Consider the following 143,265-nt stretch of genomic DNA (forward strand, 5'->3'; position numbering starts at 1 on the left):
CTCAGGAGGAGGCAGGGTTCAGCCTGGACGGGTCCCCGGTCCATCACAGGGCCACATATACACACAGACCGACAACCACTCGCTCTCACATTCACACCTACGGACAATTTAGCCTCTCCAATCAATCTAATGTAATAATAAACTGAACGCAGACCTTCTCGCTGTGAGGCAAGAGTGCAAACCACTACACCACCTGCCACGCCAACTAAAAGAACATTATGCATGAAAAACATTTCTGCTGCACTAAAACCTTTTTTCATACAAAAGAATGATGGAGGCTCCAAGGAACAGGGTGAAATCCAGAAGAAAGAGAAGAGTTTAAACTGTAATAATACTATTACTAATAAGAATAAGTCAATATTATAATATGATTAATTCTATGTTGTATGTTTTAACATAACATATGATTCATTAGTAATAATATCAATTAATTAATTAATTGATTAATTAACTACTGATGACTTGTCTTGAAGTATGACAAATGTGATATGAACCAAAAAATAAATAAAAATTCCCGCACCATATTCATCACTTTCTATTTCACTGACTGCAGGTCATTGTTGTGTTATTATTGATTATAGTCCACGTTGTTTCCTGAACTTATTTGTTAGTTCCCTCAGCAGAAAAACCACCAACGTGCAATTCATCTCAAATTAACAGAGACGTGTCTGCAGCCGGAAAGCCGTGCTCATCAGCCACTAAGCCAGAAAATGACATTTAATTACAAATGATTAAACACAAATATAATAAAGTTAGTTTTCTTAGTTTCACCTTCCTTAATAGCAAACAGAAACAAGAGCGAAACAGAAAAATCTAACTGCAATTAAAAAAAAAAGTTGTTGACCGACGTCAGCAGCAGCGTGTAATGCGAGGCTGGCCGCATCCTCAGCTCCAGCGTTTGTCATCTCTCGTCTTCAATAATGCAGCGTCCTACTGGCGCTGCTAATGGATTAAAGCTCCAGATGATCCAGAATGAAGCAGCGCGTCTCATCTGCAGTCCGAAAGCAGACGTGACGTGACACCGCTGGCCGGAACTACAGCGCTGCGGCCCGTCGGGCTCTAAGCCCACCCACGGAGCGCTCAGCCTCACGCGACCTTCCCACCTGAGCAGCCTAATCACGGGTCTCATCCGCTGGGACCCGGTCCCCGGAGCTCCCGATCCGCGATCCCGAGCGGAGCCTTTCAATTCAACGGCGGTGGAAGCGGAACGGGCTGTGAGCGTGATCCTCGTGGACCGCTCCCGTGTGGCCTCGTGTCGCCAGTCTGTGGCTTTGCTCCTTTCTTCTTCGGCGCCCGCTCTTTAAGAACATGAATATTGCTCACTGAATTAGCCAAGACAAGGCAATCAGCGGCGAGCCCCACGTGAACTTTGCATGCTCGCTGATTAATAAATTAAGCTTTGTCCAAGACCCTCATTGCTCCAACGCCCCGCCGTGTTATTGAGAGGCTTCCGTCAAGCTTCTAATATCGTCTTTCATCATCAATGTACGTGTTTGATGTGAACGTCTTAATGAACTGGAACGGTCTGCGCTACTCCAGTGATGCAAAGTCTGTGCAATAGCCTGAATATTTAGCGCGCACGCGAGCTGTGAAGACGCGAGAGCTGCACGCGCGCCCGCAAGACTCCCAAACGCGTCTAATTTACAGGGGGGGGGGCGGATCCTGATTCGCTGGGTGTGTCTCAGGTGTGATCGCTTTACGAGTGTGAATTGTAAAGATTTAAAATAAAACACGTCAGACTCAGCAAGGTTTTGTTCCATAATTGATTCATAGCTCGAAGTGTTATCAAAATAAAACACATTAGGGCCCCAGTGTAACAGAAAACAAGGCAGATTCACGATAATGACTGTCGGAGCTGAGAGCGAAAGTGCATTTCTGCTTTTAATATACGGGTCACATCAGGGCTCATTAGTGGCTCAAGCCGAGCGCCCTCCGACCGCAGGGAACTGTGAGAATGCAGCGCGAGGATTCATCGCACGGATATGAGACGCGGCCTCGACTCGCGTTAAAATGCGACGCTGGTAAATTAATGACAAAGTGACACATCTGGCGTGGTGGTAAATAAATGAAGCCTTTGGAGCAAGCTTCCTCGGAGATTCCCGACTTCAAGGGAAGGGGAGAAGAAAGGGACACGCGGGGGGAAGTGCGTGTGATTGAAGAGGACCGGAACACGCTGAGATGGACGAGCAGAAACAATTTGGAGGTTTTCCCCGTCTTTCGTCTCCTATCTTCTCGTTTGTGCCTTGATTTATATTCCTCCCAGTGTTTCCTCACTCTTCATCTTCGCCTCTATTTCGTCGGTCCCGTCCTGCACTAAGCCCGGAGGTGAGAGCGGGGATAGACAGCAAACAGACACGGAGTCGGAGCCGGACGAGGACGGCTCTCTCACACCCCGTCAGGCTGCGTTACTGCACGAATGGGTCTGAGTCCAGAGAACACATCACATCCCAGCGTTACGGGCTGCTTGAAATTCAGGCGAAGAGTCAAAAGTTACGGTGACTCCATTTGCCGAGGCCCCGAAAATCACCGCTGCGTCGTGCACGCGCTCCGTCTGAAGCGGCCGCGCGCTCCACGCCTCCACTTCCTGCTGTGTGCGTGACAGAGGACCGCGTCTCATGCGGCAGCGGCGTGGTTTATGGGCGGCCTCGTCTGCAGGTGCGACCTAATAGGCTGAAGAGCCGGGACTAATTTAAAATAATACGTCCTGCTGGAACTGTCGCGGTGCTTTTGCGGGGCTATTTTGCACACGGGCCAGAAACGCAGCAGTTCCGGCGGCTCCGTTATTTATTGCAGTTTATCAGCAGAATGCGTTGCTTTATGTGTGGCTAAGCTAAATGACAATAGCGGCTCATTTGTCACGCATGTACGTGTTCCATTCATTCCTTATATCCCCTGCTCAGCTCCAATAAACCTCCAGGTCTCAGTCCAACAGGAAATGAAGGTCTCCAGTGAATTTCTCGTGCTGTGAGCACAGTTTTTAGAGCAGTTTCAACCTAAAACCTAAAAACTATTCCCATCGCCTTATTCCCTTGCAGATGTTTGTTAGTTGTTATTGCATTGGAATTGGTAGAGGTTCACCTTTATTGATAGAAACTAACAAACGTCTTGTGACCTGCCGAAAACCTTCCTTTTGACCCAATAGTAAGTTTAAGCACTTGTCTTATCTGAATTCCAGAGGAGCTGTGTTATTTACATAGAGGCTTAATATGATTAGTGGCATTTCATTTTCCAAGCTTTGTCCCATCCAGATGTTTTGCATCTGTTTGCATCCCGGTGGTGAGGCGTGACTGGCTTCAGAGACCTCGGAAGGTTCCCACGCCCACCTCAGGCCCCCCTGTGCTGTAAAAACACACCAGCGGCACATTACTAGTTATTATACGGGTTCACCTCCATCATCCAGGATAAACATTGTCCTCTTTTATTCATTGACCCCTGAAGTAGGAGGTTTCCCTCTAAGTGGAGCAGAACATTCCTAAGGTCTCGTAGCCCTTGACTCTCTCTCTACCGTATCTCTCACTCTCTACCTGTGCCCTTGCCCTTTAAGCTGAATATAGCCTATACGCGTGTGTCTTTTTATGCAGGGTGTACGGTGCAGTTTGTGCGCGTACAGCTGTGTGTTCAGTAGTAAACGTGCGCGCGTGTGAGACAGGGGGAGTAAAATGAGGACATATGGCAGAGAATTCCCAGAGATCCCACCTAAAACACTGCAGCATTCGATGCATAAATCACCCAGACTGCTGAAACACACAGAATAACTCTGCGCTTACGTTTACAAATCCACGCGTGTGCATACAGTACACGCACAACTGCACGGACCTTTGTGTTTCTCTCTTTGTGAGGATGTTAGCGCGACGTGTGCTTCCATCAGGACTACACCCAATGCTGAGCTTTAACTGACGCTAAACTTATTTCAAGACCTAAACCTCAAATAATTGTGAGGGTTCATTTTATTTCCAAAAATATCAAATCCTGCCAGCACAGATAGAAAGAGTAGCACAATGAGGCTTCATTTGCATTTACTGTACATCTTCACGGGTGGCGTGACATCACACGTGTGACATCATCTGCATTCTGATGCACTCCTGTATTTGTTTGTGTGTGTGTTTGTGATCAGCTGATCAGCATAGCACTGTACAATAGCGAGGGCAGTGCTACAAATCCTGCCCTCCAGCTCGGGTCCACCCTGCACCCCCCCCCCCCCCTCTACCCCCCTGCCTATTTCTCAGGTTCAGCGCAGGTTCTCTAATGCTATCACTCTAACCATATGGTGGGAGCATCAGTTAAATTGCTGCTGTTTCAGCGCTGCCTGGCCGGCGTACAGATCAAACACACACACACACACACACACACACACACACACACACACACACACACACACACACACACACACACACACACACACACACACACACACACACTGGCCTGTGTGCAGATCCAAACAAAGCCATATGGCCCTTCTCTTTCTTCATTTATTCCATGCAACTGTGGTGCGGCTGAAGGACAACAGCAGCCAGCACCTGCCTCTGCAGGCCACAGTACACAGGAAGAGGGATGATGTAAAGTAGTGCACATAGCGCTTTCCATTTGGTCTGATGTCAGCCGAGATCCCCGCCCTCCTCCTGCCCAAATCCACTTACGCTCCATAGCCAGCTACACGGCACGAAAGAAGAATGTAGGAGATTAAATTATAAGATGAAATTAAATTCTGCATCTTATCAGCACTGCAGTGCGCCGCGGATGCACTTTTAGAAACCTATAGACCCGTCCTGATTGCACGCTTCTCCTCGCATAAGAGAGGTCAGAGCCGCACATGCAGAGTTTATCCAGCAGGATAAAGGCAGCGCGTCCGTGTGTCTTATCTCATACCTGTAAGTGTGTGTGCGCGCTTGTGTATCTGTTTTGTGGGAACATGACTGTGGATGTTTCCTCTCCCTCCAGCCATTAGAAGGGGCTCATATAACCAGCCTCTGGGCCTCAGAGAGACACACTCTCTATAAATACACACCACTTAAGGGCCTGTGGGGTCCACGATACACACACATGTACACTCGCACACACAAACATAAACACACACAGACACACAAGCGGCAATTTCACTGCTCCCTATTAGGGCTTCAAATGGATGTTTATACTTGTGCTTAATAGGAACCGGCCTTGAAATTGTACACTTGAAAATTTAGCAAGGTCACAAAACTAAACTTTTTACTGAACTGCAAATAAATTCCGTCTCCCTAATGTCCCTCTTTTTGCTCAGCCTAACTATTTCATATGGCACTCGTATGTGGCTTTCATTAAGTTAATGAACAAAATCTGTTGTTTGTGGAGAAAAAAATTTCATTGTTAGAGTTCAGCATTTATTAAATAAGGCTTTAGCCTTATGGTAAAACATGGTGCAGGGAATATGATCAAACTGCGCAAGATCCCAGTTCTGTGTGTGTGTGTGTGTGTGTGTCTGCACGTGCGTGAAATGTACAAATCTTCTTCCATCTGTATTTTAAGTCTTTTAGCACCTTGTTTTGGCAGCATGTTCACTACTTTTATCTAGTACCACAGTAATGGTCAGGACAGCTGTACACACACACACATGCACACACACACACATGCACGTACACACACACGTCCGCTTTCACCAGTGAATGAGCAAACGCGCGCACACATCTGCCCACGCGCTTTCTGGAGTCCTTCCTGTGGTTGATGGTCTTCAGAGATACGGCGTCCTCTCTTCACCTGGCCTCGGGCATCGCAGCCCCATTTTTACATCAGAATGTCAAGCCTGTTCAATTTTCTATCCCCCCATTAACGGCATCCCAGTAGAGTTTCTGTTAGCATGTCCGTCTGATAGTCTGTTTGTCCAGCTCATCTGAGCCTGTTTTTTTTTTGAACACCATCTGTCTATCTGTCTGTCTTTTCAAACTGTCTGTCCATCTGCTGGTTCTAGCTGTAAGTAGCTCTCCAGTTAAAAGTCCTGCTGCTACAGTGGCTACTGATTTATCTGGTTGACGTCAGGTCACTTAATCTATTTATTCAGAAAAACATGACTTATGCATAAAAAAGCTATTATTGCTGTTAATAATAATGCTATGTTCTCATAATTCGAAAGATTATAATTAAAGTAATTGTTTTGCCTCAGTATGTGTTAGTAGGGATCAGCATGTATTTACTTATTGTTATTGGTAAGTGATTATTCATAATTCCTGTGTGCGTATGTACCTTTTATAGTGAGGTGACCCCCTGCTGTGCTTCAATTGGCTGCGCCAGAATTTCCTGATGTGCAGCCTTTGAAGTGAACCGACACTGTTTTAATTGGACCATTACCTTCTCTGTTTTTTTTTCTTTGAGTCTGTCTCTGCCACACACAGACAAAGTGAGGACAGAGGAACTGGGACCGGTCCGACTGCTGAACAAACTCAACAGCAGGCTAGTGATGCAAGCGGCATTAAGCTTTTAATTGTATTAATTAATTTAATTGGTGGTTATACATTTTTCTTTATTTTCTAAGCATTAATCTCTCTTTCTCTCTCCCTGCACACACACACACACACACACACACACACACACACACACACACACACACACACACACACACACACACACACACACACACACACACACACCTGTCTGTCTGAGTATTTGAGTATTTGCTGTAAAAAACACATGCAAGAATAAGTAAAAAGATAAAAAAGATAGGAAGGAAATTTTAGTGAACAAACAAAACAAAACAAACTATGTATATTTAGTTCCGCCACAGGTTTGTGGGGCGCCGTGACTCACCAGAACAAATAAACAATCCTATTTTAACACAAACTTTATTCAGCCGGGAACCTGTTTCAGTCGTGCTGCTGTGCGATGGAGACTTTCTGGCTGCTCTCCCACTCACTGAACACAGTTGTCAACCTACAGCCACAGATTCACTGAGCTGTACAGAACAACAGGTCACGTCCCCACAGATTTCAGGAGGGGTTCTAATCGAGCGAAACAGCGCCCCCGTAGATGTTCATGTTGTCAATGTGTGGTGAAACACTGCATTGCATGCGTACCACTGGGAAGTTGGTATCTGATTAGTCAATCAAACGGGACTGACGTCATGTCAATGCCAAACCGTGATTAGCCAGGATTCAGAAGGGAAAGACACTGACTTCACACCAATAAAAACGACATCCAAGTGGTTTGTTATACTGATAGTATTAGCATTTTCATTAATTGCGGTTAAGGAGTCATTTGTTAGTATTTTTTTGCCAGTACCAACATGATATAATTAAATTAGAGCCAACTAAAATTAGAACTACATCTGCTCTCACAGATGAATGAGACATTTTGACTAAAAACAAAACAAACAAAAAAACTTAAGTGTGTACAGATCTGCTAGCTCTAAACTTCAGCGGGTGTTCATCCAGCTAGCTAGCCGTGCTCGTTTATATGTCGTTAGGCTAGCCACGCTAGAATAGCTAGCTGCATGTGTTAGTCTCCTGTTTTGCTTCCATACAAATATTGAATGATTAGAGATTGTGACTGCTCAGCTTTGCAGGTCTGGGTTGCTTGTCTTTTAAACCATAATACATAAAAAAAATTAAATAATATATAATCAAAGTTTTATGCAAACATGCACTGATTGATTGACTGATTGATAATGATTAAGGATTTGAATGCAGTTATATAATGCAGTGGGCCCAGGAGCATGTACCAGTGCGTACGAATGCGGGTCAGAGATACTGGAGCTCAGCTGAGGACTGAAGAGCAGCAATAACAGCCTAGAGCAGTTTGTTGAGACAATGCAGCACTAAGCGGTATTAATTCATTTCCATACCTGCTTACTGATGAGTTGAGCCAAACCTAGACATGTAGGGAAAAAAAAACATAGACTGAGCAGGGTTCTCGTGGGTCACAGGATGAATGCAGGCACCAAAAGCAAACCTGGGGGCGACTTCAGCTCTTCCATTTACCTGCCTCAGGTGGGGAGCGAGCAGAGCCGAGATTCAGCCCTCGCTGTGAGCTGACACTATTAGCCACTGATCCTCACAGTCTGGCTACACATTATTCCCTCCTCTAAGACAACTCAGACGAGGCCCGCTCTGGCAGGAATCGCGGTGCGGGAGGATTGAGGTCTGCCTCGACTCGTACACCTCAGGGAGCACCTCAGGGGTCTGACACCGAGGTTTAAGGTGCTCTGAAGCTCAGTCAGCTCAAATCAGAGCTGTTGGCAGGGTGAATTCCTCTAGGCGGATAGACAGCGGTGCACATTACTGCTGGAGGAACGCAACAATACGTAGGATGCGCATTTACACAAGTGTTATTGTTGGTAAAGTTGGAAATCCAGCCTCAAATCGTTTGCAGTAATCGTAACTAAAAACGTATCACTCTGCAAACTGTATTGTTTGCAAAAAGAGCTTCACACAGTTTGGGAGGCTGGGCTGCTCTGAAACGAGAGAAGGACCAACACTGAAGGTGGAGTTTTTTAAATTGTGCTGGCTTTGCCTTTATGTGCGTGTGTGTGTGTGTGTGTGTGTGTGTGTGTGTGTGTGTGTGTGTGTGTGTGTGTGTGTGTGTGTGTGTGTGTGTGCGTGTGTGTGCGTGCGTGCATGTTCATTTCTCCTGCATGTGGTGATCCATTACTCTGTCAGCGGTTTCCCATGATGCTTAACAGCAACAGGAATATTTTGTCTGGAGGAAATGACTTCATCCTCTGGAAGACAACACCACCTCATTGCTTTCTTCCGCTCAGCATCTCTGCCACCTGATTCTTTCACTCTTACAGTAACAGTGTACACATCACTTCTCCCAGTGTCTGCTCCTCTATTTTTTTCAGACCGCTTCTGCTCTTTCAATTTTCTGTCTTTGACTCAATTCTTTCCCGCTGTTTCCCTCCCACTGCACAGTGTGTTTGTTTTAACAGACTCAGCATCCTCTCGTAGATGGTTTGGAATATGTGTCCTGAATCATGGATGATTAAACTACAGTAACAGTTTGAATATGGCTTATATAAAGACAAACACATCACATTTTATTTACACTTTCCTTTTTCTCTCACTAATATAAAACACACAATAACAGACGAGCATTTACCTTCATGCATCTCTAAGTCTCTAACTGACTTGGTTGCCCATTTTTAGTGAAAACGTCAATTACAGTCTAAACCTACTCAGACAACTTCAACAATAAACTGGTGTCTACATATGTTTATGCTAAGTTTCAATACATTCAATACAATTTTAGCCTGCCATAGTAGCAATCACTGCACCGTGTGACTCACCCTGGCGTCGTGTGCTTGGTTTTTCCATCCTAGAGCCATCCAAATGTACCAGAATGCCTGAAAAGCTGGATGTTGCATAAAAGAGGGCCTTTAAACACATGGTCAATGGATGTGTAGAGTATAACTTGTTATAATCTTTAGAATCATTTTGAATAGTGCCAGGAGATTGAAGAGTTAGAAACAAAACGGTATCGATAAATGAGTATATCCTACTGTAATCAGGGTATAAGCTTCTTCATCTGCTCCCCTATTGTTCAACAAGAGGATTTCATAGTAATATGTGAAGAAATAGTCTCAATAGGGTTTTGATTGCAGCATTTGTCTCAATGGGTCAATACCTTGTTTGTCTGCAGTGTGAGAGAGATGGAAGAGACGAGCGTTCATGTAAAATGGTCTTCTCGCCGACTTATCAAATGCACTCAAGAAATTAAACCTTGACATGAAGTTTAAAATTATTTAAACCCTCCAGGTTTTACTAAATGAAATTATGCAATGAAATCAAAATAAATTCAGGTTGCTTCAGTTGATCCACTTTGTGTGCAGGTCAGTTGAAAGCATTTTAGAGTGGGATTGTTGGCTGTTGTCTTCATCATGAATTTAATCCCATATTGTTCTTAACTGACATGCAAAACTAAAAGTTATAATAATGGGTACATAGAATAATCAATGGCTACAGTTCTTGTTCTTCTTAATATCATTCAACCAGAATATAATTTAGATTTAGGTATTTTAAGATCTCTAGTGCTGCGAATGAAATACAGTTAAATCATCAAAAAGTGACTGTACACAAAAATATCCTTTACTACAATTACAGAAAGAGTAGATGGAATGAATTACTTCCACCTTTGGTGCATGAAGCATTTGCTAAATTATGTTCCTGTTCCAGGAATCGTGGCATGTCTGAATATAGTGTGTGTGTGTGAGAGAGAGCCCGAGTACAGGACTGTGTAGCAGCCCATTCAAATCCAATTAAAGCAACGCAGGGGGGTTCGCAGCATCGTTCATTCATCTGCCGCTGGGCTGCTCCTCCTTTCTGTCTTTCCTGAGCTGCCTGTGGATGATAGTGAGGCGACTGGGCGGGTGATCAGCCTCCCACTTCCTTGGTACAGTATGTCGTTGGGATGTTTTGATGCCATGGCTTAAGATTCAGTGGAGGTTATCGTTGTGTTTGTGGGCGTGATGGACCGGCTGTTTGTTCGCCCTGTAATTTCCCGGTTTATTGTGCGCTCCAGCGTGACTTAACTCAGCCTCCTGTTTTACTGTAGCATTCATAAGTGGTATATAATAAATTATTTACAGCTATGAGGCAGCTTTGAACTGGCACGTGCACAGTTCACAAATGCTTTGTACAAAATAATCAACACATACATTTCTTTGGATGTTGATTTTTTAAATTTGGTAAACTAACCTTCTGACACGACATCAGCTTGACTACTTTTCATCAGTGCATGCGCTATAAGTTGACCTGTTGCTACAGTAGACTGATTTCTACCTTTCTCTGTGTCTCTACTCTCATCAGCTGACAGACTGTCTTGTCTATTTCTGTTCATTTCTGTCTACAGAAGACTCTTCAGTGATCTACTCTGATTGATCTTAGCTGTTTGGACATTGCGTTGATTGTGTGATCACCTGATATTTCGGCTCCGTAGGTTCAATTGAGATTCTCTTTTGCGTTTTATTATGGACAATACTGTAACTCTTTTTGTAGACTCGCTTTGTCTGTGGATGTTCAGAATTGGATTTTCTAATTTGTATATTCCCAGGTACAGAGCTTTGCTGCTTATGTGCTGTATGGTTTGGAACTTGCCTAAGATGGATGGATGGATGGATGGATGGATGGATGGATGGATGGATGGATGGATGGATGGATGGATGGATGGATGGATGGATGAATGGATGGATGGATGGACGGACGGACGGACGGATGGATGGTACTGAAAATTATCAAATGAAGATCATTTTGCAATAGGGATGCATTCATTATCACAGGTGCCTGAATACATTGCTCCATGGATGTTGGCTACAGTCACAAAATAAATAAGAAATAGGAGGAGAAAAGATGGATAGTATAAATGTAACCAAAGAGCCCAGAACTACTTCCAAACAGATTAGAGGTGAACTCCAAGGTCAAGGTACATCAGTGTCAGCGCCATCCGTTGCTGTTTGAGCTAGAATGGATAATGAGAGGAGAACTCCACCATTAGACCAAATAATACTGCAAAAAAACTGACTTTGCTAAAATAAAAGGAAAAAATGATGATACGTAAAACAAACAAAGTTCATCCTGGAGAAGGCTCGGCCATGGTGACGTGGCTGCAATGCAGGGTACAATGAAGTCTTCAGCTTGAGTGAAATGTGCTTGATTGCTTCAAGAGGTTTTGCAACATGACATAAAATTATTAAGAGTGAGCAGTTTTCGCAGTCTCTCTTTTAGAACTGAGCCACAACTCAAGAGGGATGTCTTTACTTTTGTCAGTTTTCAAGTTTATGTTGATGTTTTATTTCTTTGTCTTTGTGTAACTGTTGAGTGTGAGCTGAGACAGACATGGAGTCAGACAACTCATTTTGTCACCGGCCAAATTCTAAATTTAAAGAAAAATGCAGTAAAATATTCATGGTGGTTTTAGTTTTATTCCAATTCTTAGTGTATTACTTAATACTGTAGGCTGTAATAATCTCCTGTTTATCCAGTGACTTCTGCCTCTGTCAACAGAGAGTCTATACAGTTATAGTATGTGACAAAGGAATCTATGTTCTCTGAAAGAAATTAACCTGTAGTTTTTATGGAGGAGATAAAGACAATGGTTTGTTTTAAATTATCTCAAAACCCATTTAATAGATCCAACCACCGGATCTCTGATATTGGCATCAACAAACCCTTTTAAATATACCGACATTACATCAACCCTCCTTTAACATCTTTGTGTACATCGCTGAACGTCTTATCAGTTGATTAGAAGCAGATTATGGCACATTTCATGGTTTGTACACTTCATGTCCCCCGACATTTTGTACAAGAAACCCAGTGGCAAATTTGGGACCTAGTGCTAAACAACAACTCTCACATGGCAGCTACAGGGTGTCCCTGTTGGCAGAGTAGGCAGTGTTGCCTTCCAGGGCTGCTACACTATCGCCACCAAACAGAAGTGTGTCTCATTGCCAAATTTTCCCCTTCAGCACTCTTGGTGTAACAAACCTTCTTTGGAGCCATAACCACGCCATCCTTCAGGGTAAGTTACATAATCAAGATAGACATTGATCGTATAGGAAAATTAATTAGGCAGCAATAATGATGGCGCAAACACAATCAGCAGCAATGCAGTCAAGCTCATGTGTGTGCATCAGCCCAAAGGCAAAATGTGTGGCGCTCAGAATAAACAAGATTGGAAAACAAAGCCTCAGATGAAGAAACGCATAGTTGTACTGGGACTTAATAAAAGCATTAAAGTCAAGTTGCATTGAAAAATGAAAAGATACGTTTTGATTAAAATATTCAGCTTTCTGTGTATCTTCATTTGATTTCATGTCCTGTGTTTTTCTGTGACTATCTTCTTATTTTTTATTGATTTAAGTTTTTGGGTGGTGGTGGTGGGGGGGGGGGGGGGGGACTTTCAAGGTGAGAGACTGAGTTCATACCTCACCGTGTGCTTGTGGCAGCTTTAAAAATAAAATAATGAAATACTATTTCATTTTCTCAAGCAGCTTTTTCAGTGACCACTTTTGTTTACTTAGTTAAAACTTAGTTAAAACACTCATTTCAACGTGAGGATTTACTATTTCAATTCAGGCAAGTTGCTGTTAAATTAAAGCTTTGTGGACTTAAATTGGCCACAGAGTTTGCAAGGCTGCAAGGCTCGATGCTAACACAACTTTACAACTGCGTCATCTGACGGACTAAGCAGGCGCGACGCTGACGAGAACCTTAAGTCTGATTCAGTGTCATGGCAACAAATGCACTGACAAACATGTATTCTTTTCATTCCTGCGCTCATCAGTGCGTTCCTCACCGCGTGGTCTAGGTAACTGGTGCTATTTCTGTGGACAGGCAGTGCTAAACCGAGCTGTTTAGTCAGGCTCATCGTTATATCAGAATATTCTGTGGCACCACTATTTACTGTTTCATATGAAGGCTTACAGATCTGCAGTGTTGGCGTTACTCACGCTCCCTTTTTGTCATAATATTCATGCTGTCCATCATTGAACATCTAGTTAATTAACCATGGATTGTTTTTTACCATTAACTTCAGTATAACAAAGTTTGATGCACTTTTTGCAAGGCTATACATTATGAACAAGTAACTGCTGTGCTGACTTTCAAACATGCATGTCAGATGTGATTTGTATATGTTACCAGCTGACTGCTTACTAAGCCCTTTTTTCATGGGCTACATTTCGACAGTTGGCTTGATATAAGTTTGTATGTGTGCTCGGGGGACTGCTGTTTCCATTAATGTCTGTACTAAGATGCAACTCAGCTTTCTGAATTATGTAAATGAGGTGCTGTAAATTCATGACAGAATCAATGGCTTTCATTTTTATCAAATCAATCAGACCTTTAGCCGTCCACAAACTCCACACCACTGCAAGATACAGTACATGCACACAAACGTGCACAAACACACTGCAGGGCCTTATATTAATCCCACCAAGACAGGCCTTAGAATAATGAGCTTTGGAATGATGTGTATGCGGTCATAAATATAATTTCTGCGTTTAACCATCAGCTGATTCATGATAATGAGTGTCTGTGTGTGTGTGTGTGAGAGAGAGAGAGAGAGGGAGAGAGAGAGAGAGAGAAAGAGAGATATAGAGAGGGGCTTTTGTTATTAGTCAATTTTTGGGAGATCCCACCCTGATAAACTGTAAGTCATATGAGATGAAGAGTCTGTGCATTTTAATGCATATAAAGTTACACTCTTTCTCTATTTCACACACACACACACACACACACACACACACACACACACACACACACACACACACACACACACACACACACACACACACACACACACACACACACACACACGTGAATACAGAATTGCTCCTGTTACCATGGTGGTGGTGTGCCAATGCTAAGCTGTAAATATACACTGACACTTTGTAATATATCCTGATAGTGTGTGATGAGTAAAGAGCTCGCATTGGGTGCATGTTTAGCTGCCATGTTTACGTCTGCTGAAGGCTGGAAACGTAGGAAATGAGTGGTCAAGGTGAAACTAAAGTGGGATTAGACATCTTCAGACACCTGTCGATGCTCGGACATGCCCCACTTCATACCTTTTTAAAAGTTCATATATTAGATGGGTCAGGCTCGTAACTCATTCCAGACGAGCATGAACCCACAGCAGTATTTTCTAACTGGAATTTCTTTCTGCAGAGGCAGAATTTAGATCTTAGTTTAAAGTGCCATCACTGCTGAGCCCTACAGAGGAAGACATAGCTTCAGGCACTTCTCAGTTTCATGTCAGTCATAACAAAATCTGCGTCAAACACTGATGCCACGTCTGTCTTTAAGATTTTCTGGGTACCTTCTTTGTGTACGATTTTGTAATGTTGATATGTCATGTTTCATTATTTGTCAAAAATGAAGCAGCGTGTGAAGAAGTGAAGACATCTGTTGTGGGTAAACTATAGCAGGTAAGACACGTTCTGTATCTTTAAGATCACCATTCCTTTCTTTTACAATACAATTGATATTACTTGCTGTTTATTCCATGTTACTGCAATTGCAAAAGCTTGATTTCGGTACATTAAGTAGTTATGATTTTCCCCACAAGCTGCTTTGGAGAGAGTTCTTTAATTTTTAATTATTTTTCTAAGCTTTCTTCCAATTAACATTCGACTGCAAAAAGGAAAATAATTATGTTTGTCTATGTACATCACATTTTAAAATTTACTCATTTTAACACAACTAATTTTTCCAAATCTGTGTGTGTGTGTGTGTGTGTGTGTGTGTGTGTGTGTGTGTGTGTGTGTGTGTGTGTGTGTGTGTGTGTGTGAGAGCACACCTGTAGGTGCACAATCATGTTGGCATGACAACATGACACTTGGAAAGGGTTGAAGGGTAGAGAGGGAAAAGAGGAAATGGTGCTTTCTCCATAAATAGACAAGTGGAGGTTTCACATCAGCTTTGAGAGGAAACCTGAAACCTGTGTTTGTTAGTGAACCTAATTTAGACGTCAGCTTCAAACTCAAACTAAAAATATCGACTTTAAAAAGTATAAATATTAAAATATAGGAAAAGTTAATCTGATCAAATGTCAAAGAATAAAATGACCCCAAAACCAAAGTGAATTTGACTATATAAACTTTAACGCCAACTTTTTAACCCCTCACGCTAACATTATGAACTTTACAGTGTGGAGGGAGACGAGCGAGTGTGTTTCTGATTATGACTGTAGCTGAGATTGTGTATAACTTACAAATTTATTGGGTTCGAAGCACTGCCTCCTCATTTAGGAAAGGCTAAATCCAGCAGCAGTCATTATAAGACATTAAAGTCATTCAATATGGCTGGCATATTGATTTTGTATATCTGTCATCCGCTCATATAATATTTATAAAGAGGCAGCGTACTTCATTCCCCCATAACCACAGATACCAGCAGAGATACAATTAAACACTCGTGTGTGACCTTACTGTCATTACTGAGCAGTTTGCTGGAACCATTGCAGATTACCTACACATCCATATAACACAGCCGCAAAAATGTCTCTGTTATGAAATGGGTAGAATTACGAGACAGAAGAATGGCTTTGCTTTCAATCAAAGGCGATAAAATAATGAATCAAACGTCACATGTGCTGCATGAAAAGCTTAAACAGTGGGAATATTGTCATCTGAATTATTAATCAAGACCATTCATCTGGATGACGGTAGGAATGTCTGTCTCTCTACCATTTACACAACCACAACTGCACACACACACACACAGAATACACTTTCATCTCGGAAGTTATTGCCTTCAAATGGGATGAGACAAAATGTAAATCAAGAAACTTCTCATTGCCTGAAAGAGACGGAAAAGTAGAGACTTAGATGCTCAAGGGGATGAAGAGGGAGGTTGATAGACAGCAGTCGCTTCAAACTTTTAAAAAAATGCAGCACATGGAAGTCACATATAGAGTAAGATCCGCTGTGCACATGTGGGTGGCTGTGTGTTCCACACAAAACCGCTCCTCACGATGCACAAAATACACACTGAAAACATGCCATTCACCAGCGGAATCCGTTTCTGCATCTTTTTTCCATCTTTGTTACCAAGACAACAGACATATAAGAACTAACATTTTGTTCAGCTCCAATTTGCCCCCGGCTCCTTTTGCTCCTAGGTCAGAATGCTTGAGCGCATCCAGTATTATATTATTACCCAACTAATGATTCAGTATCTTAGAGGAAAAAGAAATCCTACACCGAGTTCGCCTTGCATGCAAAGCAGCGGGGGGGGGGGGGTGAGGGAGACTTGGAGAGGAAGCTGAGGGCGATGAAGGAGCGCTGTGGCTAACACCCACAGTGACGAACGCGAGGCAGGAGCGATGGTACGGTCTAATAAAAGCCACAGTCGCTTTATTTGCATATCATTTTGTTTTCTAATTGGCGTGTTTATTCAGTTAGGGGGATGGCAATCAAAAGGCTTTAGTAATGAGAGGCTGATAACCTGCTGTATGTTAACACAGCTATTAACATTTATCACGCTGTCACACAAACATGCCTCGCAGCCATTTACTAATGTCCTAAGCACTTTTATTGCACTACGTCTTCACGTCGGTGCTTTTGTCTGCACTCTGTTGCCACCGGCTTTATAATAATTACATTTAGACTTTTTTGGAGCTCTAAATAGAATTAGGCTGAAACGACGGAATCACAGTGACACACCGTGACACTCCATCAAAATGAGTCTGTCTGGAGTTTTAAAAAGGCAAAGCGCTTCCGTGCACTTCGTTAAGATCTTTCCAGCCTCTTAGCTTTCATTAAGATTCACTAGGCCAAGGTCATGCAGGACTAAAGCCATGTGTGAATGCTCAGCTTCCTCCAGCAGGCTGTGTTTTTTTTTTTTTTTGGAGTCTTCCTGCCTCTTTGATTTCCCTATAGAAATCTATTTTTTGCAGCTGCCTTCTGAACGTGCGTGTGGCGCGTCGCCTCCATCGCGCCCGATGAATTGTCAGCGCTCACGTCAGACACACGCGGCAGGAAATCCGCGCGCAGGTCGCGCTCGGCGGAACGAACCGCACGCTTAAATGAGGAACGGCGGTCGGAGCCGATGCGCCGTACGAAACGCAAAACAGTCAGGACACAAATTAGCAGAACCTTTGTCAACAGCCTCGTGCGCAGACATTACTTGTTCCTGACTCGTCTGTTTCCCCCGTCCTTCAAACCTGCTCCTTTTGCAAGGACGAAACCGCCTTCGGACGCATTATGTTACATTTTGACACTGGTGGCACACGTTCAACACCTGTAATATAATAAAGTATATTAATAATAGTAATCATAGTAGTATGATCATTTACTCAACTCTAAATGGCATCCACTGAATCTGGGGCCTGTTTTACCAGTTCCTCCACCTTCCCTGACGCGAAGAACACGTTAGACCATAAACAAGCTGAATGTTGTGCTTCACGTGTGGTTTTGTGTGACGCATGATTAATTAGTTTTGTGTCTGGTTCCATCTAATTGTTTTCCCCTACGGTGGCAGTATCAACACCATCATGCAGAAGTCGGTGTGTCACTTGGAGGACATATAATTTATCAGCTATTTCCTGCTGTTCATGCCTTGCAGCAACATATTTTTAGACCCACCTGCTACAGGAAATGCTAAAACATCCCAGGCATTCATTTGGTTTATATATGACGACTACTTACAGTAGGTGGCTTTAAATGGGTTTTTCACACTCTGTGCAACCAGCAAAAGCTAAGCTAATTATAATAATAATGCAACGCAATACTACATAATAATTATAATTAACTGCTTACCCTCAGTTCGCTTCAATCATTTTGTAAGGTCACAACATGCATATGCTATGCAGTGATTGTAATACTTGGTGGATATAAAACATTTCTTCATAATTGTCATGTTATATCCTCATTTAGCCCCATGCTGTTTTTATTTATATGTGCTCAGATTCTAATTCATTATTTCTAGCCCCTCACCCATAGTAATCCTGCAGCGTGGATTTGCAGGATAAAACAGAATGGACCATGTGGAAATGTTTAATAAGGAATCCGCTGGGATTCCTGCGCACTATGCAAATGAATGGAAATCTTCTGGCATGCATCGTAAGTTGAGCTATTGAATCATTGGAAGGTATTTTATGTAATTATGTTGAGATCATAAATATTATAGAATGTTTAAGGCGTAAGGAAATGCAGAGCAGACTGTGGGTTTTTCAAACCTCTGGCTTTTTAAAACAACTCTGAAATACTTGTTCAACATTTACATGCATAATTCCACTACATTTGAGACTCATTATGCACTGCCGAGCGTTTAATGTATGCTCGACACACACATAAATACGCAGCACAAACAAATGTACGAGCACATACTACTTTTCTGTTAAGTAGAAATAGTTTTCTTGGAGGTTTTCAGCTGAGTTCAAGTTGTATTATGCAAACATGCATCCACTGAATGTTGCATTTGTAAAAATGAAACACAGCCATAAATTAGTCATATTTAAATAAAACACAGGAAACATGGTGGAGTGGTTGCACTTGCTACTTGCTAACAGCCATGGTTAAGTGAGCCATTTTAAAGTCAGTTTTTATCTAATGATTTCAACTGCAAAGCTTTTAAATACAAGAAGACGGAGGCAACAAGAAAAATAAGTTAAAAAGTTTTAAATTCAGCAGTTTTAGACTAATGTGACGCTTTCATTTCATTACCGACTGCTGGGTTGGACAATTTTTATACATATCGTCATCTCTTGACTTAACAAATGATTTATACACAAGTTGAATGTTGAAGGAATCAAGAGCAGGAAAACAAATGAATGTGTGAAAGAATCCTGTCACACTGTCTGACAGGAGGGTATTAATGCTCACAGAGGAAACAAGAGCGACCGGAGGCACATGTTCAGGCTTGTGTCTCGTGGCTGCACAGCATTTGAATGTCAAGAGACTGTTCTATTTTTCTGTGGACCTTTGCTGAGAATGTAGGGAGATATGACCGATTTCCTTTCCCGGTACTGATGCACGTTTACCTCTCCCAAAGCCAGTCATGATGAGGAAATAATTACTTTGGTAATCTAGTTCACGATTTCGTAGAATCATACAAAGTGGAACAGCTCAAAATAGCCAAATATTTAAAGAAGATATTTAAAATATTGAGCGACCCTGTTCCACCACAGGCCTTGTGATTTCCGCTCTCCTGGACCTCTTTGTGTGTTTGACTCATGTCCTGTGCTTGTGCTTACTGAGTCAAAAGAACAAGCTGTGATGTCAAAAGGGAGACTTTTGGACGCTGCTGTTGCCTTTTTGGAGTTTCACACTCCAATAAGCTTTATTTCATAGTCAAAGGTGTGAGTACGTGTCAGTACTTTGAACTCCTCATTCCAAGATATATTTACTGGGGAAGAATCCAACCCGTCTTTACTCGTGGCCTCAAATACCAACGCTTCATTTCTGTAAAATAAAGAAATTTGTTTAATGTTTGATGAAAGATGGAGATTAGATAATTTATAAAACAATTAGCTTCGATTTGATTCAACCAAAAGAAGCCTATTGTGTTTCAACAACATGATATAAAACCAATGACTATTATTAAAAAATCTTTTGTACCTATGTATATTTACAGCTATAAGTAATAGCAGTGATTCCTTGTAAGCATCCCAGTAAGTCAGCATCAACATTACTGCTGTACGCAGCATCATCCTTTATTTTAGTCCCACACAGTCACATGTTAGGGCGTCCTCCACCTAAATGGCCTAATTAAATGCACCAGAAGCGCTGAGCACACGCAGAACTGCAGACAGTGGTTCAGTTCAGGTGGTCTCATGTGGTGCTTTCTCACCGATACACACTTAAAGTGGCTTTTACTCATCAGTGCCTCTGTTCATGAAGGTGATGATGATGTATGACTGGTGCATGCGCTGTATGACGGCCAAGTACCATCAGTGTAGTCCAATTAACGTCTACTCTGCTCGCTTCTCCTCTGTGCTATAACCTCTGCTGCTCCAACTTAAAGCTACTGTGTTTAACAGATTCAGGTTGAACATAACTCTGTTCTATCTTTTCTGTTGATGAACCCCACAGATAAAACTGCTTCTTATTTTGCTGTTGTGTCCAATATGCACAGGTTTTGTATATTGGTGGGTTTCTGTAACTCTTTTACTGTTGCTGCATTGTGCGTGCAGGTATGTATGTTCTGTTCGCGCGCGTGTGTGTGTGTGTATGTGTGTGTGTGTGTGTGTGTGTGTGTGTGTGTGTGTGTGTGTGTGTGTGTGTGTGTGTGTGTGTGTGTGAATCAGAGGAAATTATTGTGTGATTAACTCGCCACCGAATGTTACTGAGATCCTGCACTTCTCTTTTCTTGCTTGTCACAACTTCTGACTAGCTCAGTGAAAGGTGGCACACACACACACACACACACACACACACACACACACACACGCACGCACACACACACACACGCACAGACACGGACTGTCAAGCTTATGACACACTCTTCATTTGTGCCCTGACAGCTCGGTGGTCGTTCTCGAAGGAAGAATTGACAGTTCAAGGTGATGGGTACTTCCAATCAGTTCAGTGTTTTCGCTGTGTGATGGAAGCTTTGTGTACAGGATACGTCTGTGTGTGCGTGTCACCACACGTGTACGTCTCTTCTTTTGTAGTGCGGCTCGCAGTAGGAGATAGCTGACAGGTGTCCCTTCTTCTTATCCATGCAATTCATCACCCTACTGGTGGTTGGGGACCTTTGGCTTCTTCCAAACGCCCATAGAACAAAATGCTCTCACTTTACTGCTTCCCCTAAACAACAATAGGCCACAATCAAATGTTATATGCCTGGAATATGATGTGTTAGCACCCTCGCTGCTACAGCCCTCTTTCTGTCCTCGCTCATTATCCATACAGTGTCACAGGCATGTCATCCAAGCAGAAAGGAGTCACGGCATGCTGTGCAGCCTCGGAGACTTTAAATCTTTTGTTCTTTCTTGCTTAAGAATAAAAAAAAGTGTTCCAACACTCAGTGTGAGCCGGCTGTCAGAAATAAACCGTGGCTATCAATACCACTCGCCACATATCATTATTTTACTCCTTTTCAATTAATTATGAAAGCGTGGTGAGACAGTACTTTAGATCTCATTTCAGGCTTAAATTGGTTTGTGAGCATAAAAACCTTTATTGTGTATGCCCTGCGGCGAGCGCACACACACACACACACACACACACACACACACACACACACACACACACACACACACACACACACACACACACACACACACGTAGACATAAAAATATGCTGTGAAGAGAGAGTTTAGATACGGATGTTAATGTATAATTTTGTATCTGGAGCTCGCGGCCCCTTTTCAGGTTATCGACTGGCTTATAATCAAATTTTATTGGAGGTGAAAATCTCTCTCTTCATAGACGTTTGTTCCACTGGAAGGTTCTCTTTTACCGAAATGCACATTCCTTCACTCTCTCCTTGGTAACAGTAGCTCGCGCTGTGGGGAGCCTCTCACCGCCACCCATCCACATCACCACCCCCTGCACCTCTTCTGTTCTTTTCATCCACTGCTGCTGTACCAAATCAGCTGGTGAGGGCTTTAAGGGAGAGATGGGGGGGTTGCGGAAGCGTGAACCATGGTGAATAACAGAAGCTTAAGGACAGGACTTAAAGTTGAGATACAGATCCAATTCCTGGCTTTGTTTCTATTTTTTCCCTTCTATTTCTATCGCTCCAGCGTTGCTGTCTTCATCTGCCCCATCTCTCTATCTCTCTCTCTCCCTCCCTCCCCCTCTCTCTCTCTCCCTCTCTTTCTCCACTGAAGGAAGGAGTCAGGCAGGGTGATAAATAGGTGGTGTCCGATGTGCTTCTCCTCTCCTGTCATTCTTTTTCCCCCCTTCTTCCTCTTCCACTCTCCTCCGCTCCGGTCTCGACTCGCTGCGCTCGCGGCCCGTTCGCTCCTGTCAGCAAAACGACCGGCGCTCTGGCGCGCGGGGACAAACGCGCGCACGCACGCGGTTTCGGCGCCGGCCGCGCCCGAGCGGCCGTGGGACGGGAGCGCGTATGCGAAGCGATGGCGTGGGGTAATGGTGGAGATTCGCAAGGAGCCACGGAGGCACAAACACACTCACAGCCAGAGTCTATTAGTGTTCACCGTGAGCACAGTCTGGATGAATTAACATCGGGTCACCAGCATCGGCTTTACATACGCGCTTATGTATGACAGGCTCATTGTAGCTACCAATATGTGTGTACGTGTTTAGATTATTTAAAAAAGGAAGGGTGAAGCCCGCAGTCTCAGTAGGAGAGGCTGGTCAATACCTACCTCAGCCGTGATGAATAGTGGCCTCGGAGTTAAAGCTTTATTCCTGCTCCCCTCTAGTGACATGTGTCCTCCCAGAAAGCCATTATCAAAGTAAATGTCTGCATCTGGAGCAGGACCATATATTTAAGGCTTTAGGAGCGGTGAACGGTGTGCAACTCCCTCGTCCATTTGGAAAATCTTTTGAAACCACCACCTGTCTGGGTCTCAAGATATCAAGGAACACGGGCAACACATCGCACGCGGCATCCGGGCTTTAATATAACACAGCCTGTAGTGTTGGGTCCCACTCTCCAAACATCCTCAGCGGCGGTGCACTTCCCCTGACCCCTCGCTAGCTAAGAGAGTGTGTCGCTGGAGCTTTATTAAGGAACAATTGGTGTGAGCATCCCCTCAATGCCGCCATGCATCACCTGTTCTATAATTGACGAAGCTATGAGCCCGTTAATGATCCTCTGCTTGACCCAGGGCCTCTATTTGCATTGTTTTAAGCTTAGCGCATGGCTAATAGCTAGCCCGCAGGCACGCAACCTTGCTAAGGATCGAACAGCAATTTCCTTCACGCCGAGGGCGAGCTCCACCACATCATTTGGAAAACAAGAGTAAAGGTGCCTGCACACCAATGCAGCCGCCCGCTCGGCGTATTTCCTGTTGCAACCCGGGCTGTCGTGCACACATGCGCACAGGCCGAACCTGCGCGGCCCGGGGGCGTGTTGAATAGGAACAGTGAAAGGTGCTATTTATTTAGCTGATAAGAGTGAACCTGTTAGTGGAGGGGGCTGTGAGAGAGAGGCTCCAACACCCACAGAGAACTGCCTCTTTACTTAACCCAGGAAGGTTCTTTTAAAGAGGTCACTGAGGCTAAAGGAACACACTAGTGGCACAGGCCCACCTCTCACACACACACACACACACACACACACACACACACACACACACACACACACACACACACACACACACACACACACACTGTGCTATTGCTACAGAACGTGCCTTTAAATTGGGCTGTAAAAATGCATCTCTTTCTTGCTCCGGTTTATACGGGAATTCAATCCAGAGCAAGAAACGGGGTGTGAGCAACAGTAAAAGAAGTGATAAAAACAAATAAATCAATTTAGATGCAGGATTTATTCTCCAATCACAGAGAGCAGTGAGTAATAAAAACTGTATTACACCAATGATAAGCTTGGGTTGCAATTTTCATTTACGTGCACAGCATTTGCATGTCTGTGTTTGTGGGTTTGTCACATTTGTTTCTATTCGTCTAGTAGATATACAGTGTCATAACCAATACCCAGGCTCTATTTCACAACACAGAACCATCTACAGATGTTATAGTTCCCTCCCACCAGTGTCCTCATACTATGTGTGTATTTCTTTTTTTATGGTGCTTATTATTTTGAAAGTCAACAGATATAAAAGACTCAGATTGAGTGTCATTTGACAGATATAGTGAGGAGGATATCGGGAGAGGGGCAGCAAAATTGCCTCAAATCGGAAAACTATACAGGAAATAATTTACTTGGACTGTATGTCTCCAGGCACTCAACGTTTAGAATGGGTTCTGCTGCTTTAATTGAAAGGGAAAAAGAGACAGGGGAAAGAGAGAGAAAAGCTGTTACAAACAAGAGCATGATTTATGAAATTCATCCCTCTGTTCGTCAGCGCTGGCTCATTATGCATGCACAACAGTGCGAGTGTGAGAAGACGGATGAGTCGTCCCGGTGGCTGCGGAAGAGGAATGGTGCCGCTAAACTCCGCCGGTAATCAACTGGTGAAATTAAACATCAAAAAAACAGGAATGATTGTGTGCGGCAAAGCGATTTGTCTGCAATTAGCGGCCCGGCGCATAACTCAGGCGCGGGCACACATAAACACATTCACGGTTAATGGAACAAGACGTGTCACCGGGTGTGTGTTTGTGTGCGTGTGGATATACGGCGCGGGATAACCATAAAAACAGTTTAATAAACTTGAGAGACATTAACAGGACCTGGGGCAATTGGTGAACAGCTACTTCATTTGTCAACAGCTCGTATTGAGCGCTTTCTGAGAGGCGGCGCTCGTATTTATGGCCTCGTCGCTGTCATTTGTTTCTGCTGTTTTAGTTGAAATGAGAGAGTGGAAGGTGGGAAAGGCCACGCCGGAGAAACGGCGAGGTCCTTCTTGCAATGTGATGAATCTCTGGCGGTATTTTTTGTGCGTTATCAGAGCCGCTGTCGTGACCTTTACGGTGTTCCGTGATCAAACAGCGTCTTGTGAAACGTGCTCTTCACAGGACGACGGCCAAACATTTGGGTTTGACCCAGCACCTTAATACAAAGCCCGACGACGGCTCCCGCAGCTGCTCCGAGCTCCGTTCTCGCCTCACACTTTCTCTGTATATCGGCAGTGTAATTTATCAGCTTATTGTTGCGAGTACTGTTTACCTCAGCAGGGGGGCTGCACGGCTCACACCCGATGTCACAGCCGACAGCGTAGCAGAGAGCTTCACCGGGCCTTCGTCGGTAGCTAACAAGCCGCTCTCATATTCCCTCTGTCTAATTGAATTTGCTGCATCACAGCATTACGAGCTGTCTGAGTCTAAGCCCATACGTTTCGTAATCCTTAACATGATTGCCTGCGGTCGTCTCGTTTGACGGAGGAACATGTGCCGTAACAAGGCGAGTTGAATTGGAGCAGCTGCAGACGTCGGTAGTACTGGTGGACGACTGCGCCGCGCAGATGTGGTCAATGCAATTTGTCAAATGAAAAAGCAATTTAAAGGCGCGAGACATCTGAGGCCGAGTTACTTGTGGGTAAAAGAGGCGGTTCATGCGGTGTGTGTGTGTGTGTGTGTGTGAGCGCAATTGTGTCTGCGCGCGCGCGTTTGGCTTATGCAAGAATAGTATCTGATTATGTTTCACACGTTTGAGGAGAAAGTGTCTAATGAATTTGCCAGCATGTGATTGATTTGAGCGCTTCGAGTGCTCACCTCCGTCTTCTCCACCTGCCCTTCTCCTCCCTCTGTCTCACTTTGCCTCCCCACCAAGTGTTGATTGAATCTCCTGCTTGTCTATGTGTTGATTCCCTGCATCACGGAACAAGGAGAGCTGAAGAGTGGGGGCTTCATCACAACACAATGGCACAACGGGATCCATCACGTGTCTTTGCAAAACATCCCTACTGGCATTTTGACGGCTAATGGTCGAATGAGTTCAAAGTTCACCTGTGAGAGTCGAGGGAGTCCGGCGAGCGCGAGGAGCCGATAAAGCTCGGTTAAAAAGCAAGTGCAAAAGTAGAGAGGCTGAAACAGCTGTCTGCGGGTGAGAGGACTGGTGGGAGGTTTGAGTCGTCTCCTCAGCTGCAAGGAGGAGGAGACGAGGAGACCGGTGACAAGCCGGCGGCGCCCGGTGCTGATGCTGTTCCTGCAGCGGAGGCGAAAAAAACCCAGAAAACAGTTAAACATGCTGCTGCTACTCAGTTCAGAGGCAGGTGAACAAACTTGGTTTTAAAGTTGGAAAGTAAAAAATATACTATAAAATATAGTATGAAATGAGTGAGGAACCAGCAAATAAGAGCCAGAAACCAGAAGATTTGCAACTATGACCTCACCCAAGTTTAGGTAAAACATTTATAGTTTGATGTTAGACTGACTTTTTGTGGCCAGGTTCTACAGTATATGATGATTGGTCACATAGAGAGAGAGACTAAGAGATAGTGCTCAGCCTCCTGATGCGAGTTGTCTCCAAACCGAGGCACCACAGCCCGCGTTTCCCTTTCCTCCGCTTCGGCGCGAAGCGAAGCGGGCGGCGTTTGAATCCGGGCGGAGCTGAGCTGTGAACGCTGTGTGTGAGCTGCTCACGGGGAGCGCGTCGGCCTTTCGCCTCGTGCCACCGAGCATGTGACCTGGCGGCGCCCCCCCCCACCCCACCCCGCTCGCAGCGCGCGGAGGAAATGGGATCTGACATTATTCTCACGACATGAATCACCGGCGCCCACGGGCCTCGGGGTCCAAACGCAGGATCCGCTCGTGCCGCCGGCGCTCCTCAGGCAGAACCGCACCCTCTCGGCCGTCGATCCGTCTTTTCCTCTTTACCTCTGACCCGCTCGCTTCAATCAGCTTTTCTATCTCCGACTGACCTTTCAGCTTCACTCTTCCTCCGCGCCTCTTGCTCTCCTCTCCTTCTGCTCTGAGTTGTAATTCAGTTTGTTTCAGGGCCAGTTAGGCAGCCAGCGGAGTTAATCTGTCTTTTCAGGTCATAAATCACTGTTTGGCATCTTTCTCGCTCTGTCTCGCCGTCTCTTCCGCTCTCGCCTGCTTTCTCCTCCTCCACCTGCTGCACGGACGTAGAGCGTTGCGTGTCGCGGCCGGCGGTGCTGCTCTTTGCGTGCGCGTTTGTGCGCGACCGCGTGGCTTCGCTCGACAACATTCAACAACGAAACACTCTCAACAGCGGGAGCAGATGGAATTTGCTTTCCTGTGCGTGTTGGGCGGGTGCAGGCTGACGTGTCTACGGCCAGGCAGGTGCATGGGAAACTGTTGGCCCCCACCGCAGAATGTGTGTGTGAGAGTGTGTGTCTGTGTGTGAGGCTCAAAACAGAAGAAAGAGGGGTGGGGGGGGGGGGGGGAGAGGAGGTAGGAGAGAGAAATGCAGGAAGAGAGTGAAGCTGAATAGCAGTAGGGCGTGTGTGGGAGAGTGGGTGAATGAACGTGTTGTGTATCTATTGTGTGGGGTTCCTGAATGGAGTGTTAGTAAGCTAAGTAGCGACTAGTGATTTACAGCTCGGAGGCCACATCAGCTCAAGTGGGCAAACAATGCCCTTTCACGGGCAACGCCGAGCAGCTGGGAGAACGCTGTCGCACGCCGCTCCTCTAGACCTGGAGTGTTGTGGACGTCTGTGGTTCCGTGCAACACGTGCCGGCGCTTCAATAACGTGACGATGGCAAGAAATGTCCAGATATTATTGTTATTATGAGCGGGAGCGGCCTGAATGCAGACCTATCTGTGGCATTAGAACAACAAGCCCTGTGACGAATGGGGGGGAAATGGAGGATCCGCGCTTTGTGTGTGTGTGTGTGTGTGTGTGTGTGTGTGTGTGTGTGTGTGTGTGTGTGTGTGTGTGTGTGTGTGTGTGTGTGTGTGTGTGTGTGTGTCCCCAGCTACACGTTTGTCATTCAGATTTGTTGAGAAAGACAGAGATGCGCTCGGCCAGTCCGACCCCATTGTCCTGCAGACTTGTGATAAGGGCCACGCAGACGCGCGTGCGCAGCCGCGCTCATGCAAAATCACCACATCATTCGTATAATCAGCAAATGCATCCCGCACTGCAGCTCCGCATAAGGATTACAAGGAAGATGGTTAGGAAAGACACACACACACTGAAGAGCAACATACACAGGAGCAACAGTTGGCTCAAGCCTGCCTCCCAAAACCCACGGGACCCCCTCTGAGAGACCCCAGAGACCTCAGCCTGCCTCCTAATGCTCCTCCATCCCTCTTCCAATCCATCGTCTCCTCTGTTCGCTTCCTCCTCCTGCTCTGCCCTTCCTGCCCCAGAGACTTCTCACTTCTGACAGAGCAGTTAATCATGCACTCTGTGCAGGTCTCCTCCTACATGTCTGTGTGCATGTGTGTCCAGATGTACACCTTCATTTTCAAGACAGAGGATCTGTGTTCCTTCTTTCTGTTATTTTTTTTCGTTTTTTTTAATTTTTTTTTTTCTAATCTTTGTTGCCTGTTCTTCATGTGTTTACACTTTACCAAAGCCAGTATGAGAACAACACTACTCATTTAATGGGTAGAATGAAGCTGTTGGACGTCCTCCCTTTTTGTGGATACTCGAGTCAGATTGGAGCGCGTTCTTGAATTTCTAATGGTCTAATGGTCCGCTTTACTGTTGTTACCTTTTTGACAGTCTCGACTTAAAAACTGAATTATAACACTAGAATTAGGTGTAGGTGTGCTTTATAAAGTGGCCAGTAAGTGTAGTACAGGCAGCAGAGGCTTCTCACATTCAAACCTGGGTATGGACTCCACCGTGGCCCCACAGCTGTTCGTCAGAGTGGGCACTGCTAAAGTAATCCGAGTGTAAATTTGATGTTCTGCTCCTTTAAAAAGAAGTTAAATATATTGAAGTGCTGGGCTGAAGCTGTTGTTGGTGAAGGAACCGTTAATTCGGTGCCTGCTAGAGTGGATTTATCTTCCTTGAGCTGTTGTGAATTTGAAAAGGATCCCTGTGGTGGTGAAAGGTCTCCAGCAAAGATGACCAAGTTGTTATGGACGGCAGTGAGGAAGCCTGTGGTTTTTTTCCACTGAGCCATTACAAGATTTGGAAAGTTTCTCGGCTGGTGGAGTGTGAACATATTGGGCTTACGCCTGACTTTGATGCCTTCAAGTACAAATGCACTGTACAAATGTTTCACTCCTGGTAGTTTGGCCCAGCTTTAGTCAGACTTTTCTGGCAACGTCTTTCAGGACAGCAGCACATTTAACATTTGTGATTTGATCAGTTTAGTAGGAGAATGCTCCACCTAACAAATAGTTGTCTCTGTAAAACAAACTATATAGGATACATAGGTATATATTCTTGGCTGGGATAAAGTGGGATGTTGTATAAATGAATTATATTTTGATTTTAAACCAAGCTTAGAGAACACTGAATGAAGGTGAAAAACCTTTATTCAACTGGAGAAAGGTTGCAGTTCTCTGCGATTTCAAAGTCACCAAAGTGTTGCCAGGGAACTATGTGTTGTTAAGTTAAAGATACAAAACATGCAAGGTGCCATTGTTGCTGTAAGTCATATGGATACTGAAAGACGACGGTTCAAGCCCCAAATAAGCAGGAAAATATCTGCTGTGGACGAGTGAATCGACAACAATCCTTGCACTTATTGGAATGTGGTTTGGTCGGCTCTGTGTGGCCCAGAACCATCTGGTTTGAAACATCCCTTCAAAATAAAAGTATACAATGGTCAAATCATTGCTTTTAAAGCTTCAGTAGTGTAGTTCTTGGAAACGTCTATCAAACTACCTTAGAAGGTTTTTAAATTTTTACTGTTCAACTCAGCTGCCATTAATTTGATTACTTTATTACAAACATGACATTTTATTTAATTATTCTTTATTTTGAAATTCAACTGCTTCTACTGTAGTTATTCAACTTTGTTTAAACTACCTCTATTTTTCTTTGGATATTTTCAGCTATACCTTTTGTTTCTGCCATCCTTCTGGAAAGCATTTAGCATTACAGCAATCACAGTGCATTTGTCCTCATGTACATCATTTTAACTACGTATTTATCTCGCGAAATTCAAAATACAAATGGCCTAAAGTGTTTAATGTGTGTGTGTGTCTTTGTACACGGGTTTTGTACAACAGGAAAAGCACCAAGAGTGAAATGATGGCAGTTAAATCCTGCATACACCTGTGCAGCATCATGCCAGCAGGCACAAACAGAGCTGTGCTATGTGATCCCTGTTTGTTCATATATTAAGTAAACACACACCACAAAACGGAGGGCGATTACATCTTATCCCATCAAACCTATGAATAGAACTTGGTCATAAAAAGATAACAATAGAACGGTTGTTAAATAAAGTAATATTTGACACAGGTAAAGGAATTTATGAGTGAAATCATCTACATCTACTACACACACACACACACACACACACACACACACACACACCCATCAAATGTGCGCCGAAGTGAGAGCGAAAATTACAAGTCAGCATTTTGGTGGTGTGAAAATTGCTCTTGCTCTCCAGGATATTTTTAATTTCCTATTAAACATCATTACACTCACGTAATTACGCTCGGAAGCCGCACCCATGCACACGCACACACGCACGCACGCACACCTCCTCCCTCTGTCGAAGGCAACCTCACCAGGTTCGCACCGTGTGACTGCCCGCGTGATGCTCACGCTCGTCCTCCATTTCATTAGACAAGAAGGCGAGCGAGCTATTCTGGGAGCGAACGCTAACGCTTTGTCGACCGGTCAGCTAAAGACGTGTCTCCAATGGCAACTGTGACCTATGGCCTCCCCTCCCCGTGGTGCCCAGCTTTTTACACTTTGCGGGTTTCCATGACTGTGTGTGTGTGTGTGTGTGTGTGTGTGTGTGTGTGTGTGTGTGTGCGTGTGTCTGTACCTGCGCGCTGCATCGGCGTTCGTGTGGGAACAGACAAAACAGGATGCGCTCTGTCACTGTCAGATCTATAACGGCAGCGAACCCGGCGCGGGATGAACATGTTAGTGTCAGCTGCAGACGAGCCGGGGAGGGGAGTGATGTGACTGTTATTGATCCTGCCTGGTAATTACAGCGCGATTTATTACAGGAGAGGCGGGGGGAGGGGGGGGGGGGGGGGGTGGCACAGCAGAGGGAGGTATCATATTTAGTTTGGGGTTGTAAGTCAGGTTTTTGGCGAGAGTGAACAAGGTCAGAGAGAGAGAGAGGCAGAGATGGATTACCTCACCCCTCCCTCCCCTCAGCGTTGTGTGATCTGATCACTGTTGTGTTTTCTGAAATCCTCCCCCGTCCTCTCTCTCTCCCCACTCGCTCGCCCTTTCTATTTTTTTCCACACCTCACGCGGCCATATGATGCCGGTGGCGCCTCGCGCCAGCGGACCCCCCCCCCCCGCTTGTTGTCCACGCGTGGCGCCTCTTTAGCCCGTCAGACGTGGCGCTCGTCGTCGGGGGCCGCGGCGACGTGTCGACGTGATGTGGAGCAAAAGGTGCGCGCCGTCGCTCCAACAACAAGCCCGTGTTTGCGGCTTATCAGCGTGTGGGCGTGTTGGGTTGTTTACAGAGATGTGTGGGCGTTAGGCATGATCTTGTGGGTATGTGTGCGCATTTATGTGTGTTTCTGCTTGTGTGGAGGCAATATTGTTCCTGAATATGTCAAAAACTCTGTTCTTATTGGCGAACCACATCCTGTCGTTCAATGAGTCACAAAGAAAAACACTCGTACCAAAACACACTACTATGATCCTACTCACATGCGTTTGATTGAACTGCAGATACAGACACCTTCTTTTCTTTCCTGACCAGTAACTGTTTCATACCTCATTTGCATTTTGACTTAAATACATTAACTTTAATTGCTTTAGTCCTAAAGATCCACACAGTGATTTACGTTCCTGATTCTTTTTTTTCTGTGCACACAATCACACACAGAGTAGAAATACATATATAACATGGATTCAATTATATTTAATTATAATAATATTTAATACTTCCTTGCATATAATATATTGTTTAAAGTCTCGCATGCACCTTGTTTAGGTGTATGGTGTAATTCTAGTTCTATTCGAGTGACGGATGGGAATTGCCCGTTTATTAGCAACTCTTAATTACGGAAAACATTCTATTCACAGCGAAGTTTTCGTCTTCTGGTGTATGTTGCTATGGTAATTCTGCTGCTGGCAGCATTCCAGTAATAGATTGCTTTAGGTCTGGTTATTCTATACAACGGACGCGAGGATCCCAGAACATCTCTTTGTCTTTCCGTGCGCGTGCACCTTATCAATCCGTGAGCTCTGTATCGATTTGCTGGGAGATATTTCTTCTAATGTGCCTGAGGAGGAGGAGCGTGTGTGTCTATGTGAGCGAGGGGGGGGGGGGTTCTGTTTCATTTAGCCTCCGAGCTCTTATGAGAACATCCACCCGCGAGCGTTTCCGGGCACGGGTGGAGCAGGTAGGCGGCGCGCGGCGGAAGCAGAAAGGAGCCGGTGTCATTAAAATAGCAGCATCCGGCACACCTTAGCGGCGTCTGAGCGCGCTGTTGTTTACACTGTGGGAGGCGGCGAGCTGATGCGCCTCGCGGCGCCGCTGGCTTCGGCCGCGGAGCTGGAAACAGCCAGCAGAGGCCTCCTATGCGTTGGGCGCGCGTGCATCACAGTCCGTCCACCGTTTGGTTGCTTCTTTTAATTAGGGGCCTATGGCGTCTGGATGCCTCCGGCTCCGTCGCCCCGGACGATGGGATGCGTCGCAATGATAATGTTTATCCCCCCTTTTTTCCCTCCGCACTCCGGCTCCATTTGCTCACTTCAGGCCCCGGCGCGGGAGCGGGGACTCGCGGAGCCACCATTTAGCTCTCAGCGGGGCGAGAGAAGAGGGGAAATCAGCCGCTCCTCCTCTCTTATCTCTCACTTAACAAAAGCCTCTGATGAACACAACGAGCGCCCTCGCTCCCCCGTCCTCCGGCTCCCCTCTCATTTGTCTCCCGCTCGCCCCTGTTTAACAGTCAGAGTGCTAGTTGAACATGGCAGCTCTGACACTTTTCACATCTCCGGTCCTTTGTTGTGCGTCGCTGCGCACGCTCACGTCCGCGCACGTGTGTGTGTGTGTGTGTGTGTGTGTGTGTGCGCGTTTTCCCTTCCTGTTCTGCAGCGTTTCTGCAGCGAGCGGCGCCGTGACCCTGCCGTGACCCGCGCACAGCCGCCGAGCTCTCGGCCCTGCCTCCCTGCGTCCAGCTCACACTACAGCTCTCAGTTTGTAACGCAACGGAAACGGATGAACAGCCTCTCTAATTACACTTCACCCGCTGACACTAATTTACATACAAACACAATCACCCTCCAATCCGAGCCTTTATTATCTCCGGATTACACTCTGTAGGGTGCCATATTCTATTGTATTTCATTCAAGCACTGTTTCTGAGTCCCACTGTTTAGTCACTATAGGATCCTTTCTACTACGACTATGACCCAGAGTATAGTCTCTATGAAAATAAGCTGTGATGGAGCTCTGTCTTCACTGTGCACGTCACACACACACACACACACACACACACATACACACACACACACACACACACACACACTCCAAAGACACACTATTGTAGGGCCGTTTACAATGTGAATGAGGGGCCCAGCAGCTCCATTGAGATGCACGTGAGTGAGTGTGTGTCAGGGCAAATGGCTTGGAGAGATTGATGAACTGGTGGGACGGGAAAGGGGGGGACACCTAATCAAGTTAAAGACACTATATGGCTGACAGGTGATTGACGTTCCCCAGAAGACATAATGGGTCGGGTCCATGTGTCTGTGCCTGTAAGTGGCCGGGCTTTTCCTGCTCATTCGCGCTCGCAGCCGTGACTGTGTGCAAAGAGCTGCAGTCCAAGTCATGTGTGAGTTCCCTCTTCCTCTTCCCGCCTCCGTTAGTGCTACAACTCGCACAAAAAAAGCCGAGGGAGAATCAGCAAGACGCGCCATTAACCCGCACCGGTGCGTGGCCGCGCGTGACGTCCCTCACTCCGCTAACACCGGCTAACGGGCCGTGAGCTTTTACCGGGCCCGTGATCGCTGATGCCCGAGAAAAAGGCTGTTTGTGTCAATCACACGCAGCCCACTCCCACCCCTCCCTCTCTCTCTCTCTCTCTCTCGTTCGGTCGCATCCACTCGTGTAGGCGCTCTTAAAACGGCGCATTTACGCACGGCGGTCGCTCCTTAACGGGCAGCCAGATAACGGGGCTCCGCCGGCCGCTCGCCAGCCTTAAAGTGCAGAGATAAAAGAAACAAGTGAACGTGGCGGGAGGGAGGGAAGAGAAGACAGCGGGAGGCGAGAGTGAGAAAAGGGGGGGGGGGGTGATGATGAAAGGGGGAGGAGAGCCGATCATTCCGCCTGGCCGCCCCTGCTGCTCTAGTGTAGAGTAGAGAGAGAGGGGGAGAGAGAGAGAGAGAGGGGGGGATGGCTCGACGCATCAGCATCCAAAACACACGGGAGCGGTGCGCCACCGAGACCGGAGCCCCGGACCCACCCGCGGTAGCGTCACGCTCGCCGCTCCGCCGTCACGCCTCCTCGCCGCACGGCAGCGCCTCAGCCTCCGTCAGAGGTAAGTCGGCGCCCGCTCGCTCGCGACGGGAACTTCGGCGGCAGGACGCGGAACGGGGAAGTCGCCGGAGTCGCGTCCAGTTAGTTGGACTTCGCCGTCGCCGCTCGTGCTCGGCGGCGCTCGCGCTGCGGGTGCCCGTTGCTCTTTATACGGGCAGTGAGCGTAAACTCAGCAGTGGACCGGATTTAACGCAGTTTTACGGGTTTTCTAGTGTTTATCTTGTGCCTTAGTTGTTAATCTCATATAACTGCACACTTTAACTGAGGTTTGCAAATCTTTGCATTCAGCCCGTATTAACCAGTTTACTAAATGTTTGCTCATTCCTATTTTTAATGAGCGAATAAACTTCCTTTGTGCCGCGATATCGCCATTCATACTCAATGCTCACTTTGTGCTCTTGAGTTATGAGGCTAATGAGGTTTTTACTGAAATAGCAGAAAACTTTCACGCTGTCAATCTAATTTCAGCGCCCTCCTGTGGCTCATAGCCGTGAGGCACATGCGCATACCTGTAGTAACAGGTTCACCCCACACTCACCTGCAGGTGAATCCTTACGTTGTGCATCACATTAGGAGAGAGTTCAAACATTCAGGCTCTTTCTTGCATCTCTGATGCAACGGCAACGTCCTTATAGACATTTGAAAGTGTTTAAAACCAGTAACCAGCTGGTCGGAAAAACACATTACTAGAGCAAACAATGCAGGTTGCTGTGGTGGAACATGTGCTGTCACAGGTTCTTCACGTGGTCTTCATTACATTTTGACCGAAGGCTCTGCGCTGTGACCCCGTTGTGTGGGTTCTCTAAAGGCAAGGAACCATGAGGGAACAACGGGGAACGCGAGGAGGGACTATTGATATTCAAGCAGACACGAGGAGAAAAGGAGGGGGTGTAGAAAGATAGAGAGGGAAGGGGGGAGAGGGGGTGAGGCGTGGAGAGGAATGAGAGAGAAAGAGATGCTGTGAGATCTTTTCTTCTCCCTCGCTCCCGGCACATACATTAAGATGCTAATCCTGCTCTTTTTTGTCTCTTTCTATAATTCATTGCATTTTGTTCCTCTCTCCGCTCTTTCTCCCAATCTCTCTTATTATGGCACTTTCCTAGTGCTCTCCATTTCCTCCGTACTGTCACGGGCTCCCCCCAGATTAGTGCTCCTGGCAAAAGGATTCCAACTCTAATTTTGTGGTATTTCAGATGATTAGGTTCAGAAATAGGACAGAAGTGCACAGAGTTTGGTGCAATTAGAGGAATTCTCCTCAGAGCTTTACGGGACTGATTGGTTGAGCTTCCTTCTCTCTCCATATTAGCACACAACCAGCTGTTGTTTATTTGTGAGGATTGACTCTTGTGTTGTGTTTGTGCTTTTAACTGTGATGTCACACACACTAGTGCGCGTTGTGTGTGTGTGTGTGTGTGTGTGTTTGTATGTGTGTGTGTGTGTGTGTGTGTGTGTGTGTGTGTGTGTGTGTGTGTGTGTGTGTGTGTGTGTGTGTGCCACCCAGGGGAATGTGAGGGCACAGCTGGTAACTACAGAGTTGATTGAAAACAACTTGCATCCTTAGGGCTTATCCAACCTCTGGCACACACACACACACACACACACACACACACACACACACACACACACACACACACACACACACACACGCACACGCAAACTAATACATACTATTCAACCTTGCCCAACAAATTCACTTTCTTCCTTTCTCCTTGTCCCCTTTTCTCTGCAGACATTAATCATCTCTCGCTCCGTTTCTGCATGTGATTCCTTCACGAGGACTGGAGGGAAACTACCTGGACTGCGTTTCCTCAATGAAGACCTTTGTCCGGCGACACCCGGCGCAGCGCCCCTCCTCTCCTGCCATGGTGACATGACGCAGCCCTTGGTGGCGCTGCTCCTCTCTCGCTCATAGGCAATCTTTTTTCTCGGGGGCTTCTCAAACCCCTCCAACACGTTTGCGCCGAAGCCTCCGGGAAACGCGGCGCGTCCCCCTTCCTCCGTTTGCGATGACGGTGGCCGTGCGATTCCGCCGCCACCTGCGCAGGCTCCTGCTGCTGCTGGCCTCCTGCTGCCTCCTCTCCCTGCTCCTCTCTGCCTACTTCCTCTTCACCAACTCCACCCCCTCCATGCAGCTGGGACAGTCCCCGGAACCCGCCTGCTCCCAGCAGCTCTCCATGTCGCCGTACCGCCAGCTCCCGTACCCGTACCCGCCCAACCCGCCCCACACGCACGTCCACACCGACCCAGTGGTGCTGGTACTGGTGGAGTCCCAGTATTCCCAGCTGGGCCAGGACATTGTGGCCATACTGGAGTCCGCGCACTTTCAGTTCCGCATGGAGATCGCCTCAGGGAAGGGCGACCTCCCGCCGCTGACGGAAAAGGGCCGCGGACGCTATTCCCTAATCATTTACGAGAACCTGTTGAAGTATGCGCACGCCGACACGTGGAACAGGCAGCTGTTGCATCAATACTGCACCGAGTACAGAGTGGGGATCATCGGATTCTACCGCTCCACGGAGAACTCGCCGTCGCTCCTCAGACTGCGAGGCCTCCCGCTCGTGCTCCGGACCAACCAGGCTCTGTGGGACTGCTGCGTCGTGTCCAGTTCGCCCCTGCTGCACCTGACCAAGCCCGGCACAGACAGAGGAGCCCTACCCGGGGAGGACTGGACCACCTTCTCCTCCAATCACTCCACGTACCAGGCCGTGTTGTACGCCCGGCCCAGAGAGGGAGCGGGGGCAGGCAGCGGCGATAATCCGGCGCCGGGCTTCAGTTCAGGCCACCAGGCCACTGTGGTGCAGGACCTGGGACTGTACGACGGCGTGAGGAGGGTTCTGTTCGGCCAGGGACTGGGCTACTGGCTCCACAGACTCATCCTGGTGGATACCATCTCCTACCTCACGGACCGGAAGCTGACTCTGGGGCTGGACCGACACATACTTGTGGATATAGACGACATTTTTGTGGGGAAGGAGGGAACGCGCATGAACGCCAAGGACGTGAAGGTAACGGGGGGGGGGGGGGTGATGGGTGTGTGATAATGCGCGTGGGATGGAGAGGATGAATTCATGTCAGGTCAGTAGTGTTGGGTTAGATTTTTCGTTCTGCCGTCAGCTGATTAAAGCGGTAATTGATAGCAGCGCGGAGGTGAAGATAAGGAGCCGCTCTGCACCGTAACTCTGCAGACACGTACCTCAGCAGGAGGATTTTATCTCAGGCACGGGTGCATTGAGAGGGTATTTGGGTAAAGCTCATGCATATGTGTGCGCTCCGTCCCTGGTGCATATGTGTTGGGGTACAGCAAAGGGGTATTTATCTCAAATGGAGGTTTAGCCAGAAGTAAAGAGGCCATTTAGACGAACAAAGACATGGAATGAAAGAGAGAAAGAGGAGGGGTGAGAGCCAGAGAGAGAGGCAGTGAATGAGCCAGTGAAAAAGATGAATGGCACTTATTCCTCTTTTCCCACGTTCCTCCTCTTAGGGAAACTAAAGGAGAGTCAGCCGTGCAGCCCGCCTCTCAAGACGGCTATTGTTGCGAAACACACGCTCGTATGAGCAACCGCACACTCACGGACGACGAGCGCCTTCGCACAAAAATGGAGTATTCGCACACCCCAGATTTCTGTGGGAATGTAAGATTCTTAAGAGGAATCTTCAGAGGTTTGCAGGAGTTTGAGCAAAGATGGAAATTAGTTTGAAACCTGTGGCCACGTACTCGCACTGCATCCTCGCTCAGGGCTGTTCAGGGGGAAATGTGTGTGTGTGTGTGTGTGTGTGTGGGGTGGGGGGGATTTCACGCTGAGCTAAGAGTGGAAGCGTCTGCCGCCGCACAGGAGCGTGCACGTGTGCTTTATTTAATATATGTGTATGTGCGTGCGCGCCGCTCTGCGTGTGGGGGTGTCTTACTGAATCGCTGCTTTAGATTAGAATGTCACTTGCCGTCAATGGATGACACCTGTCCTGTCAGGTACTAAAAAAAAAAAAAAAAAAAAAAAACCCAACCACCTGTCCGTTGCAGGAACTTGAGGATGAGATGAGAGGACCGGGGAGGAAACAGGAGTGCTGTGGGCGGTGAAGTGCAGAGGAATTCCACACTTGAATATAAAAAAGATGCTAGTAACCGAAAGGGATAAAAGAGTGCATATTCACACACACACACGCGCACACACACACACGCACACACACAAAATGAGCACACAAGCACTCTCCAGTTGAAGTTTTCATTTTAAGTCTGCCTGACTCTTCAGCTTTGTAGTATAAATATACATGAGGATGAACCAGTGCCATAGCGGAGGGACAGGGAGATGGGGATGGAGGAAGAGGTGGAGAGAGGGGCAGGAAAAAGAAAGTGAGTGGTGTCACATGGAACCGTCACAATCCGTCCTTCCACATTTGCACGTTTCTTTCTCTGTCGAGGTCATAACAGAAAGTGGCTGAAAGGAGGAGCGGGGGAGCAGAAGAAGGCGAGGAGCGTGATGGAGGGAGGAGGTGGAGGGGAGGGATTAGTCTGACGCCCAGGGGACGAGCCGGGAGCAAAGTTTGTGATTTCACAGGAACAAAATGCTAAAGGGACACGCGAAGGCAGACGAAGGGAGGTGCAGGAGCGGGAACATGATGATTGGTAGCAGCCGCCTCCTCCCGAGCAGAGCCTCAGGTAGAGCTGTCGGATCACAGCCGGAACCGGGCTTTAAGTCCCACGCGCGCGCGCCTGTGTGCACCATGCGTCGCCTTTTCACACGCTTCAAGCGGCTCCTTTCCCCCCACACTTCGCTTTATCGTACAAGGACCATGCAATTAGTGGCTTCTGTCGGTGCCTTTTCCAGCAGGGTCATCAGTGAAAGCAGTGTGTGAAAGCGTGACTCAGACGGCCGTGTGTCAAATGTGCATCCGCTTTGGGTGAAGGCTGAAGCCGCCTGGTTTCGCTTCGACCGCGAATGCTCGGCGGAATTCGAGGAATGAGGAAATCGGGATGGTTAGTTAATTGCGCAAACCAGGAAGCAGATGAGGTCGTAAGAACAGACTGATGGGTGATGACATCACAGACCAGGTTCAGCCCCTAAAAATCAGCATCTGGGAGGAGAAGCCTCCATCTTCTCTGGTTTCTAAATAGGTTTTCCTCCTCCTAAAAATATTCACAATATGACGACGATGACATCGATTAGTCTTTTCTCATTCTCCCGTCTTCATACCTGCATATGTAAAAGCTGCATCAACGTATATAACAAGATGAGTTATTGACCAATTAGCAGGACGAGGCGTCTGCAGTGGCATTGTTAGAAATCCCTCCTCGCGCGTGCAAAGCCGACATTCAATCTCATGTTCCCTCTCAGAATAGACGTGAGAGGAGTGAGACGGAGAGAAAGGCCAATTAAAATGCCACCCTCCTTCTCTCTCCACTCTTCATTAGTCTCACCCCACGAGTTCATCCGGTGACAAACAATACCTGCACCCCCCCCCCCCCGTCTGGACACACACTCACACACGCAGCTGTATTTCCTCTATTAAAATGACTCACAGGGAGGCACCCCGCAGATGACATTTCTCAAAATGAGGGATGATGCCAGTCAAAAGCTAGCATCAGTGACTCGTGCGTGGCGCTGCCTCTGCTTTTTAATCCATGCATGTAGGGTTTTCGTCCCATTCGCTTGCATTGGACAAAAAGCCCGATTGTCATCTTCAGCTTTTTCCTAATCACCCGTTTCCTCCTCCTCCTCCTCCTCTCACCTTCCTCCTCGCTCCCTGCTTGCCTCCATCATTGATCACAATCTCCGGCCTATTTGTATTCGCCCCCAAATCTCTCAACTTGTTCTCACTCTTTTTTCTCCGCAAGGTGATTTCCGAAACAGTGTCATCTCCCTCGAGAGGAAACACAGCCGCGTGTGCACATGCACCGTATATAGATAAAAAACATGCCTATCGGATATCGCCGAGATGTGAGAGCGTCCTATCAACATTCAAGTGAAATTCTCCAGCGAAGGAGTGACATCATATCGGAGAAGATCCCGCTTCTGCGCTTTTTCATGTTGTGACATTCTGTTCCTAGTAGCTCCAAAATAGAATAATTGCCAAAATAAGATTAAAACGTGCATTTCCAAAGGCACAGTGGGGCAGTGTTCGCAGTTTTATCACTATGTTTAATTTGGCAAGTCAAATAATTACTACTTTCATGAGGCCTAATGAGCCATAAAAGTACTATTTTGCCCCAAGGTTTGATTAGGAAACCTGTTTTTCATCCAGCTACAGTGGACGGTAACATATTACTGCATTGCATCAAGGTCTGTATGGCTGAATAGAAGAGATAATGGGGCGGTGGTGCGTTTGTGTGTCTGTTTTGTTATGTCATGACGATGAGCGTAGCCTGCCAGCGACCTAAAATTAAAAATAAAACAAACGAAGAATTAGACAGAACGGGCAAGACTTCAATGACAGCTTCTGGCTTTGCAGACTATAATTTATTGCGCAATCCTACTTAGAGTTAATCTTTAGACCTAATTAAGTATGATGCATATTTGCCACTTAAGTCAATGGAACTGAGCTCATTCCATATCCGTTCATTACTTTGCCAAATGCTATTACATAAGTAATGAACAAAAGATACACAGTGCAGAGAGATTAGAAAACCAGCGACGAGACCAGGAAATGGGAGAAAAGGTGTTTGGACTTCTTTGATACAGCATAGGTTTCATATAGAGAGTCAAGGCCGACACCTTTAATGGGGACGCTCAAGTGTTGGATTGTGAGGGTGTTTAAAATGGCAACGATGGGAAGAAAACACATGTACAGGATGGCAGAGGAGAACGGGATTCGACTTCCAGCCTGATGATTTCTGGCATCTGCTCTCGTTCATCCCTTTCATTCGGACGAGTGAGGCCCTCACTCTCTGCCCCGCAGGCAAACTTTTCCGTTTATTCTCCTCAAAATGGGGGAAACCGGCTGTTACATATTTGTGTTTTACTTAAATACTCAGCTCAACGGCAAAACAGATATGCCTGCGTCTTTGTGGCGAGTCCTCGAAACAAAGCATCTGTCAACAAGAACGGCATCTCAGATTTCTTTTTTTTATTTTATTTAATGAAGAATTTTTCTCGGTGCCCTTGTTTCCACTGCGAATAAACTGGGAGAATGTGGCAGTGTGCCACGCGTTTCCTTTCTCAAAGTGAGGCAGGCTTTGCGGTCACAGCAATCACCGAAACTCAAAATCCTTGAAGTTCCGCCAAGTAGAATTTAACGTCAGGATCGTGATGCCAAAGTAATCACAAGTACCTCGGAACTGTGATGCGAGCGAATAGATGATTTGGTAAGAAATGCTCCGAGAAAAAAGGAAAAGCTCGGAATCTGACAAGCGAGAGTGGATGCGAGACAGAGGAAGGGAGAGTAAGCAAAAGCAAGACTGGTATTAACTGGTAAAGTGCTCTTCCTCATCAAATAGTCATGCCTGACCCAGTTAAATCTGCTTGTCTGGTGTTCACATGACACGCGTAGATGCACAGAGACACAAACGCGCACGCTCCGAGACGAACCGGGAACTCTGACCCGCTTCCGCTGTTCATTTAAAACCCTATTAAACGGCGCCTAACGCGCTCGTCCCTCTCATCTCGCTTTTCGGGATCTGCCTGCACGGAAAATCCCGCTCGCAAATAAGTTCCTTTATAATTACTTTTGCTTTGTTTATTCGGATCCCACAGCCAGGCTTAAGGCTGAGGAAAGGAAGAGAAACAGTGCAAAGGCAGCGGTGACAGAATGGGGATATGGAGGAGAGGCGTTTGGTGTAAAGGGTTTGTGAAAGGCAGTGAATGCCAGCTGTCTCCCATCTGTTTGAACCCCAACATCTAGCTGGCACCTCTTCCAGCACCTACCGCGCCAGCGCCAAGTACACAGAAGCACACACATACTACTATTTTCACACACACACAATTAAACTGGCATCGCTTCTGACACTCGCAGTGAATGCGGCTCTGGGATTGGGCACGGAACAGAAACGAGGGCTATCGCTCGCACATAATCCCGGTGTGTGTTTACCTTGGTCGCTAGGATTGTGGAGATCTTCCCGGCGCCACGTAGCCCCCCCCCGCTAATCCCAACACCCCGTCCTCTCCTACCAACTATCCCTCGCGGCCTTGTTTTAAACCGGCCTCAGAATCCGGCCGACAGATTGGTGCTTCGCTGCCTGAAACCCCCGATTCCGCCGCCGTTAGAGCGTCGCCATACGCCGAGAGTGAGCGTCTGTGTCAAAGAATTGCTGGGAATAGCTCGTAGCCACTGCTCATGATGACCTGCAGCAGTCGTCCGGTAGCGCGGCCACCTGCACCCGCTCCGTGTTGGTGTCTGGGTTCACTCAGGTATTAACAAACACCCTGTTTCCATAGCTGGGGTTTTACTGCTCTTTTATTGTCTGTCGAGCATCTGGACAGCAAAACTGTGCTGAGTAGACTAAACACTGGTATAAACGCGGGGAAGTGTGGCTGTGGAGGTTTTTAAATTAGCTGGATGCTCCTGTCAAGCTGCTTGTTGGGTGGTGGGACGTTGTTGGACACTCCCTTCCCCAAAATCTTCCAAAAATCTGATTATGGGGTTTCCAACTTCTGTAATTTTCCGACATGATGGTGAATTTGTACCTACTCCATGACCTAATCGGGCCTATGTCTGTACAGCTATGTTTTTTCACAAGGACATAATGACTTTTTCGCTCATCTTCACATAAACAAGCGTATTATTACATCTGTTTACAACAGGCCGACAACGAACCCAGGAACTGAGAAGTTCAGCCGTTACATGTTCTGAATGGTCTGACTTCCACTTTGCCGGGAACTGAAACTTGCTCGAGAAAAGCGATCCATCACCGAGAGAGCAGCCGTTGCCTGTGAGAGTTTCACAATCAGTGCTGCGGTTGCGAGCGAGCGACGGGTTCACAGCGACCGAACGGCGCCTTTGATGTGAGAAACGGCGCCTTTCTGGACGCAGGGGCCCGGTTTTGTCAGACGCGCTTCTCGTGGGTTGCCAAACGACAGCGTCTTCATAAATGTGGCGACAAAGAGAGTTTTTAGAGATTGTTTACACGGGCGTAACCACGAAAAGGAAAGATGAAGCGAGGATACGTGAAACATGTGAAGGGTGATAGAGAGAAAGCTAAAGCGGCTGCAGTCTCGTCTCACTGACTGGGGAAAATCTGCTGCTTGGCTCTTATGGCTTTTTTCCATGGTTGTTAGGCGGCGGAATATGAACGAGGCCTTTAAACTAATATACTGCACACTTGGACACACACCTACATTAACTCTCGCTGATACCAACACACACGTTAATAATGCATCTGGACCGAGTGCATGGGGGAGGGTATATTGGGTTACAAATGCAAAGCACTTGGCAACAAACTTAATTTAATGCTTAAGTCTTTGTGTCAACATGTTTGCGTGTGTGTGGATCAGCAGGCGTGCGTGCGTGTGTGTGTGTGTGGGGGGGGGGGGGGGGGGGGGGGGGGTAAGATGTAAGGGATGCCATAACAGAACAGACAGGGCATCAGATTAGGGAGCTGTGCACATCTGTCAGCATGTAGCCATCTTCAGCACCATTGGATTAGGCCTAATGAAGACATTCTGTTCCTGTGTATATTTGTTAGTTTGGAACACACACACACACGCACACACAAAGGCGCAGAGAGAGAGAGAGAGAGAGAGAGACAGAGCGAGCGACTGCCTGGAACCGTTTCCCTGCTCTGACATCAGCTGCTCAGGTCTCGTAAATCAGGGAAGGTTCCTGGGGATCGATTAAAAGCAGCATGACAAAGATTGGTGATAGAGATGTGGAGCCGAGCCCAGCAGTAATATAAGGACAATGCAGCGACTTTATGCACCGGCAGAATATTTGTGTGTGAGCCAATGGTGAAAAGTGCAACAATCGCAAGAAGATGTGGTGCAAGGGGAGAGAGAGATACCGAGAGAGAGAGAGAGAGAGAGAGAGAGAGAGAGAGAAAGATACAGAGAGAGAGAGAGAGAGAGGGCGAGGGAGGGAGCGATCTTTCCTTCATGCTGCTTCAGCCTTCCTTTCAAATTAGAACAGCCCCGTCTCCTGAGAATGTGACATTTTCACGGAGCAAGCGAGGGAGAGATGGAGGTTCAGAGTAGGGGTGGGGGTGGTGGGTGGGTGGAAGACAAATGGGGAAGGAGGGCAGAGAGGCGACTGCAGGTTCTCAGGAGCGGGAAGTTGGAAGAATGGGGGGAGAATCGGAAAGAGGGGAGGCCGGAAGGGGGGGGGGGGGGGGGGGGGTTTAGCAATGGAGAAAATGATGAGGAGGTGCGTGTGTGTGTGTGTGTGTGTGTGTGTGTGTGTGTGTGTGTGTGTGTGAGGGGGGGTTATTAGTCCAGCCTCCAGAGGCTACTAATGCACTGACCTTCATTAACTCGCATTACTGTTGGTGTGTGTGACAGTGTGTGCGGCTGTGCAGCTCCCTTTAGTTAACACTCATTACAGAGTCTTTGTTTAAAGGCCAGTAAACTAATGAAGTCATTAAATAAGTGAAGAAAATCCTGATTCAAGTATTGAAACCAGAGGCTGATGTAACGTTAATGACAGGAACAGCTACTGGAACACTGTTATAATATCTGTCTGTCTGTTTATCCATCCATCCATCCATCCATCCATCCATCCATCCATCCATCCATCCATCCATCCATCCATCCATCCTATCTAACCTCTCTATCCGTTTACAGGCTCTCATTGACACCCAGAAACAGCTTCGTTATCAGATCTCCAACTTCACCTTCAATCTGGGCTTCTCTGGAAAGTTCTACCACACAGGTGTGTTTTTCACTCTAACACACCAGTGTAATTGTGTTTTATACATTTAAACTGATGTTTTCTAAAAAGGTTATTTTTTATTTACATCTTATTTGTTTCTGTGATGGTAAATGTCAATTACCTATAATAATAGAGCATCCACACCGATCAATCAATTTTTTTTAAATCATTCATTTCAGCATTAGTCAATAGCTAAAAAGAGCATATTATACATGAACAAAAAATAATAAATTATTCCCTTTGCTGTAAGTAGTTAAAATAGAAAATCTTGCTTTTGCAGCTTTTTTGGCATCAGTGTGAATCTGAATGAATCCATTATAGCAGATTTCTTATCAAATAATACTGTTGACAAAGCTTTATTTACTAAGACGTGAATAATTTAGATAAAAATAGAACAGAAATGATTCTGAAAAATAGGTCCCACAGTATGAGTCAATGTCACATTTTTGATGATGGAGTCATACTTATACAGACGTACAAGCTCCTCTTCACTTCCACATGATTTTCTAGGCGCAGCGAAATCTGCAGAAAACAAACAAATGGTAAAAAAGTGGACACGAGACTGAACACTTGGAGGCAGAATTAATAGAATCCCATAACCTCTGTTATCGCTTTGGCACCGCTCCACATCACCATGGCATCAGGCCTCCGTGCTGCCTGAACGTAGCATCGGGTTGAGCATCGCTCTGCGTCCTATCACTGTAACCCCGTGTGTGCAGGCACAGCGGAGGAGGATGAAGGGGACGACTTGCTGCTGAAGTATGTGGATGAGTTCTGGTGGTTCCCCCACATGTGGAGCCACATGCAGCCTCACCTCTTCCACAACGAGTCCTCGCTGCTGGAGCAGATGGTCCTCAACAAGGAGTTCGCTCTGGTGAGACGCACACACACACACACACACACACACACACACACACACACACACACACACACACACACACACACACACACACACACACACACGGCACATCTCTTACAGCTGCGTGTTTCGCTGTTGTGTCTCCTTTTAATCAAGCTCTCTTTGCATAATCACATTTTATTCAAGGACTTTTCTGTCAGATATTCACATTACAGACGCGATGTTCACACATCAAACTGCTGGAACTGCTCTGATTTTACTCAGTGTGACATTATGTTTTATTAGGTTTATGATTAAATTGCATTGTTATGCAGATAAACACACTGAGGCTCCTTTAGGTACATACAGTAACATTTGACTCATAGGTCACGTTCTAAAGCAGACCTGCGTCTACTTACCGATGTTTTGATCTGAGCCCTGTTTAACGTCACCCTGCCCTGCTCTGCCTTGCTGAGCTTTCCTGGTCGCGTGTGAGTGAGGCCAGATGATTTGTGTGGTTGTACTGTACCGTGGTCCCACCCGTCGTACCCAACGCTGCAGAGGGGGCTCGTTCTCGTTGTTGAAGGTGAACGTGATCATAAAGAGAGATCCCCAACCCCTGTACACACACACACACACACACACACACACACACACACACACACACACACACACACACACACACACACACACACACACACACACACACACACACACACACACACACACCGGGCCTCGCACGCTGACCACTGATGCTTAGCTTTGACAGTGTGTGTCAGAGCGAAGGACAACACCATCAGTCTGTGAAACGCACCCCCCCAACTATTTTATTTTTTTTAATTTCCAACCTGAAGGCCAGCATCGTAACAAACATAAAGCCGCCCGTAACCTCTGTGTTTATGTCTCTCTCGCCCCCCCACCCGCTCAGGAGCACAGCATCCCGGTGGACATGGGCTACGCCGTGGCTCCGCACCACTCGGGCGTCTACCCCGTGCACCTGCAGCTCTACGAGGCCTGGAGGCGCGTGTGGAACATCCGGGTCACCAGCACCGAGGAGTACCCGCACCTCAAGCCCGCCCGCTACAGGAAGGGCTTCGTGCACAGCAGCATCATGGTGAGCGGGCGGCGCCGTTAATCACCGCCCCGCTCTCGGCGGGCGCAAAGCACTTCCACATGCAAATGCGCTCATTCACATGCAAATTCATGATGGGATGTTTATCCGCACATGTGTGGAATTTGTTTAGCGATCAGTGCATCATTAGTTGAAACTTTTCATATTTTTCGTGCCATTCACTGAGACAAGAAGCCTCATTTAGCTATTAATTCCACCAACAACATGTTCCCTTGTATTTTTATATTCCTGACGATTAACGGTGCGTTTACGTTCGGCCGGATTCACAGCTTCGCCGTATGCACGTGTGCTGTGTGGTCAGATGAACATAAACGCGGCGTCCCCGTGTGTCACTGTGTGCGTCACCGACCCCGGGTTACGAATCAAACACTCACAGCACGTTATGAGGCGCCCTTGAGCGCCAGGAGGAAAAATGATTTGCTTAATTCATCTGACTTAAATTAAAACAATAAATTATAAATTGTTGCGGAGCAAAAAAAATAAAAAATCTAAGCAACATTAAAGACAGCGTGTGAGCACGTGTGGATTTGCTGCTCTGCTATTTTTCCATACTCTGGACTTTTTATCTGCCGTGTGTTTGCTCAGATATATGTTTTTTCTTGTAAATTGTGCGCTGATTGTTTCTCTGGGTCTTAAACAGAAAATCGATGCCGCCGCGTGTGGTGTGTAGCCCTTCGGAGCGTGCGCGCGTACAGCGTGCGTGCGGTGCTGGACCGATTCTTTGACCTCGTCTCGCCGCAGCCCGGCATCGATTCAATATTTAATCGCTTCCCAATGTGACTGAAGGGCCGATCTCTCAACCCCCCCGTCCGTCCGTTTGTATATCTGCGCGTGAGCGTGCGTCACAGAATAAGGATCTAGTAATGAGAGTAATTTTACACTTTCGCGCTCCAATCAATGATTCATCCGTCATTGTAGGAGGCGGCGAGAGGACAAAGTCTGGTTTTCGCCCCCGTTTCACCTAAGCGAGTTGTGCTCTTCCTCTTCGTCTCTCCTCTTCATTCACTTGTCATCCAGGCTCTTTGTCAGTGTGTGTTACTGTTCCCCCATCAACAAAGGAACCAATCACATCTGACACCAAAATTATCACCCACCGTTATTTTTTCACATTCTGGTCCGGAGCAAACAATTCCAACAGACGGCTTTGTCAGTCTCCAATCAGTCGTAGATGTCTCCTTTTATTTCCTGACATCTTGTCACCGCGTCATAAAAGGCAGCCAATTAATCCACCTTCCTTTGAATACAATGCCGAGCTGACGTCGTGACAGGCTATAATGTGTTCTCCTGCATCACCAGCGCCGAGCGTCGCCGAATTAATAAACAATAATAAATGCGCGTGTTCACTAATTCACAACGTGGCGCGCCGCAGTGACAGAAAACAGAAGAAGACGAGAAATAAAATAAAATAGCAAAAAATAGGGACAAACCTGCATTTTGGTCACGTGCAGATCAAACCTGACCGCATCCTGTAGCGTGCGCTCCAGCAGACGAAGGGACTCGGAAGGACTTGTTAATGGGCTACTTACTCATCGCTCCTGGGCAGAGACGGCCCGTCGGGGCTCTCTGGTGCCGGCTCGTAGCTTCAGCGCTCCACTCGCTGAATGTGGCCCCCGTTCGCTCCACGTTAATTAATTCTCGGAGGCAATGGTGTGATGAACTCACACGTAAGGGCTGCGTAAAGACCTTGGATGTATCATAAACGTTCCTTATATTTCTGTAAGGGCTCAACCTACTGTCTAAAGTGCTAAATGATGCTAAGTGAATGGACCTAACTGATTTGAAACCCTGGATGGACCTTGAGCTGGTGACCTTTGCTCCACAGGTCAAAAATGATTTCTGGATGTTCTTGTCTAAAGCAGCATGAGAGACATTAAAGTGTCTGCACTGCCAGAAATATGAACATGTGCAAAGCTGTCAGCAGAACGACTAGCTGCTAATGACGGGTTTGCAGACCTCATGCTAGTACGTTCACACACTGGAGAGGCTTCTGATAGCCTGGCACTTGGCTATAGCCACTACCAGTTGTTTTCCTTTAGGTTTGTTCTCTTAATGCCTTTCTCGGCCGCCTCACACTCTTCTTCTTCTTTGCTTGCTCACACGACAGGAAGTTGTCTTACGGCTGTAAAAATGGTCTTTGTGTGTCTCTGTCAGCGACTGAGAGCCGCCCACTGGACCCACAATATCAGAACAAATCAGACTGAGATATGGGATCGGTCTGCATGTGTGTGTGTGTGTGTGCGTGTGTGTGTGTGTGTGTGTGTGTGTGTGTGTGTGTGTGTGTGTGTGTGTGTATTTCTTTTTAAAATGTACTATATCAGTTTGAGCTATAGCTCTGTGGATAATTGGTTTGGTGAAATAGTGCTGAGTGTCTGTGGCTCCGGTGGCCTTCTCCCTCTCCAGTGTGTGTGTGTGTGTGTGTGTGTGTGTGTGTGTGTGTGTGTGTGTGTGAGTGTGAACTAGTCTGCAGTGTTTTATAGATAAACCAATATCTGTGCTTCCAGCCTTTACTCTCTATTTCACACACAGAAGTGCTCCACAAGGAGTTCACAATAAAGATGTCTCTGCTCTTCCCTTATTTCCTCCTCGCTGCGATTAATTAGTCAACTTTAAAACTTTGGATCTGCTCTAGCGTTCCACCCTTCATATCTGCCTGGACAAATCAATCTTAGGGTCAGTGGCACTGACTACTCTGACATTTGCATGGGAAAACACTTTGTTGGTATTGAAGCAAAAGTGAGTGTTGAAGCATCGCTTGCAGTTTTTTGACTTTTACATGGTGAGATTTACTTGCGGCGATAAGGACGATCTGGGAAAGGGCTTTTATCAGCGGAGGCACTTTGTGAGGATGTAACTCACGGAGGGCGGCGCCGCGGACTTTTGGTATTTTTACAAGCAGGGGTGCACAGTGCACCTGCTTACCACAGGATTAAACATAATCCATTATCATCTCCTCCCGCCTCAGTAAACAGCGAATCACCAAAATACCAAACAGGTGTAGGTGAAAGGGGGGGGGGGGGGGGGGGGGGGGGTGCCCAAAGAAGATTTAAATTCACCGCTGCGAGGCAGCGATGGCCTTTGCTGTGCACCTGCACGACAGAGAAACAGGGTCTGTGCCTGTAGTGAAGTAAAGTCAGCCAGACGTCTTTTCCCACGGGAGACTGAGCGCTGTGAGCTGGGACGCGTCCTGATGTGACGCACGCACACGCGTTGACCTTCCTGCTGACGGAAGCCACCGCTGGAGCCGGCGATAATTCAAAAAAAAAAAAAAAAAAACTGGAGCCGAGCCGTCATTTACGTTTTTAATCGCGTCTACATTAAATGCCCCCGTCTGTTTAACCGCGCTCCGCGTTCACGCCCGCTCGTTCCCAGAGCGCTCACGCTGTGTGTGTTGTGTTCAGGTGCTGCCCCGGCAGACGTGCGGCCTGTTCACGCACACCATCTACTACAAGGAGTACCCGGGCGGCCCCAAGGAGCTGGACAAGAGCATCGGAGGGGGGGAGCTGTTCCTCACCGTGCTGCTGAACCCGGTGAGTCACTCGCTGCTCCCCGTTTACACTCCAGCGCTAACTAGGCCTCCCACTCCTAACTTCCTCTCTGTCGGGCTGCTTTTTTTTTTTTTATATATTTCTGCTGTGCGAGCGCGTCTGTCTTCTTCTTCCTGTCGGGGGCTGCTTCTCACCACGGAGCTGTGTTCATCTCCCCACTTTAAATTAGGTCTCACCACAGGGGGGTTGCTGTCACACACACATATACAGCCCCCCCCCCGCCCCCCCGCTGTGTACGTCAGCTCGACTCCATTCTCCTTTGAATTAAGGAACAGCGTTAGGTGTTGGTGGCACCTAACCTAACACCAAGATTTTCGTCCACGTGCACTCGTTTCGAGCGCCTACGGTTCGAGGTAGGCGTGAGTTGTGTTTTTTTTTGTTTTTCTTTCACGGGACTTATTCCCCCGAAAAATCTCCGACTCAAACAATGCGTTCACGAGCGCAAACACGCGCCGCGGCTGCTCATAGACCTGCAGCGGCTTCATTGAAGTGTCAGGTACGGGAGCGCTGAACCGGAGAAGCTGTCAGATTTCACTGAGCATCACAGAGTTAAGTGCAGCTTTGCACAACAATGCAATTCAGTCCTTTCTTCTCTCTCAGCTCCACTTTGTCTCCTATTTTTTTATTTCTTTATTTCGTGTCAATCGCTCGTCGGCGTTTCTGACGTCTTCCTTTTGACTCATTCATGTTTTCCTTTTAGCGGCTGTTTAATTTCTTTGTCTTTCGCTCTTTGTTCTTGTGTTGGTGTCGGTGTGTTTTCCTTCCATTATGTCTGTCCTGGCTGTCTCTGTGTGATGGTTTATCCCAGCTTCTGCCTTTGAGCACAGTCACTGTTTCCAAATGATAATGCCTGACATCTGCAGCCGAATTCTGTGTACACTTGTTTCACTGCTCTCAGACTGTTGATGTAACTAATTACTCAGTTTAACCCGCGTCGCTTTATTTTCTTGTTTCTGTCAGGTGGCTCGGCTTCTACCGATAAACACAAAAAAGTGCTCTTACATTTCCAGTAGTCGCAACAATGATTTTTTTTTTAATAATAGGCAGCGACCTAGGTGGTTGGTGTGGAGTAGAAACCAGCCGGAGCATAATTTAGCTATTCCCGTGTAGCAGGTACAATGGTTTAAAAGGCTGAATTGTAAGAACCAGCAGGAGATTATAGCAGGCAAACACTCACTTAAATCTATAAAAGCTGCTCCGCTGAATGAAAAGTATTAGGAACTAATAATTATGGGCCACTGCATCTGCAGTGCAATCAAACATAGATGAAGCTTGCCAGACGTAGCTCACAGGGAGACAGGGGGACTCACTGCCATTATACCTCAACTCAGGGTTGACCATAACAGAAATGGAGACTTCCTGAAGAGCCTTATAAAAGGAAAATGCCAAGGTGTTTGATTCGGACAGGGTGCTGTAACCCGGGGTTATTTTATTGCTGGAGATTTAAAGTGGGTAAAAGATGCTGAGGTCTCGGAGGCATGGAAGCACGCCTGACATGGCTTATTAATACTGGGCTGGCTATTACGTACACCAACATTTATTTTGTTCACATCACCGGTGATATCATTAGCCACACACACACACACACACACACACACACACACACACACACACACACACACACACACACACACACACACACACACACACACACACACACACACACACACACTACATAAATTAGATAAGGATTTGAGTTCTTCGTAAAAGCCAGAAACGCCGAGGCTAATTACATTTTCCCTCTGTATCTGCTGTCCGTCCCCCTCACCCCCTCCTTTTCATCATCAGCGTAATAAGAGATTAAACTTTGCTTTTGTTGCACTATGTCTCCAATTGAAGGCACCTATTAAATCTAAAAGCAATTTTGATCCTACATGAAAGCTGTCTGACTTTATGTATGCACACACACACACACACACACACACACACACACACACACACACACACACACACACACACACGGGTGACGATTCATTTTTTGCTTGCACCTGCTATGTTTCCATTTGCAGAAGCGGAGCTTTCATTAGCGTGTGAACTTTGTGTGTAATCAATAGGGTTCTGCAGCTCACTGCTTCGGGTCCCGAGGGGTTTCCTGTTGTTTGATGAGCTGCACACTGGTAACATTGTCACTTCCCATTCAGTGACTTTAAATCACATTTGGCCTGTAGTGGCAGTTTAACGCTGACAGCAACCACTACGTCGCGTCTGCGTGTCTGCGTGTCTGCGCATATGCACGCGCTGCATGCGCATACGTGTCCGTACACATTTGGATACTTCTGCATCACTCTGGGCCGCATCAGCAATCATCGAGTGCCCCCACCCGCACATGCTCCACAATCGATCGGGCGACCTAGACTCTGCAAACAGCCAATAAGGCACAAGTCATTCCCCACTAAATGACCAGAGAGATGTTGAGAAAAGGGGGGGGGGGGGCAGGGAGAGCGGGGTGAGAAGGTGGTAGACAGATTGAAATTTAATTTTCAGGTCACGGCATCCTCTGTCACTTGAGAATCCAGACACATACTGGGAGGAAGCGATGCACATGCAGACCCAGACACACACAAACACACACCAGCATACGCATACGTGGGACTCAAGTATCTGTGCATGTGTGCACGTGCATGTTTGAATAAATGTGCCGAGCTGACATAAGCAGAGCTGCAGACATATATCAGGCCTGACATTTAGCGCTTAGCTCTGCCACTAAGCTTATTAGCCAAACACCAAATATCAGCACAATCTCCCTCCCTCCCTCCCTCTGCTCCCTCCCTCACACCCAGGACTCACCCTCACATCCCTCACTCTCCAGTTTCGGGCTCTGGCGCACTCTGTCTCTCAGCGTTTTAATTTTGTTCACACACTTTCTTTCTGTTTCATTTCCCATTCCACTTCTCCCCTGCCTTTTTTCCGGAGTCCTGCGGATTGCCACCGAAGGGGTTCGCAGCTCATCAACACATACGTAGAGACAAGCACACACACACACACACACACACACACACACACACACACACACACACACACACACACACACACACACACACACACACACACACACACACACGCAATAAGCTACAATCCAAACGGAAAGAGAAATTGCAAAGTGAGAGTAAAGAAGTGAAAAAGGCGGCAGAACGGAAAGTAGGCAACGCCGACTTCTTTACCATCGCTGGAAAGATAAATTCAGTGGAAATCATTTGCCGTATTGACGTTCAGATTTCAATTATCCACTGATGAGATGAGAGAGCGAGCCGCCACAAGGGCGAGAGGGGTGGAGGGGATGAGGATGATGATGAAGGAAGGAGGCCCGAAACAGGAGCGAGGGGGTGTCGGCTTCTGTTTAGTGGCAATAACAATTCAATCAAGGGGAAATGTATGTGGAACTAAGTGGTCTGTAATGGGAAACAGGCTGCTACAGCTACACATTGAAGAAGCGGAGGCAGAGACGCAGCGGGACTGGGAGAGTAGTAGAAGAAGCGCTGCTAAAGATAGATGGATGCATCAAGGCTGTATAGTACACACTCCCTCCCTTTGCAAGAATCAACACATTTGCCTGTTATTTTTACTATTTAAAACGCATGGCTTTGGTTTCCTAAAATGATTGTTATTGGATTATTTGTAGAGTCATTTCATTTCATTTAACTCAGGTTGTCCTGTAGATAAGTGGTGGGAGTAGCATGCAGTCCCACACGTTTGAGTGGCTCACCAGCTCCCTGCACCCATGTGTTGCTTTCAGGGATGGGGTCCCTGAAGAGGGCGTCCCACTAACAACTCTGCAGGGCATGTTGTGCGTCGTGCGGCCCAATTATAGGAATATGTGCACTTGACCGTTGTCGGTTTTCATTTCAAAAAGAATTCTGAGCAGTAATATGTACAAACAGTGTAGGAGTGTGAGCACTGGAATTCATTATAATTGAGGGCCTGACATATAACAACTGAATGAATTAATGTGCTTATAATATTGCAAAGAGCACGGCACAAATTGAATGGTTAATATGTCAGAGTTAAACATTGCAGAGTTGATTTCATCTGCCTCGGAATCGTTTTAACGCGTTCAGAGTAAAATGTTGTTGAGTTTTTTTGACAGTGCTGATCAAACCAGTGTCACTTCAACTCCTTGCAGATGTAATTAGACCTCGCCCACACATTTCAGATCCTCAGTCGGACGTTTCAGCGCCGTGACGCAAGTGTCACGCAGCGACAGCGCGGTGACATCAAACTTGCTGAATTTTCTAATCGGCGCTTTGATTTCGACAGCCCTTTTCCAACGCACAGAGGGAATGTGCTCAGCAAAGCCCTGCACGACGCCAGGCCTGCACAGAGCAACAGGCCTCAGATGTGGGGTCCTTTTTAGTGGAAACAACACGACGGGGACACTGATAGATACAGAACCTGGTCTGAAACTGTAACGATGTAGAATTAGAACTTGAACCCTTAATTTAACACTTTTATAGTGGTTACCACTGTCAACAGATAGATGGATGGATGGATGGATGGATGGATGGATGGATGGATGGATGGATGGATGGATGGATGGATGGATGGATGGATGGATGGATGGATGGATGGATGATGAATATACTGAATGGATGGATGGATGGATGGATGGATGGAAGGATGGATGGATGGATGGATGGATGGATTGGATGGATGGATGGATGGATGATGATGGATGGATGGATGGATGGATGGATGATGAGTAATATAGGAATGGATGGATGGATGATGGACTGGAGGATGGATGGATGGGATGGATGGGGATAGGATGGATGGATGGATGGATGGATGGATGGATGGATGGATGGATGGATGGATGATGAATATACTGAATGGATGGATGGATGGATGGATGGATGGATGGATGGATGGATGGATGGATGGATGGATGGATGGATGGATGGATGGATGGATGGATGGATGATGAATATACTGAATGGATGGATGGATGGATGGATGGATGGATGGATGGATGGATGGATGGATGGATGGATGGATGGATGGATGGATGGATGGATGGATGGATGGATGGATGGATGGATGATGAATATACTGAATGGATGGATGGATGGATGGATGGATGGATGGATGGATGGATGGATGGATGGATGGATGGATGGATGGATGGATGGATGGATGGATGGATGGATGGATGGATGGATGGAGACACACAGATGCAGCTATGTAATAATCTTAGAGGGGATTGGGACATGTCACAAACTCCAGTACATGACCGGCGTCCTCTTAATCTTCAGAAACACGGCATTCGTGTGCGTACGAGGGCTCGTGTGTCATGTGTGCGTGCTTTTTGCAAAGTATCAGTCTCACATGCGCTGGACTAACGTGCCTCATCAGAGCATCTAGGTCAGCGCGAGATCGGAGAAACGGGGCTCTGAAACAAAAGTGAATTTTTAGCGCCGGCGAGTGAGTGAGAGCAAGACGTTCAAAGGACGAGAGAAGAAGGAGGAAATTAAGCTGTGTAAGAGGAAACGACAAGCGGCAGAGATTAAGAGAGGGAGAATGCGGAGGCCTGGGTGGATTTCTCTCCTTTTTACACTTCTCTCCCAGTCCAGCTTCCAGTAATTTGAGCCCAATTCTACTCTTAAATTATTAGTGCAGTATTCTTTATTAAAGGCGCATAGGGGACCCAGAGCAATCTAATATTCAGGAAATGAGATGTGGCACTGGATGCTGGGAAAAAGCTTTATATGGTTCGTTTAATTGAATTCTCAGCAATAGTGAGTCCTTCCACCAAACAGCGGCGCGGCTCGCACTGTGTCAGAGATTAACACTCTCTAGTGCTTTTTTTTTCTTTTTTAAATTCCGAGTCACCTGCCAAGGTTATTTTCTCAGTTTTTAATTTGCCGCCCTCCCCTCGTGTACATTTTTCTTTCTTCTGCAGTTCTTCAATTACAAACACAAATCATCTTCTCCCCCTTCTTTGTTTAATCTGGCAGCAGTGCTTAAGCTCCATAATGAATGTTTCTATGTTCAATAACTCTCTCTCTCTCTCTGGCTCGCTCGCTCTGCACACACCTGCAAATACACACACTCTCCTCACAGCCTGAGTCAGACATCATAGGGTATTGAGTGGTTTGAAGGGAACATAAATCACTTTTTGATCACCTTGCCTGTTTTCCAAAAAGCACAACACACAAAAGAAGAGGTGGGAGACTTCAAAATGGTTTATAGCATATTATTTTCTCAGGTCAGATTTGTCTGCATTTGCTGTATTTCACTTTAAAAGCTTTTTCATTTTATAATATTCACATAGTGCTCCTCACCCCCCGCAACTGCCGCCGCATGCTGTGGGAAATATTCCTCCTCAGTCCCAAATGTGACACACTGTCAAACTCAATTTTACACTTCCCTATGAAGAGCGCTGCAAGTTCTCCATTCACGCTTCAAAGAGGGAGGTCTGGGGGTTCTGACATTACCATTCACCGGGGAGGAGGCGCAGGCGAACGGGGCTACGTCCGCTGTTCCTGCTCCAGTGCGTGGTGGTGCTCACAGTGGGCCCACGGTGCTACAGGATTGACCACGGGAGAACAAATACACAACGCATGAGGGAATATACGCTGCCTGGACCTCCTCACGAGCGCGCGCACACAAGTGGCCGCACGCGTCTATTCCTATTTCGCTCGCTCGCGCGCGCACACACACACACACACACACACACACACGCTCTTCCCATCAGTATTCAGAAGTGATCTGTATTCCAAACAGCTTTCCAGGTCGGCCGGACGCTGATCCATCAAACCGAGACACTGTGTCGCTTTGTGTCTACGGCAACCTTCGGCGTGAAAGGGGAGCACCGCCGGTCCTCTGCCACCAGGAAATTCAGTGTGTGTGTGTGTGTGTGTGTGTGTGTTCATGTCTTTCCTTCACATATACAAACACGCTGCTGCCCCCTACAAATAATTCATATCTTAATGGCTGATGCATCCGCACACTCCCGCTTCTCAAACCCCCTCCAATCACAATACAAACAAGTGTGTGTGCGTGTGTGCGCGCGTATGTGCGTTTTGTCTGCGGCTGCTATCTTAGCTTGTCTCTTTGATCAGCCTATAAAAGCAGTGAGGCGCGGACAGATAGCCTGGACCAACACTCTATCGCTGCTCCACTCCCTCTGGGTCTCTGCCTTTCCTTCACAAACATTAACCATCATGAACGCGCTCCGGAACACTCTCCCGCGTGTGTAGCCGCATCCATCCAATCACCCGCTGGCTATGAGGAGTATTGTGCTGCCTCCTCAACTTTATCTATCAGGAGCGGCGAATACATCAGTGTCAGTTTATCTGTTTTTTTTTTTGTTTTTTTTTTTTTACGCCTGAGATTGTGTGTAGAGCTGAGAGCTAATGCATGAGCTCCATGACAAAAGCGGAGGTGTCACTTTGCGGCGCGATGGCAAATGTTGGTACTCGGTGGACAGCTGCCGACAACTGTTAGCAACTTTAACACGGCCGCGCTTTGGGAAATAATCTGTTTATTTTCCACTGCAGCCCAACAGCAGTAATTAGATTTACTGCCCTGACGCAGTTTTTTTGTCGAACAACAACTTGGGAAATAAGATTTGGACTTTATCACAATTTTGCTAAATAAAATAAGTACGTCCTCCCCTGTGCGCGCTTCATTTTGTCCCTTTCTCCGTTGCAGATCAGTATATTTATGACCCACCTGTCTAACTATGGCAATGACCGCCTGGGTCTTTACACCTTCGTCCACTTGGCCTCCTTCCTTCACTCGTGGACCAACCTGAAGCTGCACACGCTGCCTCCGCTGCAGCTCGCCCACAGATACTTCCAGCTTTTCCCAGAACAAAGGAACCCACTGTGGCAGGTGTGTTTGCATGCGCGTCAGCCCGCCTCTATTGACTTAGATGTCTTTCTATATGTGATCTCAGTAAAGAACATTACATTACACTAGAACTTAGAAGATTAGAGAGCTTCAGCTTAAAAAGGTGATGCAGTAATTGTAAAACAGCCAGTAGTTTGAATTAAGTTGTTTTCTTTTGTTGTGTGTTGCCAAAAGTGAGTTTGTGTGTTGTAGGCGAAAGCAGGACAGATGTGCGACACAATAACAAAAGCTCCTTTCATTGGGCTTGAGTACATACGCCTTTATGCCTCTCACTTCCCGTCTTTTCTTTAACCCCCTGCTCCTACAGAATCCATGTGATGACAAACGACATAAAGACATATGGTCCAAAGAGAAAACCTGCGACAGGTTGCCCAGGTTCATGGTTATAGGGCCACAGAAAACAGGTAGGCTCCAGACGAGCACACATTCAGACATGCACACGCAACAAAGAGTCTCTCCTGTGTGCCCAGGTGTCTGGGTCCTCCACATCAGAGCACTTTCATTTAATCCCTGTCAGGGCGAGACAAAGGAGGAGGCTCTTGCCTCTTTTCTTCCACCCACATACTATCTGCTTTAGATGCACAGGGAGATAAAGTCCTGGTCTACCACACTCACTGCTTTTCCTCCAACAAAAAAAAACACAAAGCTACAGCTGTAATTGCTGGTGTTGGATCTGAGAGGTGAGGAGGGTCTGCAGCGCTACTAATTGAGCAGGTGATGATTTTCATAATGGGAGGAGGGGTCACCGCAGCTTCACTGGAACCAGCGACTATTAGGCTACAATGGTTTCCCATTAAACAGAAAAGTATAAACGGTAAAGTAAGTAAGTGCATTTCAGAAAAGCACATAGGAGACAGGCTGTGTGTGTGTGTGTGTGTGTGTGTGTGTGGTAACAGGATGTGTGGGAGCGAGTGTGTGGAGTGAAAAGAGAGCTACTGAGGGTGAGACAGAGGGCACGGCCAAAGCCCCAGTGCTGATTGGTGTCAAATGGTTTTGAATCATTGGATGGAAAGGCCTGTGATCACCACACACACACACACACACACACACACACACACACACACACACACACACACACACACACACACACACACACACGGTCCACTCTCCACTGAACTGAATTAACAAGCCTGTTATGAATTATGCCCTTTCTTCCAGGGACGACAGCACTTTATCTCTTCCTACTCATGCATCCCTCCATCTCCAGTAACTTCCCCAGCCCCAAGACGTACGAAGAGGTCCAGTTCTTTAACACCAACAATTACCACAAAGGAATCGACTGGTGAGAACACGCACGGACACACAGACTCGCCCCCGTCCTCCTCTTTTTTTTCTCTTTGCGTCTCTTTGAGTCTAAGGGGAAGTGGAACGCTATGAACAGCCGCTGGAGCCGTTTGAGTGTCTCGCTGTCTTCAGTGATACATCAAGCGCTTCAACAGTGTCTTCAAAACCATCATTTAAGCCTGCAAACATAAGCCAACAGACATATGGCTTCCTAAATTGACCCATAAATGGGTTACTTTACTGACAGAGACGCAGCTGGCGCGTTCTCCAAAGTCGTGCAGAAAAGACGCCACTGTAAAAAATTCTTAATTAAACACCGTTCAACTTCTGTTGCCAAGTTCATTTTGACTTTGACTTTAGATCCGCCGTTTGACTTTGATCAAACGTGCGGGAATTTACCAGCGTACGTTCCGGGTGACTGCGACCGCATTAGCGACGTTGCTGCTCGCGATCGAGGAGCGGCGCGCGCTCATTTTTCCCTGCTGCTTTTCCCGCTCGTGTCCATAAAGGTACATGGAGTTTTTCCCGGTGCCCTCCAACGTGAGCACGGACTTCCTGTTTGAGAAGAGCGCCAACTACTTCCCCTCCGAGGAGACGCCGCGTCGCGCCGCCGCCCTGCTGCCCAAGGCTAAGGTCATCACCCTGCTCATCAACCCGTCCGACAGGGCCTACAGCTGGTACCAGGTGGGTACCTGCTCCATCACACGCCACTGTTTATCTCTGCACCGCTCGCTGCCTGAGCGTCAAAGCCTGTGTTTCGTTCCCGCGATTGTGGAGATAATGTCAGTAAAAAAAAAAAAAAAAAAATCGAGCTTAAGCAGAAGTGATGAATGCGCTAACGTAGTCCCACCCGCTCGACCCTCCCCAGCACCAGAGAGCGCACGAGGACCCGGCGGCGCTGCGCTTCACCTTCTATGACGTCATCAGCGCCCGACCCGAGGCCCCGGCCGAGCTGCGCTCCCTGCAGAACCGCTGCCTCGCGCCCGGGCTCTACTCCACACACCTGGAGCGCTGGCTCACGTTCTACCCAGCCAACCAGGTACGGACGTCGCCCGCTGCACTCGGCTGCATTCGAAAGCTATGATGATAATGTTAAACAGCAAGTTATTTGTTGTAAAAAAAATGAAACCATTATCGTTATAACAAACCATAAAGCATATGATCTTCCAGTCATCCTCCTTTTTATGATTCCTATAATGTTCACTGTTACAAGCATTAAGGTGTTTATTTTATTTATAATATTTACTGTAAGAAAATATTTAGTAGTATTTTATGGGAGGAAATTATATTCACCTTAAACACATTAAACTATGATGCCATTAATAATAATGGTTGACTTTAAACATTTCTAACAACAGCACAAAGTAGTGACTAACAGGCTTTGTAAAGATAGATGGTGTAGCCGGGCTCTTAGGTCATAAACCAGCCATTAATTATGCTCTGAATTATTTAAAATCTCCTTACTTTGTTTTTAGAAGGGAGCTGGCCTGCAAACAGCAACCTTTTTCCACATCTTCCATAGCATCTCGTAACTGTTCAGCCTAGTGGAGTAATTCATCACAGTCATGTAATAGAGCTATATTGTCAAATGTGGCTTCTGGGACGTTAAAGTGGATTGGTTTCACGTTTTACATTAGTGCTGAGTTGAAATGAAATATTCAGTTAGCTGATGCTACACGGAGGTGATGTGTGGCGATGTCTGTGTGCAGGTGATGATCATAGACGGCCACCAGCTGAGAACTGACCCTGCAGCAGTGATGGATGAGGTCCAGAAGTTCCTGGGGGTCACTCCTCATTTCAACTATTCCCAAGCTCTTACGTACGTCTCACGCACGGCGCATTCATCTTCATTCCGGTGAAAATGATTTGTTCAGATTTCAGAACTGGGGAAAAAAAAAAAGACGAGTGAAATACATATATCTGTGTGAAGCCTGACATCTGCTGGTGATCAGCAAGGCACTAAACTGGCCCCGGTCTCCGTGATGTCGCTGGTGTGAGACTCACTGCAGGCTTTTAGCCATGAAATGGGAGCACTAGATGTTTAGTGTGCTCACAACAAAGACAGACAAGACAGAATATTGACACAAAGTAGAAAAGACAAAGATGGACCTTTAATTTCACTGGGAATTTATCATATTTAAGTAGAAAATGTGCGTATGGCCCCACATTCGCCAAACAAAGAAGCGTCCAGACAAGCATATTTCTGTTATATATTTGTTTTCTTAGGAATTGACTGCAGCAGCGTTGTGTATAATTTGGCCGGGGAGTCCAACAGAGCATTGATTGTCCTCTGTCTTACACTTCATGTCTGTTAGTGTCACAGCTGTCTGGAGAAATAGAAGCACCAGAATGCTGGAGAGCTCCACGGTGTCAGGCTGGAAAACAGAAAATCGCTCGTGGCATTTCTACACACACTGTGTACACCTAAATACAGCAGGTCCACAAAACAGTGTCACGCACAAACTAAATACGAAATACTGAAATGATAGCTTGAAGGTGTAAGATGTGATGTTTGTAAGATAAAGTGTATAATCAATTATTAAAATACCCTTCCTCATCAAAATGCACCAGACGAAAACATCTGTCTGACATTCACAATAGCAATTAAACAGAAAAATAACTTCATTGTATTGACATCACACTATAGAGGAGATGCCTTGAAATACAACCTGACAAAAACCATTGGAGCCGTTTGACAGTCTGCGATGCCGCCTGTGACTTTTGGAAGAATAAAAAAAAAAAACTGGTAAAACTGTTTATTTCTCAAGCACCACTCATCAGAATTCAATTTGCCTGCGAGGCCTCAAAGCTCAAGACAGGGACATCCAGAATTCGCAGCTAGCTTTGGGACAGCGGGCGCCTCTGTCTCGAATCACAAGCCTGTGTGCATACAAATAATTTGTAAAGAGATGCATTTTGACAGAATAATAAGGGTGCTGTCTGTGTCGCTGTGAGTGTGTGTACGTTCTGGGGGGGGGGATCGACTTACACAAAAGCCTAATCTCTCTTTTCTCCTTCCCATTCTTTTGACATGGCAGCGGTCTGACAGATCCTCAACACTGGAGCCTATTTATTTAATCCCCCTCTCCTTCCCTCCTCCTGCCCTGTCACATGAAAACTGCTGGAGAACCACTTAACTATTTTTTCACCAGCTGATGCACGCTGATAACGAACCGCATTTGCAGCTTTCGGGCACATTCACAGATGCATTAAGAACTCCATTAATATTAACATGTGACAACAAAATCAAATGAGTTGGATGCAGTTTGCTTCTGCTGCAGAGTTGTGCAGCGTTGTATGGTACGTGTGTGTTTACTGAGAGCTGTGTATCGGAGGTGCTCATGTTTGGCTGATTGCTGAGTTTAATACAGCTATAGTCCTTTACCCACAATGCTATACTGCCCATAGCCCTCCAGTCCAGCCCAGTGCTTCTGGATGCTCCCAGCACAAAACAATGAGCGCTCCTCCATTGCTACGTATTAAGAAGCCAATTGCAGGCGCTTTGAATGAATGATTAAAAATAAAACGGCTTAATTAATATGGATTACTACATTATAAAAATCAAATCAGCTCATATTGGCGCCTTCTCCCGGGCGTCTTTACAGCCAAGCACTGACATTTTTGGCCTGTCATCTCAAGAGCCATCGCTGCCGGGAGACGAGCGTGGAACCCGAAACCCGAGCGAGGGGCTGCGCAGCAGAGGAGGGACATCGCGGGATGGGATGTGTTTGTTTCGTGGAACGTTTTGATGAAGCTGTTCTTCCTCTGCATTGGTTTTTCTCAGGTTCGACCCTCAGAAGGGATTTTGGTGTCAGCTGCTGGAGGGAGGAAAGACGAAGTGTCTGGGGAAGAGCAAAGGGAGGAAGTACCCTCCTATGGAGCCGGAGGTAAAGAAATGTGTTTGGGATGGATTTATTAATAATATGTGGGAAAGAATCAAGTAGAAAGGACAAACAAAATTAAAACAGCTTCCTGAATGACAGTGACACCCCCCCCCCCCATCCCCCCCATCGCTGTGGCAAAATTTCCCCCAGGAGTCGGCGTGAGGGTGGAAACTGTCAACCAATCCGGTCCAACCACAAAGTTACAACCTAATTATGAGGACTCAGCGGTGACAGAACACCCGCGAGAGGGGAGGTTGGGGGGGGGGATTAGGGCAGAGACAGGAAAGGCAGCGGGAGGAAATCCAATCCATAAATCTTTGTCCCGGACCCTCTCGCGTCCGCTTCAAGACAAACACGCGCAGCCTCGGCTCGTGTCCCACCTGGGCTCACACTAATGGACGCCGCTCGGTGTCGCCCGCAATTAAACCCTATTTGATTCTGCACCTGGGGGGGGGGGGGTGGGAACAGACAGATGTGGAGGAGGAGATGGAAGTCGCAGCGGGGACGAGGGATGGGAGCGGGGGGAGGTGAGGGAGGGACGGAGATAATGCATCTCATGCACCCTTCATACATATTTCCTCCTTTTTCTGACTTCCCTTTTCTTAGCCCTGTTCGCACCACTCAGCACTTAGAGCCCTGAAGTCCTGCTGAGGAGAAATATACTCATTTAAAATGGTGGCACATCATCAATCTCTCTCTCTCCTTCTTGTTTTTACGCTACTCTTTTCTAAACATCCTTCCTTTCAACGCCTCCGCTCTCTTTAAACTCCTTTGTTGTACTATTTGCCTGCTTTTTTTGACTCCGCATTCGGCCACGTATGAACCACTTCCTCTCTGTGTCTTCAGGCGCGTGCGTACCTCTCCAGGTTCTACAGGGAGCACAACGTGGAGCTGTCGAAGCTGCTGCACCGCCTGGGACAGCCGCTGCCCTCGTGGCTGAGGGAGGAGCTGCAGAAGGTGAGCGGCACCGAAGCCCGCGAGCCAATCGGGCCACGGTGCGAATGAACGCGGAGTGTGATGGAGTGGAACCGGCTCTGCTGAGCAGGTCCCCCTCATTGTGACCAAGAAAAACGGTGCCGAGCGCTAAACGTGAACAGAGATTGGTCTTTAACGGTGAAAATATATTCAACATTCGAACCTGTTCCAATAAGCATCTATCTGCGTTTATGAATCAGAGGGGAGCCACTTGAGAAGCTTCTTCGGCTTGCCAATATATTCACACCAGGATTTCTGTCATTTAAATGAATTACTAATCTGGTTCTTTCCCTCTTCTCTGCGTGACCCCCTCCTTCTCCCCATCCTCTTTTTTAAGGTTAGATAACCTTTGCGTCTACGAGCCAGGGTTAAAGGTCAAGTGGCCAAAGACCAAGACGTGAGCAGCAGCCAGCAACCTGACCTTCAGATACACTGTCTGTGGCCTTTCAGGGAACCCTGAGGTGGAGACAAGGACGGGATCCTCGTCTCACCTGGGAGTCGTTGGAGACTCTGAGGGAGCAGTGACCGCGGAAGCAGAAAGAGACTCTGAGGAGAGAAACTGGATGATGACCAGGACACGTGCCCAGTGAGGTGGGACTAAGCAGAGGAGCCACATTATTGCGACGAGGGGGGGCGATGCGCAGACCCTGACCTGTGCTGAACTGCACCCCTGCAGTGACGGTTGTTGCGTTCCCGTGGATTTTCACCCCTAAGTTATGACGCCAGAGCAGCGCTGGTCAGCTGTTCCCGTAGGTTTGACTTTGCACTACGTTCTGCTACATTACACCAATCTCCGAACACAAAACCCACACGCGGCCAATGTGGTTCGTTTTGTCTTTCTATTATTTTTTTTTTTACAGTGAGAGAGAATAAAGAAAAGGTGCACAGACTCGGGGCGAGTGACAGACGGTTACTTTCTGTTAAAATGTGATTTTTCAAGGTGAAGCCAGTGTCTGGTTGCCTTGTTCACCTTTAAAGATGTCACCTATGGCTTTCACAGACTAGCAATGAGTCACTGAAACAGGATGCTTTGCCCGCTCATTATTTTCCTGTGACAAGCCATGCAGCATAATATGATGTCTGTATGGTAGAGCATGGACTGAGCAGGCAGGAGAACTGACCAAAACAAGTCTGATGGCGGTGAAATTAAACTCTGGAGTCTTTATGTAGCTGCTTTTGTTTTCTCAGTGTCTGATTCGAAGACTCGACATCCTTTTGGTTTCCTTCCTGAAACATCAGCATATGTTGTTCAGCTTCAATTTGAATGCAACAACCTTTAAATGTCAAACACAAAAACCAAAATTAAAGAAATGGATATGACATATATCAGCATGAGATGCTTTTTTTTTTTGCTGCCACCACACATTGAACACACACTCGAGACGTCGTATAATTACTGAAAAATGTCTTAGCTGACAAAGACAAAGATGCCTCAAAAATGTAATTTTATTATTAATTAAATAATTATATTATTTATTTTATTACAAGCTCAGAATTATAGAATTATATACATTCAGGATATAAACTCAAATATGTAAACGTGACACCATACACAAATCTCTACAGATATTTTCATCTTCGTAGCAGCTGGTGGAGGAGCTAATGTGATGTTTACGAGACTGTGCTTAATTCAGATTTAATCATTATGCTCAGTTGATTTTCTCTAGTGTTTTGTTTTAGAGTTCAAGTAACGGAAGCAGATTGAAGTAGGAGTAAATTACGCGTGTATAATGGGACTTTCTGTTTTTTGGCATTGGGTTTTAGTAGAGGCTCAGCAGGAAGGCTGTCAAGTAAATAAAAGGCGAGGTAAAAGGGCAACGCAGTCTTTCCTCTAGATATTTCTTTATTTAAATTGTCAGCATTTGCCTTGTAAAGTGAAACAATGACCACAAGGGGGCGCCCTCGGTTAATTTACCCGGTTAGAGTTCAGACGTCTAGACTTGACACTCAACACGGCTAAAATACACTACAACTGTGCAACACTGCTGATTAAATTTACATTCAAATTAAATCCTGTGAAGAGACGCTTTTGCATAGGAGGCAATGTTTAGACATACAGGGGTAAAGAGTAAATCATATTTTAAAACATGTAGATGAAAACGAAAGGCTCCTGCTGTTGTTGGTCCCCCTCCACTAATCGTGTTTGCCCTGTAAATGAGGACAAGTCGGAAAATGTCTGCCATTCCTGTGGACACTGTGTGACATACCAGTGACGCTGATGGTGGGAGTGCGTGCGTGCAGCGAGAGAAACCTGAAGGAGCTGTGCCCGTCCAGCTGCTGACAGCTGGAAAGGTGTGCCGAGACGTCTGGACGACAAGTCTATTTATAGGAGTGTCATGACTCATCACAAAATCACGCTTTCTTACAAAATCTCAGTTTATGGAGACGTGTTACAGCGCATTAACATACTGTACAACACAATCTGTAAAAGCCCAATGAAAAGTCAATGTAGTGTCTATTTCATCAAGTGTTCCAGATTGTCTTCTTGTAAAATCTGCCCCGACTGGTAACTGGGACAATAGTGATTAGATCAAAAATGAACTGCAAATGCCTGAGTAACCACTAAGACGTACAGTACATGCTTCATACACAACATGAGTATACAGCACAATGGACAAAGGTTAAGAAAACAAGCACAAACAGGAAGAAGAAAGAAGTCACTTTGGCACAAGTCATAATGTCGATTAAGTTGATGCGTTAAGTACCAAACAGCGAGGCTCTGTGCACGGACATTCACACCAGGCTATAACTCCCTGGAAATGAAGGGCATGCTTGTTTATCACATAAATGTGGTCCCGTTTCAACACTGCTCACATTTGTTTATCATAATTTAAAATGAAACACTAACAACAGAAAACATTGCTGAGAAAAACGCATAGCACAGCATTTGTGCTCATCATAAAAACATCAATGAGATATTGAAGTTCAGCTTTTGTGTTGATGATTGATACACAAATACACAAAAGTCGATTTAAAGAAGTGCTAGTGACCTTTCGACCTGTGTGAAACGCTTCCAGGAGTAAAAGTCCAGCGCTGCCTTTTCACCAGGATCCCTGGATCAGTGACTGCAGTATTATTGCCCCCGCCGTTCCCGACCAGTCGCAACGAGCCGGTGGAGCGGCTTCACCGCGCCTTCTGATCCCGTCCGATCACCTTGTGTATCCAGGAGGTGAACGCCGACACTTTGGTGTAGACTCCCGGCGACTGCTGCGTTCTGCAGGCGTGGCCCCAGGACGTGACCCCGTACAGCACCCAGCCGCCGCCCGGGCGCTCGCACACCAGCGGCCCCCCGCTGTCGCCCCGGCAACTGTCCACCCTCCGCTCCGGCTGGAGGCTGCCGGCGCAGAGCATCCGGGAGGTGAAGGCGCCGTGGAAGTGATGCTGGCAGTGGCGGCGGGGCAGGAGGTGGAGGGGCGCCTGCTGCAGGGTCTTGGAGTAGGAGCGGCCTGTGGGGGAGGGGTTAAAGGTTAAGGCAGCGAGGTCAAGGTCAGAGCGATGTTTGTGTGAAGCACCCACAGCTCCTCATGTGCTGCTTTAAAGGTCGCCCAGCTGCACTTGTTTATCACAATCTTATCAAAGGCCTGACCTTTATCCAGCAGTTACAGAGCTCGAATCTTAAATCAATCCATGTCAAGGCTTTGTTCTTTTATTCCGCGAAGGTTGAATTGTGGACATGAAGCTGGTTTCGCTTCCTGTAACTGGCGTTGCTGCAGCTCGTAGCTCTGCGGACCAGCTTCGCTCCGAGGCCCAACTATGAACGCACCGGCAGCAACGGGGCCGCGCTCCCTGGAACCACCGCGGAAAAAACCTCCCGTCTGTGGATTCTCCCCTGCGGCGTCCGTGCACGTGCAGCGTTCGCCTCATCGTGTGCATAAAGTCAGCGGCGCAAATGAGAACAGCTGTAGACGTTGGGCCTAAAGTCACCCAGCCGATGTTTATAATATCAAACACTGTAAATAGACTATAAAAAAACCCGTCTCCAACAACACACGACAAACAAAAACACACTTTCGAGCCCGCATTAATTAAAACAGAGACACTAATGCCTCGTTAGAGCCTCCATTGTTTTGCATAAGCGCGTGCCGTGACCTCTGCTAGTCCTTGGTGGCTACGCTGCTGTGATTAATGACATCAGCCCGTCATTTAAAGATGGCTAACAGATGTGTGCCTGTGTGAACACGCTCCCCTGTATAAACACTGAGCCAAGCCTCTGCTCTGGTAGCCGCAGCCTGCGACGGTCCCCGCTAGCTAGCTAGCTAGCCGAGTGCTTGAACTCACGCTCCCACCTGTGTCGCCCCAGCCGGTGATGTGACAGTTGCTGGCTTGTTTGAGGACCCGCTCCTTCCTCGTGGGCAGACAGGCCGGAAGGACGTGGCGGCTGAATGACACGCACTCCCCCGGCGCCGGGCCCACCGCCCCCGGCGCCAGGCGCACCAGCGCCAGGTCGTAGTCGTTGCTGTGGGACCGGTAGCTGGGGTGGAGGACGAGCTGCTCCACGCCGTACTCCTCTTCGTGCTCCTCGGGGACGAGGGCGTGGAAGTCGCCCACGCGCACTTTGTAGTGCTTGGTGTTGTTGCCGTACCTGCGGAGGGACACGGACGCTTGAGGAGAGCCATTAGGAAGAGTGTGTGTTTGTGAGTCTGTGTTTATGACAAGATGGGTCCTGAGCAGGTTCTGTCACAAACACGGGACCACTGGTTCAGGATGGGATGGAGAAGGGACGAGCAGGGAAAGAGAGGGATAAACATAGATGTAAGAGAGAGAGAGAGAGGGAGGAGGAGAGTAATGGTGGTGGCGTCTGGATCGAGCCAAGGCTGGACGTGTCCAGTTACAACTAGTAGAGTGTTTCCGGAAAGATCCCCTGACCTGCAAATGCCACAGTGTTGATGGAATCACCGTCTCCGTACAGTACGAGCTATTAACTAGCAGCCCTGGTTCAGACTGGAGCTGGGTGCAATATACAGGTTATTATTTTATAAGTTGTTACACACCTGCTGGACTTGTGTGACTGTTGTTGCTCTCTGCTGCACAAGGTATAAATAGGCTTAATATGTTTGCAGCATGTGACACGAGCTCACGTTTTATGAACAGACTAGAAGTTGCTGCGGACGATTGCGTGTGTGTGTGTGTGTGTGTGTGTGTGTGTGTGTGTGTGTGTGTGTGTGTGTGTGTGTGTGTGTGTGTGTGTGTGTGTGTGCATGCGTGCGTGCATGTGTGTGTGTGTGTGTGCCCCAGTCAGTCTTTTTTTAGGTGATGCTATAAGCTCATTTGGATCCACATGCGCCGGCTCGCTGTCATGGCTGAAGCTAGAACAGCCCTGATATGTGATCAGCTGATCAGGTTAATAGGGCGGCTTCTCATTCCACAAGCTGTTTACTTCACTACTGATTCATTACAACCAACTACTACAGCAAATAATATTAACAAGTAAAGCCTGAGGCGGGATTTCTTTGTATACGTGACTTAACACATGCTGATTGATACTCGTATTATTGTACCATTTGACACTCAACCATGATTACGAACACGAAAATCCATTGTGTTGTGAATGAGGCAAATTATTTTTGCCACAATAGCGTCTTGTATTCACTGTCAGGTAGGTGATATGTATTTATTGTGATGATCTGTAAACCATCTAACATTCACCAGGTAAATGCTGCAAAGGCAACAAAGGGCTCAGTAGTGTGTGCATTATTTTGTTATAGAAACATAGAAAGAATCAAACTCTATTTCAGGTAGGAGCTCAAGAAATCAACTGGGAAAGGTTGTAGTCCATAAATGTGGCTTTAATGTGGAAACACAAGGATTTATAATAGTGGAGTTAATGAGGGCTGCACTAAAGTTAGAGTTCCCCTATCAAACCCAGGAACAGAAGAAAGTCCCACCTGGCAAAACCAACAGAACGGAGCATCAGCCTTAATATAAGATGAACATTCTGTTCAAATGCTCATTTTTGTTTAAGTGTTTCTACACTCCTCTCTGGTTTATGCATTAGGTGATGGATTTCATGTTATTGGCGGCGTGTGGAGGCCCCCAGACCACATGAAGTAACTCTGTCTGTCTCCCTGCCACCTGCACCTCAACCACAGCCAAGACGAGTATTACTGCCGGAAACGAGTACGACAAGATCTAAATACTGTATGTGGAGTTCAAAAAGAGATTAGAATGCCCCTAAGTGTGTCCAGAGAACAGGCAAATGTGTGCACGGACACGCAACTTAACAGTGTGTGTGTGTGTGTGTGTGTGTGTGTGTGTGTGTGTGTGTGTGTGTGTGTGTGTGTGTGTGTGTGTGTGTGTGTGTGTGTGTGTGTGTGTCCTTGCGGTTACATCAGAGTGGGGCCCGAAATCCTTTTTCACTTGTGGGGCCCTTTGGCTGGCCCCCACAACTTTAAAGGCCTTTTTGAAGATCAAGATGTGATTTTTAGGGCTGAGGTTAGGATTGAGTTTTGATTCAGATTAGAGCAAAGATTAGACGTCTGCCTTTATTTGTGAAGGTTAGGGTAAGGGGATAGGGAAGGCATTATGTCAATGGAGGTCCTCACCTCCACCTAAGTACAAGGATGTGTGTGTGTGTGTGTGTGTGTGTGTGTGTGTGTGTGTGTGTGCGTGCATGCGTGCGTGCGTGCGTGCGTGTGTGTTTGACCTCTTAAAGCAGTGAGCTGAGGTGAGAACCCAGCAGGTGTCGATGAGAGTCGCTCCACACACCAGCCTCCCGTCTCCGCGAGAGCCTCGCAAACGAATGGCCGCCTGCCACGGCCAGCCGCCCCTGTAGACCAGAACAACGATAAATAAACAACCCCACAAAATCTGTCTCCGTGCAAATATGTAAACATGTGAAATGTCATCTAAACGCACACCAAATAAATATTTACCATTTCAGCATTCTTCAGATCTAAGATGAGAGCACAGTGATGTGGAGAAAGACAAGCCGGGCATTTGTTTGTCTGTAGCAGCACATCAGCCGTTTCCCATTTAGGCCGTACGGACGGGTCCCACACTCACACTGCTCTCATTAATCCCTGTCGTCCCCTCCAGCTCACCTCAAAGAGTTTTCTCCTCCTATGATCCGCCGCTGGCGAGTGTGTACGAGCCGCAGTCCACAGATGGAGCTGACAGGGTCTGAGGGAGACAGCGGGAAGCGTTGCATATGCAGGAGGGCGATGACTGTTAAACCACACATCCAGGCTCAGATGCGGCTTCCATGAAATATTAAAGTGGACGTAAAACTCAATAATATCCGATATTAATCTTTTACTGAGGAATATGAACCCGTCATAAAAATAAATGACAGATCATTTGTGTAATCTGTGCGTTTGTGAATATTAAAATCTACAAACACAGACTAAGTGCTTTTACAGAGGGTATGATTCATCACCCTGATGAGACGAAACGCTTCCCTGCTCTGGTTTGACTTTCTATTGCATGAGCATGTGAGAAATAGTGGTAATAGCAAATGTGGGAAAATTGCATTAAGTCTTCCCTCACGTATAAAAAACGAAGTGAAGTGTAAACACAACTCTCTTCATTTTACCATACGACCTCTCTGAAACATTCGCTGGCGCTGCGAATCATTTACACATTACCAGAGCCACATAAGGGGCTGACCTTTGACCTCTCGGTGGCTGGCCTGGGACGCGCCGTAGTCACAGATGACCCCGGCGTCCTCGCTGTGGCGGCAGTTGTGCGTGCCGGGCGCCTGCTTGATGCAGTCGGCTAGCGTTAGCTCGTGGCCGCTGCACTTGACGTTGTCCGCGTGGATGGGCCCCGTGCCTTCGCCGAAGTACGCCATGACGCGGGCCTTTGCCTCCCCGCTGGAGAGGACAGAGAGGCCCGAACAGTCACACTCCTGCAAACGGACCGGCTGTAGCACTGTGTGCGTTGGTCACTTTCGATCACGTTAGACCACTTCAACATGTTTCACTGTCAGAGAGTAGCTTTAACAAGCTTAAAGTATTTCGGCTATTTAAAAAAGCCCCAAACACTTTCCAAGGTGTATTATTTTGTGCATACACCAAAGTATATAAATCACTGCCACACATAGTTTAAAGCTATGTGACATTTCAACATTCTCAGTCTGTGACACACTGCATCACGTCAGTCAATGTCATGACAACAGAATTAGTATCCACACCTCTGACAATAGAGTCACTGGTGTAACTGCTTTTAATTACGACTCAGGAATGAAGAGGGAAGGCGTCAGGTTGCGCCCCTGGGGGTTGTATCATTCACGGGCCTCTCGGTGAGATAATTAGTGTTGCGTGTGTCCGACGGCTCCCTGAGCGCCGCTCAGCGCAGAGGGTGACATAGAGTAGAGCCCCAAGTCGCTTGGAGCTGAGCCCAGAGAGTTCCAGCGTCAGCGCAGCAATAGTGCAACAGCAGTTGAAAATGGAAGTAAGCGATTCAGGTTCGGAGCTAATGCAGGAGGTTTGCCTTTACCTTGAATAACTTTAAGGGATTAAGGAATAAGGGGTTTTTGACTATGGTTAAATTAGGTGTGTGTCCATAAAGTGAATGTAAGTCACAGTAAAGTCACTTTTATGTGCGTGTATAGGTTATATTACCATTAGGAGCGACTGCGTGTGGAGAAACCTTTCACCACACCCCATGTGGAACAGACTGATGGTCCTAACACGGCTTTTACACGCTTCCCCTCTCTCTCTCTCTCTCTCTCTCTCACCAGATGTGGCTTTCATCTGCACACAGACGTGTCACCGTGAGCTGGGCGGCTAAGGGATGAGTGATGAGACGGAGGATGACGACAGGTTGTTATGGTACAGTTTTCCCCTGCCGCCTCATTGCAGCTATTGCTGTGGAAAACGGGACACTGACTGCAATGATGGAAGGGATAATGGGACACAGACGTGATGTGATGAGGTGCTTTGCTCTGGTTTGACGTATCTGTCACTGTGAATGTATCTTTTAGATAATTGAGCTGCCATTTAAATTAATATTTATTTACAATCAGGCTAAAATTTATTACATGGCAACACAACACTGGTTCATGTGTGTTTAGAACCTGTGATAGAAATTTTTGAAAGGTTATTTAACCTCATAATTTTCTAGTTTGACTAGTTTGAAACTCAAGACACCTGTGATTATAGAAAAGTGGAAACAGAATTGAGGAATGAGTCACAGAAGACGGTTCTGGAGTGAGGGCTCCCTGATTCTGTGAACAGAGCTGAGCATCTGGATACAATTACTGTAAGTCAGAGCGTATTGCATAGTGTGATCATGCTGAAACACAGGAGAAATCTATATGGAAAGAAACTCCCTCCAACTGGATCTACACCAGGTTACGTTCAGGATTTATATCTTCGTCTGCCCATGAGCCAAGCAAAACAGTTTCTACAGATTTCCACTGTGTTGACTAAGAACCAGGAACTATTATAAAGGTGTAAGACACACACACACACACACACACACACACACACACACACACACACACACACACACACACACACCTGTAGCCGAGCTGTCGACAAACCACCTCAGCGTCGCGGTCGGTCCATCCGTCGTCACACACCGTCCCCCACTGACCGGACAGATAGAGCTCCACCCGGCCCTCCTTGGGGCTCTCCCCTCCCACAAGCCTCACCGGCACACCTGTGGAACACACACACACACACACACACACACACACACACACACACACACACACACACACACACACACACACACACTCTAGCCTCAGTGAATGAATTCTAATGACTTTTCCAGTTTCAGGATCTCATTACACTGTGCCAAGTGCTCGTTAGTCATGCTTGGGTGCCTTTGAATTCCAACAATGTACTTTACAGCATGTCTAAATTAAATCTGGATTATTTTCTGTACATGTTTGTGTCGTCTGCCCTGGTGTTGACTAATTGTATGTAATGTAATGACTTTGAGAACAAAGTCAGGGGTCCGCCCGGAATCGCGGAGCTGAATGGCGGCCCATTCAAACGCTTTGTGAGGGACATGTGAGAAGGTGGGATTAAGGTGGGCGAGCGGAGGGAATGTTTGAACTGGTGTTTACTCTTGAGGAAAAGCTCCTCATTGTCTCCCTGCTTAGGAAGGCAAACACACAGGCCTTGGCGGCGGCTGGACGCGAGCGGGCCTTCGGAGCTCGGCCCGGCTTATCTGCGTTCTCTCGTTTTACAAAGACAACATGAAGCGACGCGCCCGCGGCACGTGACCGGGGGAACGCGGAGGCGTAAACACTTAGAGGCGAGCGCACACAAAAAAAACTACACATGCGCAAATTCTATGAAGCAATGACATAATCCTTCGCCGGGTGTTTGTGGGGTGAAAGTGTCCCAGAGGCTTCTGCCAAGCAATAAACCTGAGCTGAACCCAGCGGATGAAACAGCTACGTGAGCCTGTAGCTGCTCCAGCTCCACCTCCTCATGAAAACCATCGTGTGTCCTGATCGTGACATTAACCAGACTCATCAAAGCCGCACGGTCTCTCCTCCAGCCAGCGCGAAGACAGACGGCAGAGAACCGAACACGTACAGTATAGTACAAAGTGAAATCGGAGCCGCCGCGGTGTCCGTACACGTCTTCACTGCTGCCTGGAAGCCTTGGACGTGACCCTGATTAATGCTTCTACCGCGCAGCCTTTCCTGCACCTTTCAACGAGCGGCTGTCGGGCTGAGGGAAGGCCCGCGGACCTGCGGGGGCCACGGATTGTGTGTTAGGTGACGGTGTGTGGACGTGTCGGCTCACAGGCGCTGGGTATTTGTGATTTGTGTGCGAAGGATCGGCTGCAAGTTTGCGAAGCAGCTCCATTTATGTACGTTGGCTTTACGAGCATTAGCAGGGTAAGCTAGCTAACAGCTGTGGCGGCTAGAGCTAAGGTCAACATCCTGCAGCGAGAAAAGTACCGAAGGCAGGTTTTTCACAAGATGTAGAATTAGTCTGTCTGATCTCATCTGTCTAGTGGTTGAAGCCTGCACCCATTGTAAGTCTGAAGGGAGCTGCTACAGGAGCCGATTAACATGGGGTCAAAGGGTAACAGCATGGGAAAAATAACACAGATTCTTCTTTGCTCGTCTCACGCAGAGCAAGGATTGGTCCTTACTGGTCGGAAGGCTGTCTTCGTGGAGCTCAGCGCTGCATATGATGTTCACGTCTTCGTGGTGGGTGCAGTCGTGGCGCGTCCACTCCCTCCTCTTGCACAGCGACAGGCTCGGCTCCTTCCCCGTGCAGCTCACGTCGTCCAGGAGCACGGGGCCCGACCCGACGCCGAAGCGCGGGGCCGAGCCGGCGTCCGGGCCTTCGGAGGGCAGAGCGGAGCCCGGCCTGCGGACGCGTACGCGGGTTCAGCGGGTCCCGTACAGAACCGTGAGGAGGTGCGCGTGCTTGGCGGTACCTGAGGCCGAGCTGCCGACACACCACTCGGGTGTTAGCGTCCGTCCAGCCATCGTCGCACACCGTGCCCCACTGGCCGTGGTAGAAGACCTCCAGACGCCCCTCGTGGCTCCAGGAGCCCCCAGCCAGACGGACCGAACCATCTGGAGACAGGTCCAAATGAGCATTCATTCATTTCATTCTAAAAGTAAGGCCACTCTAGAATGAATATTAATACGTAGCTTCCCTAGGGACTAAACCTGGCAGCAGAACACGAACTAGCGCCTTTTTTCTGTCTATCCCCACACTGGTTGCTGGTGAGGCGACAGCAGGCATATTTCCTGGCACGGGCCCTGCGTAATCTCTTTAAAGCTTCCCTGCAGTACCTGGCCGGCTCCCCAGTGCAGCTGAGCTCTGCCAGGTTGTATGGGATTTAATGCACGGCTGTTCTCTCCGGCAGAAGCCTTTCTAGACTCATTAGCGCATGCAAAACGGCGCTACCACCCCCCCACGGGGCTCGGTGGACGGCGGCCGACCTGCGAGGGGGCTGCAGGACACGCCCGCGTCCTCGGCGTGCAGGCAGTTGTGCTCCCCCCAGCCGCTTTTGGGACACTGCTCCAGCGTGAGCTCGTTGCCGGTGCAGCGCACCTCGTCCAGCCACACGCGGCCCGCTGCCTTGCCGAAGTGCGCTCGGCCCCACGCCCTCGCCGCGCCGCTGCGGAGGAAACAGACGGGAGAAAGCCGCTAATTACGCCTCGGTGAATAGCACGTGTGCTCACAGGTCCTGAGTTACTGCGCAGAGCACGGGGTGCGGAAGGCTCTGGACACAATAAAGCCACTGTGCTTGAGCGCGTTCGTGACTAAATGCTGGTAATACACATGTAGAGCCTACAATTCTCACATCGCAGTGTTGCTAAATATGCATTTTGCCGTGGTAATAAAATCGATGCAGGAACAATGAGCCCGATTCACTGTCTGACCCCCAGATGTTCTTTACTGCTTGCTCCTCTCTCTGTGTGTCTGAATGGAAAGAATACTTGTCATACTTTCTGAGACCGGACACCCACATGAACGCATCTCAGCTTCCTACTGCTGTGGAGCCCTTTCTTCGCTTCCTTACACTCGCCGTGCATTCACTTAATGGAAAATACTGTTTGGAGTGAAGGCGTGAACGTGTATTTTTACCTCAGCCCCAGCTGTCGGCAAACCACCTCGGCGTCGCTGTCGTCCCACTGGTCGTCACATATGGAGCCCCACTGGCCTGCGTGGAAGACCTCCACTCTGCCCTCGGACCCCGACCGGCCCCCCACCAGGCGGACAGGAAGCGCCACTGCTGCTGAAAAGCAGAGTATCACACACAAACATAATGTATAAATATTCAGACGGACTCCAGTCCTACATTTGTTGAATTTAGAGGGTTCGCGTGGTTATTATCAGCTCCTGCTGGACTCAGGGCCACCTTGCTGTTGGACGCAGGTCACGGCTGCAACCAGAGAGCACTCCCCTCCGTTCCAGGTAGTCTTGGGACACTGGAGCAAGTCTGGCTCCTCTCCCTGGCAGTGGACTGCTCTCCAGTGGAGCTTGGCCAAGCCGGGACGAGAAAGGGCAACTGCTCGTGCACGACCCGAGATCCTGGAAGGAGATTAAAAGGCCAAGCAGTTACTGTATGGTACTTATAAAAATATGTTTCCCCCCACAACTGCAGGCCAACTTATAGTTAATAAGAGGCTATTATATTTTGAATTTTTTTTTTCATATTCCTCCTAGTCTAGACGTCTTTTCGCTCGCTCTCTCTCTCTCTCCACAAACGCTGTCTGGCTCCTCTCTATCGCAATGTATTTCCTAGCCAGATAAAACATTGTTTTTTCAGCACATTCTGCCCCGTGACCAAACGGTTGTACTTCCAGTGGAGGTATTTCTGTGGAGTCCACTTCATCTGGTTCCTTCTGACCCAACAGAATGTGCTGTTTGCTGGCAGAAGACTGTGGCCTCTGACTCTGTGTACCTGAACACTCACCCAAACCACCTCACGCAGCACATGATTACAAACTGACTCAATGCATGGTGAGTTGTGGCCGATGAAGCTACTGTAACAGAGAGACACTGGCCTCGAAGCACCATCAGCTTTTTCTATTGCATCTAATAGAAGCCCTGCAACCAGGTTTAGGACTAAATGGCCTCCTGTATGAATTCACGATGCATGTTCACTGGTGCCAGCACAGGGTTTCAAACAAGGTAAATAACTCAGCTCGTGAGACGTTTAAGTACCTCTGGGAAGTGGGGGGTTGGAATGCGAGGGTCGCACACGAAACGCGCAAAGACTGAAAAGCAGAGAGCGAGGAGTTGTGAAACCACCACAGCCCCGCCATCTGTCAGACCTCCGTTGGCAGCCTCACGTTCTGAATTTATAGCAGATGGTGACTGTGCTTGCACCTGTGTCCGAACGCGCATGCGAGGGGCGCGGGCAGAGCGGCGTGCGGCACACATCGCGTGTCTGGGCGCATGTGTTGGCGTGCAGGCTCACTGACCCCTTGCCCAGCTGTCTGCACACCACTGCAGCGTCCTCGTCCCCCCAGTCGTCGCCGCACACGGACCCCCACGCTCCCCCCAGATAGACCTCCACCCTGCCGTCCAGCTTGGAGCGGCCCCCCTGCAGATGCACGGAACCTGGGATGGGTGGAGAACAGCAGACGTGAAATGAACTCGGAGCGCATTTCTTCTCCGCACGACAACATAGCTCACTGTCATTTACTGTATTTAAAAGTGTTCCTCAATCAGCAGACGGGAAGTGTTTCTGAAAAATGCCCTAAGTGAGCATTAATTAATTCTTGAGACGGAACTTGTGGTTAAAGTCACGTTGTGGGTGCGTGTGTGTGCTGTTTATTGTGTAAGGTGTTCGGTAGCAGAGAGGCTCATGGCACAGGTAGCAGGAACAAAAGGCATCATATTGTTCAACGAGCTTTAACAACCGGATCAATACGCCATTAAGTGCATCATTGACTCGCACATCATTTATTCAAGCTGTGCTGTCGCTGTTCTAGAATAAAAAATACCACAGGCTGCTGCTGTGTGCCAGGTGGAAATCACACGTTATTTCCCTTTCATCACTCGCTCTCCTTTATCTCTCTCTTTTTATCAGTCCACGGATGCAGAGCCCACTTAGGCTCCACTTTCCTGCTCAAGCCTGTGTTGTTGATGGCCAGTGACAACTAGAGGAGTTGTGTTTAGTCTGGTTCGTCTTCTCCCCCAGACAGTGAGATGAATAACTAAAACATGTCAAGCCTTCGCTGTGAAGATGTGTTTAGACCTGTCATCTACACCAGTCTCACCTGAGCTACTGAGGGTGTGTCCTTAGTTACTTAAAAAAACAATTTAGAGCATATATATTACATTTCCTACTATAATGATAAACTAAATACACAGTTTGACATATATAAGACATATAACAGACTAATGACCTTGGAGTTGTGAGCTTTTCATACACTACTGAGTTAAAAGTCCTAATAAAAGACGCCCTGCTGGCGTCTGTGGCCCTGCGTGTTTACCTTGTTTACAGTCGCAGTAGCCCCAGTCCACTCTGCCTCTGTGGTTCCGGAAAAAGCACCAGGGTCGGATCCTGCCGTCCGGGTTGCGGCAGTGGTTGTGATCGCCTATGCCTTTGCCCGGGTAGCGCTCCCTGAAGCCGGCCACCTCGGTCCAGTTCATGCACCGCGCGCCGGACTCGGTGACGTCTATCGCTCCCCGGTAGAAGCCGTCTCTGCCGCGGCTGTGGACGCAGTCGGTGAACGGCAGGAGGAACGAGGGGACGCTGCTGGAGTGAGAGCCGTCGCTAATCGCGGCGAAAAGCGCGGCGGTCACAGCGAGAATTCCCAGATCCATGGTCGGGAGCGTGGTCGCGGGCAGCTGATTACATCGGGGTATTAGCAGCTCCTGTCAGCGGCTGAGGAGATGGTTTCCAGCCTCAATGCCCACATTGAGCAGGGAGAAAGGAAAAAGCGTCGAGGATCAATCAATCTCATTTGCGTGGGTTAATGGGCAGACGCCCCCCACTGAAAACACAGTACCGCAGATTATTCCAACTTGGGCGTGATTATATACTATATAATAATTTAATGAGGATGTGAGGTATTTTATGATTCATTCAATTAAAATTAGTGCCTTATTGTGGTTAATAAAGCTTGGAGCTAATGTACTGTACAGAGTGGACGCCAATGCGCTAATTCTGTATTCTACACAGCAGCTTGATAATCACAGAACAATAATCAAAAGAAGAGAGAGAGAGAGAGAGAGAGAGAGCGAAAGAGAGTAAAGAAAAGCGGAGACGTATTAAACCAGTGTGATTTCACAAAAATGTGTTTTGTAACCTACGAAAAACTACACTATTTTCAATCTACATTAATATAAATTGTTTATATCTTTTCGTATGTTCTGTCATTGAGGGTTATTTTTATTGTGTGTATGTGTGTGTGTGAGAGAGAGAGAAATAGCGAGAAAGGGGGAGACAGAGAGCGACGTGTTTGAGGACCGAGACCCTCTAGCGTCTACAATACAAAATTTCTGCCAATGGTGGAGACGTCAAACAAACGCGTCCCTTGTGATGACATCATCAGGCAGCGACCATTCAGATTTCAAAGTTTATAATACCGGCGTATTCCGGTAAAATGAGTTGGAGCGCGTCAAAGCCTCTTGCGTGATCAGTGACCTGCACATCTGTGCCAAATATAAACAAGCTCTTATCTATGAATACATATATTTTTTTTATAATAACAGCCAGTGATCAGCCACAATATTACGGTGTTTATTTGAACCACTAACTCCATCTTAAGACCACCCGACCGTCCCGGTGTCCACAACGAGCGCACGCATTGTGAATTTTAGCGGCTACTGCACGGTAGCCGGTTGTTAGCTAACGTTTTAGATTTTAAGCAGACATAGTTACAGCCAAGGTTACTCAGCAATCAGTCAGAAAATATTATAGGAAAAGAAATGAACAGCAGACTGCAAGAAATACGTGAGCGACAAAAACTTAGACGGCAGCTGTTAGCTCAACAGGCAAGTAAACTACTGTTAATCAATGAGACTCCTGTTGTTGTTGGTGGTGGTAGCAAGTGGCTAATAACTAGCTTAATTTTGATAACAGTGTAAAAAATGCACGCACAAATCACTTCTTTTTACTCTGAGTAACGTAAGACATTAGCTCTTGGAAACATTATCCTCGTGTGACTCGAGGTGACTGAAACCAATTAAAAGTGATTGAATGAATTCAAATGTTAAAACTGCTTAAGCCTAAGACTTCACAGCCTAAAACGTGTCAATTAGGATGCACATGGAAAATGAATGTGCGACACAAGATGAATAACGTGAAGATAAATAATACGTCAGCATAATGACTGGACTTTGATAATATGTAACTGTACAGCTGGGAGCTGAAAGCGCAGACAGCATTGGAGTGGTCCTAAACAGCAGAGATGAACTTAAAGAGATCGAGGAAACGAGAGAAACGTGCAGGTAAGGGACCATTTATGTTATTCAAGATTTTACATTTCTTAGCTACAACCGTCCCGTTGCACTTGCACCGATCACAATGAAATGCTTCGAGAGGCTTGTCATGAGGCACATCAAGACCCTGCTACCTGCCACATTAGACCCACTGTATTGTCCTAATCGTCCAGTGGATGACGCCATCACCTCCACCCTGCACCTGGCACATACTCATTTAGACAACAGAGAAACATACGTCAGAATGCTGTTCATAGACTTCAGTTCAGCATTCAACACAATTATCCCACAGCAGCACATCATGAAGCTGAGCCTGCTGTGCCTGAACACCTCACCCTGTAATTGGATCCTAGACTTCCTGACAGGGAGACCACAGTCAGTCCGGATTGGCAACAACCTATTCGGCACTGCTACACTGAACTGTGGGATTGATCAACAAAACTGCAAGAGCATACAGAGATGAAGCGAAACATCTGACACAGTGGTGTAACAAGAATTGCCTGTCTGTCGATGCTGACAAAACCAAGGAAATTGTTGTCGACTTTAGGAGAGCACAAATGATCCACGCGCCATTGAACGTTAATGGTTCCTAGCTGCATCACTGCCTGGTTTGGGAGCTGCACTGTTTCAGACCACAAAGTCCTACAGCACATTGTAAGAACAGATGAAAAGATTACTGGAGCCCCCCTTCCCTCCATCAAGGTCATCTGTGCCACACGCTACATCCACAAAGCTTCCAGCATTGTCGATGATTACACACACCCCTCACTAACACTGTTTAAGCCTTTGCCTTCTGGGAGAAGATTGAGAAGCATCAGGACACATACATCCTGACTGTGCAACAGCTTCTTCCCTCAGGACATCAGACTCCTCAACAGCCAGAAACTGAACTGAACTGAACCATCACAAACACACACTATTTCTGGACTGGACTATTTCTTTGGCATCGTCTGTCACAGACATGTTGCAGTTCACATCTGTATAAACCAATGCACAACCAGATTATTCTTGCACACTCACCTTAATAAGACCGTATACACAACACTCAATATTACTTAATACTCGTCTTGCACTGTACACTATTTAGTCAGTGCTGTTAAGTGCACTTTATGTAGGTTCCTCTTTTGTTTAGCTTTTATTTAAAAATTCCCTAGCTCTACATATTTAGAACTTTTATTATTCAATATTTTAAAAAAATGTGTTGTCTTGTGTTTTATGTCTGTCATTGTTGTAGCACTATGATCATAGAGTAGGGGTTGGCAACCTTTAATACCCAGGTGACCCCTGTTGACAATGAGTGATGAAAACTAAAATTTTATTTTGTAATTTTATTTTAATATTTCAAGATCACAAACATATTCAAATTTAGAACTAAAATTACAAAAAATAACAAACACAAATAAAATAGCCACCGAATCCTGTCCTAGAGGAACCTTCCTTGTTCCGTTTCTACATGACTGTTTTAGGTTGAAACGCCTGAGCCTATGCTTTAGTAAGAACAAAATTCAAAACATGTAAATGTGCTTTGTTTGTTTGTTTGACAGAGCTTCATTTGACAGTTTAGTTGCACCATCCAAACGGAAGTCACAGACAGATGGAGAGGACACAGAGGAAGACATACAAGAGCAAAAGGTGAGTGTTATCACATCCCTGTGTTATCAATGTGAAGTGTGCCAAAGATGTTCTGTTGTATGTAATGATCATATTTAAACTATTTTACCACTGCTGATGCTGCACTAAAATTTTACTTTACTCTAAAAGGTGTATTTAGGCCTTTTGGAAAATGCAACCAACGTAAGTTCAAGACTCTCTAGAGTTTATAGATTGACTGGCCTTTGTTTGTGCTTATTGGTAAATTGTCTTTTTACATTACTTGTGTTTCTTCTCATAATATAATCTTTATACCCATCCGTCTTTTGCACATGATCAATATTTAATTACATAAAGCACATTAGAAAGGCAAGAAACCTCACAAATGAATTATTCTTAACCAGACACATGAATCTAATAAAAGATAAGAGAAGTCAATGTGGCTATGTCAGACAATCTAAAATATCAAACAAAGTATGATTTACACTGTTTTGCCACAAACAGTTTCAGTACAGATGTAATACGTTGAAAATCGTAAAACACTGCTGTAAGAGGTGTGTTTGCAGTGCTAATAGTAGTGTATGTTACATCATGTCAATAATGAGTTTATGTAAACGCCCAAGCATAACATTTACTGTAATTGTAAGAAAGTAGAACTATGCATTGTTCTTAATTTTTTGTTTCAAAGAATGCCTGTATTAATTTAATGCCTATTTAATTTGAGGATACAATTCTTTTTGCAGTCTTCTACAAACATTGTTTATGTGCAATTGTTAAACTCCCTTTTGGCAAAAATACTGTTTTGACTGTGCTTTTTGTGTGTTGTCTCATATGCGTTAGGATGAGGTGGAAGTGCAGCAGCCTGAAGAAAGCAACCCATATGAGGAAGTGTACAAGGACTCAAGTACTTTCCTTAAGGTTGGTTAGCATTGCTTGGTACTGGTGGTGCGTATTGATGATGCACTTACTGTGAGAGCTTTGACGTTTTTTGGTCTGTGTTATGTCATCTTAACATGTTGTCTGTGGTTGTTATATAATTACACATACTACAGTGAGACAGTACGCATGTTTGCCATTTACGTACAGAACTTCTTTGGGATTAGTGCCCTTCAAAATGTTTTCATGGTTTTGTTACCATAGTTGTTGTGACTCATGGCCTGTGGCTTTGTGATGAACACATCTAACTCACTTTTCCTCTTCTACTTCATAAATGGCACAATAAAGCCACCGTGTTCTAGTCCATAGCTTTACTTCATATAGATATGAACAGTGTTAACGGTAACACTCAGATATTGTTTAATAGCAAATACACATTAAGCTAAACAATAAACTCAGACACAGCATCACACATGGAGGGAAACAGCAGAGGGCGCCATGGACGCTCCCTCAGCCTCCTCCTAAATTTGTCCCTTCAAAGCGCAAGAAGTCAGTATGAAGGAAAAGAAGAATTGTATTCTAGTTTTTATTTACTATAAAATAGTATGTGTATATAATAATTCAAGTGGAAAACTATTCTAAGATGCCCTGGGCCTTTTGTGTGCTGTTTCAAAATGAGTAAATCACCACAATTATGTCTCCTACAGTTACATATCCATCCTGGGTGACTAAGACATGTCATTACTTTGGAATGTGTAGACTTGTTTTTGTGTTTTGATGCTTGCATTACTCTCAGTTCATGCATTGTATTGACTGTAAGCCGTAAGTGTTCAGCAGTTCGAGGCGACATTTGCAAAAATAGCCACCTGATGAATTTCACACGCAAATAGAGCTTATCTTCTTGGCGGACTACATTCAGAGCATTTTTTTAGAACATTTTTTTTTGCTCATAAAACAGCGCTTTATGATCTTCTTTTGTATTCAGACAAGGTGATTGATGCTGTGGATGGTTTTGTCCAACATATAAGTGCAGATTTGCCTTTGTTAAAATGAGTTGTATTGTAATATGTTCTTCTACCACGTTTAAGAGAGTTCTTCTTCAACCTGGAAATTATACTGCATACATTCTGTCAAGTAAAGTTAATAAAGTATTTACATAGTTTTATGATTACTCCTGTGATCACGGAGAGCATTGATTCCAGTTTTCTAACAAAAGATTAAAACCAGTTAATGCATAATGGACAGAAGCCAGATAGCCATTATCTGTCCATGCAAACAAGTCATGCGGTACAAAAGTCAACAGCTGATTAAAGGTTTTGATTCTCTTCAGTTTATTTATAAGGTGTCAAATCATAACAAATAACATTTCATTACTTTGTAGATATTACACAATTGCATATTCTGTTGGTGTGAGTGGAAAGTAGAGAGAGAAAACACAAGCAGCAGACAAAAGCCCTGGGCATGTTGCAGGACCAGTAAATCACATGTATTACTGCTGTTGTTGAACTCAAAAGCCCACAAAGATTTTTGATGAGTAATGAAAGGTGTTTTACACATTAAAAATGTATAATTAATTTACTTATTCATTCACTCCTCAGGGCACCCAGAGTTTAAACCCTCACAATGACTATTGCCAGCACTTCGTGGACACAGGGCACAGGCCACAAAACTTCATTAGAGATGTTGGTGAGTGCGGGCTGGTTTCATGGTGTGTGTGGTAAGTTTTGTGCATGTGCATGCCTTCTTTTGTGTCTAATCCACGTCTCCTCCAATGTGCAGGCTTAGCCGACAGATTTGAGGAATACCCCAAACTTCGAGAGCTGATCAGACTAAAGGATGAACTCATCTCCACCACCAACACCCCTCCCATGTATGTTCAATTATAATGAACATGATACAGTGACTGCTTACCTGACTACACTATGATGAATAACATTCCTGAAGAAAATACTGTTGTTGAAGTTTGCATGAACATCTTTAAAAGAGGTGGCTGTTTTTACAATGTCTGTGTGTTCAGGTACCTCCAGGCTGACCCAGAGCACTTTGATCTGCAGGATCTGAAGTGCAAGTTTGATGTCATTCTGCTTGAGCCACCATTGGAGGAGTACTACAGAGAGTCTGGCATTAGCCACACTGAGCGTTTCTGGACTTGGGATGATGTATGTATCAATATTTGACTGGTTTGCTTTAGCAGCATTATATTTTTATTTAAACTAAACTAATCTAAAATATTAGCTGTGAAAATGACAGTCCCAAAAGTGTCTAAAGGTGCTTTTGAGTGGTAAGTGTACTTGCTTCAAGTTCTTGAAGAGGTTTTATAACTTTACTCAACATATGGAACATGAGTTTTTCAGGACAAAGCTCAGCCAGACATTTGTATCCTCATGAGACGAGTCTGTTTTGAAACCACCATGACTTGGATGAGCAGAGAAAAGCAACAACAAGAGTTTCATTCAAAACGAAGTTGGTGACTAACAAGGTCACCCTTGTTAATTAGAATGTTACTGCACTGCTCTCACATGACAGGATAGCGTAACCGGGTGGGAAGGTCTTTGTTTCATGTTCACTGACTCTTCTTTTCTGTTGTAGATCATGAAACTGGAAATTGAAGAGATATCAGCTCTGCGCTCCTTTGTCTTCCTCTGGTGTGGCTCCGGTGAAGGCCTGGATTTGGGCAGAATGGTAGCACAATTCTTTTTACTGTTAAAACCCACATTATAGTAAAGGTTCTAGTAAACCCTTCTATATATCTACCTGTTCTCCTTACTTAAGGGTTACAGTGGTGCTAGAGGTCTCCAGGCTATCGAGGACCTGGGGCAAAGCTAGCAACTAATGATTTGGATTCACCTCAGTTTATTAATACAGCCCCAAACCACAACAAAGTCATCTTGGGGTCACTTCACATAAAGTTTAAGACTTTACATAATATAACAATACTGCAATGTAAAATGATCTAGGAAACAGCCTTAGTTCCTGAAACAAAAATGTCCTAAAGGAAGTGTGAACAAACTAGATTAGATCTATGGTAGCTGTTTCTAGTCTCCACTAGCTGCTGTTAGAAGTTGTGTACCACCTGTACATGGACAGGTTGCATGACCACAAAAAAACAGTAGAGTGAGAGCAGCAGTAGAAAGGGGAGAGATTTGTCTTAATTCATCTGAAATGTTCGTCGAAGCCTTGCAATGTTTACACTGGCTCAAATACTGATAATGTCACTTTCAAACAGCCATCAGTATAAACAGATTGGACATGTCATTATACCAGACGGACATTCACACATTGACCTAACTGCATGTCTTTGGACCGTGGGAATGGAGGGAGAGGAGTCGCCAGAGTAAACTGTGCACCTATGCAGCTGTACATAGAGGGTCCAGTTGGAAATGAAGCCTTTCTGGCTGTAAGATGAGTGACTCCTTCTAGTATGGGTGTCTCTAAAACTTGCATTTTTGTCTTTACTACCCCTTTTAGCAGCTGTTATTTGAAGGTGCAAGTTTTGGCCCCTGTCCAGGACGATGTCAGGAGAAACAGCATTGTTTTCGTAGTTAAATAGTTTGGTAGGGTGCTGTGACGTATTTGCTGTCTATGCTTATCGTTCTCTGTCTTTGTGTTCAAAATCAGATTGCAGCACAGCCTTTTCCTGGTGCATTTAGTGAGATTGTTTTTGACAGTGGGTTTTTCCAGCTGTCTAGTCAACCCAAGACTCAAAATGACAAGAATCTTTGAACCAGTTAACTATGATGCCATTTACCAGTTTTAACTCTTTTTTTTTCTGTCTGTTTAAGTTTAAAGAGTCAGTCTGGCTACTGGAGGAACTGCCTAATATTTTGACTAATATAGGGGCTTTAAGGAAATGAATCATTACATTTAAATTACACTAAAAGTGTTAATGTAGAAACCAAAAACCACTGTTCTGTCAGTTCTGGAATGCTGCAGTTCCCTAGGTCGACTCATATCTAACTTTGCCTTTCCTAGCACTGCTAAACTAGACAATATACGTAATCACTCAGCAGAGTACATTTTTACTTTTTATATAGTGATTAGTAAATGTCCTGTTCCCCCTCGTTGAGCTTTAGGTTAATTTTCTGTTATTAATTAACCATACACATTTTTTCGGATTGTGGGAAAACCTTGTGTAAATGCCATTTGTCAAAAAAACCACAGTAGATGTGTGATAGCGAAATGTAAAATGCTGTTTTACTAGTTTGGTTTCACAAATATCTTTGGCATCTGAAAAGCACTGAGTTACTCACTGTTTTGGTCTGATAATTCAGGAACTTGTGGGTTGTGAGTAAAATAAGAACTTACTTTACTTTATGCTGCTTTTTCCTGCTCTACTTTCTATTTGCTATAAAATGTACACAGTTAAAGGGTACAGGAAGCCCCACTAGGAATGTACTTTGTTAGTGCCATTCATGCTTATCACCTGACCTGAGGTGAATTTTTTTTGTCCTACAACTCATACTTTTGTGTTGCGTCTGTTTCAGTGTTTGAGAAAATGGGGTTTTAGACGATGTGAGGATATTTGTTGGATCAAGACCAACAAGAATAACCCTGGGAAAACCAAGGCACTGGACCCAAAAGCAGTGTTCCAGAGGACCAAGGTACAGAATACACACAAATGCTAAAATGTGATTTGGTACTATATAAATAAACTGACACTGGATTAAAATATATATTTTAATTTGAATAAGGCACTTGAGTTACACTCGGTTTAATATTTTTAGTTGTAAACTGTACACCTGTAAATGTTATATGCCCCTCCAGGAGCACTGCCTGATGGGAATCAAGGGAACGGTGCGTAGGAGTACTGATGGTGACTTTATTCACGCCAACGTAGACATCGACTTGATCATCACAGAGGAACCCGAGATGGGAAATGTAGAGAAACCCGTCGAAATCTTCCACATCATCGAGCATTTCTGTTTGGGTCGCAGGAGGCTGCACCTGTTTGGTCGAGACTCAACCATCAGGCCAGGTGAGCTCCACCATTTCAGTTTCATTATTAAATCCCATTTGAGGTATGTGTCGGTTTTTTTCATGTTTTCTTCTTTTCCCTAGGCTGGTTGACAGTGGGCCCTACTTTGACTAACAGTAATTTTAACCCAGAGACATACGCCTCACATTTTGCCTTGCCCAACTCTCACCTGTCGGGCTGCACTGAAGAAATAGAAAGGCTACGCCCCAAATCTCCCCCTGCTAAGCTGAAGTCAGACCGCGGCGGCGGAGCCCCCAGGGGCGGCCGCGGCGGGCCGAACGCCGGGAGGGGAGGGGACAGAGGCCGCGAAAGGAACCGGCCAAACTTCCGAGGAGACAGAGGAGGGTTTAGGGGAAGGGGGGGTCTGCATAGGGGCTTTCCACCTCGCTAGAGGAAGAGGTCATGCAGTCTGACTGATTCCAACTACATCATCGAACACGTCCGCAATGCGGTTGTTGCGGAACTTTGTGTGACTGGGATCTTTCTTACTTTACCTCATTTGTTTTTTCAAAATGTACTTCACATTGACTTGGTGAATAAACTTTGTTTTCTCTATCTGAGGTACTGTATTGACTGTATTGATTGATATTTATCTTGTATAGTGGCCTTTCCATTTAAGGCTTGTGTTTTTAGGATTCTATTTAGGATCATTGTTGGGCTGGCACTAAAACAAGATTATTTCATCTTGTCAAGTCAGTCTTTGCCATCGGAACAATTTGCGTTCAACTTTCTGTGTGCATTCAGGAACAATGCGGATGCAGGTACCAAAATGTGAAAACCTTTGTTGTTTACAGGAAGTGCCAAGAAGGTAATATGAAAACAGCAGAGCAATAACTCCAATATCATTTCACAGCCAACAAAGACTTGGTATGATTAGTCTTGGAAAGAAGTGCAGATTTCTGAAATGTTTTCTATTCTTTATAAATTAGATGATTTATCTGATCTACAGATCAACTTTATAGTTACACTGACGAAGCTTAAGCCAAGTCCCACGAAAACTTAAGTAAATTGTAGTTTTTTCTGTTTTTATGGATTAAAATAGAGTGATGCAGGAGGCAGAATTAGAGCTTCTCTACCACTGATTTGGCCCTTTCACTGTTTGTAATTAGTAAAAAAGGTTCAGGCACGTTTGGCATTGGAAACACACGTCATACTAGACAAGGGAAAGGTAAACCACAATTCAATCTCTTCCTCCTGTCTATTAGAGTCTGGGTTTTACCAGAATAGTGTGACATGTGTGGCACCTGTGTACCTCTATCCACTCCACAGTGACAGTGACTGGGCTTAAGCCTTGTTCTAGACTCTGGGTGTAAGCCAAGATACAGAAAAGGCCCATAGCTTTCTGTTGTGTTAATACAAAAGTTCGTCCTGCCGGAGGATAGGGAACTGTGCACGTAGCAGTGCGGCTCAGAAGCCCTGCATCCAGGAAACCTGCCCAACGTCAAACTCGTCCCTGCAGAATGTTGGCAAACCTGTCAGTGTTCAAGTGGCTTAAGTTACTTTGCTTTAAAAAATGTACAGGTATAACTGGAGGGCTAAACAACTGGGTAAATTTGTATTATTATATTACTTCTTCAGAAGCTCATCTGACATATTGCATTTCTTATTTAAATAACTACAATATTAGAGGTGTTTTTCTTTCTAAATATACTTTACCTTTTGTAACCTTTATCATTCCTGAACTAAGAGACTAATCCAACTTGTTGCTTTTACGTCAGACATAAACCCATGTACGTGCAGTTACCAGATGAGTGCGTAGGTATCGGTTTTGGGATTGAAGCCTCTTTACGACTAACATTACAACAGATCAACCTTAACCTTATCACTGTTGGCTGAATAAATCACATTTACTGTAAAGGTCTTTCAAATAATACCAAATAAACCATTGGCAAAACACATCTTTCAGCTTGTCAACTATAATGTGAGTAACCCTATACACACATTGCGACTATTGTGTATTGGCCAAACCCCCCAGGTTCCCCCTTCCACCCCCCACAGCCCCCTCACCCCGCCCTCCTCTATCTCTGGTTTAGCAATGTTGTCAGGCTTGTTCACTGTCAATGTGATTTAGGTACAACCCCCCAGGAAACTGGAGTCAGTCCAACCCCCTTTCTCCTCACTTCATGACGCATGCGAGTCAGTATCATGTGTGCCAGTACCACCTGACTTATGATGTCCATGCACAAGATATGCAGAAAATTAGGCAACTATGTGAGAGCAAGTATAATGTATAACAACACTCAACAAACTTACTCTAGACTTTTTTGACTTCCCCTCACTTTGGTGGAAAACATTATCTACACTTGAAGGTATAGTGCACATACATTTTATACTACAGTACAGTAATGACCCTTTCTTTCAAAGGTCCACACATTTAAAGCTGCCGGTTGGTCCTGCCTGTGAACCCAGCTAAACTGATGCTCTTCCACACAGGTCTTTGTCTAAAACACCTTCTCCCCATCATCTGGCCAACAGGGTGACTTAGAAAGCAAAATGTAAAAGACACGACATTGACTTCTACACAGACAAAGGCAAAGTTGCAGTCTGTCATGGTGCATGAGCAGGTTTCTGACACTCCTTGGTTCAAGATTTGAAAGTTGAGTGGATCTTGAGAAAGAAAAAAGAAAAGAGTAACCAGTAATGCAGCTTCAGTTTGGGAGTTGCCTACGTTAATCCAGGCCTTGTTTGGCGAGACAATAGACCAGTGTCACAGACAAGGTTTAATGTAAACAAGCAGCAGACCTTTATGTGTGTTATTTCAAATAGGACATTTAATTTGTCTAGTTTAAATTTACTGGAATCTAAAGTAACCTAATAACCTCCCTTTACATTAATATACCTGAGTTCATCAGTCTCTAAAAGCCTTGGCTGGAGGTGAAACCACTGTTTGCCAGTGGGACGTCGGCGGACCTTTAACCTGCATCCTTGAAGCATCCTCTAACAAGATTTTATCCAAAAGGCCCAAATTACAATGAATGAGGAATCTGAATTCACCTTGCTTTAGTACAGTTTGACATTTTAGATACTGCCCAAACAAATAATTTTCTTTTTTAAATCTTTGGGCTGCACTATGTTAAGTAAAGCTCCTTAAAGTTTTGAATTGGTGTATCACTTAACATACTGTCTTTCCATTAAATCAAATAGACTATTGATTAAAGTCAGCTGGCAGAGATCTATGGAAGGATTAGGTGTTGAAGACTCAACAGAGCAGCTTCCTGCCTGAAAGTAGATCCCCAACTGAACTGGACTCCACAAGGGCCCACTGTGTCTGATGTCTTTACCTGGTTTAATTGCCTGAGACCAAACAACAAGGATAAACAAAACAAAAAATGGAAAAAAGGTTTTCTTTATTTTTAACTTTAAAAGATTTAACTTTAAAAAGATTTAAAAAGCAAAACTCGGCTTAAACAACATTCAAAACTAAATCCATTGCTGCATTTACAACTAGTAAGAGATATAAGAATCTAAGAAGAGGCAGGGGCTGGACCACATAGACAAGCAGATGATTGAAAACACGTTAGATTTAACTCTACAATGTGTCATAAATGACAGTGTCAATTAAAATATGTATCTACAAAACCTACAATAAATACAGCTCCTGTAATTAAGCTCTACCTGATCCTTCTGGAGATTCACTTGGTCTCTTCCACTTCCTGTGTCTATATCAGGCCTTTCAGAAGGTTCACCATGTTTGGACCAGGAAGAGGATTCAGGGCCTCAGAGCTCAACAGGTAAAATCGAAGGCTGTGAATGACAAAGCTTTAAATGAATCAATCAAACTACACCAACGTCAAACTAACAGTCAGAATGTTTGTGTTTTGTGAAATAGATAAGTTTTTAACACATTCTGGATATAATTAAAATAAAAAATAAAAGAAGACATGATTTAGCGTTCACTCGCTTTGGTTCATTTCTCATTTCTTCACAGTCTTGTATGCTTTCATTTCACTTCTCAAGCATCAGTATCGCTCTTCATCTTAACTCCCTGCCCAAGCCTCCCCTGCTGCTTTTTTAATTATGCTTTGAAACAGCCCTGCCCTCTTCTTTTACAGGAAAACTGATTGCAGAACAAGTCCAGCAACTTGAGCCTGACATTTTAAAAAGCAAGAATTTCTTGTCCCTGGCAAAACCCTTGCCCACTTTCAAGAGAAGAGCAAGGTGGCTGGAGTCTGAGCCTGTATTTACTGAACAGCAGCTGCGAAAAACATACTGCAGCACGTCTGGAGTTGGGGTTCCACTGTGGTAAGAAAAGACTTCACTGTACTCTGTACATGTAAGATATCAACATTAAGGCACAATCATTTATATTTTTGTTTTTAATTATGTATGACTTTAATTTATGTTGGAATTATCTATTTGGGCTCAGTGGAGCAATAAAAAAAATGTTCTCCTAAATTCTCTTTTTTCTCATACAAAACCTGCCTCTAACTGTAATATTTTATATTACTATTATGATTTCTGCTGAGTACACTTTTATTCTGCTTTGGGCCAGTCTGTATTTTCTTAAACCACAAAATGGTTAATCAAACAAACAAGCATGTTTTGCAGTAAGATGCTGTGAAGGATTATACTGTAAAGTTGGGGCTACACTCCTGTAGCTGGATATTATAAAGATTTTAAATTCTATAGAAACTCAAAGTAATGCAATTCATATGTATATAGATGGAATAATTTATTATTTTATTTTATATTTTTTTTTGATAAATCCTAAATATTTTAGGGTTTAACTGGAGAAAGGTATTGTAGATTTATTCAGTATGTAACAGATAATCAAACATGCTTTAAAAAAATAAACACCATCATTAGCAGACAATTTAAAAATGTTAACGCCTTTCGTCTACTAACATTCCAAGGCAATGGCAGGATCATGACTATAATTATAATGTGACAGTTATCTTGACTGGTACCTTTGCCATCATATTTGTTCTGCCTATTAACGCTTGGCATCAGAAATCAGCTGCCATCAAACAGCAGATAATGGTAATACACAATCTGTCATTATAGGCTTTGCTCTACAAATTCTCCATAAATGAAAGAAACAGCTGCTCCAAACATAAACTGCTGAATTGATTCCACAGAGCAACTGTAACCTGTAAAATCGCTTGGATTTTCCATTTTCTAATGTTAATGACCAACCTATTCAAATGTTTATTTTAAAATTTTACCTTTGGACAATTTTTTTGAGATTCCTGACATTATATCTTTTGGGCACACCTACTTCTGGAATGTTGAATAAAGGCCAGAGTTGTGACGCTGCTATTGGCAGAAACAGAAAAGTAACTCAAACTTGTTTGTCCTGAATGTTGACATGCCCAATTCAGTAAGTTGTATCTTACACCACCTACAATATATTCACCTTTAAGCATTAGCATAAAGGTTACTATTACGGTTGAGTTAGACATGACTAACTGAACTGATTCTATTAAATTGAATGCTGTTTATTATATTCTGTAGCCTGATCATCAACAAATACATGTCAGTCATTGTGTGGCTCATGTAGTTCTGTTTCACAGGAACCAAAAACTGGAACGATGGAGCTCTACATATTCCTTCTACTAACAGGTATTTAAATCGTTTACGTTGTGAGGATATTTCAGCCAGTCAGTATGCTCATATCATAGTGTGTAACTATGAAAAGTATTTTCATACTTAAGACAATTTGACCAGGTGCTCCAGCATCCATGGACTGTTTGAGAGCTGATAAGCAGATGTTTCATGGTTAGAGTTTAGTTGTGGTAGTTGGTGTCGGGTGAGAAAATAAATATGCTAATAAGAGAGAAAGAATGTAAGTCACATGAGAGAAATAAAGAGTAATGTTAATTAGGTGAAACATTCTGACAAAACTTTAAAAATATTAGCCTGTACTGATTTGAAAGTCACTTATGATCTTGTGCCATTTTTCTCTGCAGGACTGGTTGGAACAGCATATACTGGCAATGGTAACATCCAGACTCCAATCATTCACAATCCAGAAACACTGTTTAAATTGATGTGCATTTTTACTAGACTATTGTAATACGAGATACAAAGTCCATTCACAGCAGCATCCATTTCAATAAATTGACTTTTGATCATGTAATACCATCGACCAATAACATTTTTCTCCTTTAAAGACGCAACCACAAACGGCATTGAATCCTCAACTGTGAGACAAAACTACAATGACACCTCACCAACCCAACAAGCAATCAGCACTGAACCCTCACCCACGACACCAAACAACAACAACATTGTCTCGTCAAACACACCACCAATCGACACTGGAACCTCACGTGTGACGTCAAACAACAACATTGTCTCGTCGAACACACCACCAATCGACACTGGAACCTCAAGTGTGACGTCAAACAACAACATTGTCTCGACGAACACACCACCAATCGACACTGGAACCTCACGTGTGACGTCAAACAACAACATTGTCTCGTCGAACACACCACCAATCGACACTGGAACCTCAAGTGTGACGTCAAACAACAACATTGTCTCGTCGAACACACCACCAATCGACACTGGAACCTCACGTGTGACGTCAAACAACAACATTGTCTCGTCGAACACACCACCAATCGACACTGGAACCTCACGTGTGACGTCAAACAACAACATTGTCTCGTCGAACACACCACCAATCGACACTGGAACCTCACGTGTGACGTCAAACAACAACATTGTCTCGTCGAACACACCACCAATCGACACTGGAACCTCACGTGTGACGTCAAACAACAACATTGTCTCGTCGAACACACCACCAATCGACACTGGAACCTCACGTGTGACGTCAAACAACAACATTGTCTCGTCGAACACACCACCAATCGACACTGGAACCTCACGTGTGACGTCAAACAACAACATTGTCTCGTCGAACACACCACCAATCGACACTGGAACCTCACGTGTGACGTCAAACAACAACATTGTCTCGTCGAACACACCACCAATCGACACTGGAACCTCACGTGTGACGTCAAACAACAACATTGTCTCGTCGAACACACCACCAATCGACACTGGAACCTCACGTGTGACGTCAAACAACAACATTGTCTCGTCGAACACACCACCAATCGACACTGGAACCTCACGTGTGACGTCAAACAACAACATTGTCTCGTCGAACACACCACCAATCGACACTGGAACCTCACGTGTGACGTCAAACAACAACATTGTCTCGTCGAACACACCACCAATCGACACTGGAACCTCACGTGTGACGTCAAACAACAACATTGTCTCGTCGAACACACCACCAATCGACACTGGAACCTCACGTGTGACGTCAAACAACAACATTGTCTCGTCGAACACACCAACAATCGACACTGGAACCTCACGTGTGACGTCAAACAACAACATTGTCTCGTCGAACACACCACCAATCGACACTGGAACCTCACGTGTGACGTCAAACAACAACATTGTCTCGTCGAACACACCACCAATCGACACTGGAACCTCACGTGTGACGTCAAACAACAATGGAACGTCAACACAGCCACCCATATCATCAACAGGTAATGAGAACTCTCCTAAAGTGCAAAGGTCAAGGTTAAGTAGCCTTTTGTTTATGAAGTTCTTTTTACTGTTTTATAAATAGGTACAACAACTGGAACATCAGCTACAGTTAATATAACTGCTGCAACCCCAATAACCACCGTTGCCACCACAACAACCACCGCTGCCACCACAACAACCACCGCTGCCACCACAACAACCACAACAGCTGCACCGCCGAAACCCGAAGTTCGGCTGAGTTTCAAAATAACAGAAACTTATACAAAAGAGCTTGATGACAAATCGTCACCTAAATTTCTGAGTCTAAAACAGGACACAGCCAAAGCGGTAAGCTTGATACACATTTGTGTATCATTACTTAAAAGTAACTTAAAGACAACTCACATCTGAGTGTATAAAGTGTAGAGTTGTATATTATCTACAGCTAGACATTTATTTATCGGCCTCTTGGACAGGCGATTTCACAAAGCAGATTTTGGTGGCTCCTTATTAAATGCTCCAACCCCATCTAGTGTTAAGGTTTCTAATTTGAATGCACATGTTTGGAACAAAGAACAAGGCAATGCGTAAACATTTAGAACTATACCTTCAACCAATGACAATAATCATTTAAATTTTTTCTTTTAAAATGAGGGATTAATAATAACTAATACAAAGCATCGTAAGGGACAGCACAGCCATAATACAGTATGTAAATAGGTGTCTTTCCTCATGTATTTGAATTCAAAATGCTTTAAATTGTTTTTACAGCTTGATGGGGTCTATAAAGTTAGATTTGGACCTTCCTTCAATCACACAGAAGTCAACGGCTTCAGGTATGAAATACTGTTTGCTGTAAACATTTAAAGTTATTACTTGGTAGTGCTTAGTACTTGCTTCTTGTTTGTGTTCGTCATTTTATAAAATTATTGTCTGCTGTATTATAAACAGTAGAAAAGTACACATTTTACATAAGCAGGTATTTCATACTTTAATTATATAATCCTATCACAGTTCATTTTGGTGTAGACAAACAAATAATCCAACAGGCAAATGAACTGACTGAACTAACTAAAACAAACTTTGTTACAGTCCAGGGTCCATTAACGTTGACGCTTCTCTGATATTCAACAACGTGTCCAATCTATCGAATGACACTTCTGCAGCTGCAGCTACGGCTTTAGTAGAGGCTGTTTCCAGCTCAAATTTTTCTTTGTCTATAAACTCATCATCAATTACTGCAGCTGGTAAGCTTATTATTAATGATCAATAAAAAGAAACCTGCGAAACAAAGTGTAATAAATTAGATTTGGAAAGAGATTTAACATCACTTCTTGTTACTTTCAGTTTTTACACCTACTTTACCTCCAGTCACGACAACAACAACAACAACAACAGGTATCATCAACATAAACAGTCCATGAAACATTAACTCTGCTCAGTTTGATGGTTTAAATACTGAATTAGGTGTAATTAACTTCACATTTTGTGTTTTGATGTCACAATGACCAGATTTCTATTATCACGTGATTTACATATGTTAGAGGAAATCTAAATAAATTTGCACCTTGCAGCAACGACCAACTCCACCGCCCAGCCGCCGCCACCTACCAACTCCACCACACAGCCGCCTCCACCCACCAACTCCACCACACAGCCGCCTCCACCCATCAACTCCACCACACAGCCATCGCCACCCACCAACTCAACCACCCAGCCGTCGCCACCCACCAACTCAACCACCCAGCCGCCTCCACCCACCAACTCCACCACACAGCCGCCTCCACCCACCAACTCCACCACACAGCCGCTTCCACCCACCAACTCCACCACACAGCCGCTTCCACCCACCAACTCCACCACACAGCCGCTTCCACCCACCAACTCCACCACACAGCCGCTTCCACCCACCAACTCAACCACACAGCCGCTATCCACCATACCAAGTAATAAATCTCTTTACCTTTTTTTTTTTTTTTACTTCAATAATATTGAGTTGTCGAATTATTGTATTTGTTTTTTAACCAAAAGAAGTTTTTATGCAGTTCTGACATATTTTAGTAATTATTCTATTATTTTCTTGTTGTTAACAGCACCAACAACTGTCACCACGGTTACTACACCCACTACCACCCCAGCAACTACAACAGCTCCGACCGTGGGGACAGTGTTTCGTTTGCTTTTTAGTCTACAGCAACAATTTTCATCAGCGCTTTCGACCCCAGGTTCACCACAGTTCACCGAACTAAAGGGTAACATAGAGACACAGGTACACTTTCTATGCTTTTATTTTTACCTAAATATAACACAATCAAATTTTTGATATTGTTTACAACTTCACCTAATACATTAAAACCACTTATGCTATCTTGAATGGTCTTTTATCTTTGGCTATAAGAATCTTTAAATCCGAATCAAGGTGCAACTAAGACACTAAGAATGTGTGTATAGTACATAATAGTACATGCTTTATTAATTTCTAATTCATTTGCAGCTTACTCCAGTCTATGCACTAAAGTATGGAAGACTCTTCGTTCGATTCATTGTCTTTGGCTTCAGGTATGAAATATTGTTATGACTATTTGAATGTAATGTGTGTTTGAATGTTATACTTTTGTGTATTTTTTATGAGGAAATAGATGAAAAAGTCTTATTGTTATGAGCAGATATAATAAGTTCTCTCACCCTTAATACAGTATATACTTTAATCCTTTTGTGGAGACAAGCAATAATTAACACACTATTAAAAAAGACACACCAGCAAAACTATGATCTAAACAAGATTTCTTTTACAGTCCAGGATCTGTTGTGGTAAACTCTACTGTGGAACTCAACGATACCACGACAAATGCCACTGATGTAGCTACAACTTTACAGGCTGCTGTTACCAGCGGGAATCTTACCCTCAATATCAGCGCATCATCTATAAATGCAACTTGTAAGATTTTTAATGATTTACAAAAGGTTGAAAAAGTATAAAGTGTAAAGTCAAACTCACAAAGTTTGAAAAGACAACAAAAATGTTACTATTTTATTTTCAGTTGTCCCACTCCACCAGCTACAACTACAACTACAACCCAGTGGTGATTACATCTGCATTCCCAGGTATGATCACAAAACAACCAGTCCGGGAAACAAACGTCATGCTCTTCAGAAGAATTGGCATATAACTGTTATTACAAATCAGTGAAAATTTATTTCACAGCCAATTCTATTATAATGTGACTTAAACATGTGATTGGAAATGTGATTTAATTAACTTAATTTATAACTTGCACAAACAGGCAACTCAACCGTACAGCCGCCAACAACAGCGGCCAACGTCACCTCGCCGCCGCCAACAACGGCCAACGTCAGCACGCCGGCGCCAACAACAGCGGCCAACGTCAGCACGCCGGCGCCAACAACAGCGGCCAACGTCAGCACGCCGGCGCCGACGACAGCGGCCAACGTCACCTCACCAAGTAAAAAAATTTTTGTATCTCTAATTAGCCTTTCCTTTCCTAATATTTTCACTTTGTACTGTTAAATTACTGTATTATATAGATTTTACAACCAAAAACCAAACTAACTCAAAGAAACAACAAATGGCTCCAGCTCTTTTTTTGCATTGAGGCTTTACTGCTTTGTTTATGAACTTTCAACATATTAATTTTTAATAACTGTTTTATTATATTCTTGTTACAACAGCACCAACAACTGTCACCACGGTTTTACTACACCCACTACCCCCCCAGCAACTACAACAGCTCCGACCGTGGGGACAGTGTTTCGTTTGTTTTTTAGTCTACAGCAACAATTTTCATCAGCGCTTTCAACCCAAGGTTCACCAGAGTTCACCCAACTAAAGAGTAACATAGAGTCACAGGTACACTTTCTATGCTTTTATTTACCTAAATATAACACAATCAAATTTTTGATATTGTTTACAACTTCACCTAAAACATTAAAACCACTTATGCTATCTTGAATGGTCTTTTATCTTTGGCTATAAGAATCTCACACCTGTTTTAAATCCGAATCAAGGTGCAACTAAGATACTAAAAATGTGTGTGTAGTACATAATAGTACATGCTTTATTAATTTCTAATTCATTTGCAGCTTACTCCAGTCTATGCACTAAAGTATGGAAGACTCTTCGTTCGATTCATTGTCTTTGGCTTCAGGTATGAAATATTGTTATGACTATTTGAATGTAATGTGTGTTTGAATGTTATACTTTTGTGTTTATTTTCTATTGAGGAAATAGATGAAAACAGTCTTATTGTTATGAGCAGATATAATAAGTTCTCTCACCCTTAATACAGTATATACTTTAATCTCTTTTGTGGAGACAAGCAATAATTAACACACTATTAAAAAAGACACCAGGCAAAACTATGATCTAAACAAGATTTCTTTTACAGTCCAGGATCTGTTGTGGTAAACTCTACTGTGGAACTCAACGATACCACGACAAATGCCACTGATGTAGCTACAACTTTACAGGCTGCTGTTACCAGCGGGAATCTTACCCTCAATATCAGCGCATCATCTATAAATGCAACTTGTAAGATTTTTAATGATTTACAAAAGGTTGAAAAAGTATAAAGTGTAAAGTCAAACTCACAAAGTTTGAAAAGACAACAAAAAATGTTACTATTTTATTTTCAGTTGTCCCAGCTCCACCAGCTACAACTACAACTACACCAGTGGTGATTACATCTGCATTCCCAGGTATGATCACAAAACAACCAGTCCGGGAAACAAACGTCATGCTCTTCAAAAGAATTGGCATATAACTGTTATTACAAATCAGTGAAAATTTATTTCACAGCCAATTCTATTATAATGTGACTTAAACATGTGATTGGAAATGTGATTTAATTAACTTAATTTATAACTTGCACAAACAGGCAACTCAACCGTACAGCCGCCAACAACAGCGGCCAACGTCACCTCGCCGCCGCCAACAACGGCCAACGTCACCTCGCTGCCGCCAACAACGGCCAACGTCACCTCGCTGCCGCCAACAGCGGCCAACGTCACCTCGCTGCCGCCAACAGCGGCCAACGTCAGCACGGCGGCGCCGACGACAGCGGCCAACGTCAGCACGCCGGCGCCGACGACAGCGGCCAACGTCACCTCACCAAGTAATAGAATTTTTGTATCTCTAATTAGCCTTTCCTTTCCTAATAATTTCACTTTGTACTGTTAAATTACTGTATTATATAGATTTTACAACCAAAAACCAAACTAACTCAAAGAAACAACAAATGGCTCCAGCTCTTTTTTTGCATTGAGGCTTTACTGCTTTGTTTATGAACTTTCAACATATTAATTTTTAATAACTATTTTATTATGTTCTTGTTACAACAGCACCAACAACTGTCACCACGTTACTACTACCCCCACTACCCCCACTACCCCCTACCACACCCCCCCCCAGCAACTACAACAGCTCCGACCGTGGGGACAGTGTTTCGTTTGTTTTTTAGTCTACAGCAACAATTTTCATCAGCGCTTTCAACCCAAGGTTCACCAGAGTTCACCCAACTAAAGAGTAACATAGAGTCACAGGTACACTTTCTATGCTTTTATTTCTACCTAAATATAACACAATCAAATTTTTGATATTGTTTACAACTTCACCTAAAACATTAAAACCACTTATGCTATCTTGAATGGTCTTTTATCTTTGGCTATAAGAATCTCACACCTGTTTTAAATCCGAATCAAGGTGCAACTAAGATACTAAGAATGTGTGTGTAGTACATAATAGTACATGCTTTATTAATTTCTAATTCTTTTGCAGCTTACTCCAGTCTATGCACGAAAGTATGGAAGACTCTTCGTTCGATTCTTTGTCTTTGCCTTCAGGTATGAAATATTGTTATGACTATTTGAATGTAATGTGTGTTTGAATGTTATACTTTTGTGTGTATTTTTTATTGAGGAAATGGACGAAAACAGTGTTTTTGTTATGAGCAGATATAAATAGTTCTCTCACCCTTAATACAGTATATACTTTAATCTCTTTTGTGGAGACAAGCAATAATTAACACACTATTAAAAAAGACACCAGACAAAACTATGATCTAAACAAGATTTCTTTTACAGTCCAGGATCTGTTGTGGTAAACTCTACTGTGGAACTCAACGATACCACGACAAATGCCACTGATGTAGCTACAACTTTACAGGCTGCTGTTACCAGCGGGAATCTTACCCTCAATATCAGCGCATCATCTATAAATGCAACTTGTAAGATTTTTAATGATTTACAAAAGGTTGAAAAAGTATAAAGTGTAAAGTCAAACTCACAAAGTTTGAAAAGACAACAAAAAATGTTACTATTTTATTTTCAGTTGTCCCAGCTCCACCAGCTACAACTACAACTACACCAGTGGTGATTACATCTGCATTCCCAGGTATGATCACAACACAACCAGTCCGGGAAACAAACGTCATGCTTTTCAAAAGAATTGGCATATAACTGTTATTACAAATCAGTGAAAATTTATTTCACAGTCAATTCTATTATAATGTGACTTAAACATGTGATTGGAAATGTGATTTAATTAACTTAATTTATAACTTGCACAAACAGGCAACTCAACCGTACAGCCGACAACAGCGGCCAACGTCACCTCGCTGCCGCCAACAACGGCCAACGTCACCTCGCTGCCGCCAACAACGGCCAACGTCAGCACGGCGGCGCCGACGACAGCGGCCAACGTCACCTCACCAAGTAAAAAAATTTTTGTATCTCTAATTTGCCTTTCCTTTCCTAATATTTTCAATTTGTAATGTTAAATTACTGTATTATATAGATTTTACAACCAAATACCAAACTAACTCAAAGAAACAACAAATGGCTCCAGGCCTTTTTTTTTTTTGCATTGAGGCTTTACTGTTTTGGTTATGCACTTTCAACATATTAATTTTTTAATAATTATTTTATTATATTCTTGTTACAACAGCACCAACAAATGTCACCACGGTTACTACCCCCACTACCCCCCCAGCAACTACAACAGCTCCGACCGTGGGGAGAGTGTTTCTTTTGTTTTTTAGTCTACAGCAACAATTTTCATCAGCGCTTTCGACCCAAGGTTCACCAGAGTTCACCCAACTAAAGAGTAACATAGAGTCACAGGTACACTTTCTATGCTTTTATTTCTACCTAAATATAACACAATCAAATTTTTGATATTGTTTACAACTTCACCTAAAACATTAAAACCACTTATGCTATCTTGAATGGTCTTTTATCTTTGGCTATAAGAATCTCACACCTGTTTTAAATCTGAATCAAGGTCCAACTAAGACACTAAGAATGTGTATGTAGTACATAATAGTACATGCTTTATTAATTTCTAAATCATTTGCAGCTTACTCCAGTCTATGCACGAAAGTATGGAAGACTCTTCGTTCGATTCTTTGTCTTTGCCTTCAGGTATGAAATATTGTTATGACTATTTGAATGTAATGTGTGTTTGAATGTTATACTTTTGTGTATATTTTTTATTGAGGAAATGGAGGAAATTAATTATTATTAAGAAAGACACCAGACAAAACTATGATCTAAACAAGATTTATTTTACAGTTCAGGATCTGTTGTGGTAAACTCTACTGTGGAACTCAACGATACCACGACAAATGCCACTGATGTGGCTGCAACTTTACAGGCTGCTGTTACCAGCGGGAATCTTACCCTCAATATCAGCGCGTCATCTATAAATGCAACTCGTAAGATTTTTTTATGAATTACAGAAGGTTTAAAATAAGAATGTGAAGTCAAACTTGAAAGATTTGAAAAAAACAACAAAAAATATTACTTTATATTATTTTCAGTTGTCTTAACTACAACTACAACTGCACCAGTGGTGACTACAACTGCATTGCCAGGTATGATCACAACACAAATAGTCCGGGAAACAAGCTCTATTCACTTTTAAATTACTGGCACATGAAAGACATTACGAATCAATCTTTATAACATAATAAATTTCTATTAACATGAGACAGTGATTCAATGAACTCAATTAGAAACTTTCATCAACAGGCACCTCCACTACACTGGCGAGTGCCACGACGCCCACCGCCACCACAACCACCACCGCACCGGCGAGTGCCACGACATCCACCACCACTGCTGCTTCAACTGTAGCTTCCACAACAACACCTGCTCCCACCACCACCACCCCCAATACAAATGCTCCTTCACCCAGTGAAGGATTCCTTTTCTTTAAATTTAGCCTCAACCAAATCTTCACCTCAGACCTGGCTGATAATACCTCAGCTGGTTATCAGGCCCTGGCTGGAAAAGTGGTCACAGAGGTAAGTTGTCTGCACAAGATAATTGTTTTAAACATTTTCCTACCTTTTTTAGCAGTATCAATTTATACTAGGGAAATTACTATCATTATTATTTTTTATTTCTGCCCAGTCTGTTTTCGTTAGACAGCCTTTAAGTGTCACATCCTAATTTTTGTCAAAATGATAAATTCAAACTAAAAATCTTTCACTATAAAAACTGCGCACAGAGCAGTTTACAGAATTCAATGAATTAACGTCCATACATTTTTCCCTAAATAATCCTGTTACAACCTCATTCTCGTTCTAATTATAATGGTTCAGGTTACTGTTCTAAAGGAATTCTTTATGCTCAATGCTCTTTATTGTTGTGGTTTTGCTGAAATGACAAAAATGTTCTCTTTCAGTTAAACAGAGTGGGACAACTGCTGTACCCATCTTTCCGTCGCTCCCGGGTTAATTACTTCCTGTAAGACAAAATTTCTGTGACATACTTTTGCCACATATTTTCTTGTTACTTTTTTTTTTTAATCATGTGGTTTTTCCTCTATCAATGCAGGAGTGGATCAGTAGTAGGCAACACAACTCTTGTCTTTGACAATCAGTCCTCAACTCCTGCTGCAAGCAACGCGTCTAATGCTTTTGCTCAACAACTTTTGAACAGCACCGTCTTGAACTTCATCCCAGGCAGCTTCTCTGCAAGTAAGTTACAGTATTGTAAAGCCTAATCCTAATCTGTCAGTTTGACATCCAGTTGTCTAATATGTTTAAGTAAATTTTGGGGTTCAATTGGAAGATAACTTTTTTTTTTCTTGTTTTAGATTCATCAAGCAGCCTTTGGTCCACTTTTGGTTCATTGTTGGCCCTCTGTCTAACACTATTCACTATGGGACAGCTGCTGACGGACTTCTAATCAGTGGCCAAGGAAACTGACTGACTAAATACACTGGTGAAAGCTACTGACCAAGTGTGGGAGGACATGCCCAGTAACCAAAATCAAGTTTGCACTATGAAATTTACCAGTTCAATACATTGTGGTAAATAGATGTGCCAAGAGTCCCACACTAAGACATTTACTCAGGGTTTTAAGATCTAAATTTCTCTTAGACACTTGCCTTTTAATAAGTACATATAATGGTAATGAAGAATATGTTATCTAAATGCCTAATATTTTGTTTTTCATTGGCATTAATATTTAAAAATATAAGGACATGATTATAAAAACATGATAAGTATTTATATATTTACACAGTTTGGCAGCATCCACTTTACATCCACAAACACAGTTGCTGTTTGGTAAAATGCATATAAAAAAACAATTACAGTTTGCTGCAATTAATCACGTTTCACAGAATCATCTGAGATCTAAACACGAGGCAGTTGATCTGCCTTTTATTGAGATGCTGACTGCTATTATCATACTGTCAAATAAGAGTACGATGATACAACAAATTGTTGATTTTAATATATTTGATGAAAGTCCTAAATGTATTGTATGTTGTTTGAAAAGGGAAATGAAACAAATGTCAATCAGAAAATTATTAAAATGTTTACCCATAAAATAGCTTTGTTGGGTTTTTACTACCTACATTTCCAAGGCTTTATTTGACTTTTTTTTTAATAAAGATTAATAGAGTAATAGGGTGGGGTATTCTGAATTACCTACAGCAATGTTCAGTCTGATGAAACACAATCTTTTCACTAAACATCACTGTGTTGCATTTTAGTGGGGCTCAATGCGACGATTGTAATTGACCTGTACTGATCATTTTGGGAGTATTTTGAAAATCAGCAACAAATATATGGAACCACAGTTCTTAGCCTTAATGCCCTTTTTAAGCGTGCAGTGTAGGTAGCCGTATGAGATGCAAAGGCTAAAGATATTGACAATTGGTGTCATGACACAGGGTCCTAGTGTGGAGACGTCAGGGACGTGCAGGTAGGGGAGGTAGAGCGTTTTTTTAATTTTCTCCGGTTTAACGTTGTTATCGATGTGCAATGTCATTTCTTTTTTTTTTTGCGTGTGCAAAACTGGAGGTGAGGCTGGACAGTTCTTTGTCTCATCCTACTGAGGGCGCTGTCACCATCCTTTAAGAGGAAAAAGCCACAAATTTGAATTTTCTAAAACACTGGATGACCATGAGAAAAATTGTGTTGAACCTGAATTATTCTTTTGTTCTCCTTGTTAGGAGCAAACCTGTAAAACTGATTAAAGCACCAGAATGTGTAGCTTTAAAAAAAACTTGAAACTTCACTTAGGGGCTAAATTGATTATTTACACCACTTCATGCCTTTAGTCAGTATGATGAGCAGCAGCTCAATGGTAGAACGTAGGAAGCGTACTGTAGGTCGCTGGCTTGAACCCAGTTGATCCCACCAGGTGTGGTGAGCAATACACAGCAATACAAAGTTCTCCCCAAGGGGATTAACAGAGTATGTATAATTTATGTATGTATGAGTATGTCTAAAATTTACAATATGAATACTGTATGTCATGAAAAATAGAACAGGTCTGTATCATGCTGTTTGTAATGAAATGTGTAATCACCAGATAGAGGTTGAGTTAATTCAGGGAATCAACCTGCTCTGGATCCATTCATTTCAAACAAAAGAGCAGATGTGCCGACCCTCCCTGTTTGCATTACCCATATGAATAATGGCTGCTCTGGAAAACACTAGTTGCTGGGCCAAAGCGCTTTTATTCTGCCCTTCATTAAAAATCCCCCATGCTTAATTAGAACTCATCCGCCACACTTGAGCTACGTCTGTGACTGGCTGAGGCCCAAGGTATTCAAACCTGACAGGGCTGTGTGTGCTCCGCTGCACGCTGGCACACATGAAAGGGATGGTGAGTGGCGTTTAATGGGTCCACCCAATGCCCAACGCGCCTCAGATGTGGCGTCAGATGAGCATCTATCGTTCTTCATGGCTCTACACTGACTGTTGTAAATAATAAGTCTGGCATTTAAATTTGATGTCATTATACAGAGCCTTTATGCGACAGACTAAACAGTGCCCAGTGCAATAATATTACAGTATATACACTAAACTTTATTAACATCTTTAATTAGTTAGTTGCTTACATATACTGGAACAATGTGTCGTAGACTCTGTCTGCAAATAGAAAGTTGGCGTTCCCCGGTTGCCAGTTCTGATTTCTGCCATGCGAACTGCGGCATTTTGCCACTGTGGTGGTTGCTGCGTGCGTTCAGCCCACCCCACCTCCCCCAGCCCTCCCGTCTCACCGTGGGTGCACGGTCGGCGGTCCTGCAGTGCGATGCAGACATGAGGACGGGAGATCATCTCGCTCCAGCTCAGGTGAGCGTCACTGCTTTGCTTTTCTTCTTCAACTTACTGTACCTGTAGGGTGGTTACATGTCTTTAATGAGATGATCGGAATCTAGCTGTGTTTGCGTTGAGTTGAGCTTTATGTTTCAGATGTTTCATTTTCTTACAACTCAGATTTTATATTTAGACATTTTGTATTATCTTTAAGTTCACTTAAAGATAATACAAAATGTGTAAATACTCCTTGCACAAACTCCTTGTTAATGTTAACTGAATCAAAAATTAATGTAATATGAATATGATCTTTATGTTTCCTTAAAATATATTAAAGGACATTTATAGTCTCAACTATGTTGGATGCACCAAATTAAGCTAACACAAAATTTTGAAGGCTGGCAGTGTAAACCCCAAAAATGACTTTAAGATTCTGTGAATATGCAAAACGGTAGAAGACAAATTTCACCAATATGACCTTTGTACATAAATATAAAAATCCATTTTATTCATGGCCTTGACCAAAGGAGACTTGACAGGTTTCTCTCTCTTCGTGGTTTTGATGTGAATATAAGAAGCATTCAAATTTCAATGCTACATAAATAAATCTATTTATGAAGATGAAGTCATCACATAAAAGCCAAACAGAATCTGTTCAGGATCACGTTCCCATAACCACTGTAGAGTCCCTGTGGTGATCATTATAACTGGTTCCAAATCAGCTGAAACATCTGGTTCTTGAATACGTTCACAGACCTGGCACAGGACGTGTAATATTATGTGTTTATTGCGGTCACATCTGTGAATCTCTTGAATAAACGCTGACTGTTCTTAGGGATAAACACACATCGAGTAAACCAAGTAACCGAACCACCTGATGCAATCAGACCCAAGCGTTCCTACACATCGCTGCTTCCGTGTGCTGTGCAGGTCTGAGTGGACCATGAATAACAGCAGCCTGGGGCCGAGCGCCGACGGCAACGCGTCTCTCCACGCTGAGTTCCAGTCTTGTGCCACGCTGAGGTTCCAGGCGTCGCGCGTCTTCCTCTACGTCGTCTTTTCTCTGGGCATCGTCTCCACGGTGGTGGGCAACTTCCTGGTGGTCTTGTCCATCGCCTACTTCAAGCAGCTGCAGTCTCCCACCCACTTCTTCGTCATGTCGCTGGCCGTGGCCGACTGCCTCGTCGGCCTGGTGGTGATGCCGTACAGCATGGTTCGCACCGTGGAGGGATGCTGGTACTTCGGGGCCCTGTTCTGCCGGCTTCATTCCAGCCTGGACGTCATGCTCTGCACCGCCTCCATCTTCCACCTCAGCTGCATCGCCTTTGACCGCTACTACGCCGTGTGCAACCCGCTGCTCTACTCGTTGAAGATGTCGAACAACCGCGTAGCTCTTCTGGTTGTCGTATGCTGGGCCGTCCCCATGCTCATCTCATTTGGCCCCATAATGCTGGATCTCCACGTTGCCGGCGTGGACGTCCTGCTCCCTCAAGACGTGTGCGTATTTCTGGTCAATCGCGTTTATGCCGTCATGGCCTCCTTGGTGGCCTTCTACCTGCCCATGGCGGTCATGCTGGTGGCCTACTGGAAGATCTTCAAAGCCGCCAAGCGGCAGGCCAGGCAGATTAGCGCCATGGAGAGCCAGATGGCTGCTGGAGTGGGCAAAGACTCCAGCAAAAAGCAGAGACACCGGAACACTATGAAGAGAGAGGGAAAGGCAGCCAAAACCTTGGGCATCATCATGGGCGTCTTCCTCATATTCTGGCTGCCGTTCTTTACGGTCAACATCGTGGACCCGTTCATCGACTACAGCACCGAGGTGGTGGTCTGGGATATATTTCTGTGGCTGGGGTATATCAACTCATCCCTAAACCCCTTCCTGTACGGCTTCTTCAACCGCTCCTTCCGTAGGGCCTTCCTCATGTTCATAGGCTGCAGAGTGTGTCTGCCGGGATCTTCCCCTGGGATGGATCTGTCTCATACTAGGAAAGAAGCAAATGATCAGCCATAAAATAAAGATGGCTGCTACAGGAAGAACCCACCGGAAGCTAGAAGGAACACTTTTTATTCCTTTAGTGTCATATACTGTAAATATCAGTTGTATTTTCACAAAGGAGAAAGTTTTTATTTGAGTTTGGATTGTTGATCGTTGCTTGGAGAGTAAAAATGAAGTTGAACTAAACAGCAGAACAAGGTGTTTAATGCAGCGTGACATGCCGAGACGAATCAAAAGCACACGTTTGAATGAAAGCGTTTAGTTTATTTAGTTTGGCAGGCTGGATACGTTCACTTTTACAAATGCCTGGTGCTTGTTTTACTACAGGTTTCTTCGGCTTAAATGTATGATGGCTTAGGAGATAAATCCACAATGATTATTTACACAACTGTGGCTCTCTACACTGAGTATCTGTGTGAAGAGAGGCTTGTACGTTAAGTTGCAGTACAGTGGCCATAAGTAAACAAGCCCATGCACTCATGTATAGTGTGAACCATCATGCGGAGAGAGTGAAAAATTGTGAGCCAGGCTCCGTGGTGTCCGTCAGAACCAAGAACGTTCCGACAGATAAGGCTGATATGGCGTTTCTTTTCTCTGCTCGTCCTTTAGCGCTCACTGTGGTTATCGTAGACTCAGTGCGTGATCTCGACGGGATCGCTCTCAAGCACGCTTTCTAGATGAAGCCGATTGGACCGAACAGAAATGCAGAGTAAGTGCATCCTGGAAGAGAGCCAGATGTGCCTCAGGTTGGATGCTTGAGCGTGTGATAGGCAACAGTTTGGAGTTAGTCATGTGTGTGCAATGACAAACACAAGGAAACAGGACTGAGCGTGTGATTTGACGCCACCATAAAATAAACAATGGCACGAGTGTTTAGAAGCGGTTCAACCCACTGTATGCTGCATTATCTTACTCCGTTGCCTCATTATTCTTTCTCTAATTATTCATCAAAGGTAATTAGATCCATATCCCAGCATCCAGAGACCCAGGCAGCTGTGTTGAAATGATGAACTTGTTTATCTGCTTATCTGTTTATTAGCTCACAGCCGTAGTGACTGTCTTTGGAACACTTGTACTCGGTTAGGGCTCCTCTCTGCCTGATGTATTCGCTCTGTGACAAGTGTAATCAACTCTTTACAAATGGAGCGGATGCCATTCATCTGCCGAGGTACAAAGCAACTGTGGTTTAGCTATGTTGTTATTCTGTGTTGTTTATTTTTCTCAGGCTGGTGAATGAGAATTAATGGAAAATTTAAAAAAAAGAAACCACAAAGGGCTTGACAACAAACTGTGAAAAAAGTACAGTTTTGGTGGAATGATGCTAATAAGGAAAGCCAGAGTGTCTCTCGCTTTCTTATTGCCGGCGGATAAACTGTGTCTCTGTCCATTAGTGCTACGTTCTTTGAATTCATAACAATCTTTGTGTATATTTGTTATTCAGCTTGCCCCTTAGTTTGCTCTAGTTAATGTGCAGATGATTCTTTCTCCCTGTTGTTTTATTACTTGGTTCGAAAAGAAGCGGTGGAGCACAATGTGAATAAACCAAGACAACACTGACATCTACTGGACGGGGCAGAAGTTTTCCAAAGCTCACATCAACTTCCTTCAGCATAAATAATCCTAAATAATACATACCATGCACATATAATTATATGTTTGTGGGACCAATGTATTGTATATGAATTACTGTCAGCAGCATCTTTCAGCTTCGTGTCTCATCTCACTTTGATCAAAAAGGAGCATTTCTTCAAAGGAGAATTTTCTCTGACATTTTATTTTTCATTGTAGTGACATAGAACAAATGCACTTATGACTTTAAACACTTTTATTCAGTCCCATGTTTTTATCCCTTTCAGTGTCGGCTGAATGTCAAGCAACACTAAGAGTAATAACAGAATTCTGACCCCACTGTGTGTAAATCCGTCCGGTTTGACTTGTATAAACCTAATAAACACCCCTTCAAAGTAAAAGCAGGAAAATGAAGTCGGCTACTTGTGTTCACGTCACAGGAATCTTCACTGACATAAACACAATGGTCACAGGGGATTTTCACAGATCTAGTCCTGTTTGTTGTGGGGTCCAGCGATCGATTTCGGTAAACTTTAATCAAGCCTCGCTTCTCTGATATCTTGTGAACACAGAGCGGTGCTTTATCGCATGTCTGTCCAACACGGTCCTTTCAAAATAAATAGAGGCTTTTCTGGTGGCCTTTAAATGTCGGTCTCCTTCAGGAAGGAGCAGTCTGCCAGTTCACAGAACTGGTAGCCGTGCTGCTCGCAGGAGTTATAAATTCCCATCGACACCGTGTCAACTATATCAATCCTGCCCACTGCAGGCGTGGCCCCTTTCCCCGGCCCCCCCTTAATTTTATTTGACAGGTTGTTGACTTTCTCTCGCAGCTGGGAGGAGGACGTCTGCAGCGGTGGGAACAGACCCCACCTCCTGAACGCCAGCGGGCGTCCTTTCCTCTTGTTTAATAGAGAGCCGGCCACGGGCTCGCGGGCGCCGCTGCCCGGCCCGCGCTCCCCCCTCTGCTCCCTCATCCCCTTGACGGCCGTCCGCCACCTCTGGTCGTAGAAGCGGCGCAGGACCCGGCGCCGCTGGTGACACTGGCACTTGAGGAGTCGCGTGAAGGCCCGCTGGAACTCTTTGCTGGAGCAGGGGTAGATGACGGGGTTGATGCAGCTGTTGAAGTAGCCCAGCCAGAAGACCACCTTGAACACGGTCTCGGGGGGCTTCAGGGCTGGGAAGAAGGAACCTGGGGGGAGACGGAGTCATCAGGGCGAGTCGTGAGGGAGACGATGCAGACGGAGGTTGTCATCGTCAGCGTTCTGCTTCCAGCTCCTTTGACTCATTTATTTGCTCGCGTTTCTGAACCGCCTATGTCAATGTGTCGACGCTCTGACGATCTGTTTGTTATGGACCCTCGCCCTGTTTCCTTTCGCTTCCTAGTTCTCGTCTACCCAGGCCTGGATTTAACACAGCGCCAGCCTTGAAGACTGCAGCAACACGTCACAGCGCTAATGTCAAGGCTCCGCTGCACAGGCCTAATAGCGCCTTTTGTTTTCAGGCGCATTAGTGCGATTTGGAAAGATGAAGAGTGGCTCTGCTGCTCTCACATCAACCCTCAGCAACAAACTGGGCTAACGAATGGAAGCAGAGGCCTCCGTCCAGAACATGGCCTCCTAAAAGCAAGGCAGCAGCTGTCTTATTCTGCCTTTCTCTGTGTGTTTACAGTATTCTTTCTATTAACAGTCTTCTTCTGTTCCTGTTAAAATACTGTGACCCAGTTAAAGATAGGGATGAATACAGTAATTAAATTAAATTACACTCCCTCTTTGTCCTTGTTATTGAAATGGCAAATAGCAAGCAATGCAACACTTTGATGTACAATCGTGTTTTGTTTTATTTCCTTTTAAAAATCTCTCATTCTAAAAAAAAATCCTACATCACCAAAGAATGACTGTTTTCAATCCATGCTGAGACCCGAGGAAATGATTGATCCTTTGTGTGTGTGTGTGTGTGTGTGTGTGTGTGTGTGTGTGTGTGTGTGTGTGTGTGTGTGTGTGTGTGTGTGTGTGTGTGTGTGTGTGTGTGTGTGTGGCCACCAACCACCTGGATATAGTTGAGTAACAATGTGCCTTAGTCACAATGTGTCATCATAATTTCCACAGAGCCACTTGACAGACTTGTAGTTAGCTGCTAATAGTATTTTCCAAAAGAAGCTACAACGGAATAGCATAGTAGAATTTTTATAATTGCACTATTACTCTTAGTAAAATTATCACTTAGGGTAGGAAGTAAAACCGTATTGGTGAGGTGGTACACTAACATGAGAAAGCGGTGTGAGGAGTTTCGGTGACTCAGCCTGCTTTGTCTGCATTTGCATCATCACTGAGAAAAGGTCAACATAAAAGATGTAAAACGTACGTTCCTCTCAGCGAAATGTTACCCATCATCGATGATGTGTCTCTACTAAAGGCACCAGCATTAATCTGTCTATAGCAAATAGTAAGTGGGCTGTGACGCAGGACCCCCCCACACACACACACACACACACTGGCCTTTTGCATTGGGATGAATCTATAAACCTATGATGTCACACTGCACTGTCACGCTGGCCTTCTAATCAGTTTCATCAGAGGTCAGAGGTCAGAGTCAGAATGTAGGACAGCACCTCCACAACACTGAAGGAACAGCAGACTGGTGTTTGCCTCAGTGCAGCCTAACGTGCTCTGAGATGATTTATGGTTTCACAGTAATTTGCAGAGGCAGTGACGTTTACAGTATCCGTGAAGAGACGTCTTTGTGATGCGGATGAGACACCTCCACCATCTACCGGGAATTTAAAGGAGCAACGCAAGATCACAGACCAGCGTCTCTGCCATTATTGATTGAGGTGGAGACGTCATCACGCAGAGTGGTGGACTGGTCCGACTGGATTCTCTGGGTGACTGTCAAATTAAAACGGTAATATACAGCAAACGTGAGTGTTTACCGAAAATCACCTGACTGCAGTCTAAGTTTTTAGAGAGTCTTCAGTCGGCACAGCCCATCTGTCAACGTTAGGCTTCCACACAGTCCTTGCTCTTGTCAATAGCTCCCATTTGGTCAGTCAATTAGATTAGCAGGACCAGTTCCATTTATTCCACCCTGTCCGTTCCTCTCATAATTGGATTTGTATGAATTAAGAGGTGCAACACAAACGAGAGGGCTCTTTAAGCATTATACCTGATAAGATCCTGGGAATTTCATCGCAATGGCTTTTACAAATGGAAACTATGAGCAAAATTCATGAGGCCACTGGATTTTGTGTGAAGCCTCATACGTCTGTGATTTATGTTGCGCCGGTCGCCCCCTGCAGTGACCTTTAGGCTGCTCTGGTTCACTGTATCCCATCATTTCTCTATACTGGGGTGGGATTCGTTGACATCTACACCTCATTATTCTTTGCAGAACGTTTTGCATTTTCTTTTTCCAGCGCTGGCACATGACATTTTAATAATGGAATGAGTTTGCTCTGACATTTAAAAAAAAACCCTTAAGATACTAATGCAAAGTATTGTTTTACATTTCTGTGAGAGACTCCTCAAACTGACTGGTGCTGGCATTTCCACTGAGCAGCTGTGAGGCTTGGAGAGACGTTTTAAAGTGATCATTCGTTCTCTACAAAAAACGTCACATTCATTTGTGACCTGTTTTTCTAGCAACGTAAAAACTGTCTATTTTTTGTTTGCGTGCTGAGGTTTTTGGAATTTTCCCAATTGGTTTAAAAACCCCAACATCAATACACACAACGCGACACAATATTTAAAAATGTCGCTTTCCGTGTGTAATTAAGGGGAACACGCGCTTTATGCGGGGGACATAGATATAATTAAAAAAAAAAGACATACCCATGGGCAGAAAAAAGAAAAACGGCAGCCAGCACAGGATGAACATCCCCACGACGATGGCCAGAGTTTTCGCCGCCTTCTTCTCGCGGGAGAACTTCATGAGCCGCACCGACAGCGAACTTCGGAACGGGTGGCTCTTGCTGCTCTTCGAGCTGCCGCCGCGCGCGTCCTCCGGCGCGCTGCGGCAGTGGATGCGCAGCACCACCTCCATCGACTTGTGCCGCTCGCGCTTGACGCCCGCTTCCAGGCTCTTGGTGGTCCTGCGGGCCACCACGTAGACCCTAAAGTACATGATGAGAATGACCATGAGCGGGAGGTAGAAGGAGAAGAGCGAGGAGAAGAGCGCGTAGCCGGGCTCCTCCGTGATCCTGCAGACGCTCTCGTCCACGGGCGGCGGTTCCTTCCAGCCCAGCAGGGGTCCGACGGAGATGACCGTGGAAAACACCCAGACCAGGAGCAAAATAGCCACCGCCTTCCTCTCCGTCATGATACTTGGGTATTTAAGGCAGTGTTTTACCCCAATGTACCGGTCGACGGAGATGATACAGAGGCTGAGGATGGAGGCGGTGCAGCACAGCACGTCCACGGCTGCCCAGATGTTGCAGAACAGCCGGCCGAACACCCAGCATCCCAGAACCTCCAGGGAGGCAGAGAAGGGCAGCACGATGATGCTCAGCAGGAGGTCCGCCACGGCCAAGTTGACGATGAAGAAGTTGGTGACGGTCTGCAGGTGTTTGTTGCACACCACGGACAGGATGACCAAAATGTTCCCGACGATGGCGACCAGGATGAAGGCGGAGAGGAAGACCCCAACTCCGACAACCCGCGGGTCCGCGGTGAAGTTCCTGCACGTCGTGGTGCTGTCGTTTGGAAACACCTGGTCCAGAATGGACGCGTTGGACGCGTCGGCGAAGTGGATCCCATGCCTGCTGTCGTTCCTCGGGTTAGAATGTGGCATTTTGAAGCGCCATAAAGACAAAGTTCAGGTTAAGTTTCCCGAACACGGCAGCATGTCGCCCGTCCTCTCGGTCCCGCGTCGCGTTCTGCTCCCGCAGAACGAGCGCGCGCGCAGGTCCACGCAGCCAAAAGTGGGTGAAAAAGAACAACAAGGAGTGAAGCGAAGATTCGTCCGGGCGTATAATTACAAGACCGACGGCTGCTTTATATAGAAGCACCCAATTTACTCAGATTAAGCAGATTGAAATAGATGAAATATGCACGAGGGTCCGTCCCGGTGCGTTGTTGCAGCCGCTGGTTCCGTGCAGGCGGCATCCTTCGTAACGAGCCCCCGATGACAGAGTGGGAGCTGGTGCGGGAGGTCTGAACCTACAGCTCCACCCACACGTCACATATTTACTGTTGCGTTCACTGTCTCCACAAGAGCGCATCGCCCTAAATCTGGTCACGATTTCCCCATGGCACGATACCGAGCGGGTTTCACGCTTTCGTGTGGTTCCGTCGTTCACTGAAGTGTTTTGTGTTTGACTGTATGTATATTATAATACACAGAGACTTTTATTGCCTTATTAATCTGATCAGAACTAACTGCCGTAAAGCTGCGTGTGTGTGTGTGTGCGTGTGTGTGTGTGTGTGTGTGTGTGCGCGTGTGTGTGTGTGTGTGTGTGCGTGTGCGTGTGCGCGTGTGTGTGTGCGTGTGTGTGTGTGCGTGTGTGTGTGTGTGCGTGTGCGCGTGTGTGTGTGCGTGTGTGTGTGTGCGTGTGTGTGTGTGTGTGTGTGTGTGTGTGCGTGTGTGTGTGTGTGCGTGTGTGTGTGTGTGTGTGCGTGTGCGTGTGTGTGTGTGTGTGTGTGTGTGTGTGTGTGCGTGTGTGTGTGTGTGTGTGTGTGTCTCCAGGCCCGTGAACCGCCGGGGAGCCGGAGGAGAGGAAAGGTCAGGAGGCAGCGTCACGCAGAGGACACGCTGCGTGGGAAACCGTCGGCTCCGGATGCTGAATCACCGCGTTTGACAAGCGGCCCCAGCGTCTCGCGCGCGGCCCGCCGCTGAATTTAAAGCAGAGCCGTGAACAGTCTCCAAAGGAGCCGCGGAGCCGCTAAGCACCACCGGCGCCTGCACGGTTTTCACCAAATAAGTCAGTCTTTGCATTTGTTGCTGGTGGGTGACACACTGGAGGCAGCGGCGGCCTCCGCGGAGCTGTGATGGTGATTACACATCAGGAAGCTCAATTGCGAGGCGGAAGAAAGACGGAGAGAACACTTTGCTATTCCTGGAGCAGAACGTGTGAATTCAGAGCGCAATCCGCGCGTCGCGGCGCTGTTTTACACCACGCTGCCTCTCGTTGTCTATCAATCCGAGCACTGCGCTGTTTTCACTAACAGTGCAGTAAGTCAGCGTCGCGGCTCTGGCTGCGGGCATCGGCTTTCCAGTCACGCAGGCGCTGCTCAGCTGTCAGAGAAAGTCCTCATTATTAGATATGTAAAAAAAAAAGCCTGCACTTCATTCCGCACCTGCTGCTCCTCATGAGGAAATCTGCAGCCAAAGCGTGGAGCCATGACTTTTCCACGTCCGTAGACGCCGTACGGGCCCCGCGCGAGGCCGGTTGGACACATTAATGAAAATATGATCCCCATCAAATATTAAATATGTTTATATTTGGAGGAGAATTAATAAAAAGCCCCGCATCATGTGTGGATATGAACCCACATTAAATAGTGAAGAGCGCGCTCTTCACCACGTTGAAGAGAGCTTCGCCTTCAGCTGATGAACGCACGACCTCCGTCTAAATGCCTGGAATTTCCTGTGATAGCGCTGTGTATATGCGCAGTAGAAAAAAAAAAAAGCTGCCGGAGCCTGTTGCACAGTTATCAAACCTGGTGACGATAACCTGACACTGAAGCTCATCATCTGCTTCCACGCGTGAGGTTTTCCTGACGCGCGCGCGGGGAGGGGGCGTTCACGTGCCCGCTGCGGTGTTTTGTGTCCCGCGTGGCCCAGATACGACGATCATTGTCTATCGCGCTCCCCTCAGACTGTGCGCGTGGTAATCTGGCCCAGACTTTGACTGCGTGCCACCTTATCAGTCGTCGGCAGAGCGCTGGGATTTAGTCCACGCACGTCGTGCGGCGTTTTTGATATCGCGTCTAACCGACCTGCTGGAGGGCTCCGATGTCTGAGAAGGTCAAACGGTCAGACGCGTCTTTTGTACTGACACTAAAACAACCAAGGAGCCCAGTGTATGTGCGTTTACAGGAAACTTGTGGGTTTTTTTTTTGCACTGGGACTTCTGTGCAGCCCGCAGATTGGAGCTGTTTTGCATGTGAGGTCGAGCTCCGCTGCTGTTCTGCTGCTCCGTGCGTCCAGCGCTGCTTTAGTACGCTGTGTACCTGGGGCTCAGATTAGCAGCAACGCAGACAGGGCTAATTAGGGGAATTCTCTGCTTTGTGTGAAAATACATGCATCTGCGACGCTTGCCAGTGCTTAATTAATGCCATTACAGGAAAAACACCCATCTCCAGAACAGAGCAGCGTCGCATAATTACCACCTTTTATTCTCATCACACTGTCCATTCTGTATTTTGAAAAAAAAACAAACAAAAAAAGATTTTTATCATGTTCACTTTGTTTTCTATACTGTAAAAGCACAATTTTCTGCCCTTTTAGGTTTTAGTTTAATAATTCCACTATAGTGAAAATTACCCTCTAATGCTTAATTGACTCAATGAAAGTTTCACTGCATAGAGGTTTGACATTCGTGAAAGAAGGAAAAATGTCAGACTGTGATTCGATAAGGTTTAGGATAGGATGTTTGAGAACAGTGTCATATAAGGACTCACTTGTTAAAGCAGCTGTGGAATGCAAATCATACTACGACCGTCGGCCTGGATTGGCACATTAGAAGATTATTCTGTTTGTGTAAGAGGCCTAGAGGCCACGGCTCTGGACCCGAGATAGATTAGAGCGCCAGCGCGCACACATGGGGCAGAGTGAGTCATCTGACACGAAATGGTTGCAGAATAAGCAACGAGTGACTGTTTCAGAGATCCTCTGGTAAGTCACGCTACAGATGTGGCAGGTTGCTGTTCAAACCTGGGGTATTTCATCTATCAGACTGTAAACAAGCAAATAAATAAATAAATATAAAAACACAAAAGTTCACTGCGAATTTTCATTTTCATAGCATCACAACAGAGAAGTGTTTGGTTGTTATGGACACACACACACACACACACACACACACACACACACACACACACACACACACACACACACACACACACACACACACACACACGTACATGTGTGTACCTCAGTGGTCTCTCTGATGATGCCTTTGCTTCAAAGCAAAGCTAGAGGTGGCAAATACTGTCACAATAAGGGGTGTCTCACAAAGGAGAGAGGTTCATTATGGTTCAAATCCACCCTCTCTTGTCAAAATGTCAAAGTGTCCTTGAGCAAGACACAAAAGCACAAATTGTTCTGTGTGAAGAGGTAAATTAGAGGCTTTGTAAAACAAACTGAACGAACAGTAGTGCAGGTAGTGACATAAACACAGGTCCGACAAGTTTCTACCAACTCTCTTCAACTCCTGTGTGTTACAGCTCATGGATTATCACCATCTGCCATGAATCACACGCACGCACGCACGCACGCACGCACGCACGCACGCACGCACGCACGCACGCACGCACGCACGCACACACACACTCGTGGCTGTTCTCAGGGGAGCTGACTTGAGTGCGGGTCGTCAGAAATACAGGTGGGACGCCATCTGTTTCCTGGGAACCAGCCATGTAACCAAACAATGCAGACAAAGGCAGTGAAGCAAACCTGTAAAATAACAGTGCAAAACTGAAGCAGCAGCCGTGAGCAGTTAACACGAGCCCCCGGAGGCCGTGGTTGTGTTGAATTAAAGAGGGAATCGCTGGGGGGAAACGTGGCGCCGGCACATGTTGGCCCAACAGCCTCTCGACTGTAACAGTCGCAACCTGCGCTGCAGGTTTGCAGATGTTTGTGACCCACCACATTCCATTTACACCACAAAGCACAGCTTCGGCACCAGCTGATTGGCCGCGGCCTCTAGGAGGCAGCCAGTGGTCAAAATGCATGGATGCCCCGACAGGTACCAACCACCTTATGATCATGGTGCCGCCACAAAGCTACTGGACACCCTCTAAGTCAGCACTGATGCTGACGAGCCCTAACTTAAGCCCATACAGTATGTCTGCAAAGTGTTGTTGTGGGGTGCAAATTCATGTTCTTTTTAAATGTTCTGAGGCAATTGCAGTAATTAGCTCATCCAAACCGACAACACGTCTCTCATCCCCGATGTCAACTTCACTGCTCGAAAACATTTGGCCCCTAATCAGTGCGCCTGTATTAGATCTGATCAGCCTGTCTCCGTTAAGAGGCTTTTAAGGCAGCTGCAGTCAAAGCTTCGGTGGAAAAGCCCGCTCACGCTAATTATAGAGCAACATCCAATCTGCTCTTTACCTGCAAAATCCTTGAAAAAGCTATTGCCAGGCAATTATGTGACCACCTGCAAAAGAATCCCACCAGAGCGGACCCGAAGGCCGTCGTAGCTGCAGCGGCCCTGCTTCATAGACGGAGCCACTTGCTGTAGCTGCATGTCATTAACGCTCCGTCTCTGTTTGTACCTGTCTGCAGGTCCTCGGCCTGTTTCAAGCGACCTGTCCAGGCGTCATCCGCTGCTTCTTCTTTCTCCCCTCACTCCCTGAGCCGGCTTCTGCTGGAGGTTGCTTCCATTAAAGGGAATGTTTCTCCGCTGCTGCTGCTTTTCTTTATTGAACTTTACTCTACAAATGCCTTGAAATTACTTTTTTTTTGTGATTTAGTGCTTTATAATGAACCAGGACAAGGATCAGGGCTGAAATCTGAAAGAGGAGGTGCACAACAGCACAACTTACTGCAAAATCTATACACAGCGACCAGTGGAACTGTCTGCAAATGTGTGTGTGAGGCGATGGTTAAAACACAGAACAGACTCAGGCAATTAGACTGTTGTCTTAGCAGCAGAGGAGCAGCATGGCCTGCCTGGTGCCAGTTTCACAGCTGAGACCTTGAGTTCACTAACAGCCTATGTTAGGCGGAGCTGAGAGGGTCTGACAGCGTTGGGGAGGGTCAGAAGCGCTGAACGCAGCAGCAAGGTCAACAACAAACTTTAAACCAACACGGCGCTGGTCTGAGGGCAAAAACAATGAAATATTAATATTTGCTTTCTCGGGTTCGCACAACATTGCTGTGAGACTGGTAAGATCCTTGCTCCAGCACACAGGTCCACTGAGGACAACGACACAGACATGAACTGACTGTGGGTCCCACACACACACACACACACATCTGCTCCCTCTGACGCTTAATTGTGGAGCGACGGCACCGACGCAGTTTACTGAGACGAGCCTCCAGAGAGCTGCTCTGTGTATCCAGTGTCCTGCAAAACACAGCAGCCCTGCGGTGCCTTTCTCACGCTACGTGCACTTGACTGTGTGTGTGTGTGTGTGTGTGTGTGTGTGTGTGTGTGTGTGTGTGTGTGTGTGTGTGTGTGTGTGTGTGTGTGTGTGTGTGTGTGTGTGTGTGTGTGTGTGCGAACAAAAACGACGCAGACCCGAGAACCATTACTATTAAACACAACACACCCTCATTTCATCTTGACCCACATTCATCGTTGTGTTTGTGTGTAGGAACGAATAGGAAATAAGCTGTTATGAGAATTCTTATCCAAATTCTTTCCATCATCTCCTATTTATAACCATTGCACTTCCATCTGATGCTTTAATGACTTCCTCCATAATTAGAAAGGGTTTGGACTTTTTTCACTCAACTGACACTGTTGAAATGAAATGACTCACCATTCTTTTAGAAAACCATGGCGCAGTCATCATTCCTTCCATTACTGCTCATAAAGAACTGCTCATTTTTGTTTTGCCTGTAATTGATGACTTGACACATTTGTTTGCACCATGATGAAAACAAACTGCTCCACTGTGTTAATTTGCCATTAACTATATTAATAAGCAACGTCAACAAATTAAAACAGGCTCTTTCATTTGGCTCCAAAATTCCAATTAGCATTTTTAAATATCTGATTTTATCAATCCAAAAATTTAATTTACCACTATTTTGTCTTTGTGCAAAAATACTTACGCGCTGTGTTTTAGAGTCAAACATGGGTCCATTTCTTCCGGATGCTCATGGCACTGTGGGTCAGGAGGGTCTTAAATAATGGATGCATACAAGTCGTCTCCTTAGAGCAGAACCAACAGTGAATCTTCACTGTGAGCTCCACAGCTCCACTTGTTCAGCAGCGCCTCAGGAGGAAAGCTATGGGGAAAACACACGTCCCATGTATTACCATACTGTGGGGAGCTCAGGAAAAGTGGAGCTGGAGAATAAGAGACGTACTGCAGCCATGGATCCACGGGGGCCGCTGGGCTGTAATCTTCGAGGAGATCAGAGATGAATTTAGGGCCTATAAAGCAGCAGTAGCACCTTTAAATGTCTCCACTCCGGCTGCCGGCGTGAAGAGAGTGTGAAGAAGCACTGCGGCTCGTTCCGTTTTGACTCATTTTAAATTTGACGCCAGTAACGACTCGGAGAAAGTCGTGACGGGGGTTTACCAGGTGTTGCATCACCTGTTCTTTTAACGGCTCCGTGTAAGCGTTTGGGAACTGAGGAGAGTCTTGAAAGCAGGTTTTCCCTATTTTGTGTCGAACGTCCCTCCGGTGGTGCCTCTCTGCCATCGCAAACGAGGTGCCGCCTGTGGGAGCGTGTGCTGGAGAGCTGAAAGCGGTGGATGGACCCTTTATGACCTTTTTCCACTTTTTGTGGCCACGCCCCCTCACCTCTACCTGTCATTCATACACCCGGCTGGCAAATCTGACGAGTCTGCCTTAAAAACATTCTATTTACTCCACTGGTTTATCGATTCAGCCTAAATGTATTCAAACGGTCTCATTACTCGGCACGTGATCATATGATTAAACAAACATTGTCCAGCTCACTGCACGTTGTTCCGGTGCTGCCTTCATTTGTCTTTCCTGGTCATCTGCACTGAGGGCCCACGTCTAACGCTGATTTACATTTAGCATTTAGAATCTGCAAGTGCCCCGTGTCCCATTGTCACCGAGACCATTAACAGACCTGCTTGCTACCAAAATACCAGCTTGACATTTAGCACTGATCTTTCAACATATTCCTCTCTGCAACAAAAAGTGGTTATTGGGATTTCTGTAAAACTCGAACCTCTAACTCGGATGATTTCATTATGAGGCACGTGTGTGTTGGTAGCAGCTTGTGGCATCATTCATAAAGACAAAAGCACACAGAATAATTAGTTCAATAAGGTGTTTTGCGGATGTGTTATATAAAGCAGTTAGCTTTAATTTGTTGTAGTTTTAATAACAAAAAGCAAATAGACAAAGGTCCCTTATCAGTTCATCATCAGTCTTTTATTCTGTGTAGATGCACCAACTCCACTGTGGTTGTGTGAGACCCTCGTCCCCCCAAAAACCATTAACAGCTGAGCGTTCAGCAGCGCTGAGGCTGTTTGGCGCGCGCCACCGTTGCTGCTGATTAGACGTTTAGAGCCGGGGATGCGCGGTAATTGCTGGGAACGCCGATGACTCGGGGAGGAGTGACGGCTGCGTGGTTTGAAGTGCATCCACTTTGAACCTCACCTCCAAATTCAGGTGCGAAGAGGCTGACGGAGGCGCTGGTTCACGATAAACCGTAACGTAAAAAACTCAAATTAGGTGTCATCATATTAGCACTTACAGTATATTTCATGAAGTAATTAGAAACTTGGAAAAAAATAATAAAATGTATGGAAAAACACATCTTAGAATCTAAGCAACTTTAACTCTTTATCTTTACTCAGTGATCGTGTTTTATTAATAGATGGATGTGCTGTATTTCTGGTGAAGTCACAGTTTGTTCTTTAGCTTGGCTGTGAATCCATGATAATACTGTGAAAACATGGCGTTCGCTGTCATGGGAAATCACCCGTCCTCTTTGTGTCGCTTCCAGCGGCTTGTTTTAATCGGCCGCGTAACATTTAGAACAATAAACAGGCCAATTAGCCACAAGAACAAAGGCTCTGTGGCCGCTGAGTCCCGGCCGCAGAGCGTTCACACAGGACGCTTCACAGAACCTCAGCGGTCGCCTCCAGTCGTGTCTGTTTAGAACCTCTCTGTGAAGGTAAATTCGTTACCTGTCAGCTCTCAGCGGCACAAAATGCTAAAGTATGAGAGATGCGTTTGTCTTGTTAAGCCACGGGTGTCCTGATTTAAAGTCACTCCACTTTTACCTTATTTCACTACAGATCTATAGAAGAAATGCAAATGAAAACGTGGAGGACAGGAGAAACATCGCTAGTATATATATTTTTCATTTCATGTGACACAGACAGACTCCATCTGCCTCAAGTTGTGACGGGTAATTGACTGTGCAGCATCACGTCTTATCTGGGGATGTGAGTGAGGGCAGTGTGTGTGCATGCTTTTATACATTTTTCAGTGTTGTATCTGCGCGCTACAGGAACTAAAAATAGCCCAGGCCATTCATTGAAATTCCACATGGCAAAGTTCCAACCTTAATGGACATAAAGAAGAAAAATATCTGCACGGAGACTCCATTTCATTTCAGCATCAGAAACAATAAAGAGGCAGCACTTTGGATAATTAGGAATCTCAGTCAGAGAAGCCAGGACGTGCAGGAAAAGAGACACACCGAAACAATAAACCTTCAATTTCCTCAGTTCTCTGGCTGAATAATGAGAAGCCGTTCAAAGACAACACACTTGTGATTGCAGCTGAGCTGTGACAGGGTCCTCTGTCAGAGTTCAAGAGGAGACCGTGAAGTAGACGCGGTGGAGGAGACGAGGCTTTGCACCAAGGGCCGGTTTACAGTAGGAAATGTCCTAAGTAAGTATTAAAGACCCGTGGGGAAGCCAGAATCAAATTTAGCAGATGAGGGTTAAAATACTGAGCAATGACCATATACGGTCATTTGTATAATGTTTTGAGTTAAATAAAAACATTAGCATACTTGTACATTTGGTTTTAAGAGACTACAGTAATAACAAAGATACAGAAGCTTCCACAGATCATATGTTTAACCCCAAACCCCTGTTTGTTCAAACTTTGTTGCAAGACAGTTTATTAAAACAGAAACGCTCCGAATGGGAAGAAACCAATTGAGTAATTTATCAGGGACTTCAGATCCAGTAATGGTCAGTTTGTTTACCGCTACGTGTCCAAGTTGCAGCTGAACGATGAGCTCGATGAGAAATCCTCTGAATCATCATCATGTTGGTGTGATGAGGATGTAAGTGGCTTGTTGTGTCTGTAGCACCGCTGGTAGTGAGTCATGTACAGGAGCAGAGCCTGCAGTGTGTTTGGCCTCATTCCTTCTCAGTTCAACATTCATTTAGTAACTCATTGTTCATACATTTCTTACATTTTTTAGAAGAATGGCTAAGATTGATCTACTACAGTGTCTTCTTTTTCTTATAATATTCCTGCGACACCACAACAGAGTGTTGAGTCATTCGATACACATCACTCCTCAAGGTCTGCTGCCGCAGCTGCAGGTGAGGTTTAAATAAATGATGCCAAAGTATCGATTGGTATTCTGTGAACTTCTGAGCAAACCTCAACTACACGTAAACAACACCATCAGGTTTGATAGTTTCTTCTTTGTTTGGTCATGGTTGAGTTGTTCGGGAACACAACATAATGTGTGTTTGTGCTCTTTGAGTCCATGGGACAGTTTTCTTTGTATTTTGTGTTACTCACACACGCAATCTTTAAAAGTTGCAAGATGCTTCCCAGTTCATACAGACACACACACACACACACACACACACACACACACACACACACACACACACACACACACACACACACACACACACACACACACACACACACACACACACACATTCTTTTCCTCATTCCCTGATCAGGTTTCAGGTTGTGTTGCTGTTTGCATCATTTAACGCTGATGTCCCACATGCGCCTGGTGTTCGACCTCATTGCACATCTTCACCTCCAGCATTGTTCACACTGCTTCTACCGCTGTGGTTTAACAGTGGCTCGATGGCATCCTGACTCTGGACTTCTTGCTATTCTGTTAAACTACAAAGTTTATGTTCAGATAATTTCATATTCTCATAAGTTTAGAAACAATTAAATGTGAGGTACTGAGTAGGAGTCATTACCTCTCATCAGTCTTACTCCAACTTCATCATCTGAGGTTCATGACTCATTCCAGCATCATTTCATTCGCTTCCAAAGCTTTTCTGATGTCTTATTCTTATGTGTGTCTTATTTCTAGGGCTCATATTGGTGAATAACAATAAACGTACTGTAGCTGGACACATTTCACTCAAACTGCGCAGACCTCCAGACCTCTGGACTCGATTTAAGGAGCCACTGCAAACCCCACGTTTTCACTATTCCTCCGTTTCACCAGGCGGCCAAGAATCACAGGAGCAACAGCGTCTGGTGTTTTTCTTCATCCTTCGACACGAGGAAGGTAAACTGAGCCAGAGCTCCTGCCAAGTCAGACACCAAGACAAACATGCCTCGGATCAGAGCGTGACATAACTTACATCTGTGTTGCTCAAGCACCGAATCTGAGATTTGCATTAGCTTAAAACCATTATCACCTCTTTTTTTTCTTTTAGCTGCTCATTACAACGTTCTTTTCCAAACAGGTGACATTCAGCAAATTATCACCTACAATAAACAGTCTTCTATAAATAAATGATAATAAATTAAATAATAATAATATATTTTTATTAATCATAATAATTAATCATAATACATTCTCTTTGTTTTGCAGGTGACTTGTAAAAAAAACATTTCCCCCTGAGCTCTTGCAACTTTATTAGTATGAACAAAAAACAGCCCATGGTTGTCGGTGACCTCCAGGACGCTGAGGTGGTGGATGCTCTGGGATTCAGCATCATCCTGTTACATTCTGAACATGTAAAAGAGATTAATCCCTTGGCCGTCCTCTCCTTCCAGCTGTGGGAAAATTCCTTCGGTGACATTAGGGAAAGCGTCCTCTTTCCGGCCGTGCACAGAAAGTGTCGGGAAACGTCTCGAGTTTCCTCAGGGTTTTATCCTCAGGGGAGCAGGTTATGGAACGTCTGGACAAACAAGAAAATATATTCATTATTGTTTCATGACTGGTCTTTAGCATCCAATAACAACGACAGTATCACATACTACCAGCACCCAGGACAGTATTTGATATGTTCCAGCTGATCTCCATTAGAATCAATGTGAACATCCGATGGATATTGAATAAATGCGACTTGAGGTAACACATATAATCAAATGTACGCTATTAACTGTTAAATAAATTTTCTGCTGTTTTAAAGAAACTTTGCTAAACAACATTGGTTTTGTAAATGTCTTTATGATGTGTGTTTGATATCACTACACTATTTTAATCTTTTATAGTCATTATAAGAATGCTCTAAAATTAAATGCATTTTTTAATATTTAAACAACCTTTTACATATAAGTTCCTTTTGGAGTTTAAAGCTGAAACATCATTACTGCTACTGTATAGTGGCTCCCTTGGTTAGATGTTGGATGTGGAGTTGAAATCTTAAATTTATTAGCAGATCTGCAGGACGGACCCTGCAATAGGAAAATTGGTATAATTAAAAGAAGAAGAAAAAAACAACTTGAAAGGACCAATTTGAATCAACCTGGGATGAACATGAACTTTAGCAAATTATAATAATTACCATCACTTAGTTCTGTTTCTGCGCATAGAGGCCTGCTATTACACGACCACCCAGCCAGTTCCCCCTAAAATTAGAAAGCAGCAACATAATTGCAAAAAATATATAATGTACTTTACAGCACATGGGAGCAAGCACGTTTTTCTGCTGAGCTTGCTGTTAAGTACAGCAGCAGCACTGAATTCGCCTCATTGTGGGGGGAACGCTGAAATTCCTACACCAGCCATATGAATTCTAAGTCCCCTTTGTTCATCTGCTTAATTGACCCATGAGCCTTTAGACTAACGAGCTCAGCCAATTAGAGTGGACACAGTGTGACTGACCTTCTTGTACCGCACTGACTATTTACTCCCTGTTGTATAGTGGAATGAAGCTAGTTTCACGTGAGGGCAGAGACAGAACAGACAAGATTCAACCTCATGTTTAACGCTGAGGAAAAGTCACAATTTCAACCATCGCTGTTATGAACTGTTGGTGAATTCACGCTTATGGTTCTAATTTGTACTGAAGTAGAAAATGTGAAAATGGCCGGAGACGCACAGTTGAACATAACGGCTCTTTCTGTATTCAGTCAAAATGAAAAACCTTTTCTTGTTGCTGTCGCCGCCACCTGCAGTTAAGGTGTGAGCTGGGGCTTCGTTACATGAAGTTTTTTTGTTTTTATTAAAGGTCATCATAACACCAGTAACAATTAACGGCTAATTTGAAAGAAGTGTCAAGTAAATCAATTTCACTACAGGTCCATAATCAGCTTTAGTGCCAAGCGATGGTATGAGGCCAGTTTGTTTTCACGATTTGCAATAAAGGCACAGCCAGACTGAAGTCCAGGCTTTCAGTGAAGACGTCTACTGGTTTATTTGTGGTTTATGGAATGACTCAGTGATGACTTGATTACATTGTCAATACAGTAACTGAGTGAATACTCACTGGGGCCTATCTGATTACAGCACGTCACCAAGGCAACAACCGCTGTGGTTTGATCCCTTTGAGTTCCCCAAACAGCAGAAACACAGAGCCTCTGACTCGGCCAAGCGTCACAGGGTTCACATGGCTGTAATTTTACCTTTCAAAATAAGAGAGAAATCGCAAAATATGGTCAGATATGAGCCAGAAGACACGAGAGAGAAGGTAAACCGCAGCGCGTCAGCAAATCCCCGACCCACGGGATTGTTTTAATTGCTACACAAAGATGGTGAGGTTTTTGTTGGAACGAGTCCACCTGAAGAAAAGCAGTGCTCCAAAAGTAGGAAACAGCAAAATACACAACAAGCAGTTTAGGTAAAAGTAATGACTTTTAGTAAAGTCAGTCATTTCTCATGTTTTAACTTCTAGTAGTTTTTATCTGCTAAAGGTTCATCATTTATAATATGAACACTTGTATTTAAACAAAATCACAAAAGACGAATATGAAGCTTTGTGCCATTGTGCATTGTTGTTTACACCACACTTATACATACAGTAGTTTTAAGGCATCTCCTGAATAGTCCAGTTAAAAGACCTTCAATGATTTATAGATAATATTTTCTAATTTTCTTTAAACCAGTGCATTCCCATTATTTGTGTTTTGTCCGGCAGGGCTTATGATAACCTGCCTCTTTTGCAGCCTCTGCATTAAGAAAATGCAATAACCGTGAACTGGTTTTTATTTGCTGGGGATGTCCCCTGTGCGGGACTTGCAATATGAGACTTTGGGTGGGCAGCCGGCTTCCCCAACGACACGAGGCGTCTGTGGTTTCGTGAGCTATTCATTAAACTGCACAGCCTAAATAGCTGCACTTTAAATAGTGTGTAAAATGAGCCTATTAGCCGGCAGAACTGCTCTGAGACAGTCTGAACCGCAGCAAACGTTTGCATTTCACACCCTACAAGTTCACATACTGTACTGTACTGTACAGCTTGTGTGTTTCTAGAAAGAGAATTGTGTTGATCTTGATGAGTGGGACCAGAACCACCATCAGCTATCGCATCGCTTTCCATCTTAGATAAACATTATATAATCATAATTACCTATAATGAGAAAATATTGCAGGCCGTGAGCTCTGTTGCATAACAAAGTGCCTTTTTCCAAGAACAGTAATCTGTCAAACTGATTGGAGCGTGTTTCTGGGTAATACTAGACGGCTACTCTGTAATAATTCCTTATGGTCATAGATTCAGCACAGCGTGTTTTATTGTTTTGATTTGTCAAAACAAAAGCCTTTTGCTTTGATGACTTTTTAGGCCAAAGAATAGTTTGTTTATTTACTTTGTGTATTTATTTTCTCATGGAAAATAACATTTAGGTTATTTACTTACTTAAATCTGTTAATTTGAGATATTCAATTCATATTATATTCTGCATTAATGCGTTGTACAAAAGGAATTTTCACAATAAAAGCTAAGGAAAGGATGACAAAAATCAGATTCATATCCAGGGAAATAAAATCCCTAAAGAGCCTATTACAGTTTGCATCCTGAGGTGGAGGAGGTGACTTTCCTATTGAAGTCAATACTGCGAGGAGCAATTTTAATGCGGCTCTATCACTTTACCTCTCACCAATCCCTGCTTCACTACAGCTAAAATCTACTCGGTGGTGCTAGATAATGGCTATTAAACTGTCAGTTCATAAATGTATTGTCTGCTGATAAATAGCCGCCAGCAGAGCACTTCCTGGATCCATTTCTTTTTTTTTTCAAGCTGCTGTTTTCAACACACAAAAGCATTTGGAGATAAAGGGTTTATGACACAGTGTATCGTATCGGACCTGGCGGTTTATGATGAGCTGTCAGTCATCATCCTGCACCGTGAGGAAGATAATAATGCATTCATAACCTTTCAAAAGCACAATGATGCATTTCTTTAAAGTTGTTTTTAAAGCAGGTAGATATTGTCATGACTGACATCTGGGCCGTTTAAGGGTCTAACAAAGGCAGAAATCCTCCGTCTGATTCATTTTCTGACGCTCGAAGCTGAACCGCTTCTTGTCCGTGTGATACTTTTTCACAGAGCTACAGGGCTCATTTTAAACGTCTGCTTTTAATCCGAGTGGACTTTCCCAAATCACCGTCTGCTCATTGTTCGGATCTCATTGTTTAGACTCGGCTTCTATTTGAAGAGAGGTTCGAACCTCGAGGATTTCAGCACATCTGCAAAAGGTTCTTTGCGGAAGAGGTTCTTCTGCCAATTCTTTTAATTATCATTCAGTCAATCCCCGTTACAGCGCTGCTGCACAGGACAGCCTTTCCAGCACACACCGCTGTTGGCACCTTGCGGTACCGTCGGTGTGTGGCTTTAATGCAGGCGTGGAGTTGTGACCCGACCACGCATCACTGTGCACGTCAGGGCGGAGGTCGGCGCTGGAGGCGGCTACACCTGGCTAATGACGGGGTGCGGATGACGGTGAGATTAAGGTGGATGAAAGGATGATGGACATGTCTTAAGGAAGAGGTGACAGCTGGAAATTGGGGTAATAACAGCATTAGCTGAGTGGACTCATTAATAGAGGACGGAGGGGAGGAAGAGTCACTTTGCCCCTGTGTAGCTTCTTATCTGGGATGAACAGAGGAGACGGGATGCTCCACGAGCATCATGGTCCACGCGCACATCAAAAAGCTCCGTTTCCATGCAGCATCTTCACATTGCGTTAGGAATCAAAAGAGAAATGTTTTGATGATAATGACGCGACGCTGGTTTATTATCATGACTACAACCCTTATGGTTTCAGGCTCATACAGATGCCACAGATGTTTGACAGCATGTCAACGCCACCAACCTCTTTACATCTGGAGCAGCGGTTCTATAGCATCACCTGAATCCTGAGCTTCTGCGATGAGGTTCCCGTTCTGGTGTTTCCTGACACCAGCGCGCCGGTCGCAGAGTTGCACAGAGTTTCACTCTCCATTACACCCTAATGAGTGCAATTGGAACAAAGGTTGCTAAACGCAGGCAGGAAACGGCAGCGACTGCAGCCGTTGACTTTTTGCTTAGAGTTTGAATTCCACCTTAAAGGCAGAATTAAAACCGAGGGACCCGTAGGTTTCATCCTGCAGCTCGTCTATGAACGGTTGTGTCCCTGGACTGCAGACACGTGTTTGTTTTGAAACCACATTATTAGATGCTGTCGCTGCACAGTTAAATCCAGCTGCCGAGGATTCTGTGTGTGTTGACTGAGTAAGAAGGAACATAATGATGCTACAGCAGCAGCCTCCGTGGAGCCTTGTTCTCTTATTATCAATATATCCTCCTTATTCGAACTGAGGCAGGAGTCCAATTCATATTCATCAAACCTGAACACGTTTTTGATGCAACATTAACTTACTTAATATTTAAGTAATTGACTTAAACCTTTGGTAGAATACGAATCTTCTCGGACTCAAGTGATCAGTCATTTTAAACAGCTGTTCTTCAGGAAATGTTTTCATGTTTGTGTGCGTACTGTACGTTAAAGGCCAGATGTTAACTTGAATTGACCATGACGTCTACTGGAAACACTCAGCAGCTCGTCGTATTGTCTGGGCGGTACGTTCACTTCTGTTCTGTTCTGTTCCGTTCTGTTCTGTTCCGTTCTCTATGTACTGCAGGTGCTGTAGTGGACTCCCTGCTCAGGTTGTAGACCAGGTATTTTTACACACGCTGAGCTCTCATTGTTGACTCTCCACCACATCCTACATTTACACTGATGTAAATGCGGTGCCCGTGTTTAACACGGGGGCCTGTTTCGGCCCCTGCGGACGCCTCCTAACAGGACGTTCCGCGGGCCCCTGCGTGGAACCTGACAGACGAGCCGCGCTAGCGTCGCCCCACGTGACGCGTCTGTGTGCGCGAGCGCACGCTGTGCTCTCTCCGCCACCTGCTATTTTTAAATCTCGTCTGCTCCCGGTCCTCCTCAACAAAAGTAAACTTCTCTCGTTAGAGCAAATCTGCATTTTAAATGAATGGCAGTAATTGACATGTTTTACATTCATCTGCGGAGCAATCATTCAGCATACAGATAATGGTATTAGCGCTATGTGAGGGCAGTGGGATAAGACATTCGTCTCATAGCAACGATTTTAATCATCAAACACCAGGTTGTTTGCATTGAAACTTAAAATCCGACACCAGAACCAAATAACTGACTATACTGTACACGATCATACACATGCTTTTTATGTATTACATTATATGAGTTGTTCTATAATTAGTTCAATTCATTTACAACAGGCAACAAAAGTTGTGCAGCTTAACCCGTGTGTAGCAGTGAATCTCTCCACAGGCTGCCGGAATTAAAATGTGCAGGCCGACAAGCTCCGAATCTACTGTGACTGTGCTGCATAAACAAGTCTGGCAAACAGCAAATCTCTCAGTGGATCTCTTTGGCATTCATCGACCTGCTGGCTGCAATTTGTCATGTGCAGGGAGCGTCGAGGGACGGCAGCATGAGGGTTGGTATCAGCGGAGTCCGATCCAGGATACGTGGTGTGTAGCACTAAACAGGCTCGCACTCAAAAGGCATTTATTGTCTCCTCCGCCTTCATGTTAAACGAGAGACGTCGTATGATCTGCATGTGGAGTGAATGCGTCCAGTGTTTCCCAGCTCCGGCTTTCGCGGAGAGCTTCCTCCATCAGCAGCTCGTCACATCTGAAAGTCCACTCGTGTGAATGATGCTGATCGGCAATTAGCAGCAAAACAGACGAAAGCAGCTATTGCGACGGGCGCTGACCTTTTCATGCGCACAAACACGCGCGCACTATAAACAGGAACAGGCCACTTTGAGCCGGAGAGGAAAGGATCCGTGAGCACAGAGTGGGAAGGAAATGAAAGCACTGATGAAGCAGATGAAGAGGCGCGTTTTCGGAGCCCAGGACTTGAAAAGGCAGAGAAGAAGAGCTGGGAAAGCGAAAGCGTGAGTCAGGAGAAGGAGAGGTTTTATCTTAAAGTCGCTCTGTAGAAATAGACAGATGCGTCCTCCTGATGGAGCTCAACCAACTTATCAGATATCACGGCGCGTACTGCACGAACCTAAACGGGGAGATCGCATCTGATCGGCTGCAACGGGGAGCGTTCCCCTCTAAGTGATGGCGTTCTTACCCCGGCTTGAACTTCGGCATTTTTCTCTCGTTATTTAAGGCAAATGTTTCTGCCTGCTTGCTTTGGCTGCTGTTTAATTTCACCTCATTGCTCCCACCTATCAGGCGGGAGGTGAAAACTCTGGAAAAATACCATTAGGTTGAAATGTGTCAGTGCACAGGCAGGCAGGGACCGCGGGGCTGTGGGGGGGTGGGGGGGGGGTGGGTTTGGGGGGGTGAGGGAGGCGTATCTGGGGGCGATGACTCACACCAGCTGATTACATGGCGGTGCTATGGGGGGGGGGGTGAAGCTCATGGCTTGTCTGCTACGTCAGCGTATGAGTCCATGCTCAATGATCGTCCACAGTCTATTTACTTCCTGTATCCCATTCGTCCATCTTGTTTTGTTTTTTTTTAACCACCAAATGGTTTCCTCGTCCTATTTGGATTAATATTATCTGTAATGTTCCAGCCAGAATCAGGATCCGTCGGTTTTGTGTCACTGCTCCCATTTTACAGGTCTAACGTCTATTTATATTCCCATATCACTGTGTCGACGGCAGCACAGTGTTGGGAGCACAACCTGAATGGTGCATTCGGGGGAACCATCCTGACGGACCCTGGTGGTCAACACCGGACTGAAACAGCCCTAGTGTGTTTTTACCCCGAGCAGCTACTAAGAGAAGCTGGAGACTTCATTAATAACCACCTCACCCCAGTGAAATTCAACTCCGCTGCGTCTGCAGGGTCATTTATTTCCCCGACTCACCGCAGCATTGTGCAGTGGGAGCACTGTTCTCGTACCTCTCTGGCTCGGTTCCCTCTCTGATTTACGCCGGCTGAATCCAAATGAATGTACCGCTCGTCCTGCGAGCCGTGAATGGAGCGGCGCGGTGATTGCGTTTCGCCGAATGGGCCCGAAGCAGCGTCGCTAAACTTTGGCATCTCCAGAAAACAGACTGGAAACGGCCGCACGTCCTGGTGTTTCTGTAAAAAACAATCTGCGAACACAGTTTCGGTTTCAGGAAAGAAACATTACAGGATGTTCCGCTGTAACACACACACACACACACACACACACACACACACACACACACACACACACACACACACACACACACACACACACACACACACACACACACCTCCTCTCTTAATTACTCCTCAGCCTCTCCGCCTCCTCCAGATTGTTTCTTTCATGTCCTGCTTTGGACCCTGTTGTTGTCTTTTAAATTTTGATGCCTTATTGTTTCTGTGTCGTTGCATTGAGACAGAATTAAAGCTAACACTTTGCTCAGACCAGACGTACACCTGTACCTGTATCGGAGCCAAGCTTCCAGCTTTGTGTCAGTGGACCGTTGTCAGGTGTATCTACGGTTTAAAGGTTGTGTCTATGTACAGTGAAGGTGCACAGAGCGGCTCCAGACATGGTGACAAATGTCTCACAGTGGAAATGTCCATTCATAAGAACTGTCAAAGAAATGTCAAACGGGTTCTGGGCCGCTGTGGACTGAGAAAATAAATGGCTTCCTCTCAAACCACCAAGTAACATCTGCAACCGAGAGGGCCTCACTTGTCACAGGACAAATCCTTTTAAGAGGAGCAGGATCCCAAAACCCAGACATTGAATCCATTTATTTCCCTCTCTCTCTCTCTCTCTCTCTCATATATATATATATATATATATATATATATATATATATATATATATATATATATATATATATATATATATATATATATATATATATATACATGTACACATGTGACTGATTACTCTGATGTCATATCTTGTAAAAAGAAGCTTCATTGAAGGTCTCCATCCTTGCCATTCTTTCAGGTAAACATGCCTGAGATGTGACTGTTAGTAGCCGTGCTTTTTAGCCGCTGACAGCCTTTCAGCGCCTGATTGAATGTTGTTTATGAGATTATGGCACCTGTCTGGCAGGATGGATGGTTCATTAGAACGATGTTTAAACATCAACATTCCACAGATGGCGGCGCTCGGTACTTAGGGGCATACTGATAATTCTGAGGCTGCATTACAACGTGAAACCCAATTAAGCCATCATTACACAGCTGACCCAGCTAAAAATATCACAGGAGGTCTCGAAGAGGATTAATTATTTACACTACTGGCGGAACATAAAGCCACTAATCTGCCCCTCTTCAAGCCAGCCTGCGCTCCAGCGGCCTTTAATAACTTGATTTTTATTATTTCAGGACTACAAAAATGAAACGATGTATTTTCCTGTGGAAACACGACGCTGACATGCGCTGCAGAAAAGGCGGCGTGGAGCGTGAGGTCACCTTCAGCCTGCTGGTCAGCACAAGCCTTCCTGGCATCACGGGCATTTGTTACAGTGCATCCTGTGCCAGACCTTTATGCATTTACGTGTATGCTGTCGTCGTTGCATATGAATAGCATTACAGTAGATAATATAAATGATTACTCCTGACCTGAACACCCTATGATGTCATGTATTTATAAAATCCAGGAATATTCAGGGGATTTTCTGTAGAGAGTATAAGAATAATCTATACTCGTCAAAAAAATCTTTCTGCTGTCATTTGGAGTCATCAGTTCTCAGTTATGCTCTAACACATCAGAAAAGCAAAGAGTATGTTAGTAAGTGCTAAAACTTACAGTACCTTTCAATGTCCTGCTTAGTCATAAACATACAGTGGACATAACGCTCTTTGTGTTGCATACATTCACTTCGTACAGATGTGTCTACTTATATCATATACTGATGCAGTGGTCGATTTAGTCTGATTCAGTTCAGAAGAGGAAGCTCTGCTGTAAATTTTATTATTATTTCAACATCTCCTGATGTGATTCACTCCGCCGTCACTGTGGCCTCACTAATTAACATACAGCCAACTGACATTTCTTTAATTCTGACCTCAGCCTGTTCCACACATGACACAGCTCACAGTCAGACATAAAACAAATTCTAATTGTGTCGTGGGGTTTCTGACAGCTACAACGTCCTCCACCGGAACGCACTGGTGATAAAGTATCACTCACACGTACAGAATCTACTATGAGCCTCAGGCAAGAACAGCACTGACTGAAGATGACCCGGGCGCCTGGAGACGGGAGGGAGCAGTGGGAACCAGGTTAAGGTCCGGACTGGCTGGAAAACGCACGCGTGGGCGATGGCAGGAGACCAGCAGGCGACTCCTGAGAACCACAAGCGCCAGGACAAAGATGTCAGCAATGCAACTCCGTTTACCACATCACTTGTTCTGTCGGCTGGAGGGGACTCAGGGTCAGGCCTCTATATTCACTTGCTCTCTCTCTCTCTCTCTCTCTCTCTCTCTCTCTCTCTCTCTCTCGCTCTCTCTCTCTCTCTGTCTCTCTCTGTCTCTCTCGCTCTCTCGCTTTACGTTTGATTTTAAAATGCAAGTTCATATCTGGTTTAATAACCTTTATATTAAAAATGTCCTAAAACCAATTTTTCAACTGATCTCTGTTCAAAGACTATTAAAGAATCTTTGAGCAGGAAATTATTATAATCAACATCCTAAAATTCCCATAAAGCTCCCATTGAACGTCATTACCAGCAAATGCCCTGAGTCAAAATCAGAGTTTGACACTGCAGAGTTTCAAGGTTGCCATTAGAAATAAAAAAACACACCACGTTTAACAGCTGACTGCGGCAGAAGAGGAGCACACGTCGGCCACTGATGTCTTGTCACAGCTGCACTGTACTGTGACAGAACGCCGCGCGGAGGACAAAGAGCTGCTAAAACTCCGTGAGCGGTGATTTTCCCGCTGACAGGACCTGCATCACAGGAGCCATTATACAGAAATGTCCCAGTAATGTCACAACCTGGAATAAGTGGCAGGCTGCGATGCTAATGTTGCAGACGTTTGAACTCCAAATGAATTCAGATGAAACTTTGCTAATAAAACGAGTACGATGTTGGGGGGGGTTGGTTGGGTCCCCTGCTTGGCCTACATGAAAATGGATGCACAGTCCCAACTTCTGAAGGCAGATTTCAAAACAGAAGAGTCATAATACGACTAATTAGTAAAAACTGAATTATTACTTTCTCCCCAACTTTCTGTAGAGTTGGAAGCGGTTTGGATGTGTGTGCTCACAGTAACGGTGCCAGTCACTCTCATCACTTCAAAGCTGGACCTTTGCTCCTCCCCCGAAGAGCCGCGCCGCTCTCATCATCGCGTCTGACGGAGACGTGGCGACGTCCACCTGGCGATTTACAGCAGGCCGCTTGAAAACTGCCTCCGCGCGACGCGTTGCGTCCAATCGTCGCGTCCGCATTCACAGGCTGGCGTCACTTCAGGTCCCAAACAAAAGCAGGCGATCTGCACAGCGTTACCTCCAGAGGTTCTGCTGCAGGGCAAAGTCATTATCATCACCACCAGACCATCATAAAGAGGCTCTGCGCTCACTCCAACTCTCTTTTTATATATTTTTTTCAAGCACCTGAACCATTTTCTCCCGCTCTTCGCGTTTTTCCTTCCCTCTCTTCCTCTCATGTCTCTTTTCGAGGGTGCTCCATTACTTTCAATTACGGCGTCTGTGTCAAATGGCGAATCGATACTAAATCGCCGCTGGGATGACAGGATGCTCTTAGTCCGCGCGCTGCTCTCACCTCGCTCGTTTTATGGGCATTAATTAGCGCAGACAATGGTTGAGGCTTGTGTTGCATAATGAGGAGCGGTGCCGGCGTGTGATGATTTATAACGGGAAAACAACTGCCTGGTGTGTGTTGTCCAGAGGTGAGCGGGCCGTATTTGGACCCGGTGCCCAGTCAAGGGTGTGATTGCTGTGTTTATTTAGGGAGAGGCCTTCTTTAATCTTGGTCACTGTCAAATGAAGCGCCTCCAAATGGACACAATTAACTGACCTGAAGGCCTGAAGGGATCAAGTCACTACATGCATTGTGGTCATACTTGTCTTCTATCGATCAACACACTGTCACTGATACAGCAGCTCACTAATAATCTCTAATTATGAGCTCACTAATAATGAATTATGTATTTACTGTATGAACCACACTCCCTGAGCGGTTTTCCCTCAGACACCTTTCAGCTGTCTTACAGTAACACCCCCCCCCCCCCCCCCGTAGGTCTGTAAATGCTTTTTAGGGGTTTGATGTAAAAGAACTGGACCTGAGCCACAGCAGCCACTGTCTGTTAGCGAGGACTCATCGCTGAGCTAATCTAATAACGCCCCTGTGGCTGGAGACGCCTGCAGCCAGGTTCCATCACATGGAAGAGCACACACTGTTTTAGCAGCATATTAATACTAATCTACAAACTTTTGATCATTAGTTGCACAATTAGTTTTGAGGCATTTAAATATTATATGAGTTGCAGCTTCAAAGCAGACACAAATATGATGATTGACACATTGTTTTAATATATAAAGCCTTATTAAAACGCACTGGATTAATTGACAGTATGTGTTGGAAATTGACCCGACTGCAAATGAGTGTAAAACAGGTTTGACACAGAGCAGAAGTGGCATAAAATTTCAAGGCAGCAAATGCAAAACCAGGATGAGATGAGTTGGAGAACAGCTGAGGCCTGAGCCTGGGATGTAAATCAGCCGTCCACGCGCCGTACGTCCGCGTCGGGGCTGATGAATATTAAATTCCCAATATGATTCAGTGTTTTTTTTTTTTTTTTTCCCAGAATGTGATATTAAAAGAAGTATTAATGCATCATGTTACTTATTTATTAGGTTTTTATGAGCACGCTGACAACAGACGTGCTTTATTGCAGACCACGCAGTGGTGGAGGATTTTATCGCCAACATGTAGGGATCTTTTATGCCGTGGCCCCTTGTGTGGACTGTTAACCTGTTGGACTTCCTGTCTAAAGTCAGATGTCGTGACCTTGTTGGAGAAAATCATTTGTCCTTGTCTCACTCTGTCAAGACTCCTGACTTGTGTTTGGTTGCATTGCAGCTGGACGGTGCTGCGGTACCAGGCGTCACACACCTGACCAGCAGCACCTCTGCCCACTGACACAAACAGCGTCTTTGTCGGTGGCTGTGATTCTGCAGGGACAGACAAAGGAAGAAGCATTTCACACTTCTTTCAGGGAGCGAAATGAAATTCATTCTGGAGTCTGCTGCTGGGAGTAGTGTGACAAACTCTCGCGTGTGGCTCAATCTTGGAGCCATTTTGAGACATAGCTTCCCTCCGGGCCTCTCATGCAGACTCGAGGTAATGCTGATGACAGAGATCAGTGTTGGTGAGTGGTCCGTGCTGGAATCTCATACAGACCTGAAAAGCTGAAAATATTCTGGCTGTGTAGTTCTCATCCAAGAGCACCACACTGCAAAGCTGAGAAAAAAAACCCCTGCAGGTTCCTTTATTATTCCCACATGGTGAAACTGATGAGAATTTCATCCATAGTTATCTGTTTTTATTTCACTCTTTGCAGCCTGACCGATAATTTCAATCGCATGTCATCAGGCTTCAAAATAACAGCCCCTGAAACTAGAAACCTTTACATTATACAACAATGCTCAGGTAAAAGTGCAGGTAAATACATAAACAATATAGTATATTACAAAAATATACAGTAAAGCAACAGTTGGGAAGTTCAACAGGTGGTTAATTTATACCAATGTGTCAGCATTTATTAATATATTTAATTCATGATTTGAAATCGGAAGCTGCACCTGATGCTTTTAGATCAAAAGTGCAATGACTGTAAAGGACCCAGCAACTGTCCTTCAACTGGATCAATAAAGGGAAACAAGTAGGCAAAGGCCTCAGCGCCGCAGGCCGAGTGAAGACTCCACAAGTAACTTATAAACGGGAGAAACCGACTTTCAACAAGATCCCTGAAGCACAACAAAGTAGCAGTAAATAAAAGCTGCTTGAAGGCAGATGGAGGGGACAGTCGACAGAATAGCAACCAAGGTCTGCAGTATTTCAGCATCGCTGTCACTGAGGAGGAGGCGGCAGCAGACACAGGCAGGAAAATAATGGATGGAGGCTGGTGCAGAAACAAGAACAATAGGTATGAAGAATGTAAAATAGGTAGAAAAAGAGGACAACGTTGATTCAGAGCTAATTTAGTAAAAGACAGAAAACTTCAAGTCAGGGGCTCAAGACATTCACCAACTTACATCTAGGTTGTTAGAAGCCCAGGGTTAACAGGGTGGAAGTGGTCTGACTACATGACCCAGATGTGCTGTGTGGGTCCACATGTAGGTAGGTGAGTCTGGATTCAGCCTCCAGCAACCTGGGGCCCAATATGCTTAACGCCACCTCAGTGAGGTTTTCATTCTGATTGCTTCAGGCACGCAGTTATGACGGGAAGTGAAGTTCAGCGCACGCAGAGAATATGAAAAGAGGTCAGTTCCACAACGCACAGCCTTCTGCGGGGAAACCTTCCATTATCTCAACAGACGTGGTCCAACGCAGGTAAAAGCAAAGCAAGGCCGGGTGCACAATGAGTCCGGGTCCGACTGAGCAGACTTGTGACTGACGAGTGACGAAATCCCTAAACAAATCAGTCTAATCAGTGGTTTTAATACGACCCGAAAGGCTGCAGCTACAATAAACGATGTGTCTATACAAAATAGTTCAAGTATCCACACATGACAATACAACAGTGATAAAACAGTGGATACACTGCAGATTAAAAGCAGCAGTGGGTTAGTGCTCGACAATGTTAAGTATGATGAGATTATGTTCATGCAGATGAATGCTGACTTCAGGCTCTTAACTCTGTGTAAGAAAAAGGGCTTTTCCACCGCAGGATCGGAATCAGCCAAATTCATGACATTGCATAAAAAGACATAATGGCAGCTTTTGGATTGACATTTGATAATGAATTGTATTATATTTCCAGCTAATTGTGTTGTGCAGGAGAGACATCAGTTCAGAAGATTTTAATCTAATTGTAGTCAGTGGTTATTTAAAATCAAGAGAAAATGATATTGACAGTGTTATTGTGTATACGATAATTAAAATAAACAATATGTGACACGTAAGTACAATTTTGGACTTTGTCCATCTGAGGAGATTTTTGTTCTCCTCTCTTAAAAGTGTTTGGACACTGAACTGGCAGAAACCTGTTTACTGTCAGATCCCAGTTCTCCTCTTGCACCGATCCCCACTGCCCTGTCCTACATAACGACACGGGTTGCTGCACTTTGTGTTCCTGGCTTCCGTCGTGGGAGCTGCTGCTCGCTGGCGCTATGACGTGCGTCTCGCCCGCGTCGGCTGAAGGCTGCTTTGAAAAGGTGGCGCCACGGCAGCGTCTCCAACCTAATTCCATCGCTATCTATGCAACATGCAACGTCATAACTATACAATCATCATTAGGCCGATGTGAAGCACGTCAGTGTTCTTCACATCTTCACTCTGGGAGGATGTGGAAGCAAGAAGGATGTGGGGGATGTGAAGTGGGATCCAAGTGACAGTCCCCGGAGGCACAGCAGCACATTTAACATTAGGTAAGACTTCAACATGGAAGTTATTTATAGATCATTGTAATATTTACAAAACCTTTGCTGTATTTTATGCATAAAATGTTCCAGGCATCTTGGACCCAAACTAAATGCTGCTGCTGCAAATGTTGTTCTATAAAAAAAAATTACTGACAATGTGTGGGATCACCTGTTGAAAACAAATTTAATAAAGGTCAATCAAATTCTGAGCTGCGGAAACGCGACGTCTGACTCCGAGAGGAGGACGTGGACTGTGAAGCGCCCACTCACAGAGCAACAGCTCTGTGCCGTTAGCTGATTTAATCAGACACGGAGCTCTGGAGTGTCAGCTGTTGAGCACACAGGAAGTAGATTGAGGACGACGTGCTTTATATGCATGAATGTGTTGAGATGTTCACATCCTCCCAGTAGAAATCCTGTGTGTGGGTTTGGTAAAGCTCTCCTGCCACCT

At 45.3% G+C, this 143,265-nt stretch overlaps 7 protein-coding genes and 2 long non-coding RNA genes across 11 annotated transcripts; 5 read left to right on the forward strand and 4 right to left on the reverse strand.

The window, feature by feature from the left end:
* Positions 1 to 23,871: 23,871 nt before the first annotated feature.
* On the reverse strand, positions 23,872 to 26,253 carry LOC129604281 (uncharacterized). The gene is made up of 3 exons (XR_008695047.1): positions 25,949 to 26,253; positions 25,715 to 25,810; positions 23,872 to 24,511 (listed from the first exon to the last, which is right to left on the reverse strand). It is a non-coding gene; the product is annotated as an uncharacterized LOC129604281 (long non-coding RNA).
* An 8,079-nt stretch (positions 26,254 to 34,332) lies between these two features.
* Positions 34,333 to 66,187, forward strand: ndst3 (N-deacetylase/N-sulfotransferase (heparan glucosaminyl) 3). Of its 2 annotated transcripts, none has more exons than XM_029134079.3 (15): positions 34,333 to 34,559; positions 36,288 to 37,563; positions 45,262 to 45,349; positions 46,069 to 46,223; positions 47,116 to 47,301; positions 50,718 to 50,846; positions 58,515 to 58,697; positions 59,023 to 59,119; positions 59,874 to 59,997; positions 60,509 to 60,683; positions 60,868 to 61,038; positions 61,709 to 61,818; positions 63,784 to 63,886; positions 64,730 to 64,840; positions 65,201 to 66,187. In XM_029134079.3, exons 2-15 carry the CDS (start codon positions 36,565 to 36,567, stop codon positions 65,228 to 65,230), a joined length of 2,661 nt encoding a protein of 886 aa, XP_028989912.1. In that variant the 5' UTR covers positions 34,333 to 34,559; positions 36,288 to 36,564; the 3' UTR covers positions 65,231 to 66,187. The 2 variants fall into 2 exon arrangements, with proteins under 2 accessions (XP_028989912.1, XP_028989998.1); XM_029134165.3 differs by having other exon boundaries at positions 34,334 to 34,559; positions 65,196 to 66,187.
* A 496-nt stretch (positions 66,188 to 66,683) lies between these two features.
* On the reverse strand, positions 66,684 to 80,478 carry prss12 (serine protease 12). Of its 2 annotated transcripts, none has more exons than XM_029134380.3 (13): positions 79,734 to 80,478; positions 78,717 to 78,855; positions 77,648 to 77,820; positions 77,374 to 77,521; positions 76,725 to 76,903; positions 76,211 to 76,352; positions 75,920 to 76,140; positions 74,320 to 74,461; positions 72,464 to 72,669; positions 71,899 to 71,977; positions 71,502 to 71,624; positions 69,145 to 69,440; positions 66,684 to 68,304 (listed from the first exon to the last, which is right to left on the reverse strand). In XM_029134380.3, exons 1-13 carry the CDS (start codon positions 80,065 to 80,067, stop codon positions 67,982 to 67,984), a joined length of 2,505 nt encoding a protein of 834 aa, XP_028990213.1. In that variant the 5' UTR covers positions 80,068 to 80,478; the 3' UTR covers positions 66,684 to 67,981. The 2 variants fall into 2 exon arrangements, with proteins under 2 accessions (XP_028990213.1, XP_028990138.1); XM_029134305.3 differs by having other exon boundaries at positions 77,374 to 77,524.
* Positions 80,479 to 80,896: 418 nt separating this feature from the next.
* On the forward strand, positions 80,897 to 89,688 carry mettl14 (methyltransferase 14, N6-adenosine-methyltransferase subun). The gene is made up of 11 exons (XM_029159836.2): positions 80,897 to 81,240; positions 81,608 to 81,696; positions 83,232 to 83,319; positions 84,118 to 84,195; positions 85,752 to 85,839; positions 85,933 to 86,023; positions 86,171 to 86,312; positions 86,743 to 86,835; positions 88,638 to 88,754; positions 88,918 to 89,128; positions 89,212 to 89,688. The coding sequence occupies exons 1-11, from the start codon at positions 81,175 to 81,177 to the stop codon at positions 89,517 to 89,519; spliced, it is 1,371 nt and encodes a 456-aa protein (XP_029015669.1). The 5' UTR covers positions 80,897 to 81,174; the 3' UTR covers positions 89,520 to 89,688.
* Positions 89,689 to 92,768: 3,080 nt separating this feature from the next.
* Positions 92,769 to 99,625, forward strand: LOC129604403 (mucin-2-like). Its single transcript, XM_055510600.1, has 13 exons — positions 92,769 to 92,859; positions 93,181 to 93,370; positions 94,629 to 94,690; positions 95,038 to 95,067; positions 95,242 to 96,651; positions 96,735 to 96,979; positions 97,403 to 97,467; positions 97,724 to 97,878; positions 97,979 to 98,029; positions 98,206 to 98,577; positions 98,725 to 98,900; positions 99,126 to 99,190; positions 99,427 to 99,625. Exons 3-13 carry the CDS (start codon positions 94,660 to 94,662, stop codon positions 99,608 to 99,610), a joined length of 2,784 nt encoding a protein of 927 aa, XP_055366575.1. The 5' UTR covers positions 92,769 to 92,859; positions 93,181 to 93,370; positions 94,629 to 94,659; the 3' UTR covers positions 99,611 to 99,625.
* A 28-nt stretch (positions 99,626 to 99,653) lies between these two features.
* Positions 99,654 to 106,490, forward strand: LOC114860681 (mucin-2-like; the record flags this gene model as incomplete). Its single annotated transcript, XM_029159449.3, has 15 exons — positions 99,654 to 99,736; positions 99,916 to 100,095; positions 100,322 to 100,499; positions 100,733 to 100,797; positions 101,038 to 101,180; positions 101,285 to 101,347; positions 101,527 to 101,763; positions 103,593 to 103,768; positions 104,004 to 104,068; positions 104,219 to 104,361; positions 104,467 to 104,520; positions 104,678 to 104,952; positions 105,336 to 105,397; positions 105,488 to 105,630; positions 105,750 to 106,490. Coding segments are annotated over 15 exons (1,959 nt in total), but the record flags the coding sequence as incomplete, so codon positions are not given.
* A 2,489-nt stretch (positions 106,491 to 108,979) lies between these two features.
* On the forward strand, positions 108,980 to 110,373 carry LOC114859780 (trace amine-associated receptor 1). The gene has a single exon (XM_029157732.3). The coding sequence runs from the start codon at positions 109,088 to 109,090 to the stop codon at positions 110,219 to 110,221; it is 1,134 nt and encodes a 377-aa protein (XP_029013565.2). The 5' UTR covers positions 108,980 to 109,087; the 3' UTR covers positions 110,222 to 110,373.
* Positions 110,368 to 116,967, reverse strand: adra1d (adrenoceptor alpha 1D). The gene is made up of 2 exons (XM_029157718.3): positions 115,603 to 116,967; positions 110,368 to 112,964 (listed from the first exon to the last, which is right to left on the reverse strand). The coding sequence occupies exons 1-2, from the start codon at positions 116,558 to 116,560 to the stop codon at positions 112,417 to 112,419; spliced, it is 1,506 nt and encodes a 501-aa protein (XP_029013551.1). The 5' UTR covers positions 116,561 to 116,967; the 3' UTR covers positions 110,368 to 112,416.
* Positions 116,968 to 127,439: 10,472 nt separating this feature from the next.
* Positions 127,440 to 135,597, reverse strand: LOC114860074 (uncharacterized). Its single transcript, XR_003786578.3, has 3 exons — positions 135,510 to 135,597; positions 135,169 to 135,365; positions 127,440 to 127,730 (listed from the first exon to the last, which is right to left on the reverse strand). It is a non-coding gene; the product is annotated as an uncharacterized LOC114860074 (long non-coding RNA).
* Between the last annotated feature and the right edge of the window lie 7,668 nt (positions 135,598 to 143,265).

The sequence above is a fragment of the Betta splendens genome, chromosome 1, assembly GCF_900634795.4.
Source record: "Betta splendens chromosome 1, fBetSpl5.4, whole genome shotgun sequence".
Taxonomy (NCBI): domain Eukaryota; kingdom Metazoa; phylum Chordata; class Actinopteri; order Anabantiformes; family Osphronemidae; genus Betta; species Betta splendens.

What these genes read in the sequence shown, in the direction of transcription:
- ndst3 (XM_029134079.3), top strand. Translation starts at nt 36,565, where the DNA reads ATGACGGTGGCCGTGCGATTCCGCCGCCACCTGCGCAGGCTCCTGCTG. An exon ending in TATAGGGCCACAGAAAACAG is followed by an intron (nt 59,120 to 59,873) that starts GTAGGCTCCAGA and finishes CCTTTCTTCCAG; the next exon opens with GGACGACAGCACTTTATCTC. An exon ending in CGTTCTACCCAGCCAACCAG is followed by an intron (nt 61,039 to 61,708) that starts GTACGGACGTCG and finishes GTCTGTGTGCAG; the next exon opens with GTGATGATCATAGACGGCCA.
- mettl14 (XM_029159836.2), top strand. Translation starts at nt 81,175, where the DNA reads ATGAACAGCAGACTGCAAGAAATACGTGAGCGACAAAAACTTAGACGG. An exon ending in GCCTGGATTTGGGCAGAATG is followed by an intron (nt 86,836 to 88,637) that starts GTAGCACAATTC and finishes CGTCTGTTTCAG; the next exon opens with TGTTTGAGAAAATGGGGTTT. An exon ending in CAGTGTTCCAGAGGACCAAG is followed by an intron (nt 88,755 to 88,917) that starts GTACAGAATACA and finishes ATGCCCCTCCAG; the next exon opens with GAGCACTGCCTGATGGGAAT.
- LOC129604403 (XM_055510600.1), top strand. Translation starts at nt 94,660, where the DNA reads ATGGAGCTCTACATATTCCTTCTACTAACAG. An exon ending in CATATTCCTTCTACTAACAG is followed by an intron (nt 94,691 to 95,037) that starts GTATTTAAATCG and finishes TTTTCTCTGCAG; the next exon opens with GACTGGTTGGAACAGCATAT. An exon ending in AGGGTAACATAGAGACACAG is followed by an intron (nt 98,901 to 99,125) that starts GTACACTTTCTA and finishes ATTCATTTGCAG; the next exon opens with CTTACTCCAGTCTATGCACT.
- prss12 (XM_029134305.3), bottom strand. Translation starts at nt 80,067, where the DNA reads ATGGATCTGGGAATTCTCGCTGTGACCGCCGCGCTTTTCGCCGCGATT. An exon ending in TGTCGGCAGCTCGGCCTCAG is followed by an intron (nt 76,141 to 76,210) that starts GTACCGCCAAGC and finishes ACGCGTCCGCAG; the next exon opens with GCCGGGCTCCGCTCTGCCCT. An exon ending in CGAAGACAGCCTTCCGACCA is followed by an intron (nt 74,462 to 75,919) that starts GTAAGGACCAAT and finishes TGTGTTCCACAG; the next exon opens with GTGTGCCGGTGAGGCTTGTG.
- adra1d (XM_029157718.3), bottom strand. Translation starts at nt 116,560, where the DNA reads ATGCCACATTCTAACCCGAGGAACGACAGCAGGCATGGGATCCACTTC. An exon ending in TTTCTTTTTTCTGCCCATGG is followed by an intron (nt 112,965 to 115,602) that starts GTATGTCTTTTT and finishes GTCTCCCCCCAG; the next exon opens with GTTCCTTCTTCCCAGCCCTG.
- LOC114859780 (XM_029157732.3), top strand. Translation starts at nt 109,088, where the DNA reads ATGCAATCAGACCCAAGCGTTCCTACACATCGCTGCTTCCGTGTGCTG.